This window comes from Cucumis melo, chromosome 2 (assembly GCF_025177605.1).
Source record: "Cucumis melo cultivar AY chromosome 2, USDA_Cmelo_AY_1.0, whole genome shotgun sequence".
Lineage (NCBI taxonomy): Eukaryota > Viridiplantae > Streptophyta > Magnoliopsida > Cucurbitales > Cucurbitaceae > Cucumis > Cucumis melo.
Window position 1 is genome coordinate 5,275,339 of NC_066858.1, and position 144,179 is coordinate 5,419,517.

General features: G+C 36.0%; 4 protein-coding genes and 3 long non-coding RNA genes across 8 annotated transcripts in view; 5 read left to right on the top strand and 2 right to left on the bottom strand.

Moving 5' to 3' along the window:
• The window catches only part of LOC127148167 (beta-glucosidase 12-like), a 15,286-nt gene extending 13,669 nt beyond the window's left edge, over positions 1 to 1,617 (top strand). The window contains exons 9-14 of the mRNA XM_051081188.1: positions 121 to 236; positions 481 to 698; positions 846 to 877; positions 959 to 1,064; positions 1,148 to 1,250; positions 1,446 to 1,617. Of these exons, the coding sequence (XP_050937145.1) occupies positions 121 to 236; positions 481 to 698; positions 846 to 877; positions 959 to 1,064; positions 1,148 to 1,250; positions 1,446 to 1,617 (747 nt within the window). The remainder of the gene's footprint in view (positions 1 to 120; positions 237 to 480; positions 699 to 845; positions 878 to 958; positions 1,065 to 1,147; positions 1,251 to 1,445) is intronic.
• A 20,515-nt stretch (positions 1,618 to 22,132) lies between these two features.
• LOC127146549 (uncharacterized) lies at positions 22,133 to 83,415 on the bottom strand. The gene is made up of 3 exons (XR_007818020.1): positions 83,311 to 83,415; positions 83,073 to 83,213; positions 22,133 to 22,378 (listed from the first exon to the last, which is right to left on the bottom strand). It is a non-coding gene; the product is annotated as an uncharacterized LOC127146549 (long non-coding RNA).
• On the top strand, positions 56,681 to 61,019 carry BG2 (beta-glucosidase 12). Of its 2 annotated transcripts, XM_008452228.3 has the most exons (13): positions 56,681 to 56,874; positions 57,003 to 57,072; positions 57,173 to 57,231; positions 57,370 to 57,445; positions 57,907 to 57,984; positions 58,127 to 58,214; positions 58,678 to 59,011; positions 59,160 to 59,275; positions 59,534 to 59,751; positions 59,899 to 59,930; positions 60,081 to 60,186; positions 60,276 to 60,378; positions 60,605 to 61,019. In XM_008452228.3, the coding sequence occupies exons 1-13, from the start codon at positions 56,773 to 56,775 to the stop codon at positions 60,774 to 60,776; spliced, it is 1,554 nt and encodes a 517-aa protein (XP_008450450.3). In that variant the 5' UTR covers positions 56,681 to 56,772; the 3' UTR covers positions 60,777 to 61,019. The 2 variants fall into 2 exon arrangements, with proteins under 2 accessions (XP_008450450.3, XP_050936729.1); XM_051080772.1 differs by lacking the exons at positions 56,681 to 56,874; positions 57,173 to 57,231 and having other exon boundaries at positions 56,890 to 57,072.
• Positions 69,824 to 71,475, top strand: LOC127146538 (uncharacterized). Its single transcript, XR_007818019.1, has 2 exons — positions 69,824 to 70,221; positions 71,241 to 71,475. It is a non-coding gene; the product is annotated as an uncharacterized LOC127146538 (long non-coding RNA).
• Positions 73,213 to 77,578, top strand: LOC103492048 (beta-glucosidase 24). Its single transcript, XM_051080771.1, is given in 13 exon segments — positions 73,213 to 73,405; positions 73,488 to 73,557; positions 73,661 to 73,719; positions 73,875 to 73,950; positions 74,310 to 74,387; positions 74,519 to 74,606; positions 75,146 to 75,479; positions 75,624 to 75,739; positions 75,950 to 76,167; positions 76,258 to 76,289; positions 76,632 to 76,737; positions 76,829 to 76,931; positions 77,143 to 77,578. Coding segments are annotated over 13 exon segments (1,605 nt in total). The 5' UTR covers positions 73,213 to 73,321; the 3' UTR covers positions 77,384 to 77,578.
• Positions 83,416 to 113,373: 29,958 nt separating the features above from the next.
• Positions 113,374 to 116,180, top strand: LOC103492046 (pentatricopeptide repeat-containing protein At5g66520-like). The gene is made up of 2 exons (XM_008452227.3): positions 113,374 to 114,087; positions 114,911 to 116,180. The coding sequence occupies exons 1-2, from the start codon at positions 113,455 to 113,457 to the stop codon at positions 116,105 to 116,107; spliced, it is 1,830 nt and encodes a 609-aa protein (XP_008450449.2). The 5' UTR covers positions 113,374 to 113,454; the 3' UTR covers positions 116,108 to 116,180.
• A 20,843-nt stretch (positions 116,181 to 137,023) lies between these two features.
• On the bottom strand, positions 137,024 to 138,831 carry LOC103492045 (uncharacterized). Its single transcript, XR_007818030.1, has 2 exons — positions 138,676 to 138,831; positions 137,024 to 137,302 (listed from the first exon to the last, which is right to left on the bottom strand). It is a non-coding gene; the product is annotated as an uncharacterized LOC103492045 (long non-coding RNA).
• Positions 138,832 to 144,179: the final 5,348 nt, after the last annotated feature.

Sequence of the window (144,179 nt, forward strand, 5' to 3'; positions counted from 1 at the left end):
CCTAAATTTGATTTTGGTTAATTCCATTAGTTAAAAGCTCAAAATTTTATAATTTATTGATGCTGAAGTAGATTAAAATTTTCACATTTTTTTTACCATTTTCTCATATGGTATTTGTAGGAGTATCAAAATGGTCAAATTGGGGTGACATTGAATACGGATTGGTACGTCCCATATTCAAGCAGTGAGGACGACAAAAAAGCTACATCTCGAGCTCTTGATTTTTCTCTTGGTTGGTAAGTAAAACAATTAATATATTAAACAATTAGTATATAATTTTTTGAATAGCACACGATTTGTTTTAAATAATAAAACTATTAAAAATATTTATCAATATTGTTGGTGAGTATCTACACCATACTTATTGCGTGGTTTATCAAAAAAATAGAAAATAAAAGGTTAATATATTTTATAAATAAGTTGAGAATGTTAGAATTTTCAAATTACCCTACTTTGTTTAAACATTATATTAATTTGTAGGTTTTTGCATCCTTTGGTGTATGGAGATTATCCAGCCAGCATGAGAGAACTTGTGAAGGAGAGATTGCCCAAATTCACAGAAGATGAAGTTACATTGGTGAAAGGGTCATATGATTTTCTTGGAATAAATTACTATACAGCTAATTATGCAAAAAATAATCCCAATGTTGATCCTAACAAACCAAGCCAAGTCACTGATCCCCATGCCGATGTTTCAAGTAATGCATTCATTATATTTTACTATTACATCAAAATGATCATCTAATGTTATATATCTTTTATTTTTACATTTCTTTTTCTCATATATACACATCTAAATTTCTCTCTATTTTGACTTTACCCATTTGTGTGTTTCTGAATTGTAGCTGATCGAGATGGAGTTTCAATTGGCCCAAAGGTAATCAATGTTATTTGAATTATATTAATTTTAAACAATATTCCTTTTTTTATCAAATTAATGGTTTGTTAAATTGTTTAGGTGAGTGATGAATCTTGGCTTGCAGTTTATCCAAAAGGATTGAGAGATCTTATGGTACATATAAAGATTCATTACGAAGATCCAATCATTTACATCACAGAAAACGGTACACAATTAGTTTTACTATACATATATACATATGCTTGATGTTTATATATTCTTATTGATTAATATACTTTTTAAATACAGGATATCTTGACTATGATAGTTCCAACGTCGAGAAACAACTTATGGACTTGGGTAGAGTTAAATACCACCAAGAACATCTCATTAAACTTCATGAATCAATGGAGTAAGTAAATAGACAAAATATCACAATTTATTTTGCAAAAGACCGTGATAGACAAATAAACACAATTAATTGTATTGATGATAAACTATAATACTTTACTATATTTATTAGTATTCTAGTTCATTATGCTATATATGGAAACAAAGCAAACTATATATTTACTATGCTGTTGACTAATAATATATTATCTCGTAGGGCTGGAGTAAAGGTTAAAGGATATTTCGCATGGACATTATTGGACGATTTTGAATGGTCAAGAGGATATACTATGCGCTTTGGAATAACATACGTTGATTTCAAAAACAAAACTTTGGAACGAATCCCAAAACTATCATCAAAGTGGTTCACCCATTTCCTAAGCAGTTGAAGACGATTCACAGCCCCATCAAAGCTACTTGGCAAGGCATTATCATAATAAAGCCCCTTAAAGCTATTTGCTAAGGCATTATAATAAAGCCCATTAAAGCTATTTCCTAAGGCATTATATTGATCTAATGTTGTTTTTGTTTTTGACATTGCAATCTTGTTATTTTAATGTTTTGGGTCAATAAAATAAATTACCTAGAGCTATTGTGTTGTTTGGATTGAGAATATATATGCTACTTTCATTTACCCTATCACTTTATTTCCCTCTTTCTATTATTATTATTAGACTCGTTGTATAAGTGAAATTTAAACAAAAAATAGTAGAATATATATAAAATATAATCTAAGGACAAAATAATTGAATATATAGCATAAAAATTGGTAAAAGACTAAAAACTTCCACGTCTATTGCATTATATTTTCAAATTATTTTTTCTAATTGTGTTATTTGTTGTCGTCGTCGTGGTCATCTTCAATTTCCTCTTTCTTTGATGATTTTAGTTGAGGGAGACTAGTTGAATGACTTAACTTTTTATGAGATCTTTAACCTAAATTATTATTTCGTGTATTGAAATTTTAAACAAAAATTATTTGTCCATTTGGCTATATCTAACCACTTTTTAACTTAAGCTTAGGCCCCCTACCCAAGTAAAAATAGGATCTTAAAATCCAAAACTACACAAATTTTAGATACATTTTATTAAAAAAATAAATAAATATAAGCCCGACGTGGAAATAAAGTTTTCAAATACATTAATAAATAAACAAAAACATGGACAAAAAGGGTAAAACATAAAACATGGATGAACCGTCTAAAAACATGAATGAACCGTCTAAAAACATGGAAATAAGGGTAGCAAAAGCATTGGTTTAGAACCAATGGCACAATCATGGATCCTTGTTGTCACTTGCCGACTTGTCTTTACTTGTAACGACCAAACTTTTTATATTAAACTGAAGTCATTACTATTAAAAATAAATAGAGGTTTCTTAAAAAAAAAATTGAAGATAATACTAAACTTTTATTGAAAACCTCAAATACTCATTTTTAAGTCATAAATAAAAGTATATATAAATAGAATCTAGCAAATGAAATCCTAGTTTAGGCTCTATCTAATTTTAAAGAAAAATAATCATAGAAACATAACTCATGAGTTTGATAAATGTAATAATACAAAAATACTAAAAACCAAAACTATAAAGCAAAAGCAGAAGCATAAAAAAGTTTCTATATGGCAAGTGGCGGTCACTTCTTATCATTCGCCAACTTCTCTCTACTTCTACCTCTGTTTGAAAAATTAAACATAGAAAGAGTGAGTATAAACATATACTCAGTAAGGGACCTACTACTAGTCTCACTAGATGTTTATTAACTTTCCATTAGGGTCCTATAAAGAAGTACCTCTAAATTGGCGCGCTCCCGAATACATGCTATCTAATGATCCCATAGAAACATATCTGACCTTCGGTGAACCCAAAGGAATACCTAGGATAAAATTAGTATTTGGTGAACCTGGAGGAACACCTAAGACAAACTAGTCTTCAGTAAACTTGAAGGAACACTTAAGACAATCGGCTGTAAGTGACCCCATCGAACCATTGATATACATATATAACAAATCATGACAGATTGGTGGTCCCATCGAACCACCATTACAAGAGACGGGGGGACTCCCGACGCAAACACTACAACAAATTAGGCTTTCAGTAACATTTTTTAATAACATATATTATAAAATGTTATAAAAAAAAGATAAGAAAAGCGGGGGAGAGAAAAAAAAGAGTAAAGAAATTAAAAAGATAATCGAAGTGCTATTAAAAAGAAGAAAAAAAGAAAAGCGGGAAAGATTTGGGCGAAAAAATTAATTTGGAGCCCAAACACCTAAAAGAGTAATCGATCTCCCGTTGGCTCTCTTCTCTCCATCGTCTTCTCCGTCGTCTTCTCCATCGTCTTCTCTCCATCGTCTTCTCCATCGTCTTCTCTATCGTCTTCTCTCCATCTATCGTCTTCTCTTCTCTTCTCGACAACTCAAATCTCCTACTTCGTCTTCTTTGTTCTCTTCAGTCCATCACCTTCGTTTCCAAGCTCCATCTATTTCTGTAAGTCCCCCTGCCTATCACGAAATAATAAACATAAGTTTGAGACGAAGGGCTCTTTCGGATTATCAATCCATCTTCATCTGGTATGCTCGACCATCTTTTTGTTGCCCTAATTTGTCTATTCTTTGACTAGTTTATCTTTTTTTCTGTTGGTGGTTGTTTGATGTTTGTGGTTGTTTGGTGTTTGTGTTGAATATAATGTAGGTTATTTTGTCTTTAGTTGTTTGATGTTTATGGAAAATCTTTCAGTTGATGTTTGAGTATTGGCAAGGATATTTGTGAAAAAAAATTAAGTTGATGTTGATTATTCTCAAGACTTCTGTCTGTACAATTTATTTTTTCTTGAACCCTTATGGAAATTGGGTATGTATATGTATATATAGATGACTGATTTACGAAGAATGAGGCATTAAAACTATCTCCCTTTTTCCCTTGTGTCGATCTTCTCATCTCCCTCACCTCATCGTTCGCTCACTGTCTATCTTCCTCACGACAGTCCTTTCATTGCAGTTCATCAATTTCCAGTGGTAGTGAATCTTCACTCTTCCCTTGTTGTCTTTCTCTGTTTTCTTTTTCTTTTTCTTTCTTTTGTAGATCTCATTTCTGAATTTTTAAACTCTCTCAGAGCCTTTCAATGGGTTTTTTATGATTTACATGTTTGTCTCTTTACTGGGTATTTGTTAAATGGAGAGTCTCTACCTTGAGCTGTATTCTTTTAACTAGTATTCCTTACTTCCATTGGTAGCTACTCTGCAAGTTTTTGCACTATGGTAAGTTATTTTAAAAAAATTGGAGTTAGGTTGAAGAAGTTTGATATTTGATCTTTGATATTTACATCAATTCCTTACTTCCATTCCTTAACTAGTCAATAAAATATTTGATATTTGCATAATGGATGAAGCTGGACACAACACTCTTCCAGTATGTAGAATTTAGTAGAACGTTTGTTGCAAATTTTATTTTAGCATATGATTATACAATGGTCGTTGATTATCAAATCTTTTTAAGTTTACTTTTTACATTGTTGGCGATGGTAGCACCGATATATTATTTTTTTACGTTTAGAGGTGAAGCAAATGGATGCATAACAATTTCTTTGCAAAAACTTTTGAATTAGTTTTGGACTTCTTCAACCACTTCTTAGCTATGACTAGTCATTTTTTGCAAGTGGTGGGTTAAGACTTTGTTTAGATAAATCAATTAAGATATTGCATATTAGTTAACAAACAATGGAAAATTTCTAACTTGTAAAAGGTTGATGGTTGGAGGTGAGGATTAATTCAAAAGATTGCTTAAGATTATGGTGGATTTTGGACTAATTTAGACTTTCCAATGTATTTTTTTTCTTTTTTTTTTTGCCAAGGATGATTAGTGTAACTTGTTGATAGGTTACTTAGTTAAACTTCTCATTTGTTTTAGCCAAGTTGCGTATATAAACGTACACAATATTAAAATTTCATTTTGTATATATACAAGTAAAAGAGAAATATTATAGTTTCTAAAAAAGAAAACATTGTATACATGCAAGTAAAAGATAAATATTATAGTTTCTAAAAATACATTGTTAACATAACCCGAGATGACTAGTCAATTTCATCAATTTTCTGTCAGTTGCCATGGCTATGGTGTAGGTAGATTAGATATACCAAAGAGCAATAAAAATGATTTGATAGAGATGGAAAAAAACAAACAAACAAACAGGGAAAAAAAAACTTACCAATTATATGTTGAATAAGAAGAGAGTTGTCAGCTACCAGTAGAATAACTATTTAATAGAGTAGGCTATTTCATTAAAATTACATTATAGAATAACCGTTGGATGTAGATTTTTGAAACTGTATATGTGTGTGTTCTGATATTTGTTGTATTTTAGTTTGGGATACATTATGTTTAATCTCTCTTTTATGTCTTCCAATTGCATTGTCTGATTTTGGACTTGAAATGATGTACTCAATGTTTTATGTTAACAATATTTGGGACAAAATGGGAAGACATGTTTTGTTAGGTAAGCTTAGTCTCATATTTCATTTTTCAACGTTATGGTGATGTCGAATATCTGTAACTGTAACGCCCCAGCAAATTAGAGTTTCACCTCTAGAGTTTTTTCTTTCTTTTCTTTTCTTCAAATTGTTATGGATTTGATTATTGTGGACCTTATGCTTAATGTAAGGGTAAAGTTTTCCTTGGTTATTTTCTTAATTATTGAAGTTAGGGGGAAATAATTTAATTAATGATGATTAGCAAATTAATTATTTGCCTTGGAAAGGGTCAAGGGTGGTTTAATTGAAGAGAGAGAAAAGAGGGTAATTGAAGAGAGAGAAAAGAGGGTTTATTAAATTCTTTTATTATTTTAAATTCTTTTAAAAAGGAGGCATTGGGAGACGTGAGACTCCTCATCTCCCCAAAGAAGAAAAACCCTAGCCGCCGCCACTCCCCACGCCGCCGCCGCCGCCGCCAGCTTCAAGCACAAGCGCCGGAGCCGGCCGCAGTAGAAGCCGAACCACCCTCCTAGCCGCGCCGGAAATCCGTCCAAGCCGATCCGCGCACGCCGGGCATCCATCGCAAAGCCGAACCCGCAGCCGCCACCCGAAGCCGATCCACCGCGCGTCTGCAAGCCGAACCCGTAGCCGCCAGCCGAAGCCGGAACTCGCCGCACCGCTTCGATCTAAAGAGGACAGCCGACGCCGCGCCGCTTCGATCAAGCCGAAAGGAGCCGCTTAGATCTGACGCAGCCGGAACGTCCATCAGCCAGCCGTCGCGCCGTCGCGCCGACTGAAGCCCAGCAGCCAACGCCGAGCCTGCCTCCAGCCGTCGAACCCGAACCCGGAGCCGCTCCACATCCGCGCGCCCGAACCTGGAGCCGAATCCGCGTGTGAGCCGCGTCCGCGCGTGAAGCCGCGCCGCGCGCTTCTGCGTAGCCGAGCCGCGTCTCCCTCCTGTTGCAAGCCGAGCCGCACGCGTAAATCCCTGTACCGAGCCGAGCCGCGCCTGCGCCAAGCCGAGCCGGTCCCTGTCCTCTTCCAGCCGAGCCGCCAAGACTAATTTGGCTCCATCCACCTAAATTTTGGTAATTTAATTAATTATTGTGGCATTTCCCAGTAAGACTCCATGTTTCGGACGTTAATTAAATTAATTTGGGACTAAATTAAGTTATTTTCCTTAAGGGACGTCTTGGACCAAGTAATCGCGGCAGCGCGGGATTTCTTCAGTAGGGGCTTGAGCACTGCAACCTCTCTCTAGGGTAAGTCATTTCAAATGAGTCTTGAACCGTTAGTCGTTGGTGACCTAATTACGAATCTTGGCATATTACACAGTTAGGACCTCGTCGCTTGGAAAGCGTACTGCCTCGCGGCTAGAACTCGTCAAGTAAATCTCCAGGTAAGAGATTCTACTACTAGCTCCATGCTTAGAAATATGAGACTATGTATACTCCAATTTTGCATGTTGAGGATTAGACGGTACGATGCCTGAAATCAATGTTAGTATGATGTAAATGACGATATGGTTATACTATAGCCTGTTATGTGTGGCGAGAGCTGTTATAGCTATACGACAAATGTCGAGACGGAGAGGGTAGAGATGATCTATGTGATATGTTATATGCTGATGCCATGTGTATGTATACTGCAATTAGGGTACCTGTTAGCTTAATCTGTTAGAGTCGTACCTGCATGGGTGTCCTTCGGGATCACCACCTATTGAGGACTGTGTGGTCCGACGGGACACCAGTCTAGCATGGATATAGATATGACTCGAGTGACTCGACGGGGTCCTCGCATCCCAACTGTCCTAGGTGTCCCCCGGGGCTCCGAAGACCAGAGATACGTTCCTACGGGAGCGCATGTTGCACGTGTTCGGGAACGTACCAGAGATTGGGTACCAGTTACAGGACTCTGACAGGAAGTTAACAGGCACCTAGTGGGACTAGTAGTGGGTCCCTTACTGAGTATTTTATACTCACTCTCTTCATTTCATGTTTTCAGGTAGAGGACGAGGCAAGGGCAAGGGCAAGCTGGCGAGCGACCCGAAGTGACCGTGGAGGGCCATAGGGACTACTGCTTCCGCTTATCCTTATTTTAGACTTTCGTAATTGAGTTTGAGTACTTTTCATTACTTATCATCTTTTTATGTAGACAGGGCCCGAGTAGGACTTTAGAATGCATCACCTTTTTTTGCATAACTACCTTGTTTGAATTTTCATAAATAAAATTTCTTAAACGTTACGCGTTTTTAATAAATTTTATGACTTAAACCACTTGTTCTATATTTAGTAATGACTTCGATTCAGTATAAGGAGTTGGGTCGTTACAGTTGGTATCAGAGCACAGTGTTTTAGGTTCTGTAGACTGACCTACGATGTAAGTCATTTTTGTTTTGGTTTTACTTCACCCTATGGCTATACGGTCCTTCGGCACTCGCCAGGTATGTCTAAAGCCTTGCTAATGTTAAGATTACGATTTTGCCTGAATAGTCTAGACCTAGAGATAGGGTGTTAAGTTCTTGTGGTGAAAAGTTTGTTGGTGAATTTTAGGGAGAATGAGTGAAATATTCCTCGACCACCAGCTCGTTATATTCAAGGAAGGAATCCGAATTTAGGTTCTTTCGGAGGAGACCAAGAAAAGAGAAGAAAGAGGGAGATTCTTCATCAAATCAACGGATCCAGCGATTCGATTCGCTGAATGAATTGAGTCGAGTATCAGGCTGGATGAATGAGAAGGGAGCCGCCACGTAGAGGTGCACGCCGAGGAGGTGGTAGGGGAGGCAGAGGAGCCGGTCGTGGCCAGCCGGAGGCGCCCCCTGCTGCACCGGCAGTCGACCCAAACGCACCGGTCACCCAGGCGGATCTCGCCGCGATGGAGCAGCGTTATCAGGACATGCTGCAAGCTGCTTTGGCGCCTTTCCTTGCCGCCCAGCAGAACCAGGCCGCCCCTGTTCAGGCCCAGGCCGTCGCTCCTCCAGCCCCTGAGGAAGCTCCACCAGTACCAGTTCAACTGTCGGCCGAGGCGAAACACTTACGGGACTTTAGGAAGTATAATCCTAAGACCTTTGACGGATCCATGGACAACCCCACAAAGGCCCAAATGTGGTTAACGTCCATAGAGACTATTTTTCGGTACATGAAGTGCCCAGAAGACCAGAAGGTGCAGTGTGCAGTCTTCTTCTTGGAGGACAGGGGCACCGCCTGGTGGGAGACCGCTGAGAGAATGCTGGGGGGCGATGTCAGCAAGATAACTTGGGAGCAGTTCAAGGAGAACTTCTATGCTAAGTTCTTCTCTGCCAATGTGAAGCACGCCAAGCTGCAAGAGTTCCTAAACTTGGAGCAAGGCGACATGACGGTGGAGCAGTACGACGCCGAGTTCGATATGCTGTCCCGCTTTGCTCCCGATATGGTAAGGGATGAGGCTGCCAGGACGGAGAAATTCGTTAGAGGACTCAGGCTAGACCTTCAGGGCATTGTCAGAGCTCTCCGGCCAGCCACGCATGCTGATGCACTACGTATAGCACTGGATTTGAGCCTACCTGAGAGAGCCGATTCGTCTAAGGCTGCCGGCAGAGGGTCAGCCTTGGGGCAGAAGAAAAAGGTGGAGACGCAGCCTGACGTAGTACCGCAGCGAACACTGAGGTCAGGAGGTGTCTTTCAGAGACACCGACGGGAGCTTGCAGCAGCCGGGAGGACTCTGAGAGAGCTACCCACTTGTACTACCTGTGGGAGAGTCCACGGAGGTCGTTGCTTGGCTGGAAGTGGAGTCTGCTTCAGATGTAGACAGCCGGGGCACACTGCTGATGTGTGTCCTCGGAAACCCTTTGAGACGACACCGCCCCAGCCTTCTGCGTCCCAACAGGGGAGAGTTTTCGCCACTACCCGGCAGGAGGCCGAGCGAGCTGGCACAGTGGTGTCAGGTACGCTCCCAATTTTGGGGCATTATGCTTTTGTGCTATTTGACTCTCGGTCATCCCACTCGTTTATATCCTCCGTTTTCGTTCAGCATGTGGGTTTGGAGGTAGAACCCTTGGGTAGTGTTTTGTCGGTTTCTACTCCATCTGGGGAGGTTCTGTTGTCCAAAGAACAAATAAAGGCATGTCGGGTAGAGATAGCGAATCGTATGTTAGACGTGACCTTGCTAGTGTTAGACATGCAGGATTTTGATGTGATACTAAGCATGGATTGGCTGTCAGCCAACCATGCAAATATAGACTGTTTTGGCAAGGAAGTTGTCTTTAACCCTCCCTCCGGGGCTAGTTTCAAATTCAGGGGGGCAGGCATGGTATGTATACCCAAGGTCATCTCAGCCATGAAGGCTAGTAAACTACTCAGCCAGGGTACTTGGGGCATCTTGGCAAGCGTAGTGGATATTAGAGAGCCAGAAGTTTCCCTATCTTCCGAACCAGTGGTAAGGGAGTATCCCGACGTTTTCCCAGACGAACTCCCAGGACTTCCGCCTCCCAGAGAGGTAGACTTCGCCATCGAGTTAGAGCCGGGCACTGCCCCTATCTCGAGGGCCCCTTACAGAATGGCTCCAGCCGAGCTAAAGGAGTTGAAGGTCCAGTTACAGGAGTTGCTGGACAAAGGCTTCATCCGGCCCAGTGTGTCGCCTTGGAGAGCCCCAGTATTGTTCGTGAAGAAGAAGGATGGGTCGATGCGCCTTTGTATTGACTACCGAGAGCTAAACAAGGTGACGGTCAAAAACCGCTACCCCTTGCCCAGGATTGATGACCTGTTCGATCAGTTGCAGGGAGCCACCGTCTTTTCCAAGATCGACCTGCGATCAGGCTATCACCAGTTGAGGATTAGGGACGGTGACATTCCCAAGACGGCCTTTCGTTCGAGGTACGGACATTACGAGTTCGTGGTGATGTCTTTCGGCTTGACTAACGCTCCCGCAGTGTTCATGGATTTGATGAACAGGGTGTTTAAGGACTTTCTAGACTCGTTCGTCATAGTCTTCATTGATGACATCCTGATTTACTCAAAAACTGAGGCTGAGCACGAGGAGCACTTGCACCAGGTTTTGGAGACTCTTCGAGCCAACAAGCTGTATGCCAAGTTCTCCAAGTGTGAATTCTGGTTAAGGAAGGTGACGTTTCTTGGCCACGTGGTTTCCAGTGAGGGAGTTTCAGTGGATCCCGCAAAGATTGAAGCGGTGACCAATTGGCCTCGACCGTCCACGGTTAGTGAAATTCGAAGTTTTCTGGGCTTGGCAGGTTACTACAGGAGGTTCGTGGAAGACTTCTCACGTATAGCCAGCCCGTTGACCCAGTTGACCAGGAAGGGAACCCCTTTTGTATGGAGCCCAGCATGCGAGCTAGCTTTCAGGAGCTTAAACAGAAGCTAGTGACTGCACCAGTCCTGACAGTGCCCGATGGTTCGGGAAACCTTGTGATCTATAGTGATGCCTCCAAGAAGGGACTGGGCTGTGTCCTGATGCAGCAAGGTAAGGTAGTTGCTTATGCCTCTCGCCAGTTGAAGATTCATGAGCAGAACTACCCTACCCACGACTTGGAGTTGGCAGCTGTGGTCTTTGCACTGAAGATATGGAGGCACTATCTGTACGGTGAGAAGATTCAGATTTACACCGACCATAAGAGCCTGAAGTACTTCTTCACTCAGAAGGAGTTGAACATGAGGCAGAGGAGGTGGCTCGAGTTGGTGAAAGACTACGACTGCGAGATCCTATACCACCCAGGTAAAGCAAATGTAGTGGCTGACGCGCTGAGTAGGAAGGTTGCACATTCAGCAGCGCTAATCACAAAGCAGACCCCCTTACTCAGAGATTTTGAGAGAGCCGAGATTGCAGTCTCAGTGGGTGAGGTTACCGCACAGTTGGCTCAGTTGTCAGTTCAGCCAACCTTGAGGCAAAAGATCATCGTTGCTCAGTGGAATGATCCTTACTTGGCCGAGAAGCGTCGTATGGTGGAGACAGGGCAAGGCGAAGACAGAGACGCTCGCTTCACATCGAAGTTCTGGAAAGGACTTCAACTTGCTTTAGGTACGAGGTTGGACTTCAGCACAGCATTCCACCCTCAGACCGATGGTCAGACAGAGAGATTGAACCAGATTTTGGAAGACATGCTGCGAGCCTGCGTCCTAGAGTTTTCAGGAAGTTGGGACTCCCATTTGCATCTGATGGAGTTTGCCTATAACAACAGCTACCAGGCTACTATCGGTATGGCACCGTTCGAGGCTCTGTATGGCAAGTGCTGTAGATCCCCTGTCTGCTGGGGCGAGGTTGGAGAGCAGAGGATGCTAGGCCCCGAGTTAGTGCAGACTACCAACGCAGCCATATAGAAGATCCGAGCTCGTATGCTGAAAGCACAGAGTAGACAGAAGAGTTATGCTGATGTACGACGTAAGGACCTCGAGTTTGAAGTGGGAGATATGGTCTTTCTGAAGGTAGCACCCATGAAGGGTGTTCTGAGGTTCGCGAAGAAGGGGAAGCTGAGTCCACGCTTCGTAGGGCCGTTCGAGATACTGGAGCGGATTGGCCCCGTGGCTTATCGCTTGGCGCTACCCCCATCTTTTGCGGCAGTGCATGACGTATTCCATATCTCCATGCTGAGGAAATATGTCGCAGACCCAACACATGTGGTGGACTTCGAGCCACTACAGATTAGCGAGAACTTGAGCTACGAGGAGCAGCCTGTCGAGGTCCTGGCGAGGGAGATCAAGAAGCTTCGCAGTCGAGAAATTCCACTGGTCAAAATCCTTTGGCAGAACCATGGAGTGGAAGAGGCCACGTGGGAGAAAGAAGAGGACATGAGAGCTCAGTACCTCGAGCTGTTCGAGGATTAGAACTTTCGAGGACGAAAGTTTCCTAAGGAGGGAAGGTTGTAACGCCCCAGCAAATTAGAGTTTCACCTCTAGAGTTTTTTCTTTCTTTTCTTTTCTTCAAATTGTTATGGATTTGATTATTGTGGACCTTATGCTTAATGTAAGGGTAAAGTTTTCCTTGGTTATTTTCTTAATTATTGAAGTTAGGGGGAAATAATTTAATTAATGATGATTAGCAAATTAATTATTTGCCTTGGAAAGGGTCAAGGGTGGTTTAATTGAAGAGAGAGAAAAGAGGGTAATTGAAGAGACAGAAAAGAGGGTTTATTAAATTCTTTTATTATTTTAAATTCTTTTAAAAAGGAGGCATTGGGAGACGTGAGACTCCTCATCTCCCCAAAGAAGAAAAACCCTAGCCGCCGCCACTCTCCACGCCGCCGCCGCCGCCGCCAGCTTCAAGCACAAGCGCCGGAGCCGGCCGCAGTAGAAGCCGAACCACCCTCCTAGCCGCGCCGGAAATCCGTCCAAGCCGATCCGCGCACGCCGGGCATCCATCGCAAAGCCGAACCCGCAGCCGCCACCCGAAGCCGATCCACCGCGCGTCTGCAAGCCGAACCCGTAGCCGCCAGCCGAAGCCGGAACTCGCCGCACCGCTTCGATCTAAAGAGGACAGCCGACGCCGCGCCGCTTCGATCAAGCCGAAAGGAGCCGCTTAGATCTGACGCAGCCGGAACGTCCATCAGCCAGCCGTCGCGCCGTCGCGCCGACTGAAGCCCAGCAGCCAACGCCGAGCCTGCCTCCAGCCGTCGAACCCGAACCCGGAGCCGCTCCACATCCGCGCGCCCGAACCTGGAGCCGAATCCGCGTGTGAGCCGCGTCCGCGCGTGAAGCCGCGCCGCGCGCTTCTGCGTAGCCGAGCCGCGTCTCCCTCCTGTTGCAAGCCGAGCCGCACGCGTAAATCCCTGTACCGAGCCGAGCCGCGCCTGCGGCAAGCCGAGCCGGTCCCTGTCCTCTTCCAGCCGAGCCGCCAAGACTAATTTGGCTCCATCCACCTAAATTTTGGTAATTTAATTAATTATTGTGGCATTTCCCAGTAAGACTCCATGTTTCGGACGTTAATTAAATTAATTTGGGACTAAATTAAGTTATTTTCCTTAAGGGACGTCTTGGACCAAGTAATCGCGGCAGCGCGGGATTTCTTCAGTAGGGGCTTGAGCACTGCAACCTCTCTCTAGGGTAAGTCATTTCAAATGAGTCTTGAACCGTTAGTCGTTGGTGACCTAATTACGAATCTTGGCATATTACACAGTTAGGACCTCGTCGCTTGGAAAGCGTACTGCCTCGCGGCTAGAACTCGTCAAGTAAATCTCCAGGTAAGAGATTCTACTACTAGCTCCATGCTTAGAAATATGAGACTATGTATACTCCAATTTTGCATGTTGAGGATTAGACGGTACGATGCCTGAAATCAATGTTAGTATGATGTAAATGACGATATGGTTATACTATAGCCTGTTATGTGTGGCGAGAGCTGTTATAGCTATACGACAAATGTCGAGACGGAGAGGGTAGAGATGATCTATGTGATATGTTATATGCTGATGCCATGTGTATGTATACTGCAATTAGGGTACCTGTTAGCTTAATCTGTTAGAGTCGTACCTGCATGGGTGTCCTTCGGGATCACCACCTATTGAGGACTGTGTGGTCCGACGGGACACCAGTCTAGCATGGATATAGATATGACTCGAGTGACTCGACGGGGTCCTCGCATCCCGACTGTCCTAGGTGTCCCCTGGGGCTCCAAAGACCAGAGATACGTTCCTACGGGAGCGCATGTTGCACGTGTTCGGGAACGTACCAGAGATTGGGTACCAGTTACAGGACTCTGACAGGAAGTTAACAGGCACCTAGTGGGACTAGTAGTGGGTCCCTTACTGAGTATTTTATACTCACTCTCTTCATTTCATGTTTTCAGGTAGAGGACGAGGCAAGGGCAAGGGCAAGCTGGCGAGCGACCCGAAGTGACCGTGGAGGGCCATAGGGACTACTGCTTCCGCTTATCCTTATTTTAGACTTTCGTAATTGAGTTTGAGTACTTTTCATTACTTATCATCTTTTTATGTAGACAGGGCCCGAGTAGGACATTAGAATGCATCACCTTTTTTTGCATAACTACCTTGTTTGAATTTTCATAAATAAAATTTCTTAAACGTTACGCGTTTTTAATAAATTTTATGACTTAAACCACTTGTTCTATATTTAGTAATGACTTCGATTCAGTATAAGGAGTTGGGTCGTTACAGTAACCCATCCTATGGGCCAATATCAATGCTTCTATTTTTCCTTTTCTCACTTATTTTAAATCTCTAAATCTAGTTTTATAAAAAAGTCGAGACTTCAATTGAGGGTAACGATGACCTAAAATGATATGATTGTACTTTGAGTTTTAATTTTTGTTTAACATTGTAGTGAATTTCTACTTTAAAAGTAGTTTTGAAATGTTTATACATGGTTAAAAGTTAAAAGTAATGTTGCAAGTTTGAAAGAATATGAGTACATCATATGAAAGAAGGAGGGAAAAGTTAGATAATTATCTTTTGTAATTTAGTTGACAAAGTATTTTCAAAACAGTGGGATAACGATAATCAATCACTTTTGTTGTTTGGTGCAAACGAAGTCCCACATTGACTAGGAAGAAGAGAGTGGTCATAAATATATAAACGAGAACAATCGTCTTCACTTGTATGAGGTTTTCTGAGTGGTTCCAAAAGCAAAGTCACAAGTGTTTATGTTTAAACTGGATATATCATACAATTGAAATGTGGAGGCTTCGTTGCATTTATCATTTATTATTATGTTAACTAAGCTCCGCCTTCCCCCCGCGACCTAAAGTTAAGTAAATTAGAAGGCAAAGATCCAACCTTAACCAATTCATCTAAACTTATGATGACAGCAAACCTTTCTGTGATGATTATATCCATGAAGTATGCTACTGCCTATCATTTTTCACCTTTTAGATTTTCTCTATTAAAAGGTTACAAGTGGTATGTAACTTTCTTATTAGAAAATCCTAGTTATGCAGCTGACATTGATTATGGTGACCTTAGCTGTAACGACCCAACTCCTTATACTGAATCGAAGTCATTACCAAATATAGAACAAGTGGTTTAAGTCATAAAAATTTTTAAAACGCATACGGTTTAAGAAATTTCATTTATAAAATTCAAACAAGGTAGTCATGCAAAAATGTAAAAGCGTTCTGAAGTCCTACTCGGGCCCTATCTACATAAAAGATGGTAAGTGATGAAAAGTACTCAAATTCAAATGCGAAAATCTGAAATAAGAATAAGCGGAAGCGGTAGTCCCTATGGCCCTTCACGGTCTCACTTCGGGTCGCTCGCCAGCTTGCCCTTGCCCTTGCCTCGTCCTCTACCTGAATACATGAAATGAAGAGAGTGAGTATAAAATACTCAATAAGGGACCCACTACTAGTCCCACTAGGTGCCTGTTAGCTTCCTGTTAGAGTCCTGATAACTGGTACCCAATCTCTGGCACGTTCCCGAACACGTGCAATCATGCGCTCCCGTAGGAACGTAACTCTGGTCTTCGGTGCCCCGGGGGACACCTAGGACAGTCGGGATGCGAGGACCCCGTCGAGTCACTCGAGTCACATCTATATCCATGCTAGACTGGTGTCCCGTCGGACCACACAGTCCTCAATAGGTGGTGATCCCGAAGGACACCCATGCAGGTACGACTCTAACAGATTTAGCTAACAGGTACCCTAATTGCAGTATACATACACATGGCATCAGCATATAACATGTCACATAAATCATCTTTACACTCTCCGTCCCGACATTCGTCGTAACCATAACAGCTCTTGCCACACATAATAGATTATAGCATAACTATATCGTCATTTACATCATACTAACGTTTATCTCAGACAACGTACAGTCTAATCCTTAACATGAAAAATCGGGGCATACATGGTCTCATACTTCTAAACATGAAGCTAGTAGTAGAATCTCTTACCTGGAGATTTACTTGTAGAGTCCTAACCGCGAGGCAGTACGCTTCCCAAGCGACGAGGTCTTAACTGTTTAATATGCCAAAATTCGTAATTAGGTCGCCAACGATTAACGGTTCAAGACTCATTCGAAATGACTTACCCTAGAAGGAGATTGCAGTGCTCAAACCCCTACTGAAGAAATCCCCCGCTGCAGCAGTTACTTGGTCCAAGACGTCCCTTAAGGAAAAAATGATCTAATTTAATTCCAAATTAAATTATCTAGTGCCCAAAATATTGAATCTTACTGGATAATGCCAAAATAATTGATTAAATTACCAAAATCTAGGTGGATGGAGCCAATTTGGTCTTGGCGGCTCGGCTGGAAGAAGACAGGGACCGGCTCGGCTTGGCGCAGGCGCGGCTCGGCTCGGTACAGGAGGCTACGCGTGCGGCTCGGCTTGCAACAGGGAGGAGATGCGGCTCGGCTTCGCGGAAACGCGCGGCGCGGCTTCCCACGCGGACGCGGCTCACACGCGGAGAGGGCTGGACGCGGCGCGGCGAGCTTCGGCTGCACAGATCGGCTTGCTCGATTTTTCCGACGCGGCTGGAAGCTCGGCGGCGGCTCGGTTTCGACTTGCAGGCGCGCGGCTGGTTGGCTTCGGCTGTCTCGGCGAGTTCCGGCTGCGCTGCGTCGGATCTACGCGGCGCGGCGTGGCTGGCTGCAGATACGGCGCTCGGCTGCGCGGATGAGGAGCGGCTCCGGATTCGGCTTGCAGACGCGGCGCGGCTGGGATGGTGGTTCGGCTCTACTACGGCCGGCTCCGAGGGTTATTTTGCAGCTGGCGGCGGTGGCGTGCGGTGGCGTGCGGTGGCGTGCGGCGGCGTGCGGCGGCGGCGGAGAGTGGCGGCGGCTAGGGTTTTTTTTTTTCTTCTTTGGGGAGATGATGAGTCTCACATTTCCCAATGCCTCTTTTTTAAAAGAATTAAAATAATAAAAGAAATCCCTAAACCCTCTTTTCTCTCTCCTCAATTAAACCACCCTTGACCCTTTCCAAGGCAATTAATTTATTTGTTAAGCCATTAATTGATTATTTCACCCCCTAACTTCAAAAATTAATATATAAAAAAAAACCTTAGTTTAATAATAATAATAATAATATTAACCACACTTAATATTAATATTAATGGTCAAAACAACAAAGGAAAACCAAATTGTTGGGCGTTACAATCTTCCCTCCTACAAAAACTTTCGTCCTCGAAAGTTCTAATTCTCGAACAGCTCGGGGTGCTGGGCTCTCATGTCCTCTTCTTTTTCCCACGTAGCCTCTTCCACTCCATGGTTCTGCCAAAGGATTTTGACCAGTGGAATTTCTCGACTGCGAAGCTTCTTGACCTCCCTTGCCAGGACCTCGACAGGCTGCTCCTCGTAGCTCAAGTTCTCGCTAATCTGCAGTGGCTCGAAGTCCACCACATGTGTTGGGTCTGCGACATATTTCCTCAGCATGGAGATATGGAATACGTCGTGCACTGCAGCAAAAGATGGGGGTAGCGCCAAGCGGTAAGCCACGGGGCCAATCCGCTCCAATATCTCGAACGGCCCTACGAAGCGTGGACTCAGCTTCCCCTTCTTCGCGAACCTCAGAACACCCTTCATGGGTGCAACCTTCAGAAAGACCATATCTCCCACTTCAAACTCGAGGTCCTTACGTCGTACATCAGCGTAACTCTTCTGTCTACTCTGGGCTGTCAGCATACGAGCTCGGATCTTCTGTATGGCTGCGTTGGTCGTCTGCACTAACTCGGGGCCTAGCATCCTCTGCTCTCCAACCTCGCCCCAGCAGACAGGGGATCTACAGCACTTGCCATACAGAGCCTCGAACGGTGCCATACCGATGGTAGCCTGGTAGCTGTTGTTGTAGGCAAACTCCATCAGATGCAGATGGGAGTCCCAACTTCCTGAAAACTCTAGTACGCAGGCTCGCAGCATGTCTTCCAAAATCTGGTTCAATCTCTCTGTCAGACCATCAGTCTGAGGGTGGAATGCCGTGCTGAAGTCCAACCTCGTACCTAATGCGAGTTGAAGTCCTTTCCAGAACTTCGATGTGAAACGGGCGTCTCTGTCTGAAATGATGGATACGGGTACTCCATGTAGTCTCACAATCTCTGTCATATATAGCTGCCCCCACTTACTGGCAGTGTAAGTGGATTTCCCTGGCACGAAATGGGCCGACTTCGTGAGTCTGTCGACCACAACCCAGATCACCGTGTAGCCCCTTAGGGTCTTGGGCAGTCTCGTAATAAAATCCATCGACACACTCTCCCACTTCCACCCTGGCACATTCAAGGGTTGCAACAACCCTGCTGGATGCTGCCTAGGTGCCTTCACCTGCTGGCACACCAAGCATCTACTGACAAATTCTGCCACATCCCTCTTCATGCCCCTCCACCAATAGACACTCCTTAAGTCCTGGTACATCTTCGTACTCCCAGGATGCATGGTAAACGGGGAACTGTGAGCCTCAGTCAAAAGCTCCGTCTTAACTGCGCTGTCTTCCGGCACACACAGGCGTCCCTCAAACATAAGGCCATCGTCAGAGGATATGGAGAAGTCTTCACCTTGCTCTGTCTCTACCACACGACGCTTCTCTGCCAAGTAGGGGTCATTCAGCTGAGCAGCAATGATCTTTTGCCTCAAGGTTGGCTGAACTGCCAACTGAGCCAACTGTGCGGTAACCTCACCTACTGAGACTGCAATCTCGGCTCTCTCAAAATCCCTGAGTAAGGGGGTCTGCTTGGTGATTAGCGCTGCTGAATGTGCCACTTTCCTACTCAGCGCGTCAGCCACTACATTCGCTTTGCCTGGGTGGTATAGGATCTCGCAGTCGTAGTCTTTCACCAACTCGAGCCACCTCCTCTGCCTCATGTTCAACTCCTTCTGAGTGAAGAAGTACTTCAGGCTCTTATGGTCGGTGTAAATCTGAATCTTCTCGCCGTACAGATAGTGCCTCCATATCTTCAGTGCAAAGACTACAGCTGCCAACTCCAAGTCATGGGTAGGGTAGTTCTGCTCATGGATCTTCAACTGGCGGGAGGCATAAGCAACTACCTTACCTTGCTGCATCAGGACACAGCCCAGTCCCTTCTTGGAGGCGTCACTATAGATTACAAAGTTTCCCGAACCATCGGGCACTGTCAGGACCGGTGCAGTCACTAGCTTCTGTTTGAGCTCCTGAAAGCTCCTCTCGCAGGCTGGGCTCCAGACAAAAGGGGTTCCCTTTCTGGTCAACTGGGTCAACGGGCTGGCTATACGTGAGAAGTCTTCCACGAACCTCCTGTAGTAACCTGCCAAGCCCAGAAAACTTCGAATTTCACTAACCATGGACGGTCGAGTCCAGTTGGTCACCGCTTCAATCTTTGCGGGATCTACTGAAACTCCCTCACTGGAAACCACGTGGCCAAGAAACGTCACCTTCCTTAACCAGAATTCACACTTGGAGAATTTGGCATACAACTTGTTGGCTCGAAGGGTCTCCAAAACCTGGTGTAAGTGCTTCTCGTGCTCCGCCTCAGTTTTTGAGTAAATGAGGATGTCGTCAATGAAGACTATGACGAACGAGTCTAGAAAGTCCTTAAACACCCTGTTCATCAAATCCATGAATACTGCAGGAGCGTTAGTCAAGCCGAAAGACATCACAACGAATTCGTAATGTCCGTACCTTGATCGAAAGGCCGTCTTGGGAATGTCACCGTCCCTAATCCTCAACTGGTGATAGCCTGATCGCAGGTCGATCTTGGAAAAGACAGTGGCTCCCTGCAACTGATCGAACAGGTCGTCAATCCTGGGCAAGGGGTAGCGGTTTTTGACCGTCACCTTGTTCAGCTCTTGGTAGTCAATACAAAGGCGCATCGACCCATCCTTCTTCTTCACGAACAATACTGGGGCTCCCCAAGGCGACACGCTGGGCCGGATGAAGCCTTTGTCCAGCAACTCCTGTAACTGGACCTTCAACTCCTTTAGCTCGGCTGGAGCCATTCTGTAAGGGGCCCTCGAGATAGGGGCAGTGCCCGGCTCTAACTCGATGGCGAAGTCTACTTCTCTGGGAGGCGGAAGTCCTGGGAATTCGTCTGGGAAAACGTCGGGGTACTCTCTCACCACTGGTTCAGACGATAGGGAAACTTCTGGCTCTCTCACATCCACTACGCTTGCCAAGATGCCCCAAGTTCCCTGGCTGAGTAGTTTACTAGCCTTCATGGTTGAGATGACCTTGGGTATACATACCATGCCTGCCCCCCTGAACTTGAAGCTAGCCTCGGAGGGAGGGTTAAAGACAACTTCCTTGCCAAAACAGTCTATATTTGCATGGTTGGCTGACAGCCAATCCATGCCTAGTATCACGTCAAAGTCCTGCATGTCTAACACTAGTAAGGTCACGTCTAACATACGATTCGCTATCTCTACCCGACATGCCTTTATTTGTTCTTTGGACAACAGGACCTCCCCCGATGGAGTAGAAACCGACAAAACACTACCCAAAGGCTCTACCTCCAAACCCACATGCTGAACGAAAACGGAGGATATAAACGAGTGGGATGACCCAGAGTCAAATAGCACAAAAGCATAATGCCCCAAAATTGGGAGCGTACCTGTCACCACTGTGCCAGCTCGCTCGGCCTCCTGCAGGGTGGTGGCGAAAACTCTCCCCTGCTGGGACGCAGAAGGCTGGGGCGGTGTCGTCTCAAAGGGTTTCCGAGGACACACATCAGCAGTGTGCCCCGGCTGTCTACATCTGAAGCAGACTCCACTTCCAGCTAAGCAACGACCTCCGTGGACTCTCCCGCAGGTAGTACAAGCGGGTAGCACTCTCAGAGTCCTCCCGGCTGCTGCAAGCTCCCGTCGGTGTCTCTGGAAGACACCTCCTGACCTCAGTGTTCGCTGCGGTGCTACGTCAGGCTGCGTCTCAACCTTCCTCTTCTGTCCCAAGGCTGACCCTCTGCCGGCAGCCTTAGACGAATCGGCTCTCTCAGGCAGGCTCAAATCCAGTGCTATACGTAGTGCATCAGCATGCGTGGCTGGACGGAGGGCTCTGACAATGCCCTGAAGGTCTAGCCTGAGTCCTCTAACGAATTTCTCCGTCCTGGCCGCCTCATCCCTTACCATGTCGGGAGCAAAGCGGGACAGCATATCGAACTCGGCGTCGTACTGCTCCACCTTCATGTCGCCTTGCTCCAAGTTTAGGAACTCTTGCAGCTTGGCGTGCTTCACATTGGCAGAGAATAACTTAGCATAGAAGTTCTCCTTGAACTGTTCCCAGGTTATTTTGCTGACATCGCCCCCCAGCATTCTCTCAGCGGTCTCCCACCAGGCGGTACCCCTGTCCTCCAAGAAGAAGACTGCACACTGCACCTTCTGGTCTTCTGGGCACTTCATGTACCGGAAAATAGTCTCTATGGACGTCAACCACATTTGGGCCTTTGTGGGGTTGTCCATAGATCCGTCAAAGGTCTTAGGATTATACTTCCTGAAATCCCGTAAGTGTTTCGCCTCGGCCGACAGTTGAACTGGTACTGGTTGAGCTTCCTCAGGGGCTGGAGGAGCGACGGCCTGGGCCTGAACAGGGGCGGCCTGGGCCTGAGCGGGGGCGGCCTGGGCCTGAACAGGGGCGGTCTGGTTTTGCTGGGCGGCAAGGAAAGGCGCCAAAGCAGCTTGCAGCATGTCCTGATAACGCTGCTCCATCGCGGCGAGGTCCGCCTGGGTGACCGGTGCGTTTGGGTCGACTGCCGGTGCAACAGATGGCGCCTCCGGCTGGCCACGACCGGCTCCTCTGCCTCCCCTACCACCTCCTCGGCGTGTACCCCTACGTGGCGGCATTCTCCCTAAAATTCACCAACAAACTTTTCACCACAAGAACTTAACACCTTATTTCTAGGTCTTAGACTATTCAGGAAAAATTGTAATCTTAACATTAGCAAGGCTTTAGACATACCTGGAGAGTGCCGAAGGACCGTATAGCCATAGGGTGAAGTAAACCAAAACAAAAAATGACTTACATCGTAGGTCAGTCTACAGAACCTAAAACACTGTGCTCTGATACCAACTGTAACGACCCAACTCCTTATACTGAATCGAAGTCATTACCAAATATAGAACAAGTGGTTTAAGTCATAAAAATTTTTAAAACGCATACGGTTTAAGAAATTTCATTTATAAAATTCAAACAAGGTAGTCATGCAAAAATGTAAAAGCGTTCTGAAGTCCTACTCGGGCCCTATCTACATAAAAGATGGTAAGCGATGAAAAGTACTCAAATTCAAATGCGAAAATCTGAAATAAGAATAAGCGGAAGCGGTAGTCCCTATGGCCCTTCACGGTCTCACTTCGGGTCGCTCGCCAGCTTGCCCTTGCCCCTGCCTCGTCCTCTACCTGAATACATGAAATGAAGAGAGTGAGTATAAAATACTCAGTAAGGGACCCACTACTAGTCCCACTAGGTGCCTGTTAGCTTCCTGTTAGAGTCCTGATAACTGGTACCCAATCTTTGGCACGTTCCCGAACACGTGCAATCATGCGCTCCCGTAGGAACGTAACTCTGGTCTTCGGTGCCCCGGGGGACACCTAGGACAGTCGGGATGCGAGGACCCCGTCGAGTCACTCGAGTCACATCTATATCCATGCTAGACTGGTGTCCCGTCGGACCACACAGTCCTCAATAGGTGGTGATCCCGAAAACACCCATGCAGGTACGACTCTAACAGATTTAGCTAACAGGTACCTTAATTGCAGTATACATACACATGGCATCAGCATATAACATGTCACATAAATCATCTTTACACTCTCCGTCCCGACATTCGTCGTAACCATAACAGCTCTTGCCACACATAATAGATTATAGCATAACTATATCGTCATTTACATCATACTAACGTTTATCTCAGACAACGTACAGTCTAATCCTTAACATGAAAAATCGGGGCATACATGGTCTCATACTTCTAAACATGAAGCTAGTAGTAGAATCTCTTACCTGGAGATTTACTTGTAGAGTCCTAACCGCGAGGCAGTACGCTTCCCAAGCGACGAGGTCTTAACTGTTTAATATGCCAAAATTCGTAATTAGGTCGCCAACGATTAACGGTTCAAGACTCATTCGAAATGACTTACCCTAGAAGGAGATTGCAGTGCTCAAACCCCTACTGAAGAAATCCCCCGCTGCAGCAGTTACTTGGTCCAAGACGTCCCTTAAGGAAAAAATGATCTAATTTAATTCCAAATTAAATTATCTAGTGCCCAAAATATTGAATCTTACTGGATAATGCCAAAATAATTGATTAAATTACCAAAATCTAGGTGGATGGAGCCAATTTGGTCTTGGCGGCTCGGCTGGAAGAAGACAGGGACCGGCTCGGCTTGGCGCAGGCGCGGCTCGGCTCGGTACAGGAGGCTACGCGTGCGGCTCGGCTTGCAACAGGGAGGAGATGCGGCTCGGCTTCGCGGAAACGCGCGGCGCGGCTTCCCACGCGGACGCGGCTCACACGCGGAGAGGGCTGGACGCGGCGCGGCGAGCTTCGGCTGCACAGATCGGCTTGCTCGATTTTTCCGACGCGGCTGGAAGCTCGGCGGCGGCTCGGTTTCGACTTGCAGGCGCGCGGCTCGTTGGCTTCGGCTGTCTCGGCGAGTTCCGGCTGCGCTGCGTCGGATCTACGCGGCGCGGCGTGGCTGGCTGCAGATACGGCGCTCGGCTGCGCGGATGAGGAGCGGCTCCGGATTCGGCTTGCAGACGCGGCGCGGCTGGGATGGTGGTTCGGCTCTACTACGGCCGGCTCCGAGGGTTATTTTGCAGCTGGCGGCGGTGGCGTGCGGTGGCGTGCGGTGGCGTGCGGCGGCGTGCGGCGGCGGCGGAGAGTGGCGGCGGCTAGGGTTTTTTTTTTCTTCTTTGGGGAGATGATGAGTCTCACATTTCCCAATGCCTCTTTTTTAAAAGAATTAAAATAATAAAAGAAATCCCTAAACCCTCTTTTCTCTCTCCTCAATTAAACCACCCTTGACCCTTTCCAAGGCAATTAATTTATTTGTTAAGCCATTAATTGATTATTTCACCCCCTAACTTCAAAAATTAATATATAAAAAAAAAACCTTAGTTTAATAATAATAATAATAATATTAACCACACTTAATATTAATATTAATGGTCAAAACAACAAAGGAAAACCAAATTGTTGGGCGTTACATTAGCATGATTCTTAGTTCTCGTATACCCCGCTATATTGGTTTTGCATATTGTTATCATTCATATGATTGATTGTTTCAGTGACATGTTTTAGTACTAACATGCAATTTGCAAATTTTAGTCATTGCAAATTTTAGCTTCAATTTCACCTTGGGTAGAGTTGGTTCTCAATTACATTTCACATAATTATTGTAGCAATAATTTGAAGATATAATGTTTCAAAAAGATTGGGTTCATTTGAACAGGTAAGGGAATGTCAATTTTTTAAGTAACTAAAATAGATTAATATATTTAGTTATATTAATTGCAAAGTTGGATCTTTTTAATAGAGCAACCAATGAATATCTGAGGGGAGCATGGAACTTTTTGAAACAAGTAGAGAACATGTTGGGTGGAATAGACAAAATTTCGTGTCCATGCAAGACATGTAGGAACATGAATCATCAAACCTTTGATGTTGTATATGAACATTTGGTTATAAAAGGAATGGATCCTACTTAATAGGTTTTGGTACCATCATGGTGAAGAAGTGCTAGTAGAGTGTATGTTTGATGGTTAACCCTTTTGTAGCACTTCTTTCATGAGCGACGAAAAGGTTGATGAATCATTCGTAAACGATGATGTTAATGAAAAGGTCGTAGATGCAAACACTTCCTTGTATCCTCATTGTACAAAATATACAAGAATGTCAGCTATCGTATCTTTATATAAGATAAAGGCTACTAACGATTGGGCCGATAAAAGTTTCACAAGCCTTTTAGAGCTGTTGCACGATATGCTACCCCCTAACAACGTTATCCCAAAATCTACTTACGAAGTAAAAAAGTTCTTAAAAGTATTTGATCTAGGATATGAAAAGATTCATGCTTGTGAAAATGATTGTTGCTTGTTTACGAAAAAGAATAAAGATTTAGAGACATGCCCAATTTGTGGGCATTCTCGATGGAAGGTGGATAAACACACGAAAAGAATGAAACGGGGTGTTCCAACAAAAGTGTTAAGATACTTTCCGTTGATTCCAAGATTGAAACGAATGTTTCAAATGCATGATGTAGCTGAATTAATAACATGGCATATGAACCATAAAAATAGTGATGGGAAGATGCGTCATCCAGTTGATTTTGTTTCATGGTACTCAATTGATGCAAAGTGGCCCGACTTTTCGAATGATCCACGAAACTTGAGATTCGGTCTTGCAACCGATGGTTTCAACCCATTCTCTAATCTTAGTTGTCGGTAAAGTTGTTGGCCAGTCATGCTTGTGACATACAACCTTCCTCCTTAGTTATGTATGTCGAAAGAAAATATAATGCTAACTTTACTGATTCTTGGTCCTAAACAGCCTGGCAATGACATTGACATTTTTTTGCAACCATTAATTGATGACTTGAAATTGTTATGGGATGGAGTTGAAGTTTACGATGTGGTTAGCAAATCAAACTTCAATTTGAGAGCTGTGCTTATATGGACAATCAATGACTTTCCTGCTTATGGAAATCTTGCTGGGTGTACAATGAAGGGTAAGACGACTTGTCCAATTTGTGGGAAGCACACACATTCTCTGTGGTTGTACCACAGTAAGAAATTAGTCTATATGGGTCATAGACGCTTTTTGCCTCCATCTCATCCGTATAGAAGAAAGAAGTCAAGGTTTGATGGCAAAGTTGAAAACCGACAAGTTCCTAGTATTGCAAATGGGAATGCAATTGATACCCAACTTAAAGATTTTCAAAATTTCTTTGGAAAATTTGATAAGAAAAAACGAAAGAGACAAAAAAAGTTTAAAGGAATATGGAAAAAACGATCCATCTTTTTTGACTTACCATATTGGAAGGTACGTACATTTTGTCACTAATGTCGTTTAATTGACTAGTCTTCCATTGTACATTAGGTAATGCACTGACGTGTTTTACGCTAATGTAGGAACTTGTATTACGCCACAACTTAGACGTCATGCATATTGAGAAAAATGTATGTGAGAGATTGTTTATTGAGTAGTTGCTGGCCATTGAGTAGTTGCTGTTCATTGAGTAGTAGATTGTTTCCTTTAAGTAATTTGCTTGTTGTGACTGTCTTATGCCCCTCCACCCACCCCCCATCTACTATGACTTTTGCATAGTTAATGTGATTTTTGGTTAGGCGCGTATTGAAGAAAATCGTATGGCTTTTTTGAGTAGTGTTGCTGCTGCCATTTTTTATGTTTTAACTCTTGTGAGCTTGCTGGTCATTGAGTAGTTGCTGTTCATTGAGTAGTAGATTCTTTCGCTTAAGTAATTTGCTTGTTGTGACTGTCTTTTGCCCCTCCACCCACCCCCCATCTACCATGACTTTTTCATACTTAATGTGATTTTTGGTTAGGCGCGTATTGAGGAAAATCGTATGGCTTCTTTGAGTAGTGTTGCTGCTGCCATTTTTTATGTTTAAATCTCTTGTTAGCTTGCTGGCCATTGAGTAGTTATTGTTCATTGAGTAGTAGATTGTTTCCTTTAAGTAATTTGCTTGTTGTGATTGTCTTATGCCCCTCCACCCACCCCCCATCTACCATGACTTTTGCATAGTTAATGTGATTTTTGGTTAGGCGCGTATTCTGTGTGGCTTCTTTGAGTAGTGTTGCTGCTTCCATTTTTTATGTTTAAACTCTTGTTAGCTTGCTGGCCATTGAGTAGTTGCTGTCCATTGAGTAGTAGATTGTTTCCTTTAAGTAAATGACTTGTTGTGAATGTCTTATGCCCCTCCACCCACCCCACATCCACCATGACTTTTGCATACTTAATGTGATTTTTGGTTAGGAGCGTATTGAACAAAATCGTGTGGCTTCTTCAAGTAGTATAATTGATGATGCAATTAGTAGAGTTCTTGGGCCCGATCAAGGCTATGTAAAAGGACTAGGATTTTGTGTGACTCTATCGAAGGTGTCTACATCAATTCAGAATGATAAAACCATTACATCTCTTGAAAACAAATGTGACAACCTTACTTCAGATGTAGATGAGTTGAAAAGTGTGGTAGCTTCCTTATTAAAGGACAAGGTAAATTTGTCTTAACACTCTTAAAACTTCTTAAATTTTGTTTGTAGCACATTTTGACATTGTTGTTTATATAGGAAAAAACAAGTGATGACAATTCTAATCATCTTGTTAAAAGAGTACCATCATTGGCACATATTCGTACTCATACTCCTACTCCAATCATAAATTCTCCACCGGTAAATCTAATCATCTTTGCTATTTTAAATTATTATTTTTTGAGAATTTTATAACCATAATATTGTTGAAAAAGAGTGTTACTACCAACACTCCCTATAAGTGCTTGCTACTAGGTTGGATTGGTTCAGGAGAAGTCATTGCTGAAGGTAGATGGTCTTTCAATGATCCATCTGTTCTTGTCCACCATGTACCTCTTGGCCCCAATGCAGTTCGTGTGTGGGTTGATACGGTGAAAATACCAAATTCCTTCTTATGGAGGTCTACCTCCGACATTATTGTTATTGATGATGCTCTGGGCACTATTGTAGCATGGCCAATGGATAAAGTCAAACTATGTAAGAAATTTTATTTACTTTGTGAATTAGGTATTTATTAAGTTCTTCAACTAATAATTTATTGTTAGAATTAGATAATGATATTTCTTTTTATTTTTTTTGTTAGGTGATTGATGTGTGAAGAAAACAGTGGAGCAACACATATATGATGTTATGAAGTTAGTGTTGATGTTAATTTAACAATTGCTACAATTTGAACATCTTTTTTTATCCTCTCAAAATTTTGGGACTTTAGAACTTAGTGTTGATGTTATGAAGTCATTTTAATTGAATTAACAATTTACTTGTTCTAATAGTTAAGGACTTTGAAACTTAGTGTTGATGATTTTGTATGTTATAAATTTGAATATTTTCGTTATAATAATGATTGTATATTTTGATGATTGTAAATTAGACCATAGTATGTTATATTACGACGACAACCTTCATAATAAAACGGAACAAAAAATTGTTTATAGCATTTTTCCAAACAGCTATTGAATGATTTTGACAACGCTTTTCAAATGTAACAAAAAACGCTACACAAAATCTTTTATAGCATTTTTGAAATGTTATTAAAAACGCTAGTAAAACCTTTTTATAGCGCTTTTCTAACGCAAATCAAAACGCTATACAACGTATTTTATAGCATTTTTCCAATGTTATTGAAAACGCTATTGAAAGTTTATAGCCATTTTTCGACGCAATAAAAACTGTTATAAAAACGTTTCGATAGCGTTTTTCCTCACGTTATAAAAAGCATTTAGAGCATAATATTTGTGCTATCGTTAGCGACATATTATAGCTATTTGCATAGCATTGAGAAAACGCTATGAAAAGTCATGGACTTTCAATAACATCGGCTACGACAGCATTTCGAGAACGCTATCGAAAATCATCTATAGAGTTTTGTTGATGCTATTGTTGCTCATTTTCTTGTAGTGAAAGAAACATCGGAAGAAGCAAAAAAACATCAGAAAAAGATATCCCGACGTCATTTACGGCATCGAGATACACGTCGAAAGAAATGTATCGGGAGAAGGATTCCCGACGCATGACCAACAAGGCGTCGGGAATAACTCTCCTGATGCACATTTTGTTGACGCATCTCACCGCATCGGTAATAACTCTCCCAACGTCCCTTATGCCAATGCATGTCATGGCGTCGGGAATTATTTGTCCCGACGTTCCTTATCCGACATTGGACATGCGTCAGGAAAAAAATCTCCGACGTGTCGTGTACATCCTATTCCTGACGTTATGTTGCGTTGGGAATTTTTTTATATGTATTTTTTTAAAATATGTAATTTTAATTTCTTCACTAAAATATTTTGCTTAAACAAGTTCTCTATTTTTGTGAAATAATGACATTCATTTTGGATTAAATTAAAGCAAATTAAAAATCAATTAATAAATTACGAAATACAAACACTAATTCAAAAAAAAAAAAAGATTTAATATTCATAATACGTGTAGCCACCTAATTTTGTCCGACATTATTTAAAATCAATTATTCGTTAGATTAATTTTTGCCATAATTTGGTTTATTTTTAATTTTGTGATTAACTACCTTTTTCTAAAAAAAAATGTTATTTAACTACTTTTTAAGTTTTGCAGGTAGTTAGGTTAAAGTAACTAAACCATTTAGTTAGGTTAACTAAGATGGGTGGATAAATACCAAATATGGTAACTTTTTTTAATTTGATTTTGGTTATTAAAAGCTCAATACCATTTTGATATGAATGCTAAAGTGGGTATTATTTTCAAATTAAAAAAAAAACTAACCATTTTGAATTTTTAGCTATTTGAAGAAGCATTTTTTTGCTATAAATAATCCCTTCTTCTTCATCCATGGTGAACACAACATAAAGAAAAGGCCACACAAAAAAGAACCCTAGAAATTTTTATAATCTTCATATCCTCTCTTCTTCATCTAAATCTCTAATTTCCATACCCCCTACTTCTTTTGACCTTCACACCTTCTTAAAAAAAAAAAAAAAAAAAAAGATATACAACATCCATTTTATCTTCTCTTCTAGCAACCCCTAAATCTTTATCTTTCTCTCTACAATGCCAAGAATCTAACACACAAAAAACTTTAACTTAGTTGGAGGCGTATGGTAGGGTTTTGGTCCCAATGATCCACACCTCAACAACAAATGAGTTTAGTGTGTTGAGATTTCAACTTTTCTTTTTTTTCTTTTTCCTCCTCCTCTTCTTATTATTTTGTTTATTATTTTCCTTCAAAGTTCTTTATTTTTCATTATTCTTACTATTTTAATTATTTTATTTATCTTTCTTCAATCTTCCATAGAAAAAGAGAAAGAAAAAGAAAGATTAAATGATTAAATATTTGCTTATTATTAAATCTTGTGAGCTTCTCTTTTATAGTTTTTTTATTACATATTTCTTCATACTTTGTTGTTATCTATTTTTTATTTTCTATTATGTTTTTTCTTTATTAATTTATTCCTAAGCTTTATTTTCTATATATTGTTTTTTTTACATTTTTTATATATAATTAGCATTTTTATTTATTTAATTCCTTTTTTCTTTTTATCGCATTTATTATTGCTTTATTAGTATTTTTTATATTGATTATCGCTTCTTTAATATTTTTCTCATCTTGATTATTGCTTCTTTAATATGTTCTTGTCATTTATATGTCATTTAATATTTTTTTTCTTCTCTTTTGTGGTCAATATTATATGTTATTGCTAATAATTTTTAAGTTTGTTAACATTTTAAATTATTTTTTCTTTTAAAAAATCCGACGATGGAATATAGAAAATTTGGGAGTCCAACTTCTTAGAATTTTTGAGGTAAGGAAATCAATTCTTTGGAAGTCTGAGATCGATCTCCAATATGTTTTTATTAAAATCTCAATACATTATTTTATGTTTGCATAATTTATTATGATGCTTCTTTACTCTTGTTTCTACTTATCTAATTGTTCTATTACGCCTCTTTTTGTTTTCTATTTAAAATTTTCAACTCTTTCTAATTAAAATTTTCTATGTTTTAAAATCCTTCTAATTTAAAATTCTCCAAGTTTTAAAATCTTTCACAAAACACTTTTTTTAAATCGTTTAGATATTTTTCTTTTAACATTATAATTTTTTATGTTTTTCAAACATTCAAAACTTAATCTATGATTTCATAAGGTTTCTTAATCAATCTTTTCTAATAACTTACACCGTTTTTCTTAAATAAAATCCTACGACGAAATTTTGAAAATTTGAGAGTCTAATTTTCTAGAATTCTTGAGGTGAGGGATCACGTATTTGGCAATCCAAGATTTGATCCCAAGAAAAATGATTTTAATTAATGTTTTTATAAAAAATCTCTTTCTTAGAAGGCTATTCCTACGACGAATTTTGAGAAATTGTACTAATTGTTCACTTTCTTGAGGTAAGAAGATTTTCTTCAACATAGTCTAATTGATGAAATATTTTTCCCTTATTTTAGGAGATCATTAATTCAAATATTGGAGCAATGAGGGGTAAAATAAGACATTAGTTTTTTAAGAAATTAAAGAATATTTTCAATTCAAGATTTGGAATTTGGCCACCATTTTTGTGGGTGTTAAGGGATGTTAACACCTTCCCCTTACACATTTAACTTCCGAACTGAATTCTAGTTTTGGAGACCATTTTTTTTTATTTTATTTAAAAATTTGTTTACTCTATTTTGGTGTCCAATCCCACAGTAAAAAGATGATTGGTGGCGACTCCTAATTTGTCTTAAAACTAACCCATTTTGAAGACATCGGCCTCTCCGCGTCGTCTTGGACATGTGGCAACAATACAAAGAAGTTTAAAAAACATAATAGCGTTCATAATAAAAAAAACCTAGTATTCATAATACAAAAAAGCGCAAACAAAGTCATACGTCTCCTAACAAGACTCATACACGCCATTCTACATCGCTGGTCCTACAATGATACAAAAGTAGCTAAGTTTAGTACATATATCTATAGCATCACTGTATACTATCATTACAAAAACTTAAGAAGAATGGGAACATATATACATGCCACAAAGGTAAGGATCATATGGTGGTCCTTGCTGTGCCCGAGTCATGTCCTGTATCAGCTTCCGCATTTGTTCCATTTCTGAAGCTAACACTTGGTAATTTCTATCTTGTACTTCAATCCGTTCCAACGCTTGATCAAGTTTAACTCGTATTTGAATCTCTCTTTTTGTGGCCGGCTGTAAACATGACGTCATGAAACTGCTTGCACTCGTCGTCTTGCGGGCCTTCGACTTGGGTCTCCAACCAAGGCCTTTTGAGTAGCCTGGTTGTCTACTCAATACCTGATCGAATATCTAATCCCAAAGAGTAGCTGACTACCCTCTAGGGTAGGCTGAGACTTGAGTTCCAGCATTTGATTCTGCAACAAATTTAAAAACTAAGTTAGGTAACGCAAAAATATATATTGAAAGAGGATAATTAATAAGGGCGTAAGTGTTGGTTCGATAACTTACATGTGTATCCTCTACGGCCTGCGACACGAACGTCCCAGCTCGAACGTGTGTTTCCCGAAACAACTCCATACGATCGATCGACTCTCCTTTTTTCTTAGCAAGCTCGTGCTGTCGTTGTAGAAACGACTTTAACCCGCTGCTATGATGTAAGGTTGCTTCTGTCTAGCAACCTTGTTCGTCTGTGATTGCTCCTGCATGAAAAGAATTATAATATTTATTTCTTATACATATTAAAAGTTGAAATCATAATTATGCATGACAAATACCTAGAATGCATGGCTCATGTAGTGATCGTAGAGAAAGTGCCAATCCTCATGATGTCCAACCAATACGTTTGGTGGGTTGGCACGAGCCTCCTCGGGGTCAGTATACTTTTTGAAGTGTCTGTGATAGTCGGCCGGAACTTTTTAAAGGTGGTGAGCATCTGATACTCAACAAACTTATTCATTACTTGATCATTGAAATCAAGCACAAAAAACCGCTACACATTACAAAAACAACACATTAGATTGGTTAACTTAGATATGTTTCAAATGAAATCATAAATGTGTAGTGGACTTAGTTATCTAGAGGTCGCCCTTGACGACCTTAATGTATTCTCTGCCAACGTCCGCCCACTTAAGGCAGCGGACGAAAAATTTCTTTCGCATACACACGCCTATTATCTGGCTGAAGTGAACAACGTGGGGGGAAATAGGCTTCTCCACTTCAGGGGCGATCGTTATCAGAATATGTTAATTGACTGCAACGTGCGCTCTAATTCTAAGAGTTGAGACTGCGTACGTCTGCTAGGAGTCGGAGTCATAGGTGGTTGAGAAGACGACCCTAATCAATAAAGTATAATAACATATAATTTTAGAGAAAAAAGCATAAAATAATCCTAAGTTAAAATGAAGAAAATTCTTAGACTCACCCGTATTGTTGCCCACAGATGATGACCCTCCTGCAAGGTTATCTAAATCATCTTCAAACTTGAGGAACATAATGTCCATCTCCAAAAAATTATTACGTTGGTATGACGATGACATAATGCCTGTGGACATAGAAAATAAACATTCAATAAGCAAATACGAACACATAGCTACAGTCAAATATATAAACTACATAAATATGTGGGTACGTGGTTTGTCACTATAATTCATCGTCGTTGCTTGCATGTGACAAGTGTTCATCCACATCGCCGATGAAGTCATCAGTGACATGATGTCAACCAGTCTTTCAACGATTGTGGGATCAATGTCAATTCTGCACATAGTGTAATCCTCGATGTGGTTATCCACTCGATGGCTTACAACGATTTCTAGTACATTAATGTGCTTGTTCTCAACATCCTCCACTTGTGGCACGTCCAGTATACGCTTATTTTGGAAGACTTGCACAACTTTCCAATTGCTACCATTTCTTGGATCATCTACGTAAAAAAGTTGATGTTCTTGAGTCGCAAAAATTACAAGTTCCTCCATGTACCAAAAACGGGACGTGTTGAGAGAGTTTTCCCCTAATTCAACGTGTGTTCTTTGACTTTTGTTTACATCGATGTCATACTACCAACACTTAAATAGCTATACATTTCCTCTTAAAGGATATTGTACGTGCAACACTTCGTCTAACACACCGTAGAAATTATTGTTGCCACTTCCACTTTCATTGCTTTCACCAATGAGCATTACTCCATTGTTTCGAGTAGTAGGTCAGAAATCAAGTTCAGACGTGTGAAATCTCAGACCACCCACAATGCATCCATTGTAGAACCGAACGTCAGATGATGGTCCTGAATACCAATGGGTAGCAGTCGATGTAATAAAACATGACAATTGTGCGTTTTGAGTCCTGATACTTTCCCTTCTCTTTCATGTGCACATCTCGATATATTGGAAACAAATCCATTGAAAAACTTAACTGATTTTAGGAATTTGCAAATCTCAACTCGTTTATTGCTAGTCAGCGTATAGCTCGCGTATGGCTTCACCAATCGGTTACCAACATCTACAAGGTGTAAATCCTTTCTTATCTTTAGATCTTGTAGGTTCAACCGAGCATTCGTGGTATCCTTTGTTTTTCCTTCGATGTTCAACAACGTACCAACCAAATTGTCATAAACATTCTTCTCAATGCGCCTTCCGTCAAGTTTGAGACGTAACGATAGTCTCAACCAGTAAGGAAGTTCGAAAAAAATACTTTTCTTCATCTAATTAAGAGCTCTCTTTCTTTTCTTATCCTATATTGAAGGATGTTTACTCATAACTGAAAATTTCAACTGATCTAGTTGTTCTAATATTTCATGCTCATTCATCACCACGGGAGGAGCCCTACGCTCTACCTTTCCATCATGTAGTCTACTTTTACGCCACACGTGGTTCTCTAGAAGATAGCGTCTATGTCCCATGAAAGATATTCTACCTCGTATCCCGAAGGGTGATCTATCACTCATGCAAATAGGACATGCCTGATACCCCTTTGTACTCAACCGTGATAGGTCACCATACACCAAAAAGTCATTAATCGTCCATAACAAGGCTGCGTATAGCTAAAAGGACTGATATGTAAGAGAGTCATATGCACATACCCTAAAAGTACATAACTCTTTCAATTCCTCAATCAATGGTTGGAGATACACATCAATTTCCCTACCAGAAGATCTAGAACCGGGTATGAGTAGTGACATGAAAAAATTTGTCTCTTTCATGCATTTTCATGGTGGCAAATTGTAAGGAAGTAAAACAACATGCCACAAACTGTACGAGGTACTCATTTGACCAAATGGGTTAAACCCATCTGAAGCCAAGCCTAAATGCACATTCCTATGTCATCTCATGTTAGCAGACCCTTCTTGCGATATAAATAAGCGCTATAATCTCGGCACCAAAGAAAAGTGGCACAATACCTTGCAAAGTTTTTTCCTTCTATTATGGTTAACCTTGTACCTAGCCTCGCCACATGTAGGACAATATTGCAAATCAACAAACTCTTTCCAATATAGTACACAGCCATACTTGCACGCTTGAATAGTCTCATATCCCAAGCCCAAGTAATAAAGTTTTCGTTTTGCTTCATAAAATGAATTAGGGATACTAGTACTACACATTGGAAACGATGCTCTTAAGAGTTCTAACAACATGTCGAACGACTTGTTACTCCAACCATTTAAAACCTTCACATGCATCAATTTAACCAAAAAATTCAACGACGAAAATTCAGAATAATCGGGGTACAACTCATTACGTGCTTCATTTAATAAGTTCTGAAATATATTTATTCTATCTTCATCTATATTTACCCCAACATTCATCGGCATTTCATCTTCCAAACAACGTTCCTCTATTTCCTCTTCCTATTCAATCGGGGCTTGTGAATCATTTAGCATACCAAACATATGATCTTCTTCATAAATTTCCTACTACTAGTTCCTTCATAAAAAGGATTACTACTAGTTCCTTTATTAAAGTTTTCTGTACCTCTAAAGTTTAATGACTATCCATGATACACTCATTCCATGTAGTAGGGGATATTCCAATAGTCAGTAGGTATCGTTTCATACCTCTAATGAGCTCCAATTTAAATTCAAACATCTCTTGCATGGACATCTTAATCGTCTGTAGGCATCAACATGAAACTTGACAAATTCTAAAAATTGGGTCACTCCCTGCCTATACTCAAGGGAGAACTTATTTCTAAGTTTCATCCAACCCTTGTCCATCGTTTAAGTCCCTAAAAGATAAATAGATTTTATTATAAACATATCTCTCTCCCTCTCTCCCTCTCTCACATCCATAACTTACTCCCTTGAATTTTCACTATTTTCAGTAATATACAATCTCTTAAATTTTTCACTAAAACTAATTTCAAACTACAGAGATTACCATAACAGCAGAATAGCCAACACAACCTATTTTTCTTTGTATTAATGGTACCAATAATGTTATGAATTTGGTTATGGCCTATAGTAACTTGTATTATTTTTGTTAGTAGGAGTTGCTAAAATTTTGTATTTCTTGTATTCATCCATATGAATTTCTTGTTTTCTTTCATATATTATAATTCAAGTTGATAACCATAACTCAATAAATTCTCTTAGGACTTATACTTATGGATAGATCATGGATGCCAAAGAGTAGGTTATCCAAAGATTATGAATTGTGTGTAGAAAACTTCATTAATTTTGGATTTTCTAATAAGAAAGCTGCCTCTATTCGTTGTCCTTATTTGAAATCTGGAAATTATGAAAAACAAAGTCGTACTACTATTAGAGATCACTTATATATCAATGGAATGGATAAAAGTTATAAAATTTGGTTTTGGCTTGGTGAACAACTACCTAAGTCATCCTCATACGAGGAATCTTCTAAGTTTGACACCCATATGTATGAAAAGAAAAATGTTGGAAGTATAAATGAAATGATTGAAGTTGCTCATGAGGAGTATTCAAAAGATCCAAATGAATTTGAGAAATTGCTTAATGATGTCGAAAAACCACTATATGAAGGATGCAAAAAATTCACCAAGTTGTCCACATTAGTGAAGTTGTATAATTTAAAAGTTAGGTATGGATGGAGTGATATTAGCTTTTCAGAACTACTAAAAACTTTAAAGGAAATTTTGCCTACTACCAATGAGATCCCAACATCCATGTATGAAGCAAAGAAAACTTTAGGTGCACTAGGAATGAATTATGAAAAGATTCATGCATGCCCTAATGATTGTTGTTTGTATTGAAAAGAATATGTTAATGCAACTAAATGTCCTGAATTTGGTGAATCAAGGTGGAAGTATGCTAATAATACAAATGGAGGGAAAAAAACAGATTCCTAAAAAGGTTGTATGGTATTTTCCACCGATTCCACGTTTCAAAAGATTGTTTCGAAGTATTGACAATGCTAAAAATTTGATTTGGCATGCTAATAAACAAGTAGATGAAAAATTACGACATCCTACTAACTCTCCAGCTTGGAAATTAGTAGATTTGAAGTGGCCAGACTTTGGTTCTGAACCTAGGAATATTCGTTTAGCATTGTCAGTGAATGAAATCAACCCACACGGTGAAATGAGTTCAAAATATAGTTGTTGGCTCGTAGTGATAGTTATTTACAATCTTCCACCATGGTTGTGCATGAAAAGAAAGTTCATGATGTTATCAATATTGATATCGGGTCTAAGACAACCAGGAGATGACATTGTTACATACTTAGCACCACTCATTGAGGATTTAAAACTCTTATGGGAAAGTGTTGTTGAATGTTATTATGCTAATCTATAAGAAATATTCAATTTAAGGGCTGTTTTGTTATGAACAATAAATGATTTTCCTGCATATGGAAATCTTAGTGGATTTAGTGTGAAAGGGTATAAGGCATGCCAATTTGTGGAGATAATACATCCACTATAAGACTAAAATATGGGAAGAAAATGGAATACCTTGGGCATCGAAAATTTCTAGCACACAACCATCCATACCGGCGTCAAAAGAAGTCATTTGATGATGAAAAGAAGCTTAAAACAATTTCAGAACCTTTGTCTTGAGAGGCTATATATTCAAGAATAAAAGACCTTGAATTTCCAAAAGGAAAGAAGAAGACAAAAAAATAACCTATGAAAGGAAGTGCAAGGAGTTGTTGGGACAGAGTGTCTTCATTTTTTGAGCTACCATATTGGAAAGATCTTCATGTTAGACATTGTCTAGATGTGATGCACATTGAAAAAAATATTTGTATGAATATATTGGGTACGCTTCTTGATATTCCTCGAAAAAGGAAGGATGACTTGAATGTTAGACGTGATTTAGTCCATTTGAAAATTCGACCAGAGCTTGCACCTATCAATGGTGAAAAAAAAAATTCATTCCACCTACTTGTTATACTCTTACAAAGGAAGAAAAACGTTGTATTCTGAAGACATTGTCAGAAGTAAAGGTACCATAAGGTTATTCTTCCAATGTTAAAAACCTTGTGTCGAGGACTGATTTAAAACTTAATGGTTTAAAATCTCATGACTATTACGTTCTCTTACAATAATTGTTTCCTATTGCAATAAGATCTGTGCTCCTAAAACATGTTCGGTATGCCATCATTCTATTGAGTATATTTTTCGATCTAATATGTAATAAAGTCGTTGATGTGCAACAATTGGAAAAGTTGGAAGAAGATATTGTGGTGACTATGTGTTTGCTAGAAAAATACTTTCCCCCATCTTTTTTACCATTATGATGCATCTCATTGTACACATTGTAAGAGAAGTCAAACTTTGTGGGCCTGTATATCTTAGATGGATGTATCCCTTCGAAAGATACATGAAAGTTCTAAAAAACTATGTGAGAAATAGACATCGTCCAGAGGGTTGTATTGCAGAAAGTTATATAGTAGAAGAAGCTATTGAGTTTTGTTCAGACTTCTTATTTCGGTTGATCCTGTTGGGCTAGACATTGATAGATTTGATGCATCTTTAGACAATTCAAGCCTTGGTAGACCATTGTCTACAGGAGTTTCCTTCAAACCTTCAAACTTAACTATAAATTACAATGTTTCAATGTTGAAGTAAACACGTGGATGTATTGCAATTGAAATACCTAAATAAGGTTCTTCATCAAAAATGGATTCAAGAAGAACATAATCGAACTTTCATATCTTGGTTAAGAGAAAAGGTAAAATTTTAAACTTATTGATATTTTTTTATGATGGACTTTGTAATTACGTTTAGGTACTTGTCATGGTAGGTTGCATATGAGATTGGGATGAGAAATGTTGAAATTTCAGATAGCTTGGGATGGATTACTCATGGCCCTCATCCTTTTGTCATTAAGTATAACAGTTATACCATTAATGGAGGTTGATATCATACGGAGTTTTATGATAAGAATCAAACTGTTCAAAATAGTGGAGTTAGTTTAATGGCCAAAACAATGCAAGTTTCTAGTTCGAAAGATAAAAATCCTATCATTAGGTTGAAAACAGTAGTGGTATGAAGATCGATGACCTTGGTTTTGTCTTAGTTTATTTAAAAAAAAAATAGGTCATAATTTCGATTAATTTATAATGGCAACCCAAGTAAGACAAGATTTTTACGTTGAAGATCCAAGTGATGCTAGATGGTCAATTGTGCTTACTCCACCACAAAGAGATTGTGAAGATCAATCAAATGACAATGAACTTGGAGATATCATGTTACACTGTCAAGGAGTACCTAGTGATAAGCCAAATATTGATGGAGGTAATGATTTGGATGAGAATATCTCAACATATGTACAATTAGATTGTGAAGGCACATGAATTCCTAAATAAACATTGTGGGTGAGTTTCTACTTATTATGTACATATATGCTACGTTTGATTTTGTATATGCCTAGTATGCCTAATATAATCTACATTCTAAAATTATTTTTTAATATTTCTTTGACAGGATATTCTCCTTAACATGGAGTCAACGATAGTAAGAGACGGTGAAGACAAAGAGGTTGGTGGAGCTGAGATTCATGGATTAGAAAAACCTAAACAACAAAGAAAGCGGGGACCAAAGATTATGTTTGATGTGACACGTGTTCGAAGCGAAGGTGAAAAAAAATTGGTTGAATACAACGAAGATGGCGTACCCATTGGAGAAAATGAGGCGAAGCTCAACTCTTTTATCGGGTCGTGTGTACACTATCACATCCCCATTATTTATGCAACATGGAAAGATATGCCTGCAGAATTGAAGTAAAAGATATATATCATAGTTGAGGTAAATTTGCTTATAGTTTTTGTACAAGTTTATTTAAATTGACAATATGACAGTAACTGACCTTCAAAGCTGCATTTATAATCAACAGTAGGTCGAAGAAGAGCATTCTTAAAACTGCAGGGACAACATTCCATCAATTTAAGCATTGGTTGAGGAAGAGGTATATCTTGCTTTTCAAGAATGAACTTGAACTCTTGAAACGACCACCGAACATGTATTGTTATATTGATCAAAAATAGTGGGAAGAATTTGTTAGATTTAGACCATGTCCACATTTTGAGGTATCAATGAATTTATTTATATTTTAGGTATTAAATATTTGTTAAGAAACTTTATTAAAATCCAATACAATGTTGTATTGTGTAGGACAAAAGAAAAATTCAACAAGAGAGACGAAAGAAGAATAAGTATAACCATAGACTTTGAAGAAAAGGTTATGCTAATCTTCGAGAGGAATTGGTAAGAAGTAGTTTATGTTGAATTAGTCTTAAAATTAAAGCTTCTTAATCAATGTTGAAATGTAGAAAAATATACCTTCAGAAGAAAGTGAGCTTGACCGAGCTAGCATGTGGAAGAAGGCTCGTGTAGATAAGAAGGGACAATACTACAATGAAGATGTCCAAGAAGTTGTCAATCGTATAGTAAGACACATTACAATTTTGCATTCTTTAATTTTTGAAGTTTTATGAAATTAAATTATATTTTTTTTTGCATTTTTAGGATGAGATATCAAAAACTTGTGCTGATAAAGAACCGTCTCCAAACGATTATTTGACACAAGTTTTGGGTACACAAGAGAGTAGTGGACGTGGACGTGGAGTTGGCGGATTTGTCACCCCAACTGCTTATTTTCATACAGCAAAATGCTCAAAGAAACGAAGTGAATAAATTGAGAAGCTTAGTAAAGAGAATGAAAAACTTCGTTTGCAAGTTCAAGAATTAGAGAATATTCACATTTCAACATAATCTACATTAACATCTGCACATGGATCTTGCTCTACACCAAGATTAAAATACGATATTCAATGTAAAAGAAATCTAGAAAAGGAGAAAATGAATGTCACAACAAAGGTGGTTAAAGAGGAAGTGAATGTGGATGTGATTATTTTAAATGATCAACAAGAGGATGCTATGGAGGTAATTAGTTACGTTTTAGCACAATTTGATGCATGAGTTTTTATAAGTCTTATAAAGTTTATTAATGTTGGATTTATGACTTTCTTAGGTTCGTAATGAAAAAGAAATTGTATGTGACTCCAATATCAAGATGCCACTACCTTTGAAGACAATACTCAGATTTGCTGAAAAGGTAATGGACAAAGATTCAGGGATTCGTTACCAACTACCATTCTCGTTGTTTGGTATCGGTAGGAAGATATGTGTTCTTCGAGAAGATATTATTGATTTTTGTAACATGCGAGAAGTCAAGACTTTAACATTGGTTGCATACATGGCGTAAGTACTTATTCATCCACTCTAATCTTTTTATATAAATACTCGTTTATTCATTTTTCTATCTTTCTTAATTTTTGCATTTACAAGATGAACTTTCAAATTACATCTTCGTTGACCCGTCCCTTATATATGTTGAACACAACACACAATAAGTTAGAGCTCGCAATCTTTGCAATAGATTAATGGCTTCAAAATCAAACCAATTTGTTTTGGCTGCATTTAATCCAGGGTAGGTAATACTATACTAATCAATTCATTAAAATAAGGTATAGGTGATTTAGCTTTTTGAATTGAACCTCTTCTTTATATTCATCATTTGGGAAAACTTGTAGAATATATGTTATGAGTTATATGAAGGCAATCCTACGACGACGACGGCGGCGGGGGGGGGGGGGGGGGGTGGGGTTTATGAAATTAAGTTATATGAAAACCATCTACTTGTATTCTTTCTATGTAGTGGTCATTGGACACTTCTGGCTATTAATGCATACGATGAGACAGTCTATTATCTTGACTCACTTCAAACAATATCAAGAGTAGATATTAGATATGTCACTGACAATATGCACTATATTGGATAGTATGTGATTGGTTTCTTGACAATATGCACTATATTGGACACTATGTGATTGTTTCTTAACAATATGCTTATATTGAATACTATGTGGTTGTTTCTTGGCAATACGCATTATATTGGATATTATGTGATTGGTTTCTTGACAATATGAACTATATTGGATACTATATGATTGTTTCTTGGCAAAATGCTTATATTGAATACTATGTGGTTGTTTCTTGACAATATGCACTATATTGAATACTATGTGATTGTTTCTTGGAAAAATGCTTATATTGAATACTATGTGATTATTTCTTGTCAATATGCACTATATTGAATACTATGTGGTTGTTTCTTGATAATATGCAGTATATTGAATACTGTGTGGTTTTTTCTTGGTAAAATGCATTATATTGCGTACTATGTATTTACAGTGTCCTTTACAAATTGGAGTACTTGAATGTGGGTACTATGTGATGAGATACATGAGAGATATAATCACCAATGGGAGCATAGTAGTCACAGATTCAGTATGTTGTGTTTAAATGATTGTTTGAATTATTGGTTATAATTCAAGTAATCAAAGTATTAACTTCAATATTTTGGATTTCATATTAGATTGATATAAGGACCTCATACAGTCAACTTAAGTTGGATGAAGTACGAATGGAGCTTGCTGAATTTTTGGGTGGCCACATGTGATTATGGTGGTAGCTAAGTTCTTTTGTGTTAGATAGACAAATTTTGTTGATACTGGATATAGGGGAACTAGTTTCATTATTATTTTGTTGATACTGAATATAGGTAAACTAGTTTTGTTGATAGTGGATATAGGTGAACTAGTTTTGATATGGTACATCTTTAGGCTACAAATATATTTTGTTTATATCGACATTGATGGAAAGTTTAAACTATTGTTAGAAGTTTGGACTGCATATATATATATATATGTTGTAATTAAGTATGTAATCACCTACTTATATACGTGGTTCATTGATATATATGCAATTTCTTTGATGAAAAGTTTGAGTTAATTTTAATTGTTCAATTAATATGTATTTTAATGTTGTTGAACTTCAAAACAGGTGCATAATAAAATATATAGGTATTTAAAAATATATATAATTTTTTATTTGAAAAAAAAACTTGACATGCAAAACGTGTCAAGAGTAAACAAATTCTTGACATGTAAAAAATGTCAACAAACATTATATACTTGATACCTATAAACTGTCAAGTATAATTTCACTTGACACGTAAAAACTGTAAAAAATAAAACCCCCTATTTTTGACATTGGATTAGTTGACCCATAAAAATTGTCAAGTATAATCATATACTTGCTGTTTTTTATCTATCAAGTATAATTATACTTGACACTTAAAAATTGTGTAACGCCCCGAAAATTTAAGGTAAAATTTTTTCTCGTTTTATGTAAAATGCAAGTTGATATAATAATAATATAATATTAATTATATTATTATTATTAATGTTTATTGGTTATAATATTAATATTATAAATATTATTATAAATTAATAATATAGAAATATTGTTATTTCTAAAACAATAAAATAAATTATTATTTATTTAATATTAATATTTTTAATATATTATTATTATTACTTTATTATTATTATTATTATTATTATTTATATTTAATATATATTATTATTATTTAATTTAAATTATTAATATTATATAATTATTAAGAATTATATATATATATATATAATAAATTTTTTTATTTCAAAACCCTAACCGCGCGCCGCCTACCCCCCCCCCCCCCCCCCGATTTTTTTTTCTTCTTCCTCTCCCTTCCTCGCCCGACGCCGCGCCTCACCGTTTTCTCTTCCATCTCCGTCTCCGCCACCATCTCTCTTCCTCTCCGTCACCGTCTCCTGTTCCGCCTCCAGCGTCGTCGTCTCCGTCTCTGAAAACGAACAGCCGCCGCGGCCTCCATCCATTTCCGTTCCGCCCCCAACCGCCGGCAGCCGTCATCTCTTCCTCTTCCTCCGTTTCTGTCACCGTCGACGGCTTCACTTCAATCGGTGTTCCCGACGCAGCACTGAACGCCGAGGAGAGCCACCCACGTCCGCCGTCGACGTCTCTCACTCGAGCGTTGTCGGGCGGAGCAAAGAAAAAGGGAAGAAAACCCGACCCGAGCCACGGATCCGATTCGAGCAACCCGACCCGAGCCACGGATCCGATTCGAGTTTGAATGTTGGATTAAGATGTGGCCCTACTTTTCTCCCTTGAAGGTAGTACAGAGTTGACGCTTAAGTTCTCGGGTTCCGCGGCAGGCCTGGATGGAGATAGTTTCCTTTCCTTGAGTAAGTCAACGGATAACCTTTTAAAACAACTGCTACTAAAGTCACCAACTAAAACTTTCGTGTTTCGTTAGGTAGATCTGTCGAGCGTGGATTTCGATCGAGGGGCATAACCGAGTTTCAGGTAAGGGTTCTTCCTACTACTGGACCCCGAGTCCAGGCTGAAACCGTAGTAATCCACAGGAGATTCCACGTTTGTGACTGTACTGAATATCTGAATGCGTGTTGACTGTTAAGTACTAATACTATATTTTGTCTGACGAAAATATACTGTGACTGCTATTTGTGGATTGAGAATTTATGTTGATGGACCCTAAACTTACGGTTCAGTATGTAGTAAAACACTGGTCTGGATGTGGTTCATGAATTTGGACGGGGATGGATCGTGAGTCCGGTTTTGGTTGGTTAGTCGATTGGACCTAGGGTTTTCCCTATTGGTGTGCGAATCGGTAATGCATATAGCAACTGAGGGTGTAGATGTTTAAACTTATACTATCTGACTGATAAAGCCTATGGCGGGACTGTGATATGAATGCCGTGGGATGTGATTGATGTAGACAGTTTAGTTTGGACTGAGGGGTAACGGTTAGCTTCATCTATGGGGTAGTGTGCCTTACGGATATGTGCATCCTTCGGGAGCACTAGACTGATATGTGCATCCTTCGGGAGCACAAGACTGATATGTGCATCCTTCGGGGCACTAGACTGATATGTGCATCCTTCGGGAGCACTAGACTGATATGTGCATCCTTCGGGAGCACTAGACTGATATGTGCATCCTTCGGGAGTACTAGACTGATATGTGCATCCTTCGGGAGCACTAGACTGATATGTGCATCCTTCGGGAGCACTAGACTGATATGTGCGTTCTACGGAACCACTAGACTGTTATGTAGGGTACCCCCGAATAGGAAGTTAACTGTTGTTCCCTAACGGGCCCAGTAGTGGGTCCCTTACTGGGTATGTTTATACTCACCCTTTCCCTTCTTTAACTTTTCAGGTAGGGGTACAGCGAGGGGCAGACCGACGAGAGGCAGGAAGGATGCGTGAAGGCCATATGGACGCGTCTGGTTTTCTTTTCGCTTCCGCTATGTATTTTGTCAGAATATTTTGACTGTGATTTTGGACTGGTGACTTGACATTTTATTTTGTGATTTTTTTGAATTATTTAAAATAGGGCCCGAAACTGTCTTTTGTAAGGTTTATAATGTTTTAATGAATCGTATCTGGTCTGTTTTAAATTTTATGTTGAATGGTCGAGTTTTGGTATTTGGTAGTGACCTCAGCTTAGTCCGGAAAGTTGGGTCGTTACAAATTGTCAAGTAAACCTCCCGTATTCTTAACACTAGATTACTTGACATATTGAAAAGCGTCAAGTAAACTAATACTTGACAGGTAAAAAGCGTCAAGTAAACCTAGTTTTGTAGTAGTGCTTGTGAGTCTAAGCATAAAAATTAGATTATTCATATTACTCGGGTCCTAAAGTTGAATGCTGAGGTGAAGAAGGGACATTCTTCTAGCTTGGAGGTCGTTAAATGTTTTTTTTTTTACATTTGGAACGTAAATGGGCTAGGGAATCTTATGAAGTATTCAAAGTTAATGAACTCGTGTTGATATAACGAATCTAATTCTCAAATATCATCAATAGTTGAAATTAAAATGTATGGGGTTAAAAGATTTACTAAGATTGGCTTAAGTGTATGCTTAAGATGCTAAGAGTTAAGCTTGAAGTTAAGGGTCCAAAAGTGGATTTTTAGCCTAAACTAAAGCATGTGGTGAATGATACAAATTTATTAAGAAAAGAAAATATCTCGACCCATAGAATCATAAATAGTTTGAGTTGTCACCATGAAATGTTTTAGAGATAATTGTGGTATATTAATGTGCGAAGATAACAGAATGTCATTAATCGTTGTTTCTGGCTAAATTGAATTGGTGAAAGCGTATAACCTCGGGGGATAGAGATACTGATTGCAAGTGGCTCATTTTCAAGCTTTCTTTATACATATACACGTTATCTCTTGATATTTCTTGGAAACAATCATGACTTGAATTCAGTTTATGTTTTATGACCATGTTTTCGTTTATGTTTAAACAATGTGTTTACGCTTCACGATTTGATGAATGTTTATGACTTGAATTTTATAAAAATGGGTTTTAACTTCCTGTATTCATTTACACTTAAATGATGCGTATGTTCATCATGATTTTAAGAATGTGCATGGCTTGAACTCTATAAAATCGTATTTTAAGTTTTTATTATACTTTGTTTTGAAATATGGTTAACCGATGCATATGGTAAACAAGAAGGTGATTTTCCTAAGCTACATGAATGTGTTTCTCTAGCGCTACCTATGGTTATCATGGGGTTCTAGGGCTGAAAGAGGTCGTGATCAGAGATCTGGAAACCTGAGCCTAAGTGAGGATGTGGATGGAGGATTGTGATATGGTTTCAAGCCTAGCTTAACTCGTGGTGGGGGGCTCTATGTGCACATAGGAGTGGTACGTTGTTACTGTGGTAGGTGCTAAGTATACGTGAGCTCTTTTTGGCCACATGTATCCTTGTGGAGTGAATCACATGAAAGCTATTCCCGGGCCGTATACTTAGTATGCTATCATGGTTGGATTGGATTAGATGGATGTTATTACTTTTGTAGGTGCTAAGTATGCGTGAGCTCCATTTGGCCGTGTGTTTTCCTAGTGGATATGGAGCACGTGTGAGCTATTCCCAGGCCATACACTTAGTATGCTATCATGGTTGGATTGGATTGGTTGAAGGTTGTTGTCGTGGCGGGTACTAAAGATGCGTGAGCTAGTTTTGGTCGCATGATTCTTTGTCATGTGCGAGCTGTCTTTGGTCGTATTTTTAGACGCCATGCCATGGTTGGATTGACTACAGGTTTGGTGGTGGACTAATGGCTTTGAGTAAATGATATTTTTGACTAAATTTTTCATTACAAATGCATATTTACAGATTTTCTACTTAAGCATGTTTTACGAGCTTTACTTCTAAGAAACTTACCACTCATTGAGTATTCGACTTACGTTTCTAATGTTTTCTCCCCCCTTCAGGTAGCGAACAAGGGCTAAGCATTGGTTGAACTCTCATCATCGATTGTAGATCTCAATTATTATATAGTTATCTTTTGTAATGCATCGTGGAGTGATTAGATGTAGCGCGAGTGAGACTAAGAACTTGTGATTGTAGAGATCCCTCTTGAGATTAAAACTTTTTTTTGTACGACATAACTAGTTTGAATATGATTTTCTGAGTGAAACTCTGAAACTGTTTGGATAAGTGTGTGGTGAGACACACTTGATGTGTTGTGGAGTTTTGAAGTTATATATACATATATAGAAGTGCGAAAATCTCACCCTATTACAGGTTTGGCTAACCCGTATTTTAGGGGAGGTATTGTCGAAATTTTTATAGAACTTTTTAAAAGCATTTTTATCAAACTTACGTTTGAAGAGGATTGTTTAAAGGAATAGTTTCATACCACGATTTAGGTGAGAAGGGAAAACTTTGAACGGGGTGTGATAATGCTTATCTATAGCATGTAACATATCATAACATCATAAATATGACATGAATATTAATCTTAATGTCCTTAATCATGTGATTAATATAGCATGCATCATCATCAACGTAAATCAATCATCAAAATAATATCAGTCATCATCATCAATCATCAATATCAATACATTATGCATCTTAGCTACATCAATGCATAATGGAAAATTACATGTAAGCTCTTCACTTCAGTTCGAAGGTCTAGTAGTAGAATCTCTTACCTAGAGATTTTAGCCAAACAAAACACTCCTTAGCTGACAGTAAAAATTCTCCAATTAATTTGATCATAATCATGAAAGAAAATTTTAGTTTCTTAATTAATAAAATTAGCTTGGCTATCATTCAAAAATTCTCCCAAATTAATTAAGTTCCAAAAACTTGGGGTTGAAACCAATTCAAACTTGATTGGAAAAATTCAATATTAAATCTTAAAAAATTAGTCAATTGAACCTTTAAAGAAACAACAGTTAGATCCAAAATTAAATTAATTTCTTTAGCTTACCAAGGTTACTGAAATTGAGGTTGAAAAATTCTATTATCCTTGATGAAAAAATTCATGACTTCAAATCTTCAAGTTTTGCCAAAGGGACCAATGATAACTAAAATCGGTAAAGTGACAGCAGCAGAGGGTTACCTTAAACAAGAAAATGAGGAGCCTTTTTCTTTTTTCTTTTTTTCCAACTTAAACATTTCAATGCTATTTATAAACTCAAATAATAACAATAAAATTTATTGTTATTATTATTTCCTTTTCCTTTTAGGATATATATATTTATTTATATCCAGTATCTTTTTTAATAAATTCTTTAAATGCACAAAATTGTAGGCATTTATAACCATTAATAATAATAATAATAATACTTCTTTTATCATTATTATTATTCTCTCTCCAAAATATAAATGTATATATATTTATTTAGAAGAGAGAATATTTATTTAAATCGTTATTCTCTCTTCTAGATAAATATATCATTTCTTTCGTCCAATCAAATCAATCATCTCTCTTCTCATGAATTATCTTTTTTTCTTTTCAAACAAATATAATTATATTCTGTCATATAATTAAGTTTACTTTTCCATATTAATTATTTATACAAAACCAAATAATTAATATCATATTCCACCCAAAAAATCTAAATTATTAATTAAATATATATATATATATATATATACACTCAATTAAATCCAATTCCATCAATACCAACTTTTCCCTCTAGAATCTGAAATTAACTTAAATCCCAAGTTCTTTTAATCAATCAAATCTTTTCCGATAAATCACTCATAAGTTTCAACATAAATTATCTTAACCCAACAGTTAAATTTTAGTTCAAATCTTTAATATAACACCCAAATAATTTAATATAATTAATAAAAACTCTTTAAAGATTTGGGATATGTTACATTCATTTGCCCAATAATTATATTTCAATATATAATTATTAATTTTTCTTTTAAATAAATCTAATTTCTTCTCTTTCCTTATTTACCCAATCATATCAACTTCTTTTCAAAATCAATATTTATCTTTCTCCAAAATAATTAATTATATTTCACAATAATTAATTATTATTTATCTTTTTCCAAAATAATTATCTTTTTACAAATAGTTATATTTTTCCAAAATATAATTATTTTCCTTTTTCTCCCTTAATAAATATCTTTTCTCTAAAATACAAATTATCTTTTTCTTAAATAATTATATTTCAACAAATATAATTATCTTTTCCTTTCCCATAATAATTATATATATATATTTCCATATATACATATAATTATCAAATCTCTTAACAAACTTTTCACTCTATAATTTAATTAAATAACATACATACTTATTTAATTTAATTCAATTTCAACAACGCTAAAACTCTCCACCTTTACTCAAACCTTATAACATACAATTTAATCAAAATCTTGACAAGCACCACAAGCCAAAACCTCTAGTTAATTAAATATTCATCCAACAAATATTTAATTAATTTCAATTTCCCTGGAAATCAAATAATCTCATTAAATGAATTCAAAATAATGCCTAATAAATTAAACCTAATTAAACAAAACTAAGACAATTAACTCCAAAATTATCTAAATTTTGGGGGCGTTACATATATACTTATATTTTCTCTGGATTTTGGATTCAATAATGGAAATTTTTCATAAATATAACAAGAATATATGCCTACATCTCCTAATTGAACAATGCAAAACTAAGGATTCTAGTTTGATATCTACTCCTACTGAACTAATGAGTCTAACAAACAAATTATGATGTTTAAGCAGCACTAAAACATTAACCACATGATATATAGCAAAACAGTTATTCCCTTCACATTGACATTTTTTCACAATTACTTTTATGGTTCAACTTCAGCCAACATTAGTGTGTGCCACCAACCACACAAACAATATTTTGTGGTAAACATTTGTCGATGGATACCTTGGAAAATAACTGGCCATCATCTTTGAGAACAACAATCAGTAAAGGACGAGATTAGAATAAGAAATAACACATATGAGGTAAATAGAAATGTATTGGGATCGTTCAACCCACATTCATTTTAACAGACTGAATAGTAAAACCATACATGTATCATACTTGTTATCATAACCCCACTTGTTACTACGATGCTATGGCAACCTCCGCAAGCAATTCAATGGAAGAGCAAGGGTTATTTATGTTTGAAGCAACCTTGTATTTCCTTTGATACAACTCGTAATAATTTTCAACTTCCCCCTTTGTACATTCCTAACAATACTTCAAATTCGAATTCAATACTAAAACCTACAACTAATTCAAAATCTAAATACTAAAACTAATTTGAAATCTAAAACCTATAACCTAAAAGTAATTTGAAATCTAAATACTAAAACTAATAAACTAAACCACTTACCAAAATCAAGAGCGACGACGATGACGAGTGGTGAATAGGGACGACGATGATTATTACAAGTTGTGTGGAAGGGGATATGGGATGGTGATTTCTCTCCTTGGTCTCTTTAAACTCTTTTGGCCTTACCCTTTTCAGTTTTGTCAATTATAGAATTGGAAGTAGGTTTTTATAACGGAATTTCAATGAAGAATAAAGACGTCGGGAGACATCCCCTATTTCCAACATAATAAGTAAGACGTCGGTAATAAGGTCAACCTCTCTTGCTGTTTCTTGCATGGCGTCGAGGGGAGTTGAAAAATTATTTTATTGTATACTTTTATCCGACACAATCAACATAGACATCGGGAATGACCACACTTTTTCTGACGCCTTGCATAGAGACGTAGGGAAAAATGCAAGAATTAAATATTAATTTATCTTCTTCCAACGTCTTGAACCACGACGTCGGGATTACTCGTCTCCATCGATGTATATTTTGAGGTATTGAGAATGGGCCTTTGTTCTGATAGTGCCTTCATCGATGCTTTTTTCTGCGTCGGGAAAGCCCCGATTTCTTGTAGTGAGTGGATTGTATTCATAGTGTTATCAGGACAAGACATCCAATTTTATTAATATATTATAGACCGCCTACAACAAATTTTGTCTTTCTTGGGGCACACGAATTTTAATTTCCGTCTTGATGATCATAACAAAAGATCATCAAGAAAAATAACACTTTATTTATATGTTATATATCAACTACAACCCGTTAAAGTTTTATTAAATAACTATCTTCGAATTTTAGTTTATTGATTTGAGTTATGCAAGCTAAAGGTCAAATAATTAACACTTTATTTATGTAAAAAAAAAAAGATTGTTTACTATGTACAAACCATGAGTTTATGACATAAACTCCAACATAAACAACCAGAACGTAGGTCCTACCATGCACCTCAAACTAAGGTAAAGTTTTTCTTGTATGTTGGATTCTTGATACTATATAGAGTTTTCCTTTTCTTCTTTTTTTTTTTTTTGGAGAAAGGTAAAGATTTAGGGGGTTGATAGGGAGAGAAGATAAAATGGAGGTGGTAGATCTCTTGGTTTTTTTTTTTTTTTTTTGTGTTTTCTTTAAGAAGGTGAAAGCTAAGAGAATGGGAGACTATGGAGGCTAGAGGTTTGGATGAAGAAGAGAGGATGCGGAGGTTGGAAAATTGTCTAGGTTTTTTTTTGTGTCTTTTTTTTTTTTTTTTTTTGTGTTGTGCCTCATAAATGAAGAAGAAATGATTATTTATTGCCAAATTTTTTTTTTCAAAGGGCTAAAAATTCAAAAATGACTATTTTCTTTCTTTGAAAAAAATACTAGCTAGCATTGACATTCATCTTAAAAAAAGCATGGAGCTTTTAACAATCGCAATCCATTTGAAAAATTTAGGATATTTAGTAATTCTCCACTTACCTTAATCTAACTAATTGATTTATTTACTCTAACCAAACTACCCACACAATTTTAGGAGTAGTTAAATAACATTTTTTTTTTTATAAAAATTAGTTAATGACAACGTTAGAAAATAGTTAAATTAAGATAAATATTAATCTAAGAATTGAATTAATTTTAAATAACATGGGAAAAAAATTAGGTGGGTACAGTTAAATTTCAATTCCCCCTTGCTTGGTTAACTCCATAATTTCGGACATAACCACACTTCAGTCTGTTCCTATTTCGAATATATCTATTAATCCTAGGTGTTGAATAATTCGTTGTTCACATAATTCAAAATTCTTAATTCTTTGTTCACACACACTTCCTTTTCTTATTATTATTAATTATTATTTTGTTGAATATTAACTTCTACTAACTCTTATTATCAAAAGTAATTCCGGATGTCAATCGTCTCGTTCACATTAACCAAATTAAATTCCTTTTGAGACTTATAACTTGTAATAATTAAATTTCAATTCTCCCTTATACTTGGTTGACTCCACAATTGACCAACCCTTTCTCCAATCTTAACTTATCTTAATCACAACCCCACATTAGTTCTTATTTCGAATATATCTATGAATTATCCTAGATTTTCAATAAACTTGATCTCTCAAGTCTCCAAGGTCAAACTAACCTATTAGCTTTCTAATAGTACCAACTAAAAAAAGAGGAGTTTACATTTAATTATTATTACTACTTCTACCGCTACTATCTATTATTACTCTTACTTTTGGTACTACTATTATTACTACTGCTGTTCATTATTATTTATCTACTACTATTGCTACTATTATTACTATTATTTTTGTGCAATTTAATTTTCTTGCCACCAACCATTTCAACAGCCTCTTCCAATAAGTTGAGTTGTGAGAAAGTAAGTTAATTGAGAAACTTTATGCTTTTTTGAGTTCGGCTCCTGTCACTACTAAAATAATCTGGTTAAAATTATTTGGTCCACAATTGGATGTAAAATTCTACTAAACACCAACATTATTTGAATAAAGAAAGTAGAAGGCTAAGGAGATCAGAGGTTTCAAACGCAAAATAGTTTGTCTGATGATTTCAAAAGCAAGACATAGGAGTACCCCTTTGAGCTGCAAGCACTATACCAAATTGCCTTTTCATATACTAAAGTGGAATAACCTACGTGCCCCTTAACCCTACGAGTCTGTGCCTCCATTAGCGCCTATACTTTTCATTTCTTCATTTGTTATTAAATTTGAGATTGAAAGTAGTACCTATGTTTAGTTTAAATTTTGTGAGGCACTTTGCAGTTGATGAGATCCTCAACCAATCTATGTACTCAAGACACGATGCCTCTTTTAGGTGAACACTTCACTTTTCGGTAAATATAAGTTCATATGTCTATCATATGTAGTTTGATACAATATTAAATAAATATGAGATTTTATCTTCAAAACAATTAACAATAACAATAAGTAACATGTCAACTTTATATAGGGATAAATTTTTTCCTTTCTCAAAAATTAATTCTGTCCATATTATTTTTTTTGGCAAAAACCCAACTTTGAAGATTAATCAAAATCAGGATTGACTAACCTAAATTTTACAATAAATACACTTTATTGGTCAACGAATTAAGAATACTAGAGTATTCACATCATATGATGTGAACCCTCATTTTTTTATGTTTATAATCTATACCTACAGTTCACATCTCATTATTCAACAATTAAGTCGAACTTGTTTTTTAGAGAGAAAAAGACAAATTTGGGGTTGATAGCTCTGTTCTTTTCTCCTTTTTTATTCAATCCCATGTGGAAAACTATTATATATAGTTAACCTATCCTAGAGTCATTTTAATATTGAATTTCCCAAATTTGCTTTTATGCATTTTATACAATTTCAATTCAAAATAATTCAAGTTCACCCTCGGGAAGAAACCATTTGTTTGAGAAATTCATGTGCTTTCTAGGTTCAAACCAAACTTACTGCAAAAACTAATTCTTCATGGTGGGTGATTTGGTTAAATCATTGGATCCATATTTGAGGGAAGAAATTAATCCGCTTGATCAACCATCCATCGACATGATATATTAGTTAACCTCAGTTTTAGAATTTACTCCACTTAATTATTTCTCCATTTGTCATTAGATTTGAGATTAAAAGTAATTAATACCGATTATTATTAATATAAAAGTTGTGATGCAATTTCATCGATGTTGAGGATGAGAGGTCCCAGCCTACATTACTTAATATTTTATTTATATTATCCCTCCATCTGCTCAACTAATAAGATTAATCAAAATTATCATTAATATAACCTAAATTTTATAATAATACAAATTTAACTTTACAAATGTGAAGACTCCTTCTTTATCTTTGAAAGTATTAAATTTTTTACCTGCAGTCAACATCTCATAAGCTAAAAATATATCCGATCAAATCCAACGTGTTTTCTGAAAGGGAAAAAGCCAAATTAATGTTTGGTAGATGTGTTTTCTTTTTGCTTTCTTTAGGTCAATGTCATGTGGGAAACTATTAAATATTATCAACCGGTCCATTATTAATTCACCATCCCAATATTTATATCCCAAAATATTTTAATAGATATATATATATAATTGTCTTTTTTTATCTATCGTGTATTATAATATTTTAATATATTTGTAGATATTTTTTAAAATTTTGTTAACTAAAATAAATTTTCCTTTTAATTTAATTTTGTTAACTAAAATAATTTTTCATTATTAAATCAAAAGGTCTTCTTGTAAATTTGATAAAATAAGTTTTAAAAATTAGACTACTTTCGTAAAAATAATAAAAAACAATCTCATCTCATGAAATGTTAACATACCCAAACACTTAATATACACATGATACACTTGATACATTTGATAGCTTGGATACGCTTGAATACATTTGGATACATTTCTTAAGAATTTGAGAACCAACTATCTAAGATAAATCGAAAATCTAAGAATTAATAACTGATTTTCTCCATCGCTTCCATCTATAAACTTACATATACTTTAATATATATTCCATGACACACAATATGTGTGTATATATATATATATATTTCTTATTTTACTGAGTTTATTTGGTTGGCTTAATTTTTTAAAGGCAAAATTGGAGATTAATTTCCTATATGGTTAATATCCATTAATGTATACATGGATAATATTTATTAATGAAGGATTGTAGTTGACAGTTAATAAAGATATTCGGTTAGTTGTAGTTGTTAACTATATCTTCTGTCAAAGTTGGTTAATATATATTAATAAATTGATGGAGTTGAATTTTGTTTTTTACAGCGTATGATCTAAAAATATAAGCTTGTGGCATGTGATATTGTTTGTGGTTGAAGACATAAGTGGCGGCAAACATGCAAAAAGAAATTGTGTAGAGAAAGTCTTTTACAAAGTACTCAGTTTGAGAGGTGTCTAGTGTTGAACACTTTCTTTGTGGTATTGTGAGTCACTAGTTTGAGAAGATTTGTGCAAGTTAAGGAGAGCCTAACGTTGAAGATTCTTCTGAGGAGTCTTGTACAAAGGGAGCCTACACATTGAGACGCAAGGGTGAAGCATATAATTCCTTGTTCACACATCAAGTGATTTAGGGGGAGCCTAAACATTTATATTGTAAGTCATATAATTCAAGATAGTTGATTGTTAATAAATTATGTACTAGTGATACTCGTCAATCTTTACAAATTATCTTTTCAATCGGACTAAAAACTTCCTAGATATAAATGTCGTAACATCGAACTAAGTTTTCAAAATTTGATATGTTTGTTGTGCTTTATATGTTTCCGTAGTTGTTCGATTCTGCTAGTAACTCACAATACATCAAAGGATACAACTATAGGTAAGTGTGTTTTCTCATTATATGTTAAAATAATTATTAAAAGAAAAGAAAATGAAGCCCATGGATCCCGTGGCTTGCAGCTTGGCCTCATTATAAAAGGGCAATTAGAAAGTTGAAGTATATCACGCCAATCAAAGTAAAGCCAAGAAGGATAATAAGGGCATTTTTTAATTTCTTGGTTCTAATTTCTTTGGCATATTTTTCCCTTATCCTTTTATACTACTTTCAATGGCTGAAGAGGCTCCAGACTCCTCTTTCATTCCCAGTATAATTAGGAGAAGCACCTTTCCTCCAGGCTTTGTTTTTGGTTCTGCATCATCTGCTTATCAAGTACCATAAAAACACACTTCCTTCTTTTCACTTTTCTTCTTTCATTTTCTAAATTAATAATATCTAACATATGCATATGTATGTATGTACGTCGTATGTGTATACATATATACATTGTATTTTAACAGTATGAGGGTGCTGCTTTTGAATATGGGAGAACACCAAGTATTTGGGATACATTTACTCATGAACACCCTGGTTCTTTCTTTCTTCCTCTCTCTCTTTTAATACGGAAAATAAGAATAAATTAAATAAATGACGAAGTAAGTTACTTTTTTTTTTTTTTGTGGAACTCCAGAGAGAATTGATGATGGCAGTAATGCAGATGTAACTGTTGATCAATACCATCGATACCCGGTTTGTGAGATTTATGTAGTTGCAGTACATAAAATTAAAAGATTGGCATACCACAAATTTTTTAACCCTAACTACTTGATTTATCCATTGAAAATGTACATTGTTATATTGATTAATTATTCTTCGTGTACAATACAGGAAGATGTTAACCTTATCAAGAAAATAGGTTTTGATGCATTTCGATTCTCAATTTCATGGTCCAGAGTCTTGCCAAGTAAGGATTTAAGTATCACTTAACATATATGTGAAAAAGTTACCTTAGATTTTGTGTATTTAATTTTTCTTTTAAAAATAAAATTTGAATTTATGAAGAAAACCTTTGGTTGGATTGGCAGCTGACACTTTTATGATAGAAAGAAAGCATTAACTAAGGGCAACTTTGGTATTTGATTTCAAAAGTAACCCTAATGCTCACTTTTCCCACATCGGACCTAAAAGGGCCACACAATTCAAAATTGTCACATTTCTTATTTTCTTTGTTTTTTTTCCTTTAAATCTTAAATTAGATAATTTCAAAATTTCATAGTTTATTTTGGGTTGAATTTAATTTAGCTTAAAAGTATGTTAATTTGTAGTACTTACGCTTCGATTTTGTATATGCATATATATAATTTAATTGAGGATAACTTACGTATATGTTAATTTATGTTTTGTCAACGTTTTGAAAATACATAGCGGGAAAGCTTTGTGGTGGTGTGAATCAAGAAGGAATTGACTATTACAATAGACTCATCAATGATCTCATTTCAAAAGGTCGGTGTATTATATATCTTAATACTTCATTGACTCATTAAAAGGGATTGGTCTAATTGATTATTTTAGCCAAATTATTTGGCTTAATTAAATAACTTAGTAATTTTAATGATCAATATTTGGAATTGTAATTAATTTGTAGGCATCCAACCATATGTAACAATTTTCCATTGGGATGTTCCTCAAGCTTTAGAAGATGAATATCTAGGCTTCTTGTCCGAACAAATTATGTGAGTATAGCCTTTCTTTTTCCTTTTTACATAAATATAATAATTATAGACATATATATTATAGTATTAATTACTGTTTTTACATAACAAAATACTTCCCCTATAGTATTGTTAAAAAGAAAAATAATTCTTCTTTTTTTCCTTTGTTTCTCTCTCCTTTTAATTAAGTTAATAATATGGTTGACTTTTAAACATCTTTGATGATAAGTCCTTAGTTGAGATCCATACTCATATTGGCATATAATAACCACAATAATTAAATGAATAATTATATATATTGACAATAATGATCTGCGGAAAAAACTAAAATTTTTTAGTTGTTAATTAAAGTATTTAATAAATTAAGCTTAAATAGCTATATTTGTATCCTAACCATTATTATATTTAAATAGAAGTTTAATAAGGATGGTCAATATATAATAAAGTTTTTAGCTTATTTAACCTAATATTGTTATTGATTTAGAGATGATTATCGAGACTTTGCTGAGCTTTGCTTCAAAGAGTTTGGAGATAGAGTGAAACACTGGATCACTTTTAACGAGCAAAATATCTTTGCATCATATGGCTATGCAACTGGGATATTTGCACCCGGCAGAGGCTCTTCTTCGAAACATTTTGATTATCTGTGTGGAGATTCTGAGCATAAACCACATATTGGTCTTGTACCACGTAGAGGCTTCTTTTGGAAATTGTTAGACTGTGAACTCGAGGGAAATCCTGGAATTGAACCGTATATTGTTGGTCACAACCAAATTCTCGCACATGCTGCTACGGTCAAACTTTACAAGTCTAAATATGTAATATTTTCCCCTCGTATTATCTAAATTTGATTTTTTGTTAATTCCATTAGTTAAAAGCTCAAAATTTTATAATTTATTGATTTCGATCAAGTAAATTAAAAAATTTTCCAAATTTATCGACCATTTTCTCATATGGTATTTGTAGGAATATCAAAATGGTCAAATTGGAGTGACATTGAATACGGATTGGTATGTCCCAAATTCAAATCATGACGAAGATGTTAAAGCTGCATCTCGGGCTCTTGATTTTTCTCTTGGGTGGTAAGTAAAATAATTAATATATAACCTTTTACATAGGAGGAGAATTTTTTTTAAAATTACCAATATAGTAAAATTTAACTATGTGTTCGTGATAGACTCAAATAGGCATCTATGAATATCTACATAGAGATTGATCGCATGGTTTATCAGAGATAGAAAATAAAATTTTGTTATATTTTATAATAATTAGTCGGAAATCTTACCATTATAGAAATACCTTATTATGTTATTGAAACTATTTAAATGTTATATTCGTAGGTTTTTGCATCCTTTGGTGTATGGAGATTATCCAGCCAGCATGAGAGAACTTGTGAAGGAGAGATTGCCCAAATTCACAGAAGATGAAGTTACATTGGTGAAAGGGTCATATGATTTTCTTGGAATAAATTACTATACAGCTAATTATGCAAAAAATAATCCCAATGTTGATCCTAACAAACCAAGCCAAGTCACTGATGCACATGCTGATGTTTCAAGTAATGCATTCATTATATTTTAATATTACATCAAAATGATCATCTAATGTTATATATCTTTTATTTTTACATTTCTTTTTCTCATATATACACATCTAAATTTCTCTCTATTTTGACTTTGCCTATTTGTGTGTTTCTGAATTGTAGCTGATCGAGATGGAGTTTCTATTGGTCCAAAGGTAATCAAATGTTTGAATATATATATATATATATATATATATATATATATATATATATATATATATATATATATATTAAATTTGTTTAAATATTTAATTTTATGCAATTATTCCTGTTTTTATCAAATGATTTGTTTATTTTATTTGTAGGTTCGTAAAGATTCTTGGCTTGCAGTTTATCCAGAAGGACTGAAAGATCTTATGATACATATAAAGCATCATTATAAAGATCCAACCATCTACATAACAGAAAATGGTACTACAATTAATTTTACTATATATGTATACATGCACATGCTTGATGTTTATTATAGTCTTATTAATTAGTGTATTTTTCAAATACAGGATATCTTGACTATGATGATCTCGACGTTGAGAAATTACTTAGAGACGAGGGTAGAGTTAAATACTACCAACAACATCTCATCAAACTTCATGAATCAATGAAGTGAGTAACTAAATAAAATATCATAATTTATATACGAAAGATTGTAATAGACTATATTATATTTGTCTACTATCTATATTATGATGGACAGAGAAACGTAAATCATAGAGGAAATAAACAATGATACTTTACTGTATTTGTTAATATTTTAATTCATATAAACCATCTAAACTATATTTGCTATGCCTTTGACTAATTAGTGATGTATTTTGGAATATACTTGTAGGGCTGGAGTAAAGGTAAAGGGATATTTTGCATGGACATTACTGGATGATTTTGAATGGTCAAGAGGATATACTCTGCGGTTTGGAATAAACTACATTGATTTCAAAAACGGAACTTTGGATCGAATCCCAAAACTCTCGTCAAAGTGGTTCTCCCATTTCCTACGCAGTTGAAGATGATTCACAACCCCATCAAAACCTATCTGCTAAGGCATTATAATAAAGCCTCCTTAAAAGCTATTTCCTAAATGCCATTATAATAAATCCTTAAAGCTATTTCCTAAGGCATTATTATATTTTAATGTTGTTTTGTTTTTTATATTGCAATCTTGTTATTTTAATGTTTTGGGTCAATAGAACAAATTACCTAAGCTATTGTGTTGTTTGGATTGAGAATATATATGCTGCTTTCGTTTACCCATTGGCCTAATTATCTTTTTACTATTGTTATTGTTAGTCTAGTTGTATAAATGACATTTAAATAAAAAATAATAAAATATACTATAACGATCCAACTTTTCTGACTAAACTGAGGTCGTTACTTTAATATAAAGACACTTCATCTAAACATAAAAATTCATAAAACTTGTTTAAAATCAAGTAGTATACATAAAAGAATAAGAAGAAAAAACTGTATTCCAACACTATTTCAAACAAATTAAAAGTTCACAAACATCATCTATAAAGTCACCAAGAAACAAAAATGTGTTCTGAACATGATATTCATTTCAATCCTCAAAACTAAGAAAAAAACAATAAAAACATTATGCGAAAGCATTTGAAAAGGTGTTCCCATATGGCGATCATGAGTCCTTCTCGTCCCTCGCTGGTCTACTGCTCTATTACCTTAGCTAAAAAATGGCCTTACCAACAAACCTCACCTATGATACTCAAATCCTATAACACAATCCAATAAGATTGTAAAATCACATAACGAGTTTGAATTAAGCAAAAATGAATATCGTATTTCTGATGCTATCATCACCCACAACTTAATCATTTGATTGTCCCGAGCAAGGAAGAAGAAAACTGGTGTAAACAACTAAATGGTCTTTTTTTTTTTATGAATGAATTATATCCCTCAATATATGGAAAGATTTTATATGTGGAGGAAACTTTAATACAAAGTTAGTTATTCAGTAACTAATTGATCAATTTAACAAACTAAAACGATATAACAAGCAATATAATAACTCTAGTTAAGAACATCTAACTAAGCAGTTTGTGTTACATCATAATCCACCCCTAGCTTTAGGCTCAACCTCAAGTCGTGTCAGCAAGTTGAAATCCATCAGGCATGGTACTTCTTCATGTCTGCGACATTGAAAACAGGACTGGTGTTGATTTGTTCTAGTAGCTCTAACTTGTAGGCATTAGGTTCGTATTTAGCTAGGATTATACAAAGACGAATCTTCCTATCCTTTAGTTTGCCATAGGTTCCAGCTGGGAACCTTTTCTTCCTTAAATGAGCCATTAGTAGGTCATCAACTTGAAAATTGACTTGTCTTCTATTTTTAAACTTCTCTTCTTTGTAATATGTTATATTTTATAATTAGATGGTCTAGAACTTCTTTGTGGAGTTTCTAAATGCGCTCAACCATAACTTTTGCTTCATCTTGATGTTCTACTCCAGTAAAGAGATCAATTAAATAAAAAGTAAGCCTGGAGCAATAGTATAGACAATTTTGAAAGGAAAACTTTCGGTTGTTCTATGCTTTATGATATGGAAGGCAAATTCTCGAAGGATCGATTAGTAACCTTTGTTTGGCCATCTATTTAGGGAGGTGCAGTGGTGCTGAATTTTACGATAGTATCAAACTTCTTCTAAATAATTTTTCAAAAAGAGCTTAGGAATTTGATATCCTTATCAGATATAATTGTCTTAGAATCTCGTGAAGCAGTACCACCTACCTTAAAAAGGGGGTATCAACATAAACTTCAATTGTTTTCTTACAAGCTAGAAAGTGATTCATTTTATTGAATATGTCAATAACTACCATTACTGCATCACAGCCTCTATGTGTCTTGGGTAGGCCTACAATAAAATCTATTGATAGGTCTTCCCAAGTGTTCTTAGGAATTGGCAAAAGTAAATATAGACCTACATTTGTTAAGGTTCCTATAGTCCTTTGACAAATTGCATACCTTTTTACAAAATTATTGGCATCCCTTCTTGCTTGTGCTAAAAGAACCTTTGACTAATGATGTGGAAGGTCTTGTCTTGACCAAAATAACCAGTCAATCCTCCAGCGTAGCCTTCTTTGATCAAGGCTTCTCTTCGGGTTTTATGAGGGATATAAAGTTGGTCGCCTTTCAAAAGGAAACCTTCAATGATGTGGAAGTCCTCTTCACGAATATGATTAGAGTAGTTGCTCCATATTTTTTCAAAATCTTCAAAATTTTATTACAAATTTAGCAGATGGTTGAATGCTAGTATCTCGACCGAGAGGATGGTCAATAAGGTCCCTTTCCCGTCTTGATGTTTGATAGTGAAATCAAAACGTTGGATGTTGAATATCCGACAAACATGCATTCTGTTTATAATATTTTATGCTTGTAAGTACTTCAAGGAAAAATGATATGTGAGAAGGATGAACTCCTTGGACAAAAGTAGTGCTCCCATTAATGGATATCCAACAATATTATTTCAAAGCACTGACAATAATATATAACTCTTGTTCCTATGTGGTCCATAATCGTCAAGAATAGCTTAATTTCTCATTAAAGAATTCCACTACATGTCCTTGAGATAAAACTACTCAGATCTAGCTCTATAAGTATCTATGACTACTTCAAAAGGGTAATTGAATTCTAGTAGTTTTAGAATCGATTGACTGCTAAGCTTCATTTTAATCATTTCAAAGCTTCTCTGCTGACTCTTTCTCCATGAAAATCCTAACTTCTTTAGGCAATTAGTTATTGGGGTTGTGATAGAGCTGAAAATTTTTAGAAATTCCTCTAGAATGAATATACCAATCCATAAAGGCTTGGACTTCCTTTGTTGAATTGGGAATTGACCAATTTGCCATAGCTTCCAGCTTTGCTTCATCCATTCTTATTTGATTATTGCTAATGATGAAGCCTAGAAATGAAATTCTTCCTGTGCAGAAAGTGCACTTCTTTATATTGATATACAACTCATTCTTCTTCAGGGCTTCAAAGACTAGTTTTAGGTGTTGGAAATGATATTCTTCATTTCTGCTATACACCAAAACATCATTAAAATAGACAACAATAAACTTATTTAAAAAAGAGTGGAGCACTTGATGTACTAGACACATGAAAGTACTCGAAGCATTGGAAAGGCCAAAAGGGATCACAAGCCATTCAAATTATTATCCTTCATTTGTCTTAAAGGCACTCTTTCATTCATCCCCCCACTTTATTCGAATTTGATGGCAGCTACTTTTCAAGCCTACTTTTGAGTAGATGAGAGCTCCTCTAAATTGGTCTAGTAAGCAACTTATTTATCGGATAAGAAAACGATATTTTATGGTTATTTTGTTGATGACTCTGTTATCAACACACATCCTCCAATTGCCATCATTCTTTGGTGTTAATAAGGTTGGAACTGCACAAGGACTAATGTTCAATTGTATATGTCCTTTCTTGAAGAGTTCTTCTATATATTGATGCAAAATTGCATACTCCTTTGGGCTTACTCTATAGTGAGAAAGATTAGGAAGGGAAGAGCCTATAACTAAGTCAATATTGTGTTGTATGTCTCGTGGGGAAGGAAGTTTAGTTGGCTCTTCCTTGATGCTTGGAAATTGCTCCAATAATTTTTTGATTTTTGAAGGAACATGGTCAGAGCATTTGTTGGAGGGATGACCTGCAACAACAAGACCTAAAATATTAGTTCCCTTCTTTTTAACAAATGTTTTGCCACTTACGGTGATCAAAATGTTGTTATTGGTCAGCTTTAGTTGATGCCTTCTTCATTCTTCTTACTAAGTGACAATAGGATTATCTTTTTATTCATCTATTGGAACTCATAAGTGTTTTCCTTTCCTTTATGAATTTCTTATACATTATATTGTCATGGTTTCCGAATAGGATGTGGTAGACATCCATATCAAGGACATCATAAACAATCTGGTGCTCATAGCTTCCTTAAATGGACAAAGGAACTGAACGTAGTTCAGTTAGCTATGTATCCCCCCTCCCTTTTTTGTAATCAACCTTATCTTGTATGGATTGGGATGAGGTTGTACCTTAAGGTTAAGAGCAGAAACTAGCTTCTTGGACACAAATTTTTTGTTTCCGCCACTATTAATGATCATATTACAAACCTTGTTCAGTATAGTGCATCTAGTTTTGAAAAGGTTATGTCTTTGCTGGTGGGATTTGCCTCCTTTTGAAGCAATCGAAATCCTCTAAAGTACATAAGAAAGTCTTTCCCTTTCATCTAGTTCAAGGGCTTATTCTTTTTGATCAAAATCCTTTTCTTGTTAATTATTGGAATCTCCAACATCATCTAGAATTGCTACGGTTCTTTTAGAACATGAATTAGAAAGATGACCTGTTTGACCACAACAGAAGCACTTACTCACATTTGGTCGTTGGTAGAGATTCTCAGCTTGCTTTTGTTTTTTGTTTCATTTTTACTTTCTTCCCATTTGGATCAAGGGTCCTTTCCTTTTCTTGATCTTTAGTAGCTTCAAGATGAGAAGAGTTATTGTTAATGGTTGTGGACTTCCTGCTATGAAAGCCATCCTATGGGGCTCACCAATAGGTTTCTTTGGACTTATTTCAATAAGATCTTTAATAGATTCTGCATAGATAATAACATCATATAGAGTTAAAAAAAGGCTAAAGTTTAAACTTCTCCTTGATGTCAAACCTTAGTCCTCTAACAAACCTGGTAATCAAATGTTGTGCACTACATTAGGTTTGTTCTAGCTTCCAATCGGTGGAATTCCTCACTATATTTAGCCATGGATCAACTCCTTTGTGACAACCTTGGTATTGATTGTAAAGGGTTTGTTTATAATTCGAGGGAAGGAATATAGTCTTCATCAACTTCTTTATTTTTTCCCATGACATAGTAAGCCTCTTGTCATTTCTTCTTCTATTGACTTCAATTTGCTCCCCACCATGCTGAAGCTCTAGCTTTCAATTTTAAAGCTACTAAGTGCACTTTCTCCTTCTTAGGTGCATTCACAAACTTGAAAAAAATTCTCAGTATTTTTAAGCCAATCTAAAGGTCAATATTCATCTTATCGTTATCACTAGGCAAATTGATCTTCATTTTATACTCGACTGGTTATCTCATAATTTACCTGGTTGGTTCTCTTCTTCTATCATCATAAAGTGAACAAAATCTTCTTTCTTGATGTTCATCATCCATAGAACTTCAATCTTGTGGATATTGAAAGCAAATCTTGAAATCTTAGGGGACGTTCTTGATAAACTCGATTCAGTCTCCTATCTTTTTTAGCTTCAAATCTCCTTTCTTGATATATTAGTCCTGATTTTGATGTCCAGCTCCTCAAATGCCACATTATCCCCCATTGTTAAATAAATTCAGGTCATTCTTCACGCATTACTTGAGAGGGAGGCATTGCTTCAAGTCTTTGAAGAACTTATCGAAGGGTTGCTTCAATTTTCTCCACCAAAGCCTCCACGGGCAGCAAGAGACACGAGGTAATTCTTGGAAAAAGGACATGATTTAAATATGCCTCTTGGTTTTGAGCAGGATGCTTAGTCAATGTCATTTGGTTAGCACGCCGGACAACCATAAGTTCCGAGAGCTTATGGTGCTTTGGTACCAATTTGGTTTAAACAACCAAAAGTTTTTTTTTTTTTTTGTATGAATGAATTTTATCCTTCAATGTGAGCCATTTTTATTTATAGAGAAAACTTTAATACAAAGTTAGTTATTAAGTAACTAACTGATTAGTTTAACAAACTAAAACAGTGTAACAAGAAACATAACATCTTTAGTTAAGAACATCTAACTAAGCAGTTTGTGTTACTTACATAAAAAACACACAGTCACACATAGGTAGTTTGCTAGAATTCTTACATGATTTTCTCATGCCTTTATAGTCACAAGAAAGAAACACATAATTCATATTAGAATCAGAAACAAGCAATTAATTGATGTAACATATTAGAATTCTTACCTCAAATCTATTCATGTATAAACGAGTCTAAGACCCTTCTAAGTAAGCCGCCCAACAAAACATAGAATAGATTTAAAGAACCCTCAATTCATTTTTTCCCTACTTTGACAAAAATAAGATTAAAATGCAGCTCTCTAATGCAAAGTGGTAATAACAAGTACTTTTGCACACCTACTTCAAGTACAATTCCCTTTTCAATTTTTTTTTTTTTGCTTATCTCGGAATCTTGCCCTCATTACAATTTGAATAAGATTTTTGACAAGACCCATTTAAAGTCCAAGTCATGCTTGATTTAAGCTAAAACAAAGTTGGTTTATTTTTACACATATATATATTTTTTATTTTTTATGAAAGGTGGGGAAATCAGTTGGTTTAGTCTTAACACATGGATCCGATAATGTTACTCTAAGCATGCAAGACCTAGGATAGTTAAGCTAAAGACTTAATAGGGGTCTCCTACTTGTTCTCCTCCTCAACTACAACCTCCTTAGGATGAACTTTAACTAAGTTTTTCTTAACTTTTTTGGTTGGTCTCATCTTTCCAGGTGATGGTGGAGGACTTTTCTTTTCTTCATTTTTCTTGGATGCCACATTACCCACTAAACAACTTAGAAATGAAATAGGAGTAACTTTAAAGAAAATAAATCCTATAAGAGGGTTGAACTGTATCCTAGGCCTCTAGGGTTCATTAAGAGGGTTCACAGGCTTAGCAGCAGGTATAGGGGTCTTGTCAGAGCATAAGGTATTAGAAATGGCACAAACGTTTTGCACGTATGACATCAATGAGGAAGGAAGTTTTCTCTACTTGGTGTCAAGTCTACCTGTTGAATTGGCGAACTAGGTTACCTTTGTAGCCAAACTCCACAGGAAGAGGGTAGTCTCCAAATTTTGCTTCAGCTGCAAAATAGTGTTCCAAAGGCCTTTTGCTTCGTCCTTTAAGGGTTTTCTATATAATTATCATATCCTTGTCCTCCCTGAATATTTCCTTTGCTTCCTTCACAATTTTGATTTTGCAACCTAACACCTTGTTGGTTTCCAATATAGTTCACCTCAGCTACAAACTCATAAGATTGTCATCCTCGTGGAATGAATACTTGTTTCTTAAGAATAGTTCGTTTAGCAAGTTCAAATCCAAGCTCACTTACCTCTTTTGAAGATGTGGTGGACAGATGGACTAGATATCTCATTTCAAACTGTTGTTATTAGCAGCCATAATGGAAATTAAAGTTTTGGCCTCTGTTGGAGTCTTATTCACCAAGGCTCCTTTCGCAGCTGCATCGATAGTACTTTTATCATTGAAGACTAACTCCTTATAGAAGTACTGAATCAAAAGAGCCTTAGAAATCTGGTGATGAGGAAAACTGTTGTACATGCACTTAAATCGCTCATAGTATTCGTGTAGTGTCTCGATATTTGCTTGTGAGATGTCATGAATCTTCTTTCTGACCTGGGTGGCGCGAGAAGTATGGAAAAAAATTTCTCAAAAAAAGTTCTCTATTTAGGCCCAGGTGGTCACAGGTCCTACAAGGCGTATATATAGCCAATCCTTGGTAATCATCCTTCAAATATAAAGGAAAGACTCTGAGATTCAATTGGTCCTCAGTCACTCCATGTGGTCTTATGTTGTTTCACACTACATAGAACTCCTTGATGAAATTGAGTGGATCCTCATCTACAGAGCCATAGAAAATAGGCAGTATGTGAATTAACATAGTTTTAAGTTCAAAATTACAATCGTATTAGGATAGGTAATGCAGAGGGACTATTGGGTAAAGTTAGGTGCAACTAGACCCCTCAAGGTCTGTTGTGTGGCACAATGTCTGCCATGCTCTCAACTTCTTACTTTGGAAGTTCTTTCTCTAAAGTGCTTTTAGACAAATATCCTCTTGAAAAGCTCTTTACTCTTTTACCTCTCTTCTTCTTCGCCTTTCCTCCCTACCAAGATCTGCAAAACACAACACCGAATTTCGATCCTAGGAGCATGGATTCATACAAATCAAGAGAAGAATAAAAAAATAATTAAATGTAGAAAACTCTTTTCCAAGAGAAATCTAGGCGCTCCCAAGCAATGGCGTCAATTTATGATATATCGATTAATACTTCCTATACTACTAAATAGTGCAAGATGCAAGATCATGGTGATCTGCAGTAAAGCACAAAAATTAGTTTCTCAAAGTTAATTATTCAGTTAAAGTGATAGATAAGGGGTTTAGTGTGGTTTGAGATTCAATTGAATAAAGTCTAAGAAACATAAAGATATATATTAATATGGATTGATATTCAAGTGAATAAAATCAAATAAAACCTTCTTCAGGTCATATTGATGTGTATATATGTTGAAAAAGCTTACATATATATAAGGACAAATTTAGATGTACATATCCCAAACTTTGAATCTTATATCTTTTTTTAAAAAAAAATTACTTTGAATCTTATAGTCTCCAATTATATGTATATATATTCTCTACTAATTAATATATTTTCGACATGATAAAAAATTTAAGACCCTATCAGATACAAAATTATTTTTTTCGTCAAATATAATAGGAATTTTTAAAAAATATAACAAACCAACAAAATATTTACATTGTATAGAACAATTTTGAAAATGGAAAAAGTTCATAAACCTTCAATGGCAAGTACCAAAAACGCCCCAGTCAACATGCAATTACTCAGCTACACTTGCACGTGTAATTTTTCTTCTAAACGATCATGAATACCCCCAGCGTGTAGGAAATGATACATCGTCGTGTAGGTAGTATCAACACGATCGTGTAGTTCTTTTTAACGATGAAAAAATGCTTCAAATCTAAATGATCATGTTGACCATGCTAAACGATCATGTAATGCTCCAAAATTTCGAGGAATTTTTCTTAACATTATTATCTTATGTTATTAAAATTTTAATTTTGTTGGAAGTTATGTTGTTTGAGTTTGGCGAGAAAGAGAAAAGAAAAAGGAAAAGAAAAGCAAAAATATATTTATTAATAATAATATAATATAATTTTTAAATTATTATTATTGTTGTTGTTATTATTATTATTATTAATTTAAAAAGGAACCTAGTTTCACATGCCATTCACTATTCCCCTTTCTTCTTCTTCTTCATCGTGAACCTAGAGTCGTCGCCTTCCCTCTCTTCTCTTCTCTTCTATTAGCTCTGATGACCACCATCTCCATCGTTCTCCTCGTCGAGCGTTGTTCGTTGCGTCCCCACAAAATCCAACTGCCCACCATCATGTTTCTTTTGTTTGCGTTGAGGTTCTTCGTAGTCGTCCGCTGATCTTTCCGTCGTGAGTTTTTGGCCATATCTGAAGTCGAGTTTCAGTCAACATCTCTTTCGTCGTCGTCCAATCAAACCAAGTCGTGTTTTCTTTTCGTCAGTCGTTTGTCTCACCTAACCGTGTGCATCGAGTCGCCTTTCAAGCTAAGCTGTCAGTTAACACTTTCCTTTTTCTTGCTGCTGCTTCTACCTCATTGTGAGATTTGTGGTAAGGATGAGACTGTGGGTTTGTGGCTGTTTTCATTGGTATTTTAAGTGTAATTGTCAGATTAAATTGTTGGATTAAAATGTTGGGTTAATTGGTTGAATTACTGTTAAATCCTTGAAGGTGTTAGAGCTTGAGTTCTTGGATTATACGAAAAGTTTGGTTAGAATTTGACTTCTCCACTGCCTGGGTAAGTTTGTGGATGACGCATTGGAGTGTTTTGAATGTGGGTTTTGGTTTGTGATAGTGTTTGATTTTCTTATCGATATGTTTAGGTTTTAGTTTATTGGACTTTAATCTGATAAAAGATCTTAGCTAAGCGTAAGGTAAGAGATTTCTACTACTGGACTCATATTGAAGTTGGAATGTATTGACTGATACGAAAGTTGGAATATATTGATTGAGCTTGTTCGACTATTATGTGTAGTTAGAAAGTAGTGATGATTTACACTATTAATTGAATTTAGATGGTTTCACTATTATGTGTAGCCTAGATATATTAATGGACTGTACTGTTGACTGAAATTAGATGGTCTGACTATTATATGTAGCTTAGATATATTGATCGACTGTACTATTGACTAAACTTGGATGGTTTGACTGGTTATGCATAGAGATTGAATTGTTAGTTTTAAATGTGTTTTGATGTGACTGTCATGGAACTGTTTAGAATGGATTGAGGGGTAGTGTACCTTGTAGGCATGGTGTTCTACAGGATCACCACTTTTTGTGCATCTTTTGGGATCAGTAGACTAATATGTGTATCCTTCGGGATCACTAGAATGATATGTGTATCCTACGAGATCACTAGACTAATATGTGCATCCTTGGGAATCACTAGACTGATGTGTGGATCTTAGGAGATCACTAGACTAATGTGTGCATCTTATGAGATCACTAGACTAATATGTTGCAGGGTATCCCCTAATAGGAAGCTAACCATTCTCACCCCTAACGAGACTAGTAGTGGGCCTCTTACTGGGTATATTTTATACTCACTCTTTTATGTTTAACTTTTTCAGGTAAAGGTAATGCGAGAGGTAGACCTGCTGTGAAGGGCAAGAGGGACTCGTGATCGCCATGTGGAAGCGTTTTTCTTTTAAATGCTTTCTCTTAATGTTTTTACTATTTTTAGTTTTAAGGATCGAAAATGAGTCATATTTAGGACATCTATTTGTTTTTGTTTTCGATGAATTTATAAACAATGCCGTGGACTTTTAAATTTCTTTGAAATAGGCTCGAAGGTAGCTTTTTTTATTTTTTAATGTTTACTTGATTTTAGATAGGTTTTTATTAATTTTTATGTTTAGATGAAGTGTCTTAGTATTAAAGGAATGAACTCTGCTTAGTTTGAAAAGTTGAGTCATTACAGATCGTGTTGACTATGGTAAGTGATCGTTTACATCATATCAAAGTTATATTTAAATGATCTTGATATTTTGGAAGAGGAGCTAGCTTGAAGAAAGAAAGAGAAGATAAAGAAAGAAAGAAAAAAATGATGAACAAAAATAGAAGAAAAAAATCTGGAAGAGAAAATGAATAAATCGCAAAAAAGAAGAAAAAAAAAGTGACGAATTGTCTGCAATATCAAGAGAAAATCTAGAATTTATGAAATCATTTTACCAGCTTCATGGACTTTTTGTTTTTGTTATACGAACCACAAATATTTGAGTGTTTTATTACATTAACGGATATTAACCAATATAGTAATTAATTTTAAATTTTTTAATATGATTATAATTCCACAGCATTTCACAAAATTAAAAAAATAAAAAAATTATTAATAAGAGATACTACAACGCTAATTATGTGACAAAATTTAAATATCTTATATTCTTAAATTGTCATAATTGAGGTCAATTTTCCTTATTATTCGTTGTAATCTAGATAAAGATTATTCTAGATAAGGAGTAAGCAAAGAATATCAATAGTATATACAAGTGAATAATATTTCTCTCATATTCTATATTGAATAGAAACATTAAGATAGTGACTTTTGATTGAAATATATATATGTTTACTTCTTTTTTCTTTTTGGAAAAAAAAATTTATATTTAACATAGTGTTATATTTGGTGGGTTTTATATTTCAAATTACTCACTTACTAAAACACACAACCCAATATCCATTCAACTCTTTTAGTTTTTGAATTTTATAAATAGGTATGCTAACTTGTTCTTCAATTTTTTGAGTTGTACATTTTTTATTGTGGGTGGCATAATCTGAGACTTAATTTTTTTAAGAATAGATGTATTTAATGTATAAGGTAGTTTAAACGTATACATTAGAAAAACTTATTTCTTATAAATAAAATGGTGTTATTGTTTTCCTATTCGAGCTATCTCCAACTTGCTGTAACTTCTTTTTTATATAAATAAAATGGTGTTATGGTTGTGTCAAAAGTCAATCATAACATAAAAGTATCTTTTTGAAAAAACATATACATAAGAAAAAACATATACATAAAAGCAACTAACGTTCAAAATGTATCTTTCTTGTTCTCTCATTTATAAAAATAAACCACTAAAAATCATAGTTAAAATCTAACCATTAAACTTATTCTTAAAAATTTAAACATTAAAAAAACATACATTTTACGGATGCATTTATTCCTAAGTATTTGAGGACCAACATGATTCATCGAAAGCCCAAAAACTAAATTGTCTTTCTCCCCTTGCTTCCATCTCTAAACTTACATATTTCAATATTGAAAAATGCATGACATATACATGCATATATATTACATATTTTAATATTTCAAAACATATGATGTGTAACATCATGTGATACATGATGTGTTTTGGAATATTAAAATATGTAACATATATATAAAACAAGAAAAGAAAGAAATTTAAAGTGTGGGAATCTTTGAGATGCAACTTAGGTGGAGATACTCTTTTTTGTTTTTATACTACTTTCAATGGCTGCAGATTCCTCATCCCTTAGCTTGTGCATCTTGAGCTCACTATATAAAGGCAATTAGAAAATTGAAGTATCTCAGGATCAAACTAAAGCCAAGAAGGATATAATAATAAGGGCTTCCTTAATTTCTTGGTTCTAAGTTCATTGCCTTATTTTTACTTATTCTCACATACTACTTCCAATGGATCCTACTATCATGTCCCATATAAAGAGAAGCAACTTCCCTAAAAACTTTGTTGTTGGTTGTGCATCATCTGCTTATCAAGTATCGTAAAAAACACACTGCCCTTCTTTTCATTTTCTTTGATTCTCTAAATTAATAATATTAATGTATGTATATGTATCAGTATGAAGGTGCTGCTTTTAAGTATGGGAGAGGACCAAGTATATGGGATACGTATACTCATCAACACCCAGGTTCTTTCTTCTCTCTCTTTCAATACGAAAAATAATTATATTAATACTTATTTCTTTTTCGAAATGAAGAAGTATAGACATGTTTGTTTTTGTGAAACTACAGAGAGAATTGATGATGGTAGTAATGCAGATGTAGCAGTTGATCAATATCATCGGTATCGGGTTTGTGAGACTTATCTACTTGCACATAAAATTTAAAAAGAAAATGGTTATCAATTTTTAGATGACCATAGTTTATTTTTTACCTTAGCTACTTTGATATTCCATAGGTAATGTTCATGATTATATCGATTAATTATTCATCATGTATAATACAGGAAGATGTTGCCATTATGAAGGGTATAGGTTTTGATGCCTACAGGTTCTCAATTTCCTGGCCCAGAGTCTTGCCAAGTAAGGATTTGAATTATCACTTGTTATATGTCAAATTAAACAAAATTCATATGATGGTTAATTAAAGCATGGTGCCAAGAATGTTTCAACTTAGTTGAGATATGCCAATTGATCTATCGACCCTAATAGAAAAAATAAACTTAAAAGTTCCATATCTTTTTTATTAGTTTTCCCTCTAAGTTAATTAGGATTTTTTTGCTTCCATGTACTATTTTGTACTTACGTGTGTGTTTGTTTGTATAAATATAGATATATAATTTAAATGATGATTAACTTGATGAATAAATATAGATATATTATTTAAATTGATGATGCTTATACATTGATTTACGTTTTTTTAACATTTTGAAAATAAATAGCGGGAAAACTAAGTGGTGGTGTGAATCAAGAAGGAATTGACTACTACAATAGATTCATTGATGAGCTCATATCAAAAGGTCGGTGTATTATATATCTTAATACTTCATTGACTCATTCAAACACTTTGATTTAATTAATTGCTAAACAAATTATTTGGCTTAGTTACTCAAAATTTGAATCAACAATATTGGGAATTGTAATTTTGTAGGCATCAAACCATATGTGACACTTTTCCACTGGGATGTTCCTCAGGCTTTAGAATATACATATCAAGGCTTCTTGGGTCAACAAATTATGTGAGTAGCCTTTTCTTTCTTTCTTTTAAATGGTCATATTCCTTCACAATGACAATACCAAACAAAACATTATAGTATTAATTACTATTTTTCTATAACAAAATACTTCCCCTAGTATTATTAAAAGAAAATATCATTTTTATATTTGTCGAGTGTTATTAAAAGAAAAATATACAAAATATATAGCAAAATTATTGATATAACAAAATTTTAGATTATATCCATGTCAATATCATCGAAGCTGCAAGACATAGATAGAAGTCGTCTATCAATGTTTGTCATTAATAGAATATAAAATTTTAATATACTTTTGTAAATATTTTCTGACATTTTACTATTTTACAATATTATAATTTCTCTTATACGTTCGAGATAATTGAACTTTTAAACGTTTTCGGGTGAAGCTTTTAGTAGAGATACATATGAATATTGGCATAATAATGATAATAAATAACTGTTCTTCACAATAGAATAAATAGATAATAAAAACATATACTTCATGGAAAATAAATAATTAATTTGAATATTGATTATTTCAGAGATGATTTTCGAGATTTTGCTGAACTTTGCTTCAAAGAGTTTGGAGATAGAGTGAAACATTGGATCACTTTTAACGAGCAATATATCTTTGCCGCATATGGGTATGCAACTGGACTATTTGCACCAGGCAGAGGATCTTCGCAACAGGCTGATTGTGTTGATGGAGATACTGGAACTAAGAAACCAAACCATATTGGTCTTTTACCACGTAGAGGCTGTTTTTTGAAATCGTTACGTTATCTCGGTGGAGATCCTGGAACTGAACCATATATTGTTGGTCATCACCAAATTCTCGCACATGCTAAGGCGGTTAAACTTTACAAGTCTAAATATGTACTACTCTCCCTCATATTACCTAAATTTTGATTTTAATTAATTCTATTAGTTAAAAGCTATAAATTTCATATTGTTCAAGTTAAAAGTAAACTAAAAATTTTCACACATTTTTCGACCATTTACTCATTTTGGATTTTGTAGAAACATCAAAATGGTCAAATTGGGGTGACATTGAATACAGATTGGTATGTCCCATATTCAAATAGTGAGGAAGACAGAAAGGCTACATCTCGAGCTCTTGATTTTTCTCTTGGTTGGTAAGTAAAACAATTAATCTATGTTGCTTGAACATAAATAGTTTTAAATGTTAAAACTTTTTAAAATATTTATAAATTTAGTACTTCATTTTATAGTGATCTATCGTAAATAGAAAATAAAAATTTGGTATATTTTATAATAAAGTTGGAAATCTTAAAATTTTAGAATTACCTTATCATGTTGAAACTATTTAAATGTTATATTTGTAGGTTTTTGCATCCTTTGGTGTATGGAGATTATCCAGCCAGCATGAGAGATCTTGTGAAGAAGAGATTGCCTAAATTCAAAGATGATGAAATTGTTTTGGTGAAAGGGTCATATGATTTTCTTGGAATAAATTACTATACAGCTAATTATGCAAAAAATAATCCCAATGTTGATCCTAACAAACCAAGCCAAGTCACTGATGCACATGCTGATGTTTCAAGTAATGCATTCATTAATTACGTCAAAATGATCATCTAATGTTATATATCTTTCATTTTTACTTTTTTTTTTTTGTGTTTCTGAATCGTAGCTGATCGAGATGGAGTTTCAATTGGTCCAAAGGTAATCAAATGTGTGAATTATATTACTTTTGTTTGGTTTAGGTTTTTGAAATTTAAATGAATTGTATGTCAAAGTTATTTTGAAAAAATATCAATTTAAACCTCAACATGATAGTCATATTAAATTAACTCTTAAACTTTCATAAGTGTATTAATCTAAACCTTTCGATTATATAAGTGTGTTAGAAGAACAAGAAATTTCAAAAGAGAAGTATAATATTTGTATTTTATTTAGATGCATGTATGAATGTTAAAGGTTTAAATTGATATATTTATAGTTTAGAGTTTAAATTAATATTTGTCCTCTATTTTTCTTATATGAAATAATTAATTAATTTTGTAGGTGAGGAAAGATTCTTGGCTTGCAGTTTATCCTCAAGGATTGAAAGATCTTATGATACATATAAAGAAATATTACAGAGACCCACCCATCTACATAACAGAAAATGGTATTTAAACTATTCTACTATAAATGTATATAAACATGCTTGATGTTTATAATTATCTTATTTGATTAATTAATTGATATTTTAAATACAGGATATCTTGACTATGATTGTCCCAACGTTGAAAAATTAATCAAGGATGAGGGCCGAGTTAAATATCATCAACAGCATCTCATTAAACTCCACGAATCAATCAAGTGAGTAACTAAATAAATAAAAAAACTTGTAAATGGTAAAATTGTTGAAAATATTTAAAAATATATATATATAAAATCACAATCTATCTACAAAAGCCCACAATAGACTATTATTTGTGTATAGATATTGGGTTTATCGGATAGAGTAATATTTTGGTATATTTAAAAATATCTATTAGTTAATGATATATACTGTGAAATATATTTGTAGGGCTGAAGTAAATATAAAAGGATATTTTGCATGGACATTATTGGACGATTTTGAATGGTCAAGAGGATATACCATGCGATTTGGTATAACCTACATCGATTTCAAACACAAAACTTTGGAACGAATCCCAAAACATTCAGCAAGGTGGTTCAACCATTTCCTACATACTTGAAGATGGTTCACAACCAACCCCTCAAAGATATTTGCTAAGGCAATTATAATAAAGCTCCCTCAAAGCTAGTTGCTAAGGCATTATATATAATAATTAGGCATTGTAATAAAGCTTCTTAAAGCTATTTGCTAATAAGGCATTATAATAAAAGACCCTCAAAGCTATTTTCTAAGGCATTATAGTGTAATGTTGCTTTGTATTTGATATTGCACACTTGTTATTTTAATGTTTTGGGTCAATATACAACTTTAATTTACCATTTCACCTTTTAATTGTTATTATTATTAGTGTTAGTGAAATAAATGACATTTAAGCTAATAAAGAATAGAATATACAACATAAAGATAAAATAATAGTATATATAACACAAGGATGGGTAAAAACTAAAAACTTCACGTCTAACACACAAATTGATAATTTTTTTCGGTTGTTATGACTAATAGTTGTTATCATTTGTTATGACTAATTAATAGTTGGTATCAATGAATGTCTAAGTGTGTCTTCTAAATTCAAAATCAACTACAAAATATCTAAGAAGTGTTATACTAAAAAGTGTTTCAGTAACACTTTAACTCTTAAAACAATTAGTTAAAATTATCTAAATATGACTTAAAACTCAAGCCTACAAAATAAATACAGGATAACCACAACATATTACAATTCAAGCATACAATAATAAGTACGAAATATACGCGTGCATTATTTACTACCATAGTTGCATGATAGCCATACCATACAACTCAAGCATACAATAAATATGAAGTATATATATGATTGGCTAAAAGATATCTACACACAATATCGATGCAAGCTTGAACAATTGAGTTTTTTAAGTTCAAAATCTGTAAGTGCCACTTAAAAACAAACTTAAAAAGTATCAAATATGTGTGTCAAAGTGCCACTTTAACTCTTAAAACAACTCATAAATGTCTAAGCTAGTGTGACTTTCAAATTCAAAACCAACCTAGAAAGTAACGAATGTAATTGCCACTTTAGCTATCAAAACAACTTAAAAGGCTTAACTGTGACTTAGAACCTCGATACCAACCTAAAACGTTTTCTAAAAGTGTGAAAGTATCAATATAACTCTAAAACAAGTTAAAATGTGTCTGAGTAACACTCTAAATCCCAAAAAAAAAAGGTTAAAACTATCTAAATGTGACCTTCTAACTAAAAACCAACTAAATCACATAAAAATTGTCTTAACCCTCAAAACAACTTTTAAAATGTCTAAGTATGCCTTCCAAACACAAAACCAAACACAAAATCTCTATAAACTGTCTAAGTCACACTTTCATGTTAAAAACAAGTCAAAAAGTGCCTTGAATGTGGCTTTCAAACTAAAAACGAATGAAAAATCACCTAAAAGGTGTCTCAACTCTCAAAACAACTTAAGAATGTTTAAGTGTATCTTTCAAACTCTAAACCAACTACAAAATCTCTTAAAAGTGTCTAAGTGACACTTTCACTCTCAAAAGAAGTTAAAACTACTTAAGTATGACTTCAATAGTCAACAAACATACTAACGTTTTCTTGTTAAGTTCTGAGGTTGCTGAGTTAGACAGTTTAGTTTGTTGGTGAGTGTTGTCAAAGTGTGTCAGTGCTTACTAGCCCTAACACCCTCTTTTGGGGCGAGGGAGCTTTGAGAGGGGTGTGACATTAAGGCTCGGTATCGTGATGCTCCATGGCGCTGGCCACAACCCTAAAAGGTAGAGAGCTCAGTATTGTGCAATTAGTATGACCACATAGTTGCAGAATAGCCACACCATACTAAATATTGTGCTTACAATGTCGATGGAACGGTTCTCATTCCCAATGCCTTTATGCATCGGGAGATATTTTTAATTTCTTTCCAATTACTTTGTTCGATTTTTTTTAATCGAGAGACACTTTTTTTAGTTTCGATTCAATTTAAATTCAATAAAGTTCTCAAACACAACAAACAAAAAATTAATAGAATCATTAAAACACCAACTTGTGATTTATATAATTAGAAAATAAATCCAACTCTTCGAACAATTACATAAAAAGGTAAAAAATACATAATTTTTCATCTTCCCGAATGCCTTCTTCGAACAAGTCCACAGCTACAATGACATAAAAGTAATTTTATGTATCACCGATAACAAATTAAACAACTTAAAACTTCAAAAATACGCACCGCAAGTTCAAGGTCCTCTGTGTGCCCTAGTCATTTCCTTAATCATCTTCTTCATTTCTTCCATATGTCGGGCATGCATCTCTGACGTTCTTCATTGTTATTCAATCAATCATTTAGCTTCTGTAAGCTCATTTTTTTGTTTTTCAATCTTGGATTCTGACCACTCAAGGCTAGATCTTAGTTCGCTAACCTTTCTAGAGTGCATTTGTTACGAATATGAAGTCAAAAACTGCTACCACTCTTCTGGGACTTGGGCTTAGAGCCCCAACCAAAACCTTTTGAGTAGCCCGATCGTCTACCCAAAGCAGTTTCGCATATCTCATCCCCGGAGAGTGGTCAAAAACTTTCTAGGGTGGGTGCAGACTTGAGTTCCAGCATTTGATTCTGCACATAAAGTGTTAAGTTATAAACTCACAAATTAAAGTAGAAAATAAAAGATTATAAACTATAAACTTACATGGGCATCCACGGCTGCTTGTGAAATGAATTAACCATCCTATTGGCTTGTGCTTCTTTAAACAGCTCCATACATCCTATTGACTGGCCTCGTTCTTTAATTATTTCATGTTGTCATTGTCGGAACGACTAATTGGACTCACTACTATGGTTGTAAGGTTGTTTCGCTCTAGCAGCCTTGTTGGTCCTTGATTACTCCTGCATGCAAGCAATAAAAATAATACATGCAAACAACAAAAATGAAGTAACATGAATGAACATTAGAAAGTGTAAATCACCTGAAATTGTCGACTCAAGTAGTAATTGCAAAGGAAGTGCCAATCTTTCAAACAATTCACAAATCTGTACGATGGGTTGACACTGCTTGTTTAGGATCATTGTACTCTTTGAAAGTGGTGAGCATTTGATGCTCAACAAATTGATTAAGTGCTTGATATGTGAAATCAAGCATGAACCATTGCTACCAAGGGAAGAACATTCGGTTTAGGTTTCTGTATATGTAGGTTTAACATACATGTAAAGTAATTAATAAACTTACCTGTAGACCGCCCTTGACAACCTCGATGTACTCTAGACGAACATCAACCCACTTAATACAGTAAACAGGAAATGTATCTCGCGTTAATACACTGATGGTGTTGCTGAACCCAGCGAGATTGGCTTCTTTCGCTCCTAGGGCAATGGACATTGGAGATCTTCCCATTCTTCTAGACGTATCTCTGTAACCTCATATTTAGAGAGTGCTGACATCTCCTAGGAGTAGAAGTGGGTTAAGAGTCATTTAAGAAAATAGAACACTATAAAAACAGAACTGGCTTTTCTAGTTGAATTAATATTGAATCTATAAATGTCGATTAGTTGCTTATGAAAATTCAATTGGCTTTTCCAATTGAATTAAGTGTAATCAATGTATAAATGTCCGCCCTGCCCTGAACTGCCACTCCACGTGACTAAATAGGAACGTGCGCCTAGACATCCTTTGCATATCTCTATGCGAGATGACGTGTCCATCGCTTAGTGAGTGAAACAACTCCTTTCACTTGCCTCTTCGAAAAGTTCTTTAGTTGAACCTTGGAGACCTTCACAACACTTTGCAGCGGAAAAAAACTCTTAAACTTAGCTCAGTCGCCTAGAACTTAATCTTTAGTTCTAAATAACTTTTAACATCTAGGCAATAAGCACAAAAGATAATGCAGCGAAATAAATAAACTTCTTCTCTTTATTAACTTAACACTTTACATAAAGTTCATAATTTACAAGCACATTCCTCTTTTACAAGTATGAAAATAAAACCAAGTTCTGCACGTCTTTCTTTTTCCACCATGGTGCTTCTCTTTGTGCCAAGATGTTTGGGAGTAAAAGACTCCTCTTCTTTCTTTGTCGTTTCAGTTGCTTTTTTGAGGCAGGGTACCTAGAAGTGTAAAGTTCTTCTTCCTTTCTTCACGTCGATCGCCTAGAACCCTAACGTAGAAGACAACCTTCAGGATTTCTTTCCTTACCTCAATTCTTCAACTCTTTTGCTCTTTGGGCTTTGCCTCACCAACCTAAGTGTGCACTCACCTTCCCACTGAACTGAGTTTTGGGTGTTAAGGAGTGATGCGCTTACTAACCAGCACCTTAAATGCGAGGTAGGATGACACGACTCTCACGCCACATAAGTTTACATAACAACCCCATCCTCGCTCCTTTACTTAGCTTTTACGCCTGACATCCAACTTTTACTTGGCTTCCACGCCTGACAACTTGGGGAGGAAAAACTTAAAATGTAAATCAAACTAGCGATAAGTTTACGAAATACCTTTTGGGGAATACACAACTTCAGATATAACAACAACAAGGTCAGTTCACAAAACATAAGGTTCCCATCGCATCAAACCACAATCAATCAAACCACAATCGCAACAAGCATGATAAGTTCCACGCACTTAAGTCATCATGCAAGCCAAGATCATCATTGGGAACTAGGATTCTCCCCTCGCCTAGACTTAGGATTCACATTCAACCAGTGTCACATGAGTTACCTAGGATTTCAACAAACGTCTCGTCACAATCTTTTCTCAGACCTGGGATTCACATTCAATCAGCGTCTCATACAATATTCCTTGCCTAGATCTAGGATTTACATTCAACCAACATCCAGCGTCAATAACACATCACAGCTCACCCCAACCTAAGATTCTCCCCTTGCTTGGACCTGTGATTCACATTCTGTAACGACCCAACTCCTTATACTGAATCGAAGTCATTACTAAATATAGAACAAGTGGTTTAAGTCATAAAATTTATTAAAATCGCGTAACGTTTAAGAAATTTTATTTATGAAAATTTAAACAAGGTAGTTATGCAAAAAGGTGTAATGCGTTCTAAAGTCCTACTCGGGCCCTATCTACATAAAAAGATGATAAGTAATGAAAAGTACTCAAACTCAAATACGAAAGTCTAAAATAAGGATAAGCGGAAGCAGTAGCCCCTATGGCCCTCCACGGTCACTTCGGGTCGCTCGCCAGCTTGCCCTTGCCCTTGCCTCGTCCTCTACCTGAAAACATGAAATGAAGAGAGTGAGTATAAAATACTCAGTAAGGGACCCACTACTAGTCCCACTAGGTGCCTGTTAACTTCCTGTCAGTGTCCTGTAACTGGTACCCAATCTCTGGCACGTTCCCGAACACGTGCAACATGCGCTCCCGTAGGAACGTAACTCTGGTCTTCGGTGCCCCGGGGGACACCTAGGACAGTCGGGATGCGAGGACCCCGTCGAGTCACTCGAGTCATATCTATATCCATGCTAGACTGGTGTCCCGTCGGACCACACAGTCCTCAATAGGTGGTGATCCCGAAGGACACCCATGCAGGTACGACTCTAACAGATTAAGCTAACAGGTACCCTAATTGCAGTATACATACACATGGCATCAGCATATAACATATCACGTAAATCTTCTCTACACTCTCCGTCTCGACATTCGTCGTATAGCCATAACAGCTCTCGCCACACATAACAGGCTATAGCATAACCATATCGTCATTTACATCATACTAACATTGATTTCAGGCATCGTACCGTCTAATCCTCAACATGCAAAATTGGAGTATACATAGTCTCATAATTCTAAGCATGGAGCTAGTAGTAGAATCTCTTACCTGGAGATTTACTTGTCGAGTCCTAACCGCGAGGCAGTACGCTTTCCAAGCGACGAGGTCCTAACCTAGAAGGAGGTTGCAGTGCTCGAGCCCCTACTGAAGAAATCCCGCGCTGCCGCAATTACTTGGTCCAAGACGTCCCTTAAGGAAAATAACTTAATTTAGTCCCAAATTAATTTAATTAACGTCCGAAGCATGGAGTCTTACTGGGAAATGCCACAATAATTAATTAAATTACCAAAATTTAGGTGGATGGAGCCAAATTAGTCTTGGCGGCTCGGCTGGAAGAGGACAGGGACCGGCTCGGCTTGGCGCAGGCGCGGCTCGGCTCGGTACAGGGATTTACGCGTGCGGCTCGGCTTGCAACAGGAGGGAGACGCGGCTCGGCTACGCAGAAGCGCGCGGCGCGGCTTCACGCGAGGACGCGGCTCACAAGCGGATTCGGCTCCGGGTTCGGGCGCGCGGATGTGGAGCGGCTCCGGGTTCGGGTTCGACGGCTGGAGGCACGCTCGGCGTTGGCTGCTGGGCTTCAGTCGGCGCGACGGCGCGACGGCTGGCTGATGGACGTTCCGGCTGCGTCAGATCTAAGCGGCTCCTTTCGGCTTGGTCGAAGCGGCGCGGCATCGGCTGTCCCCCTTAGATCGAAGCGGCACGGCGAGTTCCGGCTTCGGTTGGCGGCTGCGGATTCGGCTTGCAGACGCGCGGTGGATCGGCTTCGGGTGGCGGCTGCGGATTCGGCTTTGCGATGGATGCCCGGCGTGCGCGGATCGGCTTGGACGGATTTCCGGCGCGGCTGGGAGGGTGGTTCGGCTTCTACTGCGGCCGGCTCCGACGCTTGTGCTTGAAGCTGGCGGCGGCGGCGTGGAGAGTGGCGGCGGCTTGGGTTTTTCTTCTTTGGGGAGATGAGGAGTCTCACGTCTCCCAATGCCTCCTTTTTAAAAGAATTTAAAATAATAAAAGAATTTAATAAACCCTCTTTTCTCTCTCTTCAATTACCCTCTTTTCTCTCTCTTCAATTAAACCACCCTTGACCCTTTCCAAGGCAAATAATTAATTTGCTAATCATCATTAATTAAATTATTTCCCCCTAACTTCAATAATTAAAAAAATAACCAAGGAAAACTTTACCCTTACATTAAGCATAAGGTCCACAATAATCAAATCCATAACAATTTGAAGAAAAGAAAAGAGAAAAAAAAAACTCTAGAGGTGAAACTCTAATTTGCTGGAGCGTTACACATTCAGCTAGCATCATGCGAGTTACTTAGGATTTTCACCAATATCTTACGATACGCTCATTTTTCTCACATCATACAATCATTACAATCAGCAAACAGAATGATTAGCTACTCAGCTTCCTTTCAAAAATCACAGCAGTAACAATATCATGTAATAACATCCACGAAGGAATACTTTCAAACAATCATCAATAGAATACATTTTTTACTTATCAAGATCACAGGCACAACATTAACTATTCATGGAAATCATTCATAAAACATTTCTACCATTGATGAAAGATTCACAAATGTTTTACATATGAAAGTTACTCTAAACAATCATTTGTTACAAAGAACTTTGACAAAGATACTTGTTTTATTTGAGAACAATCACTCACAAAAATACTTAGCCTCAACTTCTTCCTTCTCTACTCTCGGATTTCTGTTCTCATCTAGTAATTCCCTTGACCAGTCATTCAACAATTAGAGCTTTCTCTTGTAATCTATCAGAGTGTTAAACATTTCTGAAAACTCCTTTTTCCTTCAGTCTTGGGCCCTATTTATAGTGTCCTTTCACATCCAAAGGTCACTTTCACGCTTTACACGTGTCACTTTATCAATTTACCGAACCATGTAGCCAACCCAAACTCGATATGTAGGCCAAAGATCTGTAACGATTAGACATTCCCTTGGGACACCAACCTTATGTCTCCATGAAAATTCAAACTTTTAAGTGCCTGACTCTCTCTATCATCTCAGGAAGCAACAGACATTTAACTTTCCATAGCGAGTTGTCTAGTCATTTCAACAGAACACCTACTTATTCGCCATACTTTCGTAGGTGTAGGTACTTCTTCTCGCATTACCAAGCTAAAAGCCTAGTTCTTAGCAACCAACACATGCTTCTTCCTCGTCAGTTGTTCTTATCGCATTGCTTACCTTACACAAAAGAATTTAGACCCAAAAATTCATCTTTGCTTCACCTTTTCTCTTCTTGCATCCTTCCTCGCAAGATGTCCCATGCTTATACTTATCCAAAATGACTTCCCAGCAAGACTTCTTTTCAATAAAGCTCTCTTTTTTCAGATCAAGGCCTCACAACAAATTTGGTAATGATAAAGTATACTCATAAAATGCATAGAATAGGCAAAATCCACCAAACCCAAGTTAGACCCTTTTGACATTAAATCTTTACAATTTCTCTTTGTTTCATGCAATTTGTTTTCTTGCAATTAAATTTAGCTTAAAACCCCTATTTTGATTACATGGTTGGAAATTAGATCGTTTGAGGAATTAGTGTGCTACTTGAGTTCAACAAAAACTTCTCACTAAGACTAGTGCTTGGTGTGTGACTTGGTAATTTATTTGGCATGGATTTGGGCAAAAAAATTCGTCTGCCATATTAGCATTGTTGTCGGTGAGCGGCTAGATTTCTTTTGCAAAAGAGTTTTCTACCTATTTATTGTTCTTTATTATTCTCTTTCTTTATATGATCTGATCCTCCCAAGATCAGAATTCGGTGTTATATTTTCTAGATAGGTTGGGAGGAGAGGCAAAGAAGGAGAGTAGTTAGAGAGAAAAGAGCTTCTCATGAGGATATTTGTGTTGAAGGCACGTTTGAGGAAGAATTTTTAGAGCAGGTAGTTGAGAGCATGACGGATCATGTGCCAGAGCATGCCTTATAGCAGCATGAGACCGCAAGGAGTGTATGAGGCCAACACAATAAAGGCCTAATGAAAAAGAATATGCATGAGGCCTTGACCCGAAGAAGGGAGGTTCGGATGAGGAAAAGTATAGAACATCCCGTGGGAAAGTATGAAAAAGGGAGGAAAACAATGCGAAAATAAGTGCTCAAGTCTAACTTTCATTGCGAGAAGGTAAGCGACACGATGAGAATAAGTCGGCAAGGAAAAAACGTGCAATGAACACTAAAAGTTAGGCATTTAACATAGTAATATGGAAAAGAAGTGTCTATGCCTAAGCAAGGAGGCAAGGAAATGTCTTGTCAAGATGACTTGACCACTCACTGGGAGGAAATAAAAGTCCAATCGCCTGAGAAGATATGAGGGTCAGCCGATTTAAGAGTTTAGATTCCTAAAGAGATAAAGTGTGTGTCTCGAAGGGAAAGTCTCATTGCTGCTGATGGATAACTCACGTGTCACACCCCATCCCAACACCTTTTTACTAAGATCGGGATGTGATGTGATGTCAACCAAAACTATCCACCTCTGGAATAGTCTCAGCTGACCCTTAACATGAAAACATTAAAACATTTGCCAATGGAAGTCTCTTAACCTTGAAAATACTTTTAAGCCGTAGTGTAGCCCATTTGAAATGCCTTTTGTAAATATCAAGTAAAGTGTATAAAATATAGAGATATAAACTTAAACATAAATACAAATATACTTTTAACAAATTTATTCCTTTCATGATTTAAAACTGAATTGGCCTGATAGCGGTATGTTCAACTCACGGAGGTTCACAATCTGTACCTAGAAAGAGGGAAAGCATTTTGAAAGGGTAAGTCAAAAGACTTAGTGAGCAACGATTTTATAAAACATGTTTTCATAAATCGTTTAACGTGAAACTAAAGCTTAAAATACATTTATCAGTAAACAGTCATTTCATAACATGTTACTTGATCATTTTCATAGCTTTTGAAAGACAATGTTCCATAGCCACAGGCAGTATTAAACCTCTTTGTCCAAATATGGAACAGTCGATAGAAAACAATTTTTGTTGTAATCCTCCTCCTTTAAGGCATAAAAATATACCCTTACCGATGGCTTATAAACTATAGGTTCATCAACCCTACGATCAATATAGAGTTAACCACATGTATACAATAGATCACATGGAATATTCGGGAGGAGAACACATTTGAAACCATGGAAACATTTCCTTTGCTTTCATAACATGTCATTAAAACATTCAGTATAGCATAACTTTGAGAAATTGGTTCAATAAACATTTACCATAAAGCATTTCTTGATCAATAATTTGGAAATAAATTGAATAGCTTGAAATCATGGTTAAATAATAGATTTTTAAAACTATGTGTTACAAACTATACTTGAACAGTCCTTGGTCGAGAATTTCCTTTATAGCCTCCTTAATTTGCAAAATCCATATTTAGTCCTTAATTAATCCCTTAATCATGAAAATATCCAAAACTTCCATTAAAATTTCTAAAAATATCAAAACAACTTAAAACAACAAAAAAATGATCTATCGGGGCTCACTAACATGGTAGATCGACTTTGGTGCGGGCGCATGGGCTAGTAGCCTGGTGTAAGAGTACACACCAGTGCCATCGCGTGCCCTTGGACGTGTTATTTTGGGCACCCAGCTTGCCTGCTAACCTTTTTTCACAAGGTCATGCGTGCAGCCTAAGTGCATGCCATGATCTTGTCGTATGCCTTACAACATGCCCATCTGCCCACATATATAGGTCACTCGGCCATTACCCAGAACACTATTTTTCGTCCAGAAACATAACTTCATTCGAATGCTTATAACTTTAAATCAATAACTCTTTTGGAACAACTTTCTTCTACAAAATTACTCTAACTTTCTTAATTTCATAACCAAATTTCAACAGATGTGCTCTGTAACTCTCTTAAAGTATACTTTATTCAGATTCTCTTCTAAAATGACCTTCTCGCCTTTTCTTGGTCAAAGCGCCTAACTTCTCTCCTGCAACTTTCATAGCAGCTATCATTTGTAAACTAGATTCAATTACTGAACTTTAGAAAGCATTTAGAGAGAAATTGCACGAGTGAGTTATGAGAAATCCTTATGTGAAGTTGCCTATTTATAGGAAGCCTTGCATGAAAATTATTTGATAATTAAACCTTGCTTAATCCACCCTTAATTTTCCTTAAGATACTTCATACTTCCATTCTAGCTTCACCTTGGCTGCAAACATGCATATAATTAGCTTAAGACACTTGGATTAACTTTAAACTGACTACCATAAGCTTGCCACACAGCTTGCCAAAATGCCTAGATAACCTTTATGGTCCTTCTCGCATAGCCTTGGCCGCTTAACCAAAACGCCCAAGTCATCTCATCTTGCCTACTAACCTCTTAGTCCATCATCTCGCATAGTACAAGATTAACCCTTGCTAACTTCTCATTTCCTTCTCACCTAGCCATGTCGTTGCTAATCTCACAAGATTTTCTCGCCTAACACATGGCTATCAAGACCAACCTTGGCTTTGCTAACCTTACAAGATTTTCTCACCTAGCCATGTCTTTGCTAACCTCACAAGGTTCATCTTGCCTAGCATGTCCAAATTGCCAAGCCATTCTAAAACGCCTAGACATGTCCTTGGAGTTTATTTTTCATGATTTTGGCCGCTCAACAAATGTCCTAAACGCATAGCTTAGAGGTTCTCAACCTTCTTTTAGCCACCTATTGAATGTCATTTAAAGGTTTTTCATGTGCTTTTAACCACCAACTTAACCACTAAACTTCTTGCATTGTCTCTTTTGATACCGAACCAACATTTTCACAACTATTCCTTCTGTCATAAAACCTTAAAGTTTTAACACTTAAGCAAAATTTTCTTCTTTTTTCAATAACCATGACACACTTTTTATGACACTCTTATCCTTAACTTCATTTAACAGCTAAAACTTCCAACCACTCCAAATAACTTAAGTTTTCTAATGGTCTTAGAAAAATTTAGGGTTTCACACCATGTGTCGAGTTTGGGTTGGCAAGTCGGTAATGAGACACGTGCAAAGGGTTAAAATGACCTGGGAGGTCACTATAGAAATGGGCCAAAGATCTCAAAGGAAAAATTAATTTTTTAAAAGTATTAAACTTTCTAATGAAAGTGACAAGGAAAATTTGAAGAGTTGAATGGTAGATGAGGAAATTGCTAGGAGAGAAGAGGAATCCAACGACAAGAAAGGAAGATATTGAGGAATAAGATTCCAATATATATGAGATTATATATTTGCAAATAATATATGAGTTAGGGAAAAAAGATTCCCTAATATATTTGCAAATAATGGTGTTCCTTATTGTATGATTCTGGTGACTATTGAAATACTATGTAAGGAAAGTAAGTAAGTGTGCTAACTCGTCTGTGTGTTGTTTATAGTAGTCGTTGTAAAAGGAAAACGCAATCTACCGCTAGACACTGGTGGAAATCCTAGGTAACTCGTGTGGTGCTAGTTGGGAATGAATCTCAGGTCCAAGCGAGAGGAAAATCCCAAGTCTAGGTAAGTCACGATGAGACACTAGTCAAATGAAAAAGGATAGATATGTCAAGACACTGGTAGAAATCCCAAGTAACTTACACGATGCTGGTGAAATGTGGATTCCAGGTCCAGGCGATGAGAGAATCACAGGCCTCAATAATGAGTTGGAATGTGTGGAAATTAAGTCCACTTATGAAGATGGTTGCGATGATTCATATGAACGTTTAATGCCTTAAATATATGGTAATCGATTGTACTTAGGATGAGGTTGTTGTGGTTTCGAATGTCTGGAATTTTGTTGTGCTTATAGAAATTGTGGTTACGGTTGATGCGATGAAAATTATTTGCTCACGATCTAATCTTGCTTAAGTTTGTTATCTGATTATTATTGTTTTCCCTAGAAAGGTATTTCTCAATCCATCAGTCACTAAATCTATTTGACTCATGTTTCAAAGTTTTCCCTCCCCAGGGTACCAGGCATTGAAACCAAGCAAAAGATGGAGTTTATGCATTGTAGCTTCGCTAAGGAGGGAAGATAGAATTATTCGGTAGCCTTACATGGTGCGTTAGTCATGAAAATTTCTATTACGCCTAAGGATGGTCTGGCTCGAAGGAAGGTAAGAGTGATACCTAGGTTAGTAGGGCCTAACCTAGTGAACCTGAGAGCAAATGAGTCAAAGAACCAAGCTAGGGGAGTTAAGGCTTCACACCTCTAAGTACCTCGTCTTAAGAAGCAGCATTAGGTGATGGATGAGAAAAGGTGTATCTTTGAGGAGCAGCTGATGACGCAAGGATGGGAAAGGACAATATTTCGAAATGATACTGAGTAATAATGCAAAAAGAGTTCCACAAAGTCCCTCCCACAATAGCGCAAAGGATTGCACTTTGGTGGCGAAGAAGGGAACAAGGTGCAGTGCTACACGATGAGGCGAGTAAATCAGACAAGAAATTCAAAAAGTTGAGTTAGGGAAAAAAGAGTCGTAAGAATATGTTTTAAGTCTTTTTGTAAAGAAATTTGTAAGTTGTAATTGAACCTTGTAAAAGTGTTAAGTTAATAGAAAGTTTTGTATTGATTCCATCGTATTATCCCACGTTTGTCGCGTAATGGTATACAAGTGAAAGCGAACAAATTGTTAAGACAAAGTTAATGAAATTTAAGTTGATATTTTTTTGGTGATGTGTTAAGAAAGCTTGGCGTTTAAAGCCTTATGTTGAGGATGAAAAAAGATGTCCCGCTTACTGGGCATTCAGCGTTTATTACGTGGTGTGGTAAGCGTGGAAGGTCCAGGCGGCACGCCTCTACAGGGTTGTAATAAGCGTCTTTTGGGACAGGGCGAGACAGGTGGTATCAAAACATAAGTTTCTGGGGAAGCTAAAGTTAACCATTGATTGGGCATGAAAGTAAGTTGTAGAATGCTATAGTAGGAAAAGTTGAGCTAATTTCAAGCTATTCTTGTAGGAAGCAGTTGATATCATGCTCGGGACAAAGAGAGAATGGAACAGGCGTTGCTTAGACGAGTTATACAAACATTAAAGGAATTGTGAATCCAGCTAATACGGAGAATTGGCTAAGCTTGGTTGAAATGTTTTACATGGTCACCTATTGCTCAAAAGATAGGAAAGTGAGGTTTTATAACGTTCTTGTTGCAAGGTAATGGTGAGGATTGGTGGGTCCTGTGGGCGTCAAGATAAGGAGGAATGACTTTTGTTAAGGATTTAGGAAAGCATTTCGGGAGGAGTTTTGTCCTCATTTGTGTAAATGAAAAAAGAAACTCCTGAGTCTGGAACAAGGCAATGTGACTATCAAAAGGAATTCGCTAAGCATGCAAGGTTTGCAATAGTCTTCGTAATGGACGAAGAAGATCAGTGTACGTGTTTTGAAAAGGGGATTAAGGACAACAATTTGGACTCAGATAATGGCGAGTGCAAATTGGTTAGCTTTCCTAAGTTGGTCAAGATAGCTATGCTAGATGATAAGTGTTTGACCGAAGAAGAATGAAGGAGTTTGAAGTGAAAGAAGAAAAATTTGAAGGCGAGTTAGGAAGAGGAAGAAGGGAGTGCCAAACCGGTAAGTAAATGGGCAAAGTCTTACCTTAGCCAAGAAAGACCCCAGTTGGTGAGAGAGCAACACCAAACGGGACTGGCATCCCACCCCATTCAATAATCCACATGGGAAAGTCCCATGCTAGGCAAAGGAAAAAGAGTTGTGAGAAATATAAGTTTAGAGGCATGATAATGGGTTGACCCTTAACCCCCATGTCACGAATTACTAATCAGCCCATAATAGGTAGAAATGCTCACTCCTCAAGACACGATGCAAGGAAGAGAAATGGAAGCTAGATGCTAAACAAGAAAGAAACCAAGTATTTTAATGGATGACGCTTTTGTTTTGTTTTGTTTTGTTTTGTTTTGAAGAGATAAATGCTCACTCCTCACGCTTTTAGTAAAATAAATGTTTTGTTTTGAATGTGTTCCTTTAAAGTAAAAGATGTATAACATGTGAAGACACCGCGTGGGTGTCTAGTGCAAGAAAAAGTGAGTCAAGGAAAGTTTTCTAGATGATAAAAATTGAGTGAATCTCGTGGTAGAGTAACACAAGATACTAGCAAGAGTAAACCCCAGTAGTCTTCATGGAGGACACAAATCATATTTCGGGGTGGAAAAGATAAAGGAACTAATATGTGATTCTTATGAATTTGTGAAAAGAGGCATTGTGAGTTTAAGTTGTGGGAATGAACGGTGAATTATGTGATGGTATGGTGTTTTCCAAACGGGTGTTGAGAGCCCATTGGCTGAGGTTGTGAATGGTTTCTCTTACAAATCACCTAAAAAATTCAGAAGTTCCTTAATTGCTATTTTGGAGAAACCATCGCTTATACATTTTTCCTTGTGCTTTCCTAATTCCCTAATCGCATGCAAATTATAGTGAATAGGACTTATTGAGCCTTAGAATGGTGTAATTGGATAGAGAAAGGGAGCCTAGTAGCCATGAATGAAGATAGCCCCCACGCTCTATGCCACATAATGCCTCATCCTTGTTGTATGATCTGTGATGAGATGTTCCATTCATGTTGTGTGATCTTGAATGAATTGCCCTATTCATGTTGTGTGATCTTGAATAGAATACCTCATACTTATTGTGTGATCTGGTATGAGATGTCTCATGCTTGCTGCATGATCTGGTGTTAGATGGCCTTTGCTTGCTGTATGATATGACATTGGAAGACGCATTATGCATAGTGAAATTGGTTGAACTTGTCAATTCTGTTGAGACTACTCCACATGGCTACAACTTGGCAAAAGAGTGTGGTAAATTTTTTAGCTAAGAAAACATATGAAGACGATGGAGCTTGTATGATGATCCTACAAGTTGAGTGAGTGACAAATAAGATTCCAGTGTGATTTCTAAGATTTTTCTTTTATGCTTAAATCTTTATTTGCTTATATATGGGTTACAAATAAATGTTTGTGGACGATTCCTCCCATTTCAGATAAGTATCTCTGTAACTATTATTGTTTTTTAGTAGTTATCGTGAGGGGTGTATCTATGAATCCCTGACAAGGGAGGAACTAGTTACGAATGTCTTCCATAAATAATTAGTATATGTGAATCTTTCGTCAATGGAAAAAATGTTTGTGAATCTCTTCCATAATAAGGTAGTGACGTGTTGAAAACGTAATACACGAGGAGTATGTTCTGTTTACTAGAATATTCTAATGTTATTCCTTATTGTATGATTATGGTGACTATTGAAATAGTATGTAAGGAAAGTAAGTCAGTGCACTAACCTGTTTGCATAGTGTTTATAGTAGTTGTTGTTAAATGAAAATGTGATCTATCGCTAGACACTGGTGGAAATCCTAGATAACTCGCATGGTGCTAGTTGGGTATGAATCCTAAGTCCAGGCGAGAGGAGAATCCCAAGTTTAGGTAATTCACGATGAGACACTGGTCAAATGAAAAAGGATGGATATGTTGAGGCACTAAAGGAAATTCTAAGTAACTTGCACGCACAACTTTTATTGAATTAGGATTTCAAGTCCAGTCGAGGGGAGAGTCTCAGGCCTTAATAATGAGTTGGAACGCATAGAAATTAAGTGGAAATGGTTGCGGTGGTTGATATGAACGCAGAATGGCTTGAATATGTGGAAATCAATTGTACTTAGGATGAGGTTGTTATGGTTTCAATGTGTGGAATTTCGTCGTGCTTATAGAAATAGTCGTTTGTAAAACTCTCTTGGCACTGTTGATTCTCCTTGAAGGATCTGTAAGCACCTAGGCTTAGATGAAGAAGCTTTTTTTGAATAAGTTTTTCCCTACTTCTTTTGCTGCCAAGATTAAGAACAAGACTTATGGTACCACTCAAGCCAACGGCGAGACACTCCACGAGTACTGGAAGTGTTTCAAGCACGTTTGCAATAGTTTCCCATATCAACATATTTTTTTAGATGTCCTTGAGTTAGTACTTCTATGAGGGGTTAGTCTTTAATGATGAAAGTAAAATTGATGCAGCTACGAGAGAAGCCTTGGTGAATATGACTCCTTTAGAGACTAGGACATTAATTGCCACCATGGTTGCTAATGTCCAACAATTCGGTATGAGAGATCAAGTCCTCCTATGCACCACATCTTCACATGTAAATAAACATAGATTTGAATGTAATGAACTAACTACTCTTATGAAGCAGGTATTCATTACACGTGGACAGCAACCTCAGGCATCAATAGCTGAAGTAAGTTGCGTTGGATACTAGTAGAGCAGTAGGCCATACAATCAAAATCGTTGGGGAGGCTAAGGAAACGATTAAGGAGGACAAGGATATGGTAATTCTAGCAGACCCTAGGAAGATCAAGTGAAGAGCCTTTCTAACATTATTTTGAAGCTAAAGCAGAATCAAAAGACTACCCTCTCCCGCATGTAGAGTCTTATTACACTGATGACCAAGTTGGCTAATATAATGGGTAGACTTTACACCAAATGTGGGAAGCTCTCTTCCCCACTAGTGTTGGACGTACGAAATGTTTGTACTATTTGCACTGTATGCCCTAGTGAGACTTCTATCCACCTATTGCTGAGCATATGGTTGAGATTGACCAAGAGTCCTCTATTGCTGAGCCTTGGAGACCTAGGATATGGTTCGAGCCTCCTAAAGGACCCGTTTTCAGTGAAGTGTCTCTTGGTCCTTTTCCAAGCAAGTTAGTTGGTTGTGTGGCATCCAAGGAAGAAGAAGAGAAGGAGAGTCCTCCTTAATCACTAGGTAAGAAAAGCAAAAAAAAAAAAAGGTAAGAAAGTTTAGGATGAAGTGCCTCCCAAGGAGGTTGTAACTAAGGATAAGATCAAGCAGAAGACCCCCATTACAGATAATCTTCCTGTAAAGCATGATGATTCAGGTATGTTTATTATTCCTTGTTAGGGTCTAGGAAATTTGAGTGTGTTATGCTAGATCTAGGATCTTCTATCAATTTCATGCCTACTCTTGTTTACCATCAATTTCAATCACATATCCTGCACCATGCTGTCATTTTAGTGTAATTAGTTGATATCTCCTAGTTAGGCATCTAGGTTTGGTTTAGGACGTGCCACTTAGGGTTGGTAGCATGTTGTTTCTTGTGGATTTCTATGTGGTAAATGTTAATACTTCCTCCCCTCCCTCTGAGTTATCTATTTTTACAGGGAGAACTTTTTTAAAGGCAACGAAAGCTATAATTGATATGTGTAAAGAGTCCTTTGGAATTAAATAGGGAGGGAAATCTCAAATGTTTATGATGTTTAATGATAATTCTTCTACTAATCATGCGAGCTTTAGCTCATCTATTTTAGAGTATAGTAGGCCACCTTTTTAAGTTGAGGGTGCAAGGATGTTAGTCAGGATGTTTATAGCTTTCATAGGTTAGGTTAATTTAATATTAGTTGTAATTTTAAATTATTATGTTATCTTAGGGTAGATTTTATTTTTAAAAAATTGGAAAAGTGAAAAAGAAAAAGTTTAGTTTAATTTTTGTTTGTTTTCTTTAAAAGATATAGCTCAACACCTTGACGTCCAAAGGCAGAACTATCTTATCTGCGAGCCTTCCCTCGTTTCCCTTTCTCTCCTTCATTTTTTCTCCCAAACCCTCCAAACTCTCCCCAATGTTTTTCCACTTTTCCCAAAAAGATTTCTTGTTTTCATCAAACTCGCTCTACACATTCACCCCTTCCTCCTTTTATGCTAATTTTTTGTGGGTTTTTCTCCACATTTTTAGCAACTCTTAGGATTGGTTTTCTATATTTTGAAGCATCTTCGAATCCAAGGTAATTTCTTGGTCAATTTTGCTTGTCTATGAGTTTTTTATGATGATTTTTTTTATCTCTTGTGCATGTTTGAATGTTAAATGTTGAATAACTTTGAGTATTGTGTTATGTTGGGATTTTTTTGTGTGCAAGTTGGGGGTGATTATTTTAGATCTTTATTGGGGTGTGCTTAGTGAGAATTAGTGATCCTTTTAGTTTCCTAGATTTATCTGAATTTATTTTAAATCCTTGTGGATCTAAAGAATAATAGAGGAACGGATAAGGCATCGAGTAATGGTCGAGCTCGAGAGCCATCTTTTGATTGTTGTAGTTTATAACCATTAGATGCACCCAGCACCTCTGAAAATAAAACAAATAGACAACCTGAAAACCTAAATGATTATCTCCTAACAAGAGATAGAGAAAGAAGAATAACTAGACCCCCATCTAGATATGCAACGGTTGATTGCATTTCTAATCTCCCTAGAAGATGATAATAAGGGACCTAGCAGTTTTGAAGAAGCATTAAATAGTGATGAAAAGGAGAATGGCTTGCAGCAATGAAAAGCGAGATTAATTCTTTACATAAGAATGAAACATGAGAGTTGACTAATAGACCTCTTAACAAATGAGTTATCCCCTATAAATAGGTCTACAAGAAGAAATTCTTAGGTGAAAAGAATAAGAAGGTGAAAGTCAAAGTCAGATTAGTTATCAAGATATTAATAGAAAGATGGAGTTGACTATACATAAAATTTTTTCCAGTAGTAAAGCACACTCCAATCAGAATTCTCCTAATTGTTATTGCTTGTGAAGACCTTGAGTTGAAATAGATTGATGTCACTACAGCTTTTCTACATAAAGGCCTATAAGAAGAATTATGTATGGAACAACCTAAAGGTTTTGAAGCTAAGGAAAAGACAGATCTAGTTTGCAAAGTAAAGAAATCCTTATATGGATTGAAGTAGTCACAAATGTGTTGGTATAAGAGGTTTGATGATTTCATCAACAAAATAGGCTTTATAAGAAGTTTATATGACCCTTGTGTCTACAATAAGAAGCTCACTAATGGAAGTCTAGTCTATCTGTTATTATATGTTCATGACACGTTGTTTGCTTGTAAAGATTTTACTAAGTTAAATGAGGAAAAAGAAAAACTGAAGAATGAGTTTATAATGAAGAACCTAGGGTTAGCCAGAAGATCCTAGGAATGGAAATCACAAGGCAAAGAAGAAAAAAGGAGTTGTTTCTATCATTGAAACAAAATACTCAGAAAGTTCTAGCTAAGTTCAATATGGTTAAGGTATAGTGTCTACTCCTATGAGCCAACAATTCCAATTATCTACAAAAGACTCATAAAGGACCTACTAAAAGACAAGTAATGTCTAATGTTCCTTACTCTAATGCAACTCGAAGCTTGATGTATCTAAAGGTTTGTACTATAGCTAATTTGGCATATAGCTCAAGCTTAGTTCATAGATATATAGAAAATCTTGGGAGAAATCATTAGGAAGCTATTAAGTGGGTATTTTGATACCTAGTGGAAACAGTGAATAGAGGTCTTCTATATACAACTCTTGATGATCCTAAAGTACTTCTAAAATGCTAAGTTGATGTAGATTTTGTAGGAGATTGTGATAAAAGGAGATCTCTAATTGGTTTCTCCTTTATTTTAGTTGGCAATCTAATTAGTTAGAAGTCTAAGCTTCAATTAGTGGTAGCTCTATCAACTACTATGGTAGAACTCATAGTAGTTTCAAAGGCAGTAAAGGAGGCTATATGGCCAAAAGGTTTGATGATTTAGCTAGGCTATGATGAAGACACCATAAAACTTCTATGTGACAATCAAAACGCAATTCATCTAAAGAAAAACCAATGGTACCATGATAGAACAAAGCATGTAGATGCTAAATTGTTCTTTGTTCATGATATTATTCAAAAGGAAACAGTAAGCAAAACAAAAAGGCAGCACGGTAATGCCGCAAATTTCCTAATTAAGGCTTTACCTAAAGCTAAATTCAGAAACTATCTAAATCTACTTAAAGTAGTAGATTTCAATGTTGAAGAATAAATACATGAAATGAAGACTATCAAGGAAGTTCTTCGTTCAAGAGGGAGAATTGGTTGGAGAAATTTAAAACTAAACTCAACTTCCTTGCATGCAAGATATGATCAACATATATAGTTTTAAAATGTTAGAAAATAAAACTAGAAATTAGTTATAAAACAGTTTTAACCATTGCTATCTAATTTTTTTATTGGATTAACATCCGTATAAAGAATAGTGAATTTTGTTCAGATGAATTTTTATCTTAAATTATTCATTGTAATCTTCAAAAGAAAATGAATTGATAGTCTTCAAAATGGATGTAGGTACTTTTGTTGAACCACTCTAAACCTTTTTTTTTTTTTGTTGATCCTTCTCTTTTCAATTCCCTTCATACTTTCTTGGAATCTTCTACTCTATTGTTGAAGAATTTTGTTTACTTGCATTCAAAGAAAGAAGCCTGAGGTTGAGAGGAAAGTGAGATTTTCATGTTGAAAAAAAAAATAAAAGAATAAATCAAATGAAATGAATTTTCTTTTTACCTTTACTTTTGTTAATCCTTGAAAAAGGAAAATGAATGGGACACCTATCTATCGTAAGACATCACAAGCTATTGGCATCCATTTGTGAGATAAAAGGTGAAATAAATCTTGTTATCTTTACTTCAAAGTTTCAATCATATAGGCATTGAGCGTAATTCAAGTTATTCCACCTCATAATGGCAATTTCGAGACAAAACAAGCTTAATTAGAGGTTTATATTGTCAATGCGGCAAGGAAACACCATTGGAGCAAAGAAGGCACAACATTGTGATGCTAAAGAGATTTTTCAAAACTGATTGCTTGTATTTTACACAACATTACGACATTTAGTTTGTTTTTATTTCAATTCGTGAATATGTTCTAGTTAGGCTTTAGCTATACAACTCGAGCGAGCGATAGGTTAGGTTCATGCGAAAAAAGTGCACACTCCTAACTATGCATTGCTAACTACAGTGATTCATCGTTTTGAGTACAAATTTTCCTCTTTGTTGCCTAAGCTAAGTGTAAACAAAGAGAGGTCTTCTTGATAAGCCATGGTGGAATACGGGGAATTAGTGATTCTAATAGGCTAATCATGCATCCCAAGATCATGTGGTATCTATACAGTATAAGTGATATGTACAATATGATTTATCCTATATATCTACTCTATGTGCAATGGAGTAGCAAGGTGGACATGACAGTGAGATCTGCTTGAATATGAACTTGTGTACATTGGCGATGATGAGTAGGAATGTCTAAATAATTAAATGTAAGGTAAGGGCAACTAATGCGTCAAGGTGACATAAAGCATTTGTAATTACAGATCTAAAGTGAGCAACCTCTTAGTGCTTTAGCCGTACTTGCTTGCCTTTTGAGATCCAAATACTTCAAATTAAAAATTGATTTGTCTAATCCTCATGAATTAATTATGTGCAACATATCCTATATTAAGGTGAGCAACCTATTAGTGTCTTCGTTGTAGACACTTTCATTTTTAAATTTTAAGGATAAGTTCGGCAACATGATTATATTGCCGAAACTGTTTTGCCATCTGTTTAGCTAAATCTAGGTCATCACGCATCAAGTGACAATAGTTAGTACTTTAGTTTTTTCTTTCGAATAAGATTAGGCACTAATGGTTGCATTTAACTAAAAGCGCAAATAACGCAGACATATTAATTCTTTTACATTAACTATTACTTACATTATTTACCCGTACTTACACAGACTTCAATTGATATGAAAAGTAAAGAAATGAGAGAATGGAAGTAAAAATAAATTGCATTCATAAATAAAGCTTTAGGCCTTTCAGTCTTGGAGTTTATAAAAACAAACACAATCAAAGAAATTAGAATTGGAAGTCCAAGTGCGAGGGTCCTTAACTCAACACCTAACCTAGCTCCAAATGAGGGAGCGAGGGCTGGCAAACATTGCCATATCTCGACAACACTCACCAATCGACTAACTTGCCTAACTCAACGAGCAGCCACGACACAAGTGCACGCTTTTACTAACAACTTAGGCTGCTTGTTGCAATTTCTGTGATACATTAGCGAAAACATAGACATGTTAATATCCTTTTAACTGGGCCGACTTAAAACAAGAAAACTTAACAATAATTAAAACCATGCCTATCCTGAACCTCTTTACAGACTTAACTCTTAATTACTATTTCTTAACAATCATTATAAACCAATTGGCCTGGCAACAGTAAGTTCAACACTCAAGGATGCACAATCTACACCTGAAAAGTGATAAAACATTTGAAAGGTTAACTCGAAAGACTTCATGAATGACGGTTTTATAAAATATGTTTGTCATAAATAATTTAGCGTAAAATCTTGGCTTATAGAATCATTCAAGCAGTTGGAAATCATTTCATAAACATGGTACTTGTAAACTTTAAATATTTTACAACATTGCATAAACCTTGCTTTAATCATGAATCCACAACTCGTACTTAGCATGGAAACAAGGCAATACTATCACTTTATTGTCATAAGACAGACTGGACGTCAAATCACCACTACAAGAAATTATGGATCTCCAAATGCCGCTTTACACCGCCGAGAGAGTTGGTGTCATGAGATAATGCATATCTCGATGCATGCAAGCATGCGTCAGAAGTCATGAAAGAACTCTCGATGCCTCCCAAAAGGTGATGGGAGATAGAATCGACACCTTAAATTAAGCATCAACAATTTTGGGATAATTCACAACTCATTTTGGGAGGTATCAGGAGTTATTCTTTAAAAACAAAGAATGTCAAATCTCTCTCCCTTCTTTTGTAGACCCATCTGCGGAGTAAAAGTAAGCCTATTTGGAGAAGGAGTCTGAATTCTTTAAGACTTATAAGTCTTCTTCTATTATGATTTCCGAGGTTCTTCTTTATTTCTGATGGCGAAGGCTGTCATTCATGATCAAATAAGATAGTTCTCGTACATTGGAAAAGAAAGACAGAGAAGGATTCTGACTGAACTTCTAATCCCTCCTCCTCCTTGTAAAATATGGGTTTGGTTGGGTTGGGTTGGGTTGCGTTGTCCTATTGTATTTTTTTTTCGTTTCTAATGTTTGTAAAGTTTAAAATTGTTGTACCTGTCCAACGTTCATAAATTCAAATTTTCCAACATCCATAAATTCAAAGTTTCAAACATACGTAAATTCAAAGTGTTAAGAATGCATAAATTCAAAGTTACAAACGTACATAAATTCAAAGGTTCAAACATCCATATTTTCCAAGTTTCAAACATCCATAAAAATTCAACATTCCAAACATTACCCATAAATATTCATGAAGTACAACTTTAATACTAAAGGAATAAAAAAGTTCTAAAACATAATAGAAGTCAAATATAAACAACTTCTAAACTCCATTAAAGCATCCCAAGCATTTAAGTTTGTCCTGAAAATTCAAAAAACATACCAAGTACGTAGTTTAAATATATAAAATAAACGAAATGACGAAAATACAAAAATTCAACTTACCATGAAATGTTGAAAATACAAGTATTAAGCGATATGTTGACTCTATTGCTCTTAATTATAACTTTTTTCTATTTTGTAGTTTTCTTCATACTTGTTGTTTCCATTGTCTTCTTGCTTATTTTCTTCTATTTTTTTTATTATTCTTGACTTATTTCTAGACATTATATTTGAATATCAATATATTTCCACAAAGTGTTGCCTCTGTTTCTATCATTGTTGGATTTTATTGAGTTCAATTAGTTGTTAGTTTACGATTTGTTAATGTTTATTATAATTTTTTAGAAACATTGGTAGTTACCAATGTAAAAATAATTTACTACCTTTTTGTATTTACACATTTATGTAATTTAGGATCAAAGAAATTGACAATGAAGGGGTAAACACTTCTTCAAACGATGTGACAAACGATGCAATAAGTAAAGTTCTTGATCCTAATCGATGTCATATTAGAGCTTTTGGATTTGGAGTCACCACATCGAAATTTTCTTTATTATCTAAAAAAGATTGCCATTATGCCAAACTTGAAGAAAAGTGTGAGAAGATGGAGGTTGAAATGTCTCAAATGAGATCTTTAATATCTCACCTTCTTAAAATGTGAGAAGATGAAGTTTCGTAGCATAGGTTTATATTTTTTATTTCTAATTGTTTAACTTGTATACATTATTTTTCTATTTTCTAACTTGTATACATTACGGTAATGGAATCAACCAACTTTCTAATGCTACAAATGATCGAGTGGTTAACAATTTATTTCTAATACTTTATTTCTAATTGTTATAACTTACTTAGTATGCTTAATATTGCATTTTATATTGCCTTGCTGGTAGAGAGTATTAATAACAACAATACTCTCCGCAAGTGCACATTGTTAGATTGGGTGGTACAGGAGAGGTGTTTGTTGAAGGTCGATGGTCCTCAAATGATCCTCAAGTTACTGTTCACCATGTTCCTCCCGGTCCACATGCTATTAGAGTTTGGGTGGACTTGCCAAAGAATTTGGATGCATTTTTATGGATACCTAACTCAGAGATGACATACATTGAGGATGTTGTTGGAAGCACAGTAGCATGGCCTCTTGACAAAGTTATTTTAAGTATGTACATTCTTTAACTATTAACTTCTAGCTAGCTTTTTCAACTAAGATCTTTGTGTATAAACTTAATTATTCATTTAGTTTTTGTTTATAATTTTTTTGTAGATTGATAAAAGAACAATTGTACAAAGCCCAAGAATGTCATTACCTAAACACAACAAGCTTCAAGTAGATTTATATATCCTATTACCGTTTTGTAACTAATAGATGGTATAGGTTGATCATTGTGGTGGGTTGAATGATATATTAATGACTATCTTTTGTGAGAATACTTAATCACATACATAACATTTTGTGTACAACAATATAAATCTTTTGTGAAAATAACATAAATAACATTTTGATGCCACAAACTCTTTCTATATTATAAGGATCATTTTTGTTATTTGACTTTTTATTAGCTAACAATGTATGAGACATGAACAATAGCCTTTTAAATAGATTTCCTTCACATAACTGGGATGTATTTTATATGTTGATGTTGGGAATTGAATATTGATGTTTAAAAAAGTATATTATAGATAAGATTTGTGAAAATACTACATTATTATAGCTTCTGTCTAAAGGTATGATTAAACGTTTATATTTGTGAAAAAATGCTATTATAAACAATCAAGAACTTTTTATACTTCCTTCTATAAAAAGTTTTTCATAGCTTTAACAGAACGCTGTAAATAATATAAATAGAAGAAACGCTATCAAAATGCATACTTTTTATAACCTTTCTAAAACGCTTTCAAATTGCATACTTTTTATAGCTTTCATAAGACACTATAAAAAAAAAATTCATAGGTTTGAGAAAACGCTATAAATGATATAAATAGAAGATACACTATTATAACCTGCTCAAAACGCTATCAAAATGCATACTTTTTATAACTTTTATAAAATGCTATTAAAAATTCAGACTTTTACTAGTGTGAGCCGTCACGACTTTTTGTAAAACGCTATAAAATGTCTATGATAGCGTTTTTAGCGAGCTATTGTAGACCATTTTTCCTATAGTGCAACCATCTAACTTCTTAATTTATTTTATCTTAACAATAACATTTATATATTAAATTAAATTTTTTTTTGAGTTATTTTTAATTTTATTTTATCTTCTAAGGTTGCAAGCGCAATCCCAGACAGCTCCAGATTTTTGTAACTTTTAAAATAATTGTCGTCAGTTGCGCTTCTAGAGTAATCATATGTGAAAAGAAATAAAATAGTGTTTGATAAGTTTTAGCAGTTGTGATTGTAGAGTTATTGTTTATTGGACATTGGTTTAGATCCCTTCTATGTTTATTTGATATAGTTTGAACTTATATAGCATATTTGTCTTAATCAATTTGAATATCTTTATAAATTAGTATAATTTGCATTATTTTTACCTGTTATTTTTCTCAACAAAATATGATTGTCTTTTTATTTTAATTATATAAATGCAAGTGAAGATATATACACACACATAAAACAAAAATATAAAAAAGATAAGAATAATGTAAAAGAAGATGTCGAAAAGCTATGTTTCAGAAGGACGTCTAAAAAACTCTATAGAATCTAGAATGACCTTGAAATGCGGTAACTTTTTTTAATTATTAAAAAATACAAAGCTAAAAGGGGTCTTTTAAAATTTATAATAAAGTGTCAAAATATTTATATCGTCAAAAACAGAAAAAGCACCTAGCCTCACAATGAAAAATACAAAAATTGTCCCATCAACACATGATTAATTTGACACTCTTGCACATAATATATTTGGTACATGATCTATACCAACATTGTTTAGATTTGGCTACTCCAGTCTAAACAATTTTTTTTTAAGATTCATTTGTATACGATCATTTAAATTTGACTATTCTTTGCTAGAATCGTTTAGATTTGATCATTTTCAAATTTAAGCGATTTTTTTTCACTTTGGAGTACACAATATGGAGAAAAAATTGTGAGATAATAAAAATATCCTCTAGCTAATTATAAAGTAAATAACTGACGTAATAGCTAGAGAGACAGCAGAAGTAAATAACAAGCAAAGCTTTGGTAACCCAATTCAGCGAATATCACCTACATCTAGGGAGTTTCGTAGCTCAGATAACATCTTTCAAACATGGCAAATCTTGTTCTACAATATTTTCTTTTGCTACAATTCTACCTTTTGTACCATTCCCAAATGTAACATGTCCAGATGAATATTTTATTAACACAGAAAAGAAAGATCGATTCTCTGTCATGTCTAGTACACCCACTACCAACATACCATACATCTGTTGAGGAGTGAATCGTTGTAAAAGCAATACTACACTTTTATAATTGCTTTACTCTCCAAACCTTATAACTCCTCTTTCCATTTTGATTGAAAGAATTAGATTTATGCTTCTATGGACGATAACTAATTTTCCGATGAAGAAGCTTGTCTCTTTAAAACGAACAAAATAAAGGTCTAATATGACCTCTCTTACCATAATAATGGCAAACCCAGCTAGTTACTTTTGATGAATAGCTAACAGCTTTAGTCTCAACTAGTTGATTAGGATTTATGACTACAGTAGCAGGAACAAATTTTATACCATTAGTTTGACTGGTTCTTTTTTCAAATGAGTTAAAACCCAGACCACATCTGTTTAAACTAAACTGTTCTGAATTCAGTATTTGATCTAGATTTTCAGTTCCTGAATTTAACATTTTAAGTGACTTCATAGTCTGATCATACTCTGTCTAGATCTCCCTTAATTTTTGTTTTAAGAAAGATATAACTAATAATAGCCGTTCATTTTCTTCCATAAGATTATGTATTTTTTCTTTCTACATTACTCTAGCTTCTGAATCTTCTTTCCATTTAATCTTCAATTGTTCAAAGGACAAATTGTCTTCACTTTCTTCTTCAGAATCCTTAACTTCATCTTTAGATAAAATACTAATAAAGGTTTTAGTACATTCACCTTCTTCGTCACTTTCGTCTGTATCATCATCAAATAATGTAGCACTAAAACTTTTCTTCTGTCTTCTCATAAAATTAGGACATAAAACTTGATAATGACCATACCCTTCACATTCTCTGCACTTTAAAGATCTGTCTATCTTGACACCAGTTTTAACAATATCCTTCCAATAAGCATTAATTGTGCTACCTAAAATTGGAGGACGAGTTGTTGATCCACCTTCCCTGATCGACGCCATTGAAGACTTAATGAACCAACGTCAACCGGCTCTGATACCAATTGAAAAAAATTTGTGAGATAATCAAAATATCCTTTCTAGCTAATTTTAAAGTAAATAACTGACGTAATAGCTAGAGAGACAACAAAAGTACATAACATGCAAAGCTTTGGTAACCCAGAAAAATAACATAGAGAACTTTGATAACCCAGTTCGGCGAATACCACCTACGCGTTATTCAATCAATTTTTCATCTCATCTCATCCATCTCATCTCTTCATCGGTCACCCTCTCACGACTTCCATTCAGCCGACGATGACGACACTTCCATCTTTGTTTGTCGTCTCACTGTTCATCGACTCATTGTCTCGCTTCCATTCAATAGTGGTTTTGTTATATTCCCCTTTGATGAGCAAGTGCCTCATACATTTAGTGTTTGTTCATTTCCTTATTATATTGAATGATCTTTAGTGTCTCGAGACTTGAAAGAACTCTTCAAGAATTTTAATCCGAAGACTCACCATGACCTTCTTCTCGATTAGTTAGGGTTTTTTTCCATCTCTCTGACCTCTGTTCTGTAAAAATCTCTTCACATCTTTTTCTTTCGTTCTTAACCATGAGTAGGTCAAGACAGCCTTCAAATCTCAAAAAGTAAGTGTATTTTACCTTGTTCATTATATTTTTGGTTCGGTTATTTCAACTATTTTCATTTGGTTCTCATTTTGCCTTTCTTTTTTGTAGATATATGGACAAAAAGCTTTAGAGTAAGTTTTATTTCTCACAAGCTTTTTTACAGTAATGTTCAAATTAGGGTTTTTCATTTTCAACATCTCTGTTTCTACAATCTTTTGTCTTTCTCATTGTTTTGTCCATAGAAATTTCACTTACATTTTTTTTCAATTCCAATTTATCAACAAAACACTCTCTTCCTTCTTTCCTTCTGTTTATGAATTCAATTACCTGAATTTCAGGTTAGTTTCTTTTCACTTTGATAATGAAAACTCAATGAAGTTTAAATTATTAACTGTTAAATCACTGCTGCTAAACTCAAAACACATGCGTTCATATTTGTGATGAACTTCAACTATTACTTTAATCGAATTTTCAAATGTTAATTGTCTAATTGTAGTGTCTTATTCACTAAGATATATGTTGGGATTGACTTGTCAATCTGAAATTTTCTTTAAGCGAATGATTGAACCTATCAACCTTGAGTTTTTTGCTGATTAGATATATGAAATCACATACTTAGTCTTTTTATATTTATTCTTTAGGTTTCTTTTGTATTGAAGTTTTGTGTTTAATTTGAAGAACAAATAATATTGAGAAAGTTAGAATTCATGAGCTTAGACTTTTGATATTATGTGAAAATGCCACGAGATTGAAAACAGAATGTTCAATTATTTAAACATATTCTTAATTCATAAGAAGATGAACACTTTTGCATTTCTTTAAATAATTTTTCTTTTGCTTTTTAGATGAGAACTATCAAAGTCAGCAATATATCAAAACTTACTTCTGAGAGAGATATCAAAGAATTCTTTTCATTCTCTGGTGAAATCCTTTATGTTGAAATGCAAAGGTTAGCGATAATATCTTCTATTGGGAATATGGTCTACTAGTGATGGACTCCGAGAGTTAAATTTAAATTTTAGTTTATTGCGAGTGTTCGTTTTATTTTATTGTTATTATTTTTGGTGTAGAGAAAGTGAGAACACTCAAGTGGCTTATGTTACATTTAAGGATTCTCACGATTAATACTTCAATACTTGACAAAATGGCATAATTAATTTGAAGACATGAAAGCATTCTAGTTTATAAAAAATGCCTGATAATTTTCAATTTGTAGATGATTGGATGGATTTTAGGAGCGAGAAGACTAGTGCAAACTTCAAGATATGTAAATCTCTACTTCAGAACGTATACACTTACATTTGATTATTATTAATTTGTGTGAAGTTTGAATGTCTTTTATTTGAGTAGTTAAAAGTGAAAAGTAAAAAGCCATGAAGAAAAAACAACTCCCACATACATGTAGTAGAAAACGGTATGCCCGTTTGGTTGAAGAGACGGTAAAGTTCGTTACTATACTTGATTATCGTTGTAACCTTGCTGAATCTTGTTGGTATCTTTGATTATATATGTTGTTGGATCTTTCTGTGTGCAGGAATCTTTAGCTTTATGATATTTGTTCCTTTGGCCTTTTATTTTTTTGGTTTTTTATCTTTTTTATGTTAAAATCCATGGTGTACAGTGTGAATATGAGAATAGAAATGAAAGCAAAAGCTTGAAACTTTAACTTCTTCCTTTGGCTTTTTGTCTTCCTTTGCCTTCTTGTTAAGTTGTTTTCTGTTTTTCTCATACTGTATAAGCCTTCTTTTGTTGATTTTCATTTTTCTCACATTTAACAAGAAAATATACCAAGTATTAGCACTAGATTTTATATTTTTACATGCTTCTGTTGTGCTCACTGAAGCTAATTAGTACCCTTGATACCATACTAACATACCATACATGCTTCTGTTGTGCTCACTGAAGCTGTTGAAGTTGCTTCAGAATCGCTTGTTACTGATGATTCTGGTTTCGTCTCCTCTCCTGTGAAGGAGGTCTCTCTCTCTTTTCTCTCTGCCTCCCTTTTTATATCATCTGATTGCTCTGTTTAGTTTGGTTGCTTTTCAGCAAGTTGAAAAATGGATCCTTGTTTTTTTTCTGCTGGATGGAGATCGTCTATTATTTGGTGGAGAGCTACCAAAAGTTTGGTAAACAAACAATACTGTCGTTTCTTAGTTAAGAGGGGCGGATTAATTGGTGAATTTGGTTACTTGAAAGCTCGTTCTATTTGTAAAATTTGTTCTTTTTTTTTTTTTTAAATGTTCTTGCTTTTATTTCATTTTTTGTTTCTTTACAAAGAAACTGCTTGAATTCATTGAGATCCTATAGCTTAGAGTATGGGTTGATGTAGCAAGGAAACCAAACACGTATTTGTGGAGGCCAACATCAGAAATAACATGTATTGAAGAAGCTTTGGGAAGTACAGTTGCATGATCATCTGATAAAGTGATCATTCGTATGTTGTTTAATTCTAATATTTTTTGTCTACATTTATTAAAGATTTTCTATACTTGTTTAATTAATATATGTTTTATAAATTTATGTAGGTGAATGAAATGGAGTCGTCTTAACCAGAGGTCTAAAGATTGTACACTTACGACGGACTTTGTTTGTACACTTACGATGAACTTTGTTTGTATTTTGAGGGTTACTTTGTGTATATGGTTGATACATTATTTAGTAATATGTGTATTTTGATTGTTAATGTGTGTAGTTGGTACATTTAGAATGACTACTATGTTCGGTAATTTTAATACATTATGGATGGAAGGAAAGTTTGATAGTAATCTTGATCAGTACAACAATAGTAATCAAAATGAAAGTTAAATAACATTATAATGCTTTATTACAACTATAATACTATATTATAACTTAATATTATAGCTACAAATCCTATGTTATAACTGAAAATTATAGCTATATATATTATACTATAGCAACGAAAAAAGGTTATTATAGCTGAAAATTACAGTTATAAGTACTATACTATAGCATCGAAAAAAGGCTATTGTAGCTGAAAATTATAGCTATAAATACTATACTAAAGGGCTATTCTATCTCAAAGATAGCACATTATTTAAGCTATAGAAACTTATTATAGCTCTAACGAAAAACGCTATCAAATGTTTTTATAGCAAGCTATATAAGCTATACCTTCAAACTCTAAGATAGCACTCATTATAGCTTTGGAAAAACGCTATAAAAAGCCCCAGACTTTTAATAACATGGGCTGTCAGGACTTTCGAAAAACACTATAAAAAGTCTATTATATCGTTTTTCGTTAGCTATCGTATATGTTATTTCTTGTAGTGACGTTTGGGGAGCTACGTAGCTTAGATAAGAAATATTATTAAGATTTGAGTTGTCAATCAATACAATAAGAAACATTCTTTTTACGTATATGACTATTTTTAAGTACAATATAACATAAAGGATTTAAGCTCCCCTAAATTTATGGATGAGTCTTCTTGAAGATAAACTCAGGCTCCCCCTATATTTATTAACTGTAGTTCAACTATTTCAGTCTTCTTTCATATTTCTTATTAACTAGTACGCTGTAAGATCACCAGTAGATCTTCAGTAATTTGTCATCATAAAAAAGGTAATTGATGTACCTCCGAAACCTTTCTCCCGAAAGAATGCTTGCAAATTGAATGTTCAGTGATGCACACCACGTACCAAGCATAAAGCTGCAATGTATAGCCACTCTATCAAATCTTTGAGATCTTCTTTAAAAGATATAGATAAAAGATTCCTATTTGTGAGGAAGATCTTTTATCTTTCAAAACAAATATCTTTTTAACTTATTTTTTAAATAATCCTTAAATAATAACAAGAATCTAATTAATTCTTTTTGACAAAAATCTTCACACAATTGATTTGGCTACAGATTTATTGATCGAAAAAATAGATCATTATTTAAAAAAAAACAACAATATCAAAGAAAAACGCAGAATAAGAGAAGAAAGACAATGAAAAGAAAAAAAATCTCAAGGAAGAAAGATGATAAAAAGGGGTAACTCTAAAATATTAAAAATACGATCTTTTTATTTTGTTACACATAAATATTTTATTATATTTATTAAACGTTAATTTTTATAAATATAACAAACCACTAAAGTATTTATGGCATGTGTAACAAAGCCTATGAAGTTAGTCATTTTTTAAATATTCCAAGTTTTGTCTTCCATGTTTCTTCTCCTCTTCGCTGCTATTTCTTTCCATCGTCTTTCTTCTCTTCCTCTTCTTTTATTTTTCACTGCGATTTCTTTCCATCGTCTTTCTTCTTTTCCTCTCCTTTTTTTGTTTTGCTATGATTTCTATAACGATCCAACTCGTTATACTAAGTCGAAACCATTACTAATTTAAAAGATAAATAAAATTTGTAAAGTTTGGATAAAACTAAAACAAAACCTCAAAAAATTTCATTTAAAAATAAAATCCTAACTCGGTCCCTACCTAATTTTAAAGAAATAACAAATAAAAAATAAATTAAAATGCAAACATTAAAGTTTGAACTAGGACATAAAGTGGAAGAAAAAGATCCCTATGGCTCCCCACGGTCACTTTTGGTCGCTCGTCAGCTTGCCTTTGCCCTTACCTCTAGGTGCCTGTTAACTTCCTATTAGAGTCCTGAAAGTGGTACCCAAGAACTGGCACGTTCCCGAACACGTGGAACATGTGATCCCGGAGGAACATAACTGGTCTTTGGTGAACCCAAAGGAACACCTAGGACAAACTGGTCTGTAGTGTACCCGGAAGAAACACTAAGACAATCGGGCTGCGAGCGATCCTGTCGAATCACTCGAATCATGTCTATGTCAATGCCAGACTGGCGGTCCCGTCGGACTGCACAATCCTAAAAAGGTGGTGATCCCGAAGGACACCCATGCAAGTACGACTCTAAAAGGATTAGCTAGCATACACCCTAGCCATAACATGCACGTAACAAACCATCATCACATCATCAAGTCATGTCATATCATGATCATGCCACATCACATCATCATGTCATATCATGTCATCAGGTCATATCATATCATCATTAATTGCCATGTCATTATCAATCTAGTCATCAGTATGCATAACTACAAATACATGCGATCTCTTAATTTCATTCGTAATTAGTAGAATCTCTCACTTGGAGATTTGCCCAAACGAGTTCTAACAGCAAAATCACGCTTTCCAAGCAGGTAAGTCCTAAATGGTTAGAAAACACAAATTTTCATAACTTAATCATCAGACGACCAAGGACCCAAGAATTTAATTGAAATAACTTACCCTAGGTCGAGGTTGCAACAAGTCAGCCCTTAACTGGAGAAATCCCAGCTCAATAAATCAAATGGTCCAAGACGTCATTTAAGAGAAACAATTTAATTTAACCCAAAATTAAATTATTTAAGATCCAAAAATTTTAATTTTAATTGGGTATTCCAAAACCCAATCAACTTACCAAAACAGGTGAAAAAGACAAAAATAGGCTTGTGGCTCAAAATTGGCTCGACGGCTCGGCTGCGACGCAGGCGCGGCTTACGGTAGAAGGCGCGGCTCGGTTGAGGCGCACGTAGCTCATGCGAGCGTGCAGCTCGGCAACAATGCAAGCGCGGGCATGCATGCAGCTCGACTACAGTGCAGGCACGGGCGTGCGTGAGGCTCGACTGTAGTGTAGGCGCGGGAGTGCGTGCGGGTCGGCTCGTGGAGAAGGTCGCGGGTCGGGTTGGTTTGCGACGCGGAGCGACTAGAGGCGTGGGTGCAGCTCGGGTTTTTGGTGCACGCGACAGACTGAGCGCTTGGTCTTCCGATGACGCGGCGCTGACCAGGTGGCGGCGAACTCCAACCGTCGACGACGGATTGCGGCGGCGGATGACGGAACGGTGCAGACGACGATGAAAGCAACTCGTACGGCGTCGCTTCGGCTCGGAGCTGCGAACAGGGAATGGCGCACGGACCGATTCGGCGGCTACTCACACCACGACGTTCATCAGTGACGGCAGCGACTGGAGGAGAAGGAAAATTTAGGGTTTCTTCTTCTTTTCTCTTTTTTTTTTTCCTTTTTGTGCACGGATCCCTATGCCTATTTAAACACCAATAGAATACCAATATAAATTTCTCTTTCCTTTTCCTTATATTATTTCAAAACAACAAATCCTCTCTCCTCGAATAAATCTCACCAAATCTCCCTTTTATCTTCTTTTTAACTTTTCCCAAACAAATCACATAATCTCCCTCCTCAACCAACCAATCATCTTTATCTACAAACAATATCTCTACAAATTTTATTATCCAAATAAAATAATTATATTATCCTCCAAACTTAATTAATTACACAACCAAAATATAATTAATCAAGTTTCCTCAAATACATCCAATTAACACAACTCCAAAGCACCACCACCATTAGATATTTTCTTAATGTCTAATAAAATCAAATATTCATAAATCGCTTAATTCAAAACATCCAAAATTTCAATAACTACACTGAAGATAATAAAGTTAAATTCCAAATTTTGGGGCGTTACATTTTATTTCTATCGTCTTTCTTCTTTTCCTCTCTTTTTTTACGTCGTTTAAATTTGGTTAACCAAATCTAAACGATCGTGTACAAAAAATAGTAAAATCTAAAAGATTGTGTATAATGAATGTTGAAAAAAATCATCTACATTGGAGTAGCCGTAAAAGATAGTGTAAAAAAAGTAAACGACGACCATATAAAAAAAATAAACGATCGTGTAAAAAATATAAACAATAATGCACAAAAGAATTAAAAAGATTTGTTTACCAAATCTAAATAACCGTGTACCAAATTTTGAAAAAAAAATCGTTTATATTTGACTATCCCAATCTAAACGATCCTGTAACCAAATTTAAACGACCGTATAACCAAATTAAACAATGGTGTAACAAAATTAAACATTGTGTAACTAAATCTAAATGACCAAAATTTAAACGATCGTGTATCAAACAATAATCAAATCTAAACGATCATGTATAAATATATTACGTGTTGACGACGTGGTTGATGAGGCATTTTCAGTATTTTTTATTGTGGACGGTTTTCAAAATTGTTGTATAAATGGTAAATATTTTTACGATTTGTTAGATTTTTTAAAATACCCGAATATTAAAATTAACCCTGGTTTTTCTTTATGAAAAAGTGGAAAGAAGTATAAAATTTTAAATATTTTGTGTATATTGTTTTCACTAACACGGCGAAATGCAGGGCCGCCCTCAACGTGATATTCTTCAAGCTTCTTCGGTAAGTCCCTGTCTTCAGAAAAATGGTACGATGCGACTTTTTACTGGGTTCATGCAAATCATTTCGCCAAATCAAACAAGTTCATGCCCAATTGATCACCAGCGGCCTTATTCTACACCCAATCCCCACTAATAAACTCCTTAAACAACTTTCCTCAATATTCGCTCCAATTTCTTATGCCCACATGGTGTTCGACCATTTTCCTCAACCAGATCTCTTCCTCTACAACACCATTATCAAGGTCCTTGCATTTTCAACCACTTCTTCTGCTGATTCTTTCACGAGGTTTCGTTCTTTAATCCGCGAAGAAAGGTTAGTGCCCAATCAGTATTCCTTTGCATTTGCCTTCAAGGCTTGTGGCAGTGGTGTTGGGGTTCTGGAAGGGGAGCAAGTTCGTGTTCATGCTCTTAAACTTGGTCTGGAAAACAATCTGTTTGTGACGAATGCGTTGATTGGGATGTATGTGAATTTGGATTTTGTTGTGGATGCTAGAAAGGTGTTTGAATGGAGTCCTTATAGAGATATGTATTCCTGGAATATCATGCTTAGTGGGTATGCGAGATTGGGGAAAATGGATGAAGCTCGGCAGCTGTTTGATGAAATGCCTGAAAGGGATGTTGTGTCGTGGACAACAATGATTTCTGGTTGTCTTCAGGTAATTACATGAAAAACAGAAGTTCTTTCATTTTATTGTTTCAAATTTTTAGGCATGATTATAAGTTCGGGCTTTAAACTTCGAGGTTATGTTTTTCTGAAAATGTCCTTGTTTATGTTTATTTGGTCTTTACTTTTAAATTTTCTAATCATCCTTTCAACTGTCGATTTTTTGTCAATGATGGGAACTTATTGGAAAAAATTTTAGGTCAAGACCGTGTTTGGTCACCATTTCGATTTTAGTTATTGATTTTTGAAAGCTAGGCTTATTTTCTCTAAAATTAAGCTAAGGCCTTGTTTGATAACTATTTCAATTTTGGTTATTGGTTCTTGAAAGTTAAGCCTAAGAGTGGAATGTTTTGGAATATTCCAAAAATAAGAACTAAGTTTTAAAAACTGACTTTTTTTAGTTTAAAAAATTGGCTTGTGTCTGAAAATATTGTTACAAGTTAATTACTCAACAAGAAATCTAAAGATGGGATGAGTATAACCAAATGATTAACAAACAGTGGCGTAAGGGATAAGAGACAATCTTTATAAAAGTTTAAAAACCTTAGTAGAAGTTGTAATTTATCCAAAATCTTAACGTTATATGATTGTAGTTACTTCTTGACACAGTAATACTGTGCTGGTATACGCTATGCCATAGTGAGAAGCCATATTTACTTTCTTTGCGAGAGAGAAGTATTTTTCTGTCCCGTTTCCTCAAACTTGCCCCTGCATCCATGGGGATCAAATGGTAAGCAATTACTGAGTTTATTATGAATTGTGTTTAGTTCTACGTATTGCTTAAAAAAAATCTGAAACATGATCTTCATACATAGGTTGGTCATTTCATGGAAGCTTTGGATATCTTCCACAACATGCTGGCAAAAGGGATGAGCCCAAACGAACACACATTAGCCAGTGCCCTTGCTGCCTGTGCTAATCTTGTGGCATTGGATCAAGGAAGATGGATGCACGTTTATATTAAAAAAAACAATATTCAGATGAACGAGCGGTTGCTGGCCGGACTGATCGATATGTATGCAAAATGTGGAGAGTTAGAGTTTGCATCAAAGCTTTTCAACAGCAATCCACAGTTGATGCGAAAGGTTTGGCCTTGGAATGCCATGATTGGTGGGTTTGCTGTGCATGGAAAATCTAAGGAAGCAATTGAGGTTTTTGAACAAATGAAGATTGAAAAGGTTTCTCCCAATAAAGTTACATTTGTTTCATTGTTAAATGCTTGTAGTCATGGTAATAGAGTTAAGGAAGGAAGATACTATTTTGAATCAATGGTGAGTCATTACGGAGTCAAACCTGTGTTAGAGCATTACGGCTGTTTGGTCGATCTACTAGGACGTGCCGGGCGCTTGAAGGAAGCTGAAGAGATCATATCAAGTATGCATTTGACACCAGATGTTGCTATATGGGGTGCATTGCTTAGTGCTTGCAAAATCCATAAGGATGTTGAAATGGGAGAGAGAATTGGGAAAATTGTTAAAGAGTTGGATCCTAACCATCTGGGTTGCCATGTTCTATTAGCAAATATATATTCTTTGACCGGGAATTGGAATGAAGCAAGAACCTTAAGGGAGAAAATTGCAGTAAGTGGGAAAAAGAAAACTCCAGGTTGCAGCTCCATCGAGTTGAATGGGATGTTCCATCAATTTCTCGTCGGTGATCGGTCTCATCCTCAAACGAAACAACTCTATTTGTTCTTAGACGAGATGATCACCAAGTTGAAGATTGCTGGTTACGTCCCTGAATCCGGAGAAGTTTTGCTTGACATCGACGACAATGAAGACAGAGAAACAGCTTTGTTAAAGCACAGTGAGAAGTTAGCCATTGCCTTTGGGTTGATGAATACAACACCCAAAACCCCGATTCGTATTGTGAAGAACTTGAGAGTATGTAATGACTGTCATCTAGCGATAAAGTTCATTTCAAAGGTATATGATAGGGAGATTATCGTTAGGGATCGAATTCGATATCACCATTTTAAAGATGGAACTTGTTCGTGTAACGATTATTGGTAATGTATTTTGGTGTATGTGAAAATTGGTCATTTTCAATAGAAGCTAATCTGCATTTGCTAGACTTCTATATTAACTTCAGCTTCAAACTCTCAGCCTTTCATCATTCAGGTACATTTACTAGCAACTTCATTGCTTATATCCAAATGGAAAATCATTTTTCATATTTTTGTTCGTGGAAAATTAATGTAGCACCAAAAGTATTTGGCTTTTTATAGAGATTTGCATGCACATATAGGTTTTTAAATGGTCTAGACTTGCAAGTAATTGGTTTATTACTACTACCTTTTAAAGCATTGTTCTAAATGCACTAGGCTTAACCAAGCTAAACCATCATGCTTGCTTGAGTGATCCAACTCAAAATCCTAAATGCACCGTAAGGCTTAAATAAATGGACACCACTCCCCAAAATGTTGGGTGATAGGAGGAATAGCAAATTATAAAGAGAAGGTAAAAGGGAAAGTGACAGAAGTGTACGCTTACGAAAAAATCGTAATTTAGTTTTTTTCGATCAATCTCGGTCAACCTCGACTTGAGATTCTTCACAAATTTTAAAATACTATTTCAATGTAATTTATCGGTCGACCTCCATCGTGATTAACATCGAGATTATGTTTTTTATTTAAAAATAAAAAGATTTATCAAATGACTAAATTACTTTTGGAAGACGATATTCTCACAAAGCCCCAAACACTGTGTTCATTTAAGCTGAGACTGACTCGTTTTTAGTTTCTTTCCCTTTGGATCTCCAATTTTAATATTTGCTCCCTGAAATGTTGTATAAATTATCTAATTGGTTACCATTATGTTTAATTATTAACAAGTTATCATGCTCCCAAAAATATGAATTTGTGAGTACAATACCTTATTAATTAGTCCAAGTTATCATGCTCCCAAAAATATGAATTTGTGAGTACAATACCTTATTAATTAGTCCCCTTTGCAACAATTCTGGAGTGATGAATATTTGGTGTAGTGTTTGACATGACTTATTTGAGTTCTTTTTGATATCATTGTGGTGATCTTCTACCTCTTCTAAATCTTCCATTCTATCTCTTCAAAATCTTTCTTGATCTCACCTTGTCTTAATGATTCTCCATCATATATTAATAACTTTATGGTGGCTAAGTTGAATTGACGGCTAAATTTAAGAATATAAGTTGAGGTGGTTGTTGGTTGACTTATTTGATAGACATTCCATTAAATAGCTAACACAAATACAATGCATGTTAGTTTAAATCAACATTTTTTAAGGTTGTTCTTGCGGATGCTCCGAAAGAATAAAAGATTGTAAGCAAAATTATTCTAAAGTCAAAAGTCTACGAAGTGCACCTCATACTCAGTATTATGCGTTAAAACTCGGGGCAATTTCAATCGAGAATACCATGAGTAACTAATTATACTTAGGCAACATTGGTCTGAGATGCTTAAAATTCTTGTTCAATGTAATTTCTCGAGTCATCTCGATTAGGTACGACACTGAGATTGTGCATTTTATCAAATGACTAAAATACCCTTGGAAGCTCGAACTTTAAATACTCTCACAAAACCCTAAACCCTAAACACTTTGCTCATTTTGGTCGAGAACTAAACGAGATTGCTCCCAAGATCGAATGAATTTCTCTTATTTTTCTGTTAAATTTGAATAAGTGATCCCTGAACTCAAATATCTCAAGGTGAATTACTTTGAACTATTCCATAGTTTAGGGTTTAGTTTTTAGTTTATGTTTCTAGGCTTTAGTTTGAAATCTGAGATGGATGGGAAACATTTTAGTTGGTGTTATGATGTAGTTGGATGTGAACTAAAATTTAAGTTAAGGGTGGTGGTTTTGTTTAATGAATCTCGACAATTTCATTAATATGGGCACGTGCATATGAGGAATCTCGATCGAGATCTATGAAATTTTCTCGAGATTTATTCAAGGAGTCCTGAGATCTAATATGTTTCACATGCATTTTGTGGGGTAATCTCCTGGACAATTTTTCCTGAGATTAAACCAAGATACATTATAGAATGTATGTAAAACCCTTATCTCGTGGCATCCCTCTGCAATGTTGTCCGACTTCAATTGCTTAATCGTGTTGCTCTCAGCCGATAATGCCCCAAGATGGTCTCGAGATTTAACACAGAATATTGATTGTGCTTTGTTGTGTTAGATTTATTTTAAATATAATAGTATTATTAATGTGGCCCAATTGCATTATATGTTATTTATCTCTTTTGTGTCTATTATTTTATTAGGCCCACTAGGTTAAAAGATAATGCCTTAATTAAACATTATGATGGATGGTGTCTATAAATAGAACCTTAAGGATCGGTCGTCTCACTGCCTCATTACGTAATTTATTCTTCCCGTCAAGAAACCTAAATCTCCTAAAGAAAGGCAAGTGAGAGAAACACAATTCCTCAAGAAGATTATTCATGGATCAAGGTATGTTGTTCTTTATCTAAATTCAATTTGTAAAATTATCTAGTTCAAAGATCTTGGCAATTATTGTTATATACAATATTAGGATTTTATTGTATAATCATGAAACTAAAGTTTACATGTTACGCTTGTTTTTTTGTCTTGCAGATGCCTCTTGTCACAAAAATCAACTTTAAGGACTTTTTCTTGGTCAACTTGACATGTTGTTCGCACTTAGCAATGACAATGTCAAACATAGAAAAAAAAAAAGCTAACACCTATGCAGATACACATGTTCAGAAAATCCTATTTGGTCATTTCCTAGATGTGAAGCTGGTGTTCAATGGATTGCGCTTTGCCTCTACATCCTTTTGAAAGAGGTGGAAGACGAACCAGACGATGTTAATTATCTCTTTTAAATTACTCGACCAAAAGGTCTCCTTTGGGTGGGAGGATTATGATACCATCACGAAGTTGAGGTTTAGGCTGAGATGTCTCGTCCAGTTTGAAGAGGATAAGAGATTAAGGTACTTGTACGTGGACAATAGGTCTAGCATGAATAGGTCAGAGCTGGAAAAAGAGTACTCGACCCTAACTTTTGAGAGCGACGAGGATGTCGTGAAGTTGTTGCTCTTCTATTTCATTGAATTGGCCATGATGGAGAGGGAGATGAGACAACACACGGACTCGGCCATGTTAGGCCTCATGGATGACTTGGAGGATTTAGTAAGCTATGACTGAGGTGAGTTGATATGGATCGAGCGATCTTAGCTAGCTTGAAAGAGGCACTGAGGGAAAAAGTGACCATGCATAAGAATAAGCCACCAAACAAGAAGTCCCTGAAGTTCTATAGCCTATATGGCTTCCCTTTTGCCTTTCAGGTTAATAACTTAATTCTAGAAAATTAGGTTTTTTTTTAGTTATATCATTACAAGAATTTTCGTCTTCGTCGACGTAGAAAAACGTTGGCAGATCTTAAGAAAAACATCGATAGAGTTTCTACCGACGTTTTTTTTTGGCGTGGACACGTTTCGTGGCTGAAACATTGTCGTCATTTTCTTTGCTCATGTTGTTGATGTTGCGTCGGTAGAACTGTCCACACCAATTAAAGTTGCGAGCAAAAAAAGATATTTCTGGCCACGAAAAAAACGTCCGTTGAAAGGTACTTTTGTCGACGATCATCATCACGTCAGAAAAAATAGGTTTTCTGGTCACCAAAATGAATAAAAAGTATATTAAATACACAAAAAAAAATTGTTACCTCAGTCAGAAAGTCTTAAAAAAATAGTCATTCTCAGCTCCTTCAAACTACATAAACCTAAAAAAGGAACATTAAAATGAATAAGAACATAATAAATCTTAACTACTTGTTTCAAATGAATAAGTATAAAAACATCCAAAAACAAATGACATATGTACTTTAAGACAAAAAGTCTCATATGTTTCAAACCATCCAAAACCCCAAAAGAATGTCCTAAAAATGTTAAAACAAGATACAAATGGCCTAAGTGTGAATTTCAAACCCAAAATCAACCTAAAAAGCCCTCAAAAAGTGTCTAGATGACATTTTAACTCTTAAAACAACTATTACATGCCCCAAGTGCGACTTTGGAACTATAGTCTAACTGAAAAAATGTGTTAAAAAGTGTCTTAACTCTCAAAGCCGACCTACAAAACAAGTTTCAAATGCCTAAGTGTGATCACAAAATACAAAACCAACTACAATAAATCTAAAAATTGTCTAAGTGATACTTCTATAAACCATCCAAGAAGCTAAAAATATGTCATATACTTTAAATGTCATGTATGTTTCAAAACATCCAAAGACCTAAAAATTTCATAATTTTCCATCAAAACGGCAAGCTTAAAATCCTAAAAAAAAGTGAAGGTTCGAACAAGATGCAATTGGCTCAAGTGTCTAAGTGTTTAAGTGATACTTATACAGACCATCTAAAAACCTAATTGTGAAATGTCACTATGTGCATGATTGGCTAACGTAACTGCAGGATAGCCACAAAATATTTCAACTAAGTACGAAAGTAAATGTGAAATGTATGCATGATTGGCTATTGTAACTGTAGGATAGCCACACATAATATTAAAACATGTTTTAACAATATAATCTTTTAAATTTTAGTTTAGAAAAATTAAAACCTATGTTTTTGAAGGTGCGTTCTCTTCCTCTTCTTCTCTTAGATCCAACTTTTGTATCAGCTCACCTTCGTTCTCATTTTGCAAGTTCATGTTAACTTTTCATTTGCTTCTTTAAGGTATGTCATCTCATTCTTCTCTTTCTCACGTGTAGATGACACATTACTACTTAATGATTCACCACTTTTTGGGTTGACAGTTTGCATTGAGCAACTCCCTAATACAATTTTGCATGCCTTCACACTAAAGATCGTTTGAACACTAGCTTCAGTTGACTCTATAATGATTCGTTGCATTTCCATCTATATGAAAGATCTAGTTAAATTTAATATATTTAATAACACATGAATTTACTTATTTATGATAAAACAAATTTATGTATACATCTTTAACCTTATCATTGATCCATCTTTCTTTTTAATAAAAATGTGTTTAATGGAATACCTCTACCTCATCAACATCACAACTTTTTTTTTCTTTTTCTATAAAGAGAATGCAATTAAGATTACAAGAAAAACTCATACAATAGTACAAAAGATAATTAGAATGCATCATACCAATTCATGTCGAACTTAGAGAAATGACTTAGCCCTAGTGACATGGTTGAACTTGATAGCAGAGCGATTTCTTTTGTTTTTCTCTCATTTTTTCTTAGAACAAATACACAATATTTATGTAAAACAATTTGTTGAACTAAGAAAAACATACCTTCCATGCATCTATTTCCCATTTATCACACATGATGTTACAATCCTCACGTGTTATCTTGTTTGGTGGATTGGCACGAGCTTCAATAGGATAATCAAATTCACAGTAAAATTTGTACAAGCCTACTATGAATTCTCTAAAAGTATTATGCATTTTTTTCTTCCAAGTATTTTCTCACAACCATGTTAGTGGGGTCAAATTCAAAATGTGTCTGCATATTCAATAATATATGTATAAATGGACCACTTTTACATTTAAAATAGTATAAGAATGCATAAAAGAAACATAAACGTACCTCCAACCGATCAATCACTAGCTCCCTCACATCTATAGGTACCGCCTTCCAGTTCTCACAACTCAATGGCATAGTGTTTCGAACTGCAGTACCAATGACTAACGTAATTTTAGGGGCGAAAAAAGTTACTGGTTTTCCTTCCTCTTCGTTAATCTCTATTTTGATCTTTCCATGTTTTTCTACAAACTTGTCCAGTTCTATGTTTCAGCCATACCCTTTCACACCCCTTCCTCACTTTTTAGTTCGTGATTGAGATCCTAAAAGTAAAAAATATTTTAGATAATTCCAGTAACATATAAGAAATATACTTACATATCATATTAATACCTGATGGAGTGGAAGGATCAACTGGTGGAGTGTTTGTTTGTTCAACTTCAATCAATGCCAATTGTGCTTGATATAAACGTAATATTATGCAACAAAATCAACTATTAATGGTTAGATTTTAAAATAATTATGTCATAAGTAAATTTATTAAATATATAATATATACCCTTTATTCGTTACCATCTGAATCCGAAGATTCTAGTTGTTCAGGTTTTTCATTTATAAAGTCGTTATCGATTGAGGGCTGATCTTGATTATCTATCTTTTCATGATTAACAACAATATGCTAACCGTCACTTCTACAAAATTGGATATTATGTATGGATTCATTGACCCCAATTGAACTAGATGTTTCAAACAATAATTCAAGTCTATCATCTTCTAATTCTTCAACTTGTGGAACATCCCATACTTGTTTATTTTCGACAATTTGTACAATTTTCCAATTATTGCGGAGTTTTGAGTCGTCAATGTAGAAAACTTGCACACTTGAGTAGCTACATATGTATGGGTCATCAATGCACTAAAAACGGGAAGCATTGATTATTTTCAACCCTAAATCACAACAAAATTTGTTCTTCTTGACATTTTTAAAAAGACATACATGTCTACAGTTAGGATATTCTAAGTCCAAGACCTCTTGTAATACACCATAATAATTCGTTTCGTCGGTTTTGGTTTCTCCATATGTCATGATTCCACTATTCTGAGTAATGTGACAATTTTTAGGCTCTATTGAATGAAAACGTAATCCTTTTACAAAGCAACAACTATAAATGCGTACGTGATTAATAGTGTTGGAATTTATATCCTAAAACTCGTAGTTTATAGGTTAAAATTATATTATATTCAATAAAGTGGTTATTAAGGACTTATTAGTGAAAATATAATACTATAATCTTGAATCCAATTAACTAAAGTCCCAAAGCTATCTAATATAAACATGAACTTTATGTAGAGACATAAATGTGGATCAAGTTTGAGTTTACATCTCAAATGGTTGGATGCCTTATTCTGAAAACACTATAGATGTGGCTCGCTCTATAGTTAGTACAAACGATGTGATTCTGAATCGTTCATGTAAAGACATGGGAGTGGGGGTATCCTATGTAAAGAGTTTACACAATATTTGAACCATGAAATAGTCACTTTTAAGTTATAACACCGTTGACTATATAAACTGACTATTTCGACTATAATGACCTAAGTAACTTAATCTTAATCCTAAACTAATCTTAATCTTGAGCTAACTATGAACTTTTGTTCAAACGGTATTATCCTTAGATCTTCATAGGTGAGGGCAACTCAACGGCGCTGGCCCAATAAGCCTCCCATTTTAAGGGTAACACCGGATGGATGGCTAGGGACATAAAGTGCAAGACAAAATTCACTCCTACTCATTTTAGGGTTAGTAGATAGATTATTTCCTTAAGTACTAAATCCAAGTCTTGAACAAGGGATCCGCCCTCTCATTTGCCTAAGAGAGATTCGATTTATAGGTTATACCTTAAACCAAAGGTTCAATAGTGGATCAGTGGGACTTAAGAAACCAAATGTAGTCTTGGGGATAAACCGATATTTTGATCCAGCCGAGGTTACGAAAAACTTGTGAAGAATTAACTTACTGATCATGGTTATATCAGATGGACACAAATATATCTATAGTGAGGAGAGTGCAACTGTTGGACTTTAGTGGAATGACCTGTTAGTTAATGAATGTTGCTTAACTTAGTCTAAAAAGGTTTAACCAGTTAATCTCGAGTCGTTGGAGCCCATGATCTATAGGTCCATTAGGTTCCCCGCTAGTTCACATGGAACTAACTTAGAACAATATGTTGGAATAATTCGAATTGTTCGAATTAGTTAGAGAGAGAAACCACCGAATATATGTGATATAATCGTTGATTATAGAGTTTTATGTTTAAATGTGATTTAAATATTAAAAATATGAATACAGATTCATATTTGGAAGCTCGAAATTGATAGAAATGGTCAAAGTTCAAAAAAGTCAAAATGACTTTTAACTTTGAAAAGTCAAACTTTGACCGACTCTATATTCAAATGTGATTTGAATTCCAAAAAAATGAATAAGGATTCATGCTCATGAGTTTAGAATTTTTCAAGATGGACAAAATGGTAAAAAGTTAAAATGTTGACTTTTGACTTTAATGGTCAAATGACTAAAATGCCCTTGGACTAAGTTAGTGGGAAAATCAAACAAAATGTTCGATAATCCCACTAATTGATAGGTGGCTACATGAGCTATAAACACCTAACCCACTAAGTTTCACTAATTGTTAGTGGATTATTAGGTGTTGAGATTTAATAAACTAATTATATGCAATTTTGCATGTAATTAGTCTATAAAGAGGGTAATTTTCATTTTAAAGAAAAATTTGTCTCTTTTTTTAATTTTGAAGTACAAAATAAACCTAGTTTTCTCTCCCAAATCTCAACTTAATCTTCTCCTCCAGTTTTTATTCTTCTCTATTTTCTCCTTCACTTAACGGGTCCCACAACCCGGTTCTAAGTTCGACGAATAGCAGGTCAACACTAGCGATAGTCCCGATTCTTGAACGTAAGGAGAATTCCAGAAGTTGAGAAGCTACAAAGGTAAGTACTTTTATTAACCCTAACTAATGTTATTAAGGTTGTACTTAAGCATGTTAACTTCTAAAGTAGTTTAGATGCATCTAGAGTAATTTTTTATCCATACTTTCGTTGCACATGTCTCGATTTTCCATCAAATAGGCCCCAAAGCTATGGAGTAAAGATAATCAGATGCTTCTCCTCTTTCACGTAATGAATACATCTACATAATGGTATGTAGGTTAGAATAACTACTAATAGCTCCATAGGAAAACAATATACTTTGAAGATGAGAAAAACATTTACATGTGTTTTAAACAAATCGAGAAATTCTAATTGGTGCCTTCTAAATAAATCTAATCCATCATCTCCTCTGGTATTTATCAAGCTCAAATGTTCGCTACTTAGTAATCATATCAAACGTTAAAAAGAATTTTGACTTAGTCATATATAATATATGAACTGATAAGTAAATGATTATACAAAATGTACCTGCGATACGATTCCATTTGAGAACAGTTGTTCAGAACATACCAATGGTACATTCTTTTCTCACCTTCAGATAGTGTCCTCATGTAAATACCCAACTCCTTATACTAAGCTAAGGTCATTACTAATTAAAAAGATAATAAAATTCCTTAAATAAAAAAAATATAAAAATGAAACAAAACCTCAAATACTTATTAAATTCATAAACAAATGTTTTAAAGATAAAATTGAACAAAATCCTAACTCGGGCCTATCTAGTTTTTAAAGATAAATAAATAAAATAAAATAAAATAATGCATGAAATCCAATGACATGAAGACGAAGCGAAAAGAGATCCCTATGGCTCGCCACGATCACTTCTTGTCATTTGCCAGCTTTCCTTGGCTCTTACCTCTACCTCTGCCTATAAAATTAAACAAGAAAGAGTAGGTATAAAAATATACTCAGTAAGTGACGCACTACTAATCCCGCTAGGTGTATGTTAACTTCCTATTAGAGTCTTGTAAAGGTAGTACCCCTGAACTAGCACGTTCCCAAACATATGCAATCTGTGGTCCCGTAGGAACATATCTGGCCCTCGGTGAACCTGAAGGAACACCTAGGATAAACTGGTCTTTAGTGTACCCGAAAGAAACACTAACACGATTAGGCAGTGAGTGACCCCATCGAATTACTCATAATCATATTTATGTCAATGTCATAATAGACTGGTGATCCCGTCGGACTACACAGTCATAAAAGGTGGTGATCCCGAGGGACACCCATGTGGGTATGACTCTAATAGATGAAGCTAACAGTGCACCCTATCCATAGCATGTAACGTGTCATAACATTATCATAAACATGGTATAACATAACAATCAAAGCATACTTATCCAAATATCTTAATCATAAACATAACACAGTCGTCCTCATCAACATACTACTAGTCATAACATAACATCAGTCATCAGCATCAATCATCATTATAATGTAAGTAATCATAAATAACATCAAGTTATGCAATTTAGCTATCGTCCATGCATAACCATACACATATGCGATCTCTTAATTTCAGTCGAAAGTCTAGTAGTAGAATCTCTTACCTGGAGATTAGTTAAACCGAGATTTTCTTAACAGTCGTGGTCAAACAGTTAGGTCGGGCGATCGACTGATGGAGCGATTGACGAACGGAAGCAGAGGGCGTGCGCGACGGAGGTAAGCAGTGGCAGAAGTAAGCGGCGGCTAAGGTTTCCTTGTTGAGTAATTAGTGTTTCTTTGAGAAGATGATGGTTAACCTATTTAATAAAAATAAATCCTTTTATTTTTATTTTTCCTTTTTCTCTTTCCCAAAATCTTCACACTCTCTCTCTCTCTTTATTTAAAATCCACTAAATCTTCTTTTTAAACTTAAATTTCCCTCTCTCTCCAATCTAATCACCCTTAACTTTAAAAAATAATTATCCTTACCTAATTATATTATCCACATAATATAATTACTTCAACTTTAAAAAATCCATTAATTATACAATCAATTATATAATTAATCAAATTTTTTCAAATACAACCAAACCCTCATAAACTCCAAACACTACAACAATTAGATATTTTTCTAATATCTAAAAAAAAATTACAATCTTCATAAATCAAATAAATCAACCAAAAACACCCAAAATTATAAAATTTTAAACTTAAGTTAATTAAAAATAAATTACCTTAAATTTTGGGGTGTTACACCTAAAAACTAACCCCTCAATTAGTCAAACATTTTGTTTAAATACATCAAAGTCCCCATAACCAAGTTGTCTGTTTATTGAGTCATCATTCCGTGGATTCTTATTGAACCTTGTCTCTATTCTTGTTAGATACCTCGAGTAGAAGGTCAAACATTCATTCATAATGAATGCTTTTGCTTTGGAACCCTCAAGGTGAGCTTTGTTCTGTACATATTGTTTTAACGTTTCCAAGCTTCTCTCTATAGGATACATCCAACTATAGCTTATTGGACCAACAATCTTTGTCTCGGCCGGTAAATGAATTGCATCATGTGTCATTACATTAAAAAATGTAGATTATGAGCACAATATTGCTTCCAAATGATTCAAGTCGCTGATACGTATTGTCTTTCGCACAGAGATCATGAAAAAAATTACATAACTCAACTATAGTTGTACACACATCCTTATATAAGTATGTTTGTACATCAATGGGAATAATTAATTGGAGTAAAATGTGAGAGTCACGAGTCTTCAGTCCCCATAATTTTCCTATCACTGACACTCACACATCGTGATATGTTTGAGACAAATCCATCAAAAAATTTAGTTGATTTCAAGAACTTACAAAAGTCTATTCTTTCGCTACCAGTTCATGTATTCATATCATGTGGTTTTATCAACTTAGTTCCTTGCCTTTGCAATTGTAATTTCTTTTGTATATTCAACTCTTCTAGATCTAAACGGGCATTGATTATGTCCTTTGTTTCACCATCAATATTTAATAAAGTGCCAAGCAAGTTGTCATAAACATTTTTTCCAATATGCATGGCATACAACTTGTAACGCTCCGAAAATTTAAGGTAAAATTTTTCTCGTTTTATGTAAAGTGTAAGTTGATATAATAATAATATAATATTAATTATATTATTATTATTAATATTTATTTTATTTGTTATAATATTAATATTAGAATTATTATTATTATTTAATAATATAGTAATATTATTAAACAATGACATTATTATTACATAATATTAAATTATTATTTATTTAATGTTAATATTATTAATATATTATTATTATTACTGTATTATCATTATTATTTTTATTTAATATATATATTATTATTTATTTTAAATTATTTAATATTAATAATTTTAATATTTATTTATACTTATTTTGTTTATATATATATATATATATATTTTAAAAAAAAAAAGAGAGAAAAGGAACCCTAGGAGATGCGCGCCGCCCACCCCCCCCCCCCCCCCCCCGATTTTCTTCTTCTTTTCTTCTCCCTTCCACGCCCGACGCCCGACGCCGCCGTTCCTCCTTCTCCATCTTCTTCATCTCTTCTCCATCCGACAACGCCCCACTGCCCCACTGCCCTCTTCAATCTTCTCCTTATTCTCCAACAGCGCCAGCACTGCCGCCTCCATCTCCGTCGGTGTGCGTAGCCTCGCCGGACGTTCGCCGCGGCCTCCATCCAGTTTCGTTTCGCCTCCAACCACCTACAGCCGACGCTTCTCTCTCTCTCTCCGTTTCTGCCACCACCGTCATCCCCTCCGTCATCAGCTCGTGTTTCCGACGCCGACAGAGCACAGAGGGAAGCGCCGTCGTCGCCGGAAGGAAAAAGGGATACGCGAGTCGTGAGGTGAAGCCGACCCGACCCGGTTCCAAGCTGACCCGACCCGAAACCACTTCCAGCCGAGCCGAGCGAGCCGAACCAAGCCGAGCGAGCCGAACCAAGCCGAGCCGCGAGCCGAGTGAGCCGAGCCGCGAGCCGAACCAAGCCGAGCCGCGACCCGAGTGAGCCGAGCCGCGAGCCGAACCAAGCCGAGCCGAGCCGAGCCGAGCCGAGAACCAAGCCTAGCCGAGCCGAGCCGAGCCGAACCGAGCCGAGCCACCTAAGCCTTCCTTCCTCCATTTCGGTTCACGGTGAGGCTTCAGTAAGGATTGTTTTGATGAATTCCCTAATGTTACCTCGTCCGATTCGAGTTTGAATGTTGGATTAAGTTATGGCCCTACTTTTCTCCCTTGAAGATAGTACAGAGTTGAGGCTTAAGTTCTCGGGTTCCGCGGCAGGCCTGGTTGGAGATAGCTTCCTTTCCTTGGGTAAGTCAACGGATGTCGCTTCCGACCTTTTTAAACGACTTCTACTAAAGTCATCATCTGGGTCGTTGCTTATTCGGGACCAGGACCTGCTTTAAGTGCAGGCAAGAGGGTCATACAGCTGATAGATGCCCGTTGAGACTCACGGGGATCGCGCAGAATCAGGGAGCAGGTGCTCCACATCAGGGTAGAGTCTTTGCTACCATCAGGACTGAGGCTGAGAAGGCAGGCACAGTAGTGACAGGTACGCTCCCAGTGTTGGGGCATTACGCCTTAGTTTTGTTTGATTCGGGTTCGTCGCATTCTTTTATCTCGTCCGCATTTGTGTCGCATGGCCGCTTAGAGGTAGAACCCTTACACCATGTTCTATCAGTATCTACTCCTTCCGGGGAATGTATGTTGTCGAGGGAAAAGGTGAAAGCATGCCAGATTGAGATAGCAGGCCACGTGATTGAAGTAACGCTGATAGTTCTGGATATGCTGGACTTTGATGTAATCCTGGGTATGGATTGGTTGGCCGCTAACCACGCCAGCATAGATTGTTCACGTAAGGAGGTAACGTTTAACCCTCCCTCGATGGCCAGTTTTAAATTTAAGGGAGGAGGGTCAAAGTCGTTGCCTAAGGTAATCTCAGCCATCAGGGCCAGTAAACTGCTCAGTCAGGGTACTTGGGGTATCTTAGCAAGCGTGGTGGATACTAGAGAGGTCGATGTATCCCTGTCGTCAGAACCGGTGGTGAGGGACTATCCGGACGTTTTTCCTGAGGAACTTCCAGGGTTACCTCCGCACAGGGAGGTTGAGTTTGCCATAGAGTTGGAGCCGGGCACGGTTCCTATATCCAGAGCCCCTTACAGAATGGCCCCCGCAGAATTGAAAGAACTGAAGGTACAGTTACAGGAATTGCTTGATAAGGGATTCATTCGACCGAGCGTGTCACCTTGGGGTGCGCCGGTCTTATTCGTTAAGAAGAAGGACGGATCGATGCGTCTGTGCATTGACTATAGGGAGTTGAACAAAGTAACCGTAAAGAACAGATATCCCTTGCCCAGGATTGACGATCTATTTGACCAGTTACAGGGAGCCACAGTGTTCTCTAAGATTGATCTTCGGTCGGGATACCATCAGCTGAGGATTAAGGATGAGGATGTACCGAAGACAGCATTTCGTTCCAGATATGGACACTACGAGTTTATTGTGATGTCTTTTGGTTTGACGAATGCTCCGGCAGTATTTATGGACTTGATGAACAGAGTGTTTAGGGAGTTCCTAGATACTTTTGTGATCGTGTTTATCGACGATATCATGATATACTCCAAGACGGAGGCCGAACACGAGGAGCATTTACGTATGGTTTTGCAAACACTTCGGGATAATAAATTGTATGCAAAGTTCTCGAAATGCGAGTTTTGGCTGAAGCAGGTGTCCTTTCTGGGCCACGTGGTTTCTAAGGCTGGAGTCTCTGTGGATCCAGCTAAGATAGAGGCAGTCACCGGTTGGACCCGACCTTCCACAGTCAGTGAGGTTCGTAGCTTTCTGGGTTTAGCAGGCTATTATCGACGGTTTGTGGAGAACTTTTCTCGTATAGCTACTCCTCTTACTCAGTTGACCAGAAAGGGAGTTCCTTTTGTTTGGAGCAAGGCATGTGAGGACAGTTTCCAGAACCTTAAACAGAAGCTAGTTACCGCACCGGTTCTTACTGTACCTGATGGTTCTGGCAGTTTCGTGATTTATAGTGATGCTTCCAAGAAGGGTCTGGGTTGTGTTTTGATGCAGCAGGGTAAGGTGGTCGCTTATGCGTCTCGTCAGTTGAAGAGTCATGAGCAGAACTACCCTACACATGATCTAGAGTTGGCAGCAGTGGTTTTTGCTTTGAAAATATGGAGGCATTATTTATATGGTGAAAAGATACAGATATTCACAGATCATAAGAGCTTGAAATCCTTCTTTACTTAGAAAGAATTGAATATGAGACAGCGAAGGTGGCTTGAGTTAGTGAAGGATTACGATTGTGAGATACTGTATCATCCAGGCAAGGCAAATGTGGTAGCTGATGCTCTTAGTAGGAAGGTGTCACATTCAGCAGCACTTATTACCCGGCAGGCCCCATTGCATCGGGATCTCGAGCGGGCTGAGATTGCAGTGTCAGTGGGGGCAGTTACTATGCAGTTAGCCCAGTTGACGGTACAGCCGACTTTGAGGCAGAGGATCATTGATGCTCAGAGTAACGATCCTTATCTGGTTGAGAAACGTGGCCTAGCAGAGGCAGGGCAAACGGCTGAGTTCTCGTTATCCTCTGATGGTGGACTGTTGTTTGAGAGACGCCTCTGTGTTCCGTCAGATAGTGCGGTTAAGACAGAATTATTAGCTGAGGCTCACAGTTCCCCATTTTCTATGCACCCAGGTAGTACGAAGATGTACCAGGACCTCAAGCGGGTTTATTGGTGGCGTAACATGAAGAGAGAAGTAGCAGAATTTGTTAGTAAATGCTTGGTGTGTCAGCAGGTTAAGGCACCAAGGCAGAAACCAGCGGGTTTATTACAACCCTTGAGCATACCGGAATGGAAGTGGGAGAACGTGTCCATGGATTTCATTACAGGGCTACCGAGAACTCTGAGGGGATTTACAGTGATTTGGGTTGTGGTGGACAGACTTACTAAATCAGCGCACTTCGTTCCGGGTAAATCCACCTATACTGCTAGTAAGTGGGCACAGTTGTACATGTCTGAGATAGTGAGATTACATGGAGTGCTAGTGTCGATTGTTTCTGATAGAGATGCCCGTTTCACTTCCAAATTTTGGAAGGGTTTGCAGACTGCTATGGGCACGAGGTTGGACTTTAGTACGGCTTTCCATCCACAGACTGACGGTCAGACTGAGCGTCTGAACCAGGTTTTAGAGGATATGTTGCGAGCGTGTGCATTAGAATTTCCAGGTAGCTGGGACTCCCACTTACATTTGATGGAATTTGCTTATAATAACAGTTATCAGGCTACTATTGGCATGGCACCGTTTGAGGCCCTGTACGGCAGATGTTGTAGATCCCCGGTTTGCTGGGGTGAGGTAGGTGAACAGAGATTGATGGGTCCTGAGTTAGTTCAGTCTACTAACGAAGCGATTCAGAAGATTAGATCACGCATGCATACCGCTCAGAGTAGACAGAAGAGTTATGCAGATGTGAGGCGGAAGGACCTTGAGTTTGAGATAGGGGATAAGGTATTCTTAAAGGTAGCACCTATGAGAGGTGTCTTGCGTTTTGAAAGGAGGGGAAAATTGAGTCTAAGGAGGGAAGAATGTAACGCTCCGAAAATTTAAGGTAAAATTTTTCTCGTTTTATGTAAAGTGTAAGTTGATATAATAATAATAGAATATTAATTATATTATTATTATTATTATTTATTTTATTTGTTATAATATTAATATTAGAATTATTATTATTATTTAATAATATAGTAATATTATTAAACAATGACATTATTATTACATAATATTAAATTATTATTTATTTAATGTTAATATTATTAATATATTATTATTATTACTGTATTATCATTATTATTTTTATTTAATATATATATTATTATTTATTTTAAATTATTTAATATTAATAATTTTAATATTTATTTATACTTATTTTGTTTATATATATATATATATATATATTTTAAAAAAAAAAGAGAGAAAAGGAACCCTAGGAGACGCGCGCCGCCCACCCCCCCCCCCCCCCCCCCCCCCGATTTTCTTCTTCTTTTCTTCTCCCTTCCACGCCCGACGCCCGACGCCGCCGTTCCTCCTTCTCCATCTTCTTCATCTCTTCTCCATCCGACAACGCCCCACTGCCCTCTTCAATCTTCTCCTTATTCTCCAACAGCGCCAGCACTGCCGCCTCCATCTCCGTCGGTGTGCGTAGCCTCGCCGGACGTTCGCCGCGGCCTCCATCCAGTTCCGTTTCGCCTCCAACCACCTACAGCCAACGCTTCTCTCTCTCTCTCCGTTTCTGCCACCACCGTCATCCCCTCCGTCATCAGCTCGTGTTTCCGACGCCGACAGAGCACAGAGGGAAGCGCCGTCGTCGCCGGAAGGAAAAAGGGATACGCGAGTCGTGAGGTGAAGCCGACCCGACCCGGTTCCAAGCTGACCCAACCCGAAACCACTTCCAGTCGAGCCGAGCGAGCCGAACCAAGCCGAGCGAGCCGAACCAAGCCGAGCCGCGAGCCGAGTGAGCCGAGCCGCGAGCCGAACCAAGCCGAGCCGCGAGCCGAGTGAGCCGAGCCGCGAGCCGAACCAAGCCGAGCCGAGCCGAGCCGAGCCGAGCCGAGCCGAGAACCAAGCTGAGCCGAGCCGAGCCGAGCCGAGCCGAGCCGAACCGAGCCGAGCCACCTAAGCCTTCCTTCCTCCATTTCGGTTCACGGTGAGTCTTCGGTAAGGATTGTTTTGACGAATTCCCTAATGTTACCTCGTCCGATTCGAGTTTGAATGTTGGATTAAGTTATGGCCCTACTTTTCTCCCTTGAAGATAGTACATAGTTGACGCTTAAGTTCTCGGGTTCCGAGGCAGGCCTGGTTGGAGATAGCTTCCTTTCCTTGGGTAAGTCAACGGATGTCGCTTCCGACCTTTTTAAACGACTTCTACTAAAGTCATCAACTAAAACTTTCGTGTTTCGTTAGGTGGATCTGTCGAGCGTGGATTTCGATCGAGGGGCATAACCGAGTATCAGGTAAGGGTTTTCCTACTACTGGACCCCGAATCCAGACAGAAAACGTAGTAATCCACAGGGGATTACACGTTAGTGACTGTACTGAATAACTGTATGCGTGTTGACTGTTAAGTACTGTTATTATATTTGTCTGATGTAAATATACTGTGACTGCGAGTTGTGGATTGAGATTTTATGTTGATGGACCTTGAAGTTACGGTTCAGTATGTAGTAAAACACTGGTCTGGATGTGGTTCATGGAATTTGGACGGGGATGGACAGTGAGTCCGGTTTTGATTGGTTAGTCGATTGGACCTAGGGTTTTCTCTATTGGTGTGCGAATCGGTAATGCATATAGCAACTGAGGGTGTAGATGTTTAAACCTATACTATCTGACTGACAAAGCCTATGGCGGGACTGTGATATGAATGCCGTTGGGAAGTGACTGATGTAGACAGTTTAGTTTGGACTGAGGGGTAACGGTTAGCTTCATCTATGGGGTAGTGTGCCTTACGGATATGTGCGCCCTTCGGGAGCACTAGACTGATATGTGCATCCTTCGGGAGCACTAGACTGATATGTGCATCCTTCGGGAGCACTAGACTGATATGTGCGTCCTTCGGGGGCACTAGACTGATATGTGCGTCCTTCGGGAGCACTAGACTGATATGTGCATCCTTCGGGCGCACTAGACTGATATGTGCATCCTTCGGGAGCACTAGACTGATATGTGCATCCTTCGGGAGCACTAGACTGATATGTGCATCCTTCGGGAGCACTAGACTGTTATGTAGGGTACCCCCGAATAGGAAGTTAACTGTTGTCCCCTAACGGGCCCAGTAGTGGGTCCCTTACTGGGTATGTTTATACTCACCCTTTCTCTTTTAAACTTTTCAGGTAAGGGCACAGCGAGGGGCAGACCGACGAGAGGCAGGAAGGACGCGTGAAGGCCATATGGACGCGTCTGGTTTTCTTATCGCTTCCGCTATGTATTTTGTCAGAATATTTTGACTTGTGATTTTGAACTGGTGACTTGATATTTTATTTTGTGACTTTTTGATTATTTAAAATAGGGCCCGAAACTGTCTTTTGTAAGATTTTTAATGTTTTAATGAATCGTAACTGGTCCGTTTTAAATTTTATGTTGAATGGTCGAGTTTTGGTGTTTGGTAGTGACCTCAGCTTAGTCCGGAAAGTTGGGTCGTTACACAACTTATGCCTCAAAAGAAGTTTAGACCAATACAGAAGTTGAAAGAATATATTTTTCTTATTCCAATTAATAGTACACTTTCTTTTCTTATTTGTCTTGAATGAATGCTTACTTCACACTGAAAAGTTGATGAAGTTTATTTGCCGTAAGATCTCATCTCCACTAATAGTTAGTGGAATATTAGGTGTTGAGATTTAATAAACTAATTACATCTCCACTAATTTAAAGGCAATTTTTCAAAATTTGGAAGACTTTTTGGCAAAATTATACTCTAATTTCATTTAATTATGACTTTTTAAGTATGTTATGCACTAATTAGTTTAGTTGCATTTACAGTAAAGTTCAATCTTTATTTCCACTGCGCAGGTTTTGTATTCTATTACTTTTTGGTTTTGTTACATAGCCCATAAATATTTTGCTGCTTTGATATTTATGAAAATTTCATTTATAAAAATAAAATAAAATATATGGGACATTTTTAAACATAGTAAAATAAACTAAAATATTTACAATATATAGCAAAATTTTGGATTCTATCAATGATAGACACTTATAAACTTCTATTACTATCTATCAATATGATTGATAAAAGCATATTAGTGTCTAATCTCAACTTTTACTATATGTTGTAAGTATTTTGTCAAATTTGTCATTTTTGACAATTCCCCTAAATCAATAAAAAGAGATTTTTTAGAAAATAGAACAAACCGGAAAATATTTTATATTGTGTAGAAAAATTTTAAAAATGAAAAAAGCTCACAGGCTCACAACGGGAAATACCAAAAAATGCCTCAGTCAACACACGATCAATCGGCCACAATTCTTCTTGTAAATAATCATGATACGCGATCGTGTGGGAAATGATACACGATTGTATAGGTAGTATCAACATCGACCACAGGTGCGCATGTAATTCTTCTTTTAAACGATCATGAACCAAGATCGATCGTAGTACTCGATCGAGTACCAAGAGCTAAATGATCGTGTACAAAATCAAAACGATCTTGCTTCATGATTGTGTACCAAGATCATTTATATTTAGTACAAGATCATGAACCAATATCATTTAGATTTGGTACACGATCATGTACCAATATCGTTTAGATTTGGTACACGATCATGTACCAATATCTAAACGATTTTTGTTTAAGATCATGTACCAAGATCTTTTACATTTGGTACATGATCTTGAACCAAGATCGTTTAGATCTTAATACACGATCGTTTATATCTAGAAGAGGAAATATACGAGAGATAATGAAGATCCTTTACCAAGTGAAAATTCGAAGAAGTAAAAAAAGAACGAAAAAAAATATGAGAGAAGACGAAGAAGGAAGAAATTCTAGAAGAGAAAATGAAGAACTCACGAACAAGAACAAGTGGGAAATGAAAAAGAAGTAATAATATGAAGAAATTAATAATATGAAGATGAGATAAAAAAAATCAAAAAGAAGAAAAAGAAAAAGAAGTAAAAAGTCATCTGCAATATTCAAGGACAAACTTGGAATTCCTGAAAATATCATATGGGCTTTTTTATTTTGTTAGGCAGGCCGTAAATATTTTGGTGTTTTGTTATATGAAAATTAACCTAAATAAAAGTAAATATATATAAAAAAGGACAAAACATGGTATCTACACCTTGCATTCACTTTTTATATATTTATGATGATATTTAAATGTTAATTTGTCGCAAAAACATGTTAGAGGACCAAATAGATTTATAACATAAGTGCATTGAATAGGAAAATCGACAAAGATTTTTTGTTTTCTTTTTCAAAAGTAACACATTTTTTTAAAACTCGTAAAATTATTTTTCTCGGCCAATCTCGGGCGAGATTGACCACTGAGATTTTCCTAAATTATTAAAATTTTCTAACTCATCTACTGTTTTGGGTTTTCTCGGTACATCTCAGTAGACAATTAGACTGACATTCTTCTTTTTTTCAAAATTTCCCAATCTTATTTAATTTGTTTTTATCTTTTCCAAAAAAAAAATATTCAAACTTTCCCAAATTTTCAATCGAATCTTAACTAACTTTTAGGGGTCTTTTAAAAAATATAACAAAGCAGCAAAATATTTACACCGTATAAAACAATTTCGAAAACAAAAAAAGCCCGCAATGGAAAATACAAAAATGTCCCATCAACCACGCCATAACAACATGCGTGTAATGACCCAACTTTCCAGTCTAAGCTGAGGTCATTATTTACTACTAAGACACGACAATATCCAATCATAAAAACTCAATAAAGACCCTATTCAAATTTCATTAAAACTCAAGATATAAAAAAATTGTCTTCGGGCCCTAATTCAAATCAATTTCAAAAGTTTCAAAACATAGACTACGAAATTTCAAATGAAACAAATGAATAAATGTTCTAACCAAAACTTAAATTTAAAATCTTCAAAACGAAAATAACAAAGACATTTAGCGGAAGCAATAAAACTCGACATTCCCGTATGGCCTTCACATATCCTTCTTGCCCCTCGTCGGTCTGCCTCGTATGATACCCTTACCTAAAAAAGTTAAGAAAAAAGGGTGAGTATAAAAAATATACCCAGTAAGGGACCTGTTACTAGTCCCGCTAAGGAAAACAACGGTTAGCTTTCTATTAAGGGGTACCCTACAATACAATAATCTCATGATCCTGTGGGATCCACATATCAGTCTAGTGGTCCCGTCGGATCCACATATTAGTCTAGTGGTCTCGTCGGATCTACATATCAATTTAGTGCTCCCCGAAGGATACACATATCAGTCTAGTGCTCTCGAAGGATACACATATCAGTTTAGTGCTCATGAAGGATACACATATCAGTCTAGTGCTCACGAATGATACACATATCAGTCTAGTGCTCACGAAGGATACACAACATGGGGTGATCTCGTAGGACACCATGCCTGCAGTGTATACTAACTTATAGAGAAAGCTAACAGTTATTCCCTAATTTTAGTCTCAACAGTATACAACAATTAGATCACAATATAACTCAATCAACAATCCTGGTTCTAAGCATAATTGATCAGACCATCTAGGTCAGCCAACAGTATCATCCGTCATTAAGCATAGATCCAATCCACACCATATAGTCCCGCCATCTAAATCCAATCAAGATCAAACCATTGCTACGTAACTACACCTGACAGTGACACCATCTACACCCAACTAGTAGCACAAACCATAAGTAAACCTAAACTATGCTTAACGCCTATGTTTAGTTTGCAACACAGTTCATCAGTATATACAAACTACACATAATAGTCCAGAACCCACACTTCATCGATAGCATAGCCCAACCGTGTGCACAAGCTACAGATAACAGCTCAAACATCACTACTCCATTAGCAGCACAACCCATCAGTATGTATAAACTACATATAATAGTTAAGTCTTCTATACTCTATCAATAGCATAACTCATCAATATAACTAAACTACACATAACAATCATGATGTCTATATCAGACGAAAGCATAACTTAGTCATACTTTTTATTTATACAAACAGTCGAACAGTACAATCCTTATATTATAACTCTTATATCAGTCAATACGAGCCAACCTAAAGTTAAGTCCAGTAGTAGAAGTCCCTTACCTTAAGATTTAGCTACGATCCTTAATCCATTAAGATCCAACGAACCAACCTAAACATAAACAAGAAATCAATCACTTTCACAAACACATTCGTCCATTCACCTAAACATGACCTCCACAAACTTACCCAATCTATGGAGACTTAAACCCCACTCCAATCTCGTTGTGAAATGCAATAATTTAATGTCACTTCTCCAATCACACATTTAGGAATTTAAACCACAGTCAAACTAATTAATACGACACCAAGACAAAGACAATGGATACGAAAACGGACATCCATTTACAAGTTTCACCTCTAACACAAACCTCGACGGCTGGCGGATCTGTAGGTGGCGATGATTCTGGACGCGCGAACGGAGAGGGGCAGACAGAATGCGGTGGCAGCAGTTAGGTTTGAGAGGAACGTGACGGCGGACGAAAACGGGAGCAATTCGCGGTGGCAGAACAAGGCAGAAGAACACAAGGTTGAGGCGAGCGACGAAGCGAGCTTCACGCAGACAAGGAGACGCACGACAAACACCGTGCACGACTTTAGACCCGGTGTCGTGCGTGGAGGAACGATTCGGGCTTTTGTGAGGACTCGATGGCGGCTGGCGCTAAGCTTGGGTGAACGGAGGGCGGTGACCGGTTGGACGAACGAACATAGAGAGAAGGGGTGGGTGGCGGCGCTGTTGCTCGGTGAATAAGAGGAAGAAAAAAAGAAGAGGGCGGCTGCACGAAGAAGGAGAAGAAGGGAATGGTTTAGGTTTTATTTTAAATAAAATAATAATAATAATAATACTAGTACTAATAATATAATAAGATAACGTATATTATATTATATTATATTATATTATAAAATTTATATTCTTCTTCTTCTTTCCTTTTTCCTTTTTTCTTTTTCCTTTTCCAACTAAGATAATTTAACACCCAACAAATTGAGATCAAAAAAGAAATTTAGGGTAAAAGTGTCAAGAAATTACTTCTAAATTTTGGGGCGTTACAGTGCGCACGTAATATATTTGATACATATCGTTTAGATTTGGCTATTGTTTGGTACACGATCGTTTAAATTTGGACAGCAAAATCTAAACAATTTATTTTTCAATTCTATCGTTTAATTTGGTTACACGATCTTTAGATTTGGTACAAGATCGTTTAGATTTGGTTACACGATTGTTTAGATTTGGCTACTCCAAATCTAAACGATTTTTTTTTTCAAAATTTGTTACACGATCGTGTATTTTTTTCAAGATTCTTTAGTATATGATCGTTAAGATTTGGATAAACGAAAATTTTTAAGATTATTTTGGTACACGGTCGTTTAGATTTGTTTACACGATCTTTTATTTTTTAAGATTCTTTAGTACACAATTGTTTAAATTTGGCTAAATGATTTGTTTTTAATTCTTTTATAGACGATTGTTTATTTTTTTACACGATCGTTTAGATTTAGCTACTTCAATTTTTTTCAAGATTCTTTATAGACGATCTTTTAGATTTGGTTATCTTAATCTAAACGACGTAAAAAAGGAAGGAAAAGAAGAAAGACGATGGGATGAAATTGCAGCGAAAAAAAGGAAGAGAAAAAAATGAAGGACGATAGAAAAAAAAAGATTTGGTTACCCAAATCTAAACGACGTAAAAAGAAAAAAAAAAAAAAAGAAGAAAGACGATGAAAAGAAATTGCAGTGAAAAAAAGAAGAGGAAAGGAAGAAAGATGATAGGAAAAAATCACAGCAGGAGAGAAAAAAGACGGAAAGGCAAACCTGGAATATTTAAAAAATTGATAACTTTATGGGCTTTGTTACATGTGCTGTAAATATTTTAGTAGTTGTTATATTTATGAAAATTTACCTAATTTTTATTACTTTTGTCAATCTTCCAAATCCTTTTTTTTTATCTTTTCAAAAAAATTATTCAAACCTTCCCGAGTCAACTTTCAAACAAAAAAATTATTGCTACTTTTTATTGTCCTATTAACTCTAAGAAGCACCAATTTTATATAGAAGAAAAAAAACAATGATTTAAAGATGGATTAAATTGACGGGTGAGAAAGAAATTTTGTTAAGGCAAGCTTACACATTTCATAAGATGCACGTTCCCAGGTGATTATAGTACGAACAATTGACTGAATCCTCAAGATTGAAAAAAGTAGCGAAAATTAGTTAGGATTTGGTGGAAGTTTTGGAAATGTTTGAATAATTTTTTGAAAACATAAAAATAAATAAATAAGATTTGTGAAGATTTAAACAATTCTTAGAATCTCAGTCCAATTGTCTACTGAGATGCATTGGAAAAACTCAAAACAATCCATAAGTTGGAAATTCTAATATTTTAAGAAATCTCAATGGTTGATCTTACCCGAGGTTGATCGAGAAAACAGTTTTATGAGTTTTAAAAAATGTGTTGCCTTTGTAACGAAAACCAAGAGTATACTATTTTTGTTAATTTCTCCATAAATAACATACTTTTGTAAGAAATATCAATACGTCAGACCCACCCAATGATGAGAACAATTTATAAGTTAAGTCCTTATGTTTTAAAAATTGTGATTAATAAATGGAAAATTTTTATGAAGGTAACAAAACACCAAACTATATACGGCCCGTGTAACAAAACCTATAAAATTAGTCATTTTTTAAATATTTCAGGTTTGTCCTTCCATCTTGTTCTCATCCTCGCTACAATTTCTTTCATCGCCTTTCTCTTCGCTGCCATTTCTTTTATCGTCTTTCTTATTTTACTCTTCTTTTTTTCTGCTGCAATTTCTTTCCATCGTCTTTCTTCTTTTTCAATTCTTTTTTACGTCGTTTAATTTTTCCATTGTCTTTCTTCTTTTCTTTTTCTTTTTTTTTTCGCTGCTATTTCTTTCCATCGTCTTTCTTCTTTTCTTCTTTTTTCCATTGTGATTTCTTTTCATCGTCTTTCTTCTTTTCCTTTCTTTTTTTTTTCCTCTGCGATTTCTTTCCATCATCTTTTTTCTTTTCTTCTTCTTTTTTTCTACCTCGTTTAAATTTGGGTAACCAAATTTAAACTATCATGTACAAAAAATAGCAGAATCTAAAAGATCGTGTATACAGAATCTTGAAAAAAATCATTTAGATTGGAATAGTCAAATGTAAACGATCATGTAACCAAATTAAACGATAGGATTAAAAAAATAATTGCCAAATTAAATGATCAAATCTAAACGTGAACCAAACAATAGCCAAATCTAAACGATCGTGTACCAAAAGAAAAACAATTTGCCTACCCAAATCTAAACGATCGAATCTAAACGATCGTATAACCAATTTTAAACGTAACCAAATTAAATGATAGAATTAAAAAAATAATTGCCGAATTAAATGACCAAATCTAAATACCAAAAGAAAAACGATTTGCCTACCCAAATCTAAATGATCGTATAACCAATTTTAAACGTAGCCAAATTAAACAATCGTATAACCAAATTAAACGATAGAATTAAAAAAATAAATTCCTAATTAAATGACCAAATCTAAACGATCGTGTATCAAAAGAAAAACGATTTACCTACCCAAATCTAAACGATTGTGTAACCAATTTTAACCAAATTAAACGATTGTTTAACTAAATTAAACGATAAAATTAAAAAAATAATTGTCAAATTAAATGACCAAATTTAAACGATCGTGTACCAAACAATTGTTAAATGTAAACGATCGTGTACCAAATATATTATGCGCGCATTGTTGCTGGGGCATTTTTGGTATTTTACACGGTGAGCCTGTTGATTTTTTTCGTTTTCGGAATTCTTCTATAGAGTGTAAATATTTTGTCGCTTTGTTCTATTTGTAAAAAAGGTCCCTTAATAAATCCATACTTTTTCATTTTTAATTCTAATAAATCGGTTAAAAATATCTAACAAATTTATAAACTTTCAATTTTATTAGAAGATAATCATTTACATGGAAAAAAAAAAAAGTTTTTCTCAAATTTGTAGTTAATAGATACGTTAATTTTAAACCAGACGTTTGATTATACTTATTAAGATACTCCATGCAAAATTGATGTTTAGTGATTTATAAGGTACAAAAGAATAGACTTATTGAAGCTTATACTATCCCCTCATTTATACATTTGTTGAAGTAAAACACAAACGGATCTTTTATTGTGAATATTATTTTTTTAAAGAATAAGAACGTCATAACCTATCAGAATTTTCTAATGAGTAGTGAATAAAAAGGAAAATTCTTCTCTTTTCCTTAAAGAAAAGTGCTTCAACTTTTGCATTAATTTTAAAATGGCAAAAAAGAACTCCCACTTGCAAAAGAAACTTTTTCTTTTATTTTATATTTTATTCCATGGGATGCAATGCCTCTTTACTTTGTTTTTACTAATATTCCCAAAAGGGAGAATGTTTTCCTATGCTCTTTTTCTTTCAGCTATATATTTGAAATTTGAAAGGTTGAAATCACGTTTTTCCTAGTTAAAATCACTTTTCTCCCAGTTAAAATCACTTTTCTTTCGAAGGGTGGTATTTGTCATGAGTTAAAATTAATTTCTCTTACAAAAAATTACCATCAATTCAAATTGATTTGTTGATATATGCTTTCTATAAGTTGATTAACTAAAGCCCGTAACGAAAACGTTATCTAATTTTAAAAATATTATTATTTTGGTATTTATGAAATAATTTTGTTTTATTTTTAAATACAGAACAAAAGATTACATGCATTTTTTTATCTCTATATTGTTAACGCCCCTAAAAAACATTGTTAATAAAAAAACAGTTATATATATTATAAATTTTCTTTCGATATCTATTATAAGCATTCACCTTATTCACAACATCAACCATGTTGTATAAGAATTTAACATTAAAATAAATAGAAATAGATATTTGTCATACTTATTTAGTTAAATAACAATTTTTCAAATAGAAAATATGATTATGAATAAAAAGGAGTAAATCGAATTTACTCCTAAAACCAAAACATCCTAATAATTCTAAATCAATTATCTAACTATGAATATGGGACACACCCTTAAACGACCCAAAACCAATTAATTTGATATAGAAAATTTAGTAGTAAACACAGTGATAATCATTTATAAATAACACAAGAAATGATGAAAGTGATGCCTTTTGTTATTGATGTTCGGACACTACAAGATCTATTCTCCAATTTCATGATGTGGATGACAGTCAGCAGCCATTATAGATTTTATTGCTTGGTCCAATTTCTATAATTAAAAACAAAATCCATCCATACGAATTAAAAATAAATAAAAAAGAATCTTTAAGTACTTCAAAAAGTAGCCAATTATGTTTGGATTGGTTTTTTTTTAAGTGATTAAATTACACAATTCTTTTAGAAACATGAGTTTTGTGGATTTAATAGTTAATCTCTCCTATGAATAAAATAAAACTATGGCAACCACCTTCAACGGCCATGCTAGCCAACTTTCAACAATTGTCATCAACCAACTTTCAATCATCGTCTGTGGAGATACTGGTTAGCCAACTTCCAAATATCATTTCCGCGACCGTCGTCGATACACTTCTAGTAATCGTTTTCTGGCGACCAACTTTCGCCTATTGTTTTTCCTAACAATTACTTTTGGGCAACCTTTGATGACCACTTTCTAACAATCACCATCGACCAAATTCTATAATCGTTTTTCGGTGACCGCCACCTCCTAACATCCGACAATTGTTTTCACGAACAACCACCGACAACCTCTAGTCACCATTTTTTGGAGACCCTTTTCCTACAACCGTAGTGTACAAACTTCGGTCGATTGTTTTCTGACAATTGCCAGTGACCAGCATTAAGCGACCTTTTTCTCA

Coding starts and splice junctions, on each gene's coding strand:
- LOC103492046 (XM_008452227.3), top strand. CDS start 113,455: ATGGTACGATGCGACTTTTTACTGGGTTCATGCAAATCATTTCGCCAA. Junction 114,088..114,910: donor TGATTTCTGGTTGTCTTCAG/GTAATTACATGA, acceptor CTTCATACATAG/GTTGGTCATTTCATGGAAGC.
- BG2 (XM_008452228.3), top strand. CDS start 56,773: ATGGCTGAAGAGGCTCCAGACTCCTCTTTCATTCCCAGTATAATTAGG. Junction 57,446..57,906: donor ATGGTCCAGAGTCTTGCCAA/GTAAGGATTTAA, acceptor GAAAATACATAG/CGGGAAAGCTTTGTGGTGGT. Junction 60,379..60,604: donor AAACTTCATGAATCAATGAA/GTGAGTAACTAA, acceptor ATATACTTGTAG/GGCTGGAGTAAAGGTAAAGG.